This window comes from Sinohyriopsis cumingii, chromosome 3 (genome assembly GCF_028554795.1).
Source record: "Sinohyriopsis cumingii isolate HCF-2022 chromosome 3, ASM2855479v2, whole genome shotgun sequence".
NCBI lineage: Eukaryota > Metazoa > Mollusca > Bivalvia > Unionida > Unionidae > Sinohyriopsis > Sinohyriopsis cumingii.
Window position 1 is genome coordinate 11,618,766 of NC_142963.1, and position 139,803 is coordinate 11,758,568.

General features: G+C 36.4%; 2 protein-coding genes across 3 annotated transcripts; one reads left to right on the forward strand and one right to left on the reverse strand.

The window, feature by feature from the left end:
* Positions 1-15,549: 15,549 nt before the first annotated feature.
* Positions 15,550-75,596, forward strand: LOC149802459 (uncharacterized). The gene is made up of 9 exons (XM_089951697.1): positions 15,550-15,636; positions 21,963-22,109; positions 27,538-27,592; positions 54,481-54,807; positions 57,023-57,259; positions 60,314-61,301; positions 66,207-66,339; positions 73,648-73,798; positions 74,182-75,596. Exons 2-9 carry the CDS (start codon positions 21,996-21,998, stop codon positions 74,433-74,435), a joined length of 2,259 nt encoding a protein of 752 aa, XP_089807823.1. The 5' UTR covers positions 15,550-15,636; positions 21,963-21,995; the 3' UTR covers positions 74,436-75,596.
* A 17,549-nt stretch (positions 75,597-93,145) lies between these two features.
* LOC149802460 (centromere protein X-like) lies at positions 93,146-120,351 on the reverse strand. 2 transcript variants are annotated; one of them, XM_089951699.1, is made up of 6 exons: positions 120,226-120,351; positions 114,095-114,146; positions 108,575-108,628; positions 104,613-104,644; positions 101,787-101,819; positions 93,146-93,811 (listed from the first exon to the last, which is right to left on the reverse strand). In XM_089951699.1, the coding sequence occupies exons 1-6, from the start codon at positions 120,250-120,252 to the stop codon at positions 93,797-93,799; spliced, it is 213 nt and encodes a 70-aa protein (XP_089807825.1). In that variant the 5' UTR covers positions 120,253-120,351; the 3' UTR covers positions 93,146-93,796. The 2 variants fall into 2 exon arrangements, with proteins under 2 accessions (XP_089807825.1, XP_089807824.1); XM_089951698.1 differs by having other exon boundaries at positions 101,763-101,819.
* Between the last annotated feature and the right edge of the window lie 19,452 nt (positions 120,352-139,803).

Here is a 139,803-nt window from a genome sequence, read left to right on the forward strand (position 1 = left end):
GACTTGGTGCAACGGCGATATGGACATAAACAAATTCAAAAATTTCTTCAGCCGCGCCCAGGCAACACCGCATGGTTTTATCACGATTAATCTTCATGATCCGCGTAGTAGGTATCGAATCGGTCTTGATCAAATTTATTCATGAGACTCGCAGCCAAACTTTGCAAACTTCATCGACACCAGAATAAATTTCCACCCCCCCCTTTTTACTTGTCTAGAATCATTGAATTTGCACACAAAAAATTGCAGTCGGGAGTGAATTTACGCAAATTAATTCTCGCAGGAAGGCTTATTTTTGAAATCTGAGGCTTCTACGGAGAAAGTTCTCGTAGGAGGCTTTATTTGGTCTGGAACGTCTGGTCTGTAGAACTTCCCTGCTGCTAAATGCAACTGTCCGTGTCAAAGTACAGGACGCGTTCCCCTAACAGTTCTAAAGCTTCGTACAATTTTAAGCGAGCATGAGTTGTCACGTAAGCCGCAATGATGACATTTCCAAAAGGGTCGTCTTGTACAAAGTCCAGATCTTCTTCGTAATTGACCAAGATCAAATCCTCGCGAACGACGTCCACGTGTTTCATGAATTTGGTTTTGTTGTGAATCATCTGAAAGTAGCGGGAAGGTTCTGTCAAATACTCCGTCTTGGGTAAACACGGACGTTGTGCCATTTTACCCCACAAGCAATTTAACATCACTTTGGCAAACGATCGCCTGCCTTCGTTTTTCTCGATGTGATCTAAAGTAATGCCTTCTTGTGCCCGGTATTTCTCTTTGAAATGTATTTGGTCTTCGGGAGTGTGACACCAGGAAGGATAGCCATTGGCTTCTTGCTTCAGTTCAAAAAGGCATCCACGTAGTCGGTGAAAATGCCTTTCTGAGTGGGGTCACCCTTGTGGTATTGTTGTGTCTTGGGAAAGTGGCAAATTTCGTACACTTCTAACAGTTGATATCCCATGTCCAGAGCTTTGAACAATTCTACGCTGACCCAGGTTCCCGTCAAAGCCCGTTCTTCCTGGGTGTGCTGACAAGGCTGATCTTGGTTGCATGTTTCGGCACAAGTACGGCACAAAGGAAACATCAGTTTGCCTTGGCAATGGTGAGGTAAGACGGATGGTACAAGTCCGTGGGAGGCAAAACTTTGCACTTGATCAAGCCTTCGTATTGTCGAACGTTTTTCAGGTCGATGTGTTCCGTGAACAATTGTGGGTGCCCTGTAGGAAGGCGATAATATTTGCACACGTAGGGATACAGCGAACACACGTCCAAGTATTTGATTTCTTCTCCTTTCTCTTCGTCGGCTTGGTACAGCAAAACAGGTGGCATTGGTCCTTCCTCCGTACAAACTATCCCTCGGGTTCAGGAGGTCCATGAACTGGTAACTTTCCACGACTCGTTTAAATTCGGGATCGGTTTTCAAACGGTGATCGTACTCGTGTTCCCACATTTCCACCACTTGGTATCCTTCCTGTTCTAACTTTAGGCGTCGCTGGCAAGTGGCCTGGTACAAGTCTTCCACGGTTCGTTGTAAAAACTGATTTTTAGTGTCGCGGTCAGGGTAACAGACGGGACATCCGTGAAATAAGCAACCGTTAAACTCGTACATGATCTTGGGGTTTTCTAAGTCCCAGCCATCGACCGAATGCGTTCCAATGGTCTTTTCGCCTCCTCCGTTGCGGGCATGCTGAATCCATTTATCTTCCTTGTCGCACAAGTAATGTAACCAGCGTAGGGCTTTGACCGAGTATTGACGTTTGACATAGTTGGTCGTTTGAGGACTGATGACAGCTACGGTGTTTTCAGGCATGAATCGTTGCCGGTACACTAAGGAATACGCTTTGGCAATGGTGCAAGCTTCTTTCAAAGGATCGACCCCTCCGTGTTCCATGAACAGTTCTCGAAATTTTCCACAGCAACGTCGTAAAATGTCCACGTCAGAACGACAATACTTTAACATTTCTTCCTGAAAGTCGAAAGGGTCCGAGGCGTGAGCCTGGTACCAAGCGTAGAAAGCTTCTCGTTGTTCGTACGCATGTTGTCGGGGTCGTAATAGTGAGCCTCAGGTAAATGGGGTAGAACGGTGTGTTGATTGGCTTCCGTATTGAAAAAGTGTGGAAAGTACCCTTTAGCCATTTCTGTCATTCCAAATGTTTTAGGTATTCGGCTCAAAGGCATGGCCAAGTAACTCATCGAATCTTTAAACTGTACTTGTCCCACTTGCATGAAAAGAAACTGTCCATCGTATCCGGAGAAATTGTGAGCCATGACCGTGGCATGACGATGACAATCTCCGTAACGTTCGATGTCCTCTTGGCTCCACGTCTTGTCGATGGGATCTAAGACCCATTGGGCAAAATCGGCTAACGTGTTCGGTCCTCGAAAGATTTTTTTACTCCCTCCGTGAATCTTGCTGCAGTGAGGGCAATGACTGAAGATAGGTTCTTGAATGCACTTCTCGCACGCTCGATGAGCCACGCAGAAATTAGGAATGTGAATGCCAGTCTCTTGCATGCATTCGAAATCGAAAAAGATGAAATTGCCTTTCTTCTTGTGACCGTCCTCTTTCTCTGGTGGGGGGTTGGTATTTTTGCACGTTGCATTGGTGTTCCAAGTCTACGATGTGGTGACAAATGTGACATTTTTTCTTTCCTGAACATACGTGTGCCTTGGTATTATTGGTACGTAGGCCTTTTCGACACGTAGGGCACAATCTCAGCAGTTGACAAGCACATTTCTGCTGTGAACCTTGCGTCTTCAGATGTTGTTTGTAACAGGCAGGGCTGACAAACGTGCGCAGACAAGCAGGACGTTGTACTCTTTCTTGTCCTTCGCTCAGACAGGGTGGAGAGGTCAAACATCCTGGGCATTTCCATCCGCAATGTTTGTGTTGCTCTCGATTGTTATAGCCATAGTCACATTTCTCACAGTAATAACTGTATCCCAGGAATCCAGTGATAGTAGTAATGGTATCGAAATGGTCATCGTGATAATAGACATGAATGTCTTCCCGCTACTTTCAGATGATTCACGACAAAACCAAATACATGACCCATTTGGTCATTTTTGACGACATGTTAGGAGAAGACGAAGAAGAAATTAAACTGTGGTTCACACGCAAAGGGCATCACCGTAATGCCAGTGTCGTTTACATCACCCAAAATTTGTTTCAACAAAGTAAAGCCCATCGCACCATCAGTCTCAATGCGCATTACGTGGTCTTGTTTAAAAGCTCTCGAGATAAATCGCAAGTGCAAGTCTTAGCCAAACAGTTAGGAACGCCTTGGCTGACTCAGGCGTACGACGATGCCACTCAAACGCCACACGCCTATTTACTCGTCGATTTGAAACCTACGACTCCCGAGGATTTGCGATTTCGTACCCACTTGTTTCACCACTGGTGCCAAGACGGAGGGCCTGTCCTGTACACGTCTCCGTCCTCGACTTCATTTCACTCCACATCAAAAAATCTATAAAAACCTCAGACCCTTTTTCGTCTGTCTCACACAGTGTGAACATGACGTCCCTTCAGTCGCATCTTCCCGTCAAATTTATTCGTGCCTTGTATGGCATCAGTCGAGAAAAAAATCCACAAACACGAGCTCGTGTCTTAGAAGCTAGTCTCAAAGAAGTCTTACGATGGTTCACGGTGACGGCACGTCAATTACTCCAAGGAATCATTCAGATTCCTCATCAAACCAAACGCTTTTTGGATCGAAACAAAGTCGCTTTGGTCCAACTGGCCGATCCCCGCATCGACACTCAAACCAAAAACAAATCATTTTGAAACCTGGAGGGAGCGGAACTCTAGGAGGGGTCATCATTCGCTCTCTCTTAAGATGGGATCCTAATGCCCCCAAATTTCTCCCCCAAAAAAAGTCCAACGAAGCCCCAAGAAGAAGAAAAAGACCAGGTCCCCAAGATCTTCTCCAGTGGCGGGACCCTCCTCTGACCAGACACCACCCCAGAAAAAGAAAAGAAGCCCCCAGAAAACGAAACAGAGAAAAAGTCCCCAGAAAAAGAAAAGTCCACAGAAGAAAACTAGTCGCAAGAGAGGCACTTCGGCCAGGACGCAACCTTACACTCGCAAACCACGACCTGCCACGGCGGTGACCGCATTTCCGGCAGCCTCACGTTCATCCACTTCTCCGTTGATGACACCAAGAACTGAAGAGTACTTGGAGACGTTGATCACACCAAGAACTTCTCCGTTGATGACCCCAAAAATTACTTCCCCAGTGGTAGGACCCTCCAATTTATTGGCAGTGGCTGCTGCTCACAAAGTACCTTCTCCCAAAATCAAAGTCCATGAAAGATCGGGCATGTTACAAAGTTTACTGGATTTGTCCAAGCAAGAACTGGCTCGATTTAGTCCGTTGCGTACCCCTGCACGACGTGTCATGCCTGTCCTCAAATTGATACGACGTAAAGACAATCAGTGGCGATGCGTTCCAGTATAAAAAAGGTGTGTGACCAAGTTGGGTATCAGTGTTTTTTGGTGCTCCTGAAGACTCAAAGATGTCACCCTCCAGAAAACCCCAAGGAAAGAAAAGAAAAGGACTACCACCACGTTTAATCAAACATGGGGACATGTTATCTGTCCTGTCCAAAGCTTCTCCACCTCTACTAAAAAAACTCATTCAATCGGCCTCCAAAGAGGTCATCGATACCGTGTGCGAATGTTGTTTGAACGTCTTGAAAGGCACGATCCCTTTGTCCAAACACCAGAAACAATGCTTGAGCAAACATCGTCACGTTCTTCGCCAAATGGTTCAAAAGAAAATTCCGATTCGTCAAAAAAAGAAGATGTTGGTCCAACGTGGAGGCATTTTACCTCTCTTGTCAGGCCCCTTACTGAAAGGAGTCTTGGGAACCATGTTGGGAGGACTGGTGGGAGCAAGATAAAAAGGCCCGCGGAAGTCCCAAGATTTCAGAATCGACCCCTGACAACCCCATGGAAGGACGAAAACTAGCTTTAGTGCCTTACAAACGATGGATGGAATACCATCGTTGGCAAGAACAACGCACCCCGCATTTACCTCCCAATCCCCATTTGAGCGAGATGTCCCAGTTACAACACGAATTGCAGTCCTTGATGGATCGCCAAGATTTGTCCGAAACGGAAAAATCGCAAAAGTACGGTCAACTCTTGCAACGACTGCAACTCTTTCACCAGAAAGCTTTAGACGAAACAGCTCTACCCACTCTGAAAGATTTTAAGACCTTGATGAAAAGTCCAGCACCATCACCAGTACCAGTACCAGTACCAGTACCACCACTACCAGTGACCAAGACAGAAAAAGGAGAAGAAGAAGAAGGGTTTCAAACTCCACCAGAAAAAGTACGCAAGTTAACAACACCACCTACCTCCAGAATTGGATGGATTAAAAAGATGATGGCCACCCCTTCTTCATCACAAGAGAAAAAGAAAGTGAAGACAGAAGTGAAGACAGAAGTGAAACAAGAACCGATATCCCCCGCTCAGACATCCTCCTCTTCAACACCTATTACCGGTCGCACACGCAAAGCATTGCAATCCAAGAAAATACCCCAAGATAAAAAGAGTAGCATCCTCCAAGAGTGGGTGTCTTATTAACACACCAACCAAAACAAAAAATTGGAAAAAGTGTTAGTCAGCATTTACTATGATCCCTCCCATCCTGCAGGTTACGCAGGAGTTCAAAAATTTTATCGTGCTGCCAAAACGCGACTGAAAAGTCTCCGTTTACCTCAAGTGCAACGATGGTTACAAGAACAAGCTACCTACACTTTACACAAACCCATTCGACGCAAGTTTGCCAGAAGTCGCACCCGAGTGGAAGGCATCGATCATCAATGGCAAGCCGATTTAGCCGATGTCTCTCATTTGACCAGCTACAATCGTGGCTACAAATATTTGTTTTGTGTCATCGACGTCTTTTCCAAATTTGCCTGGGTCGTGCCCTTGACTTCCAAATCAAGCAGCGAGTTAGTGCGAGCCCTGCAACGAGTGTTGAAACAAAGTGGTCGTCACCCTCTTCGATGGCAAACGGACAAAGGCACCGAATTTCTGAACCAAGCTTTCCAAAAAGAATTAAAGAAACGTGACATTCATTTTTTTACCACCGAGAATCCCGAAACCAAAGCCAGCATCGTGGAACGTTTTCAACGCACTTTGAAAGAACGCATGTGGAAATATTTTACGCATCACCACACTCTGAAGTACATCGACATCTTACCGCACCTGGTGCAAGCGTACAACCAATCTTACCATCGAAGCATCGGACGTGCCCCGCAAGAAGTGACTCCCGACAACGAAGTGTTGGTGTTTGAGCGCCTGTTTGGTACGTCCCCGACGAGGGCTGTCCCCAAGAAAAGTGGAGAGTTGGCCGTAGGAGACTGGGTGCGCATTGGCAAAACCAAACGCACTTTCGACAAAGGTTACTTACCTAACTGGACGACCGAATTGTTTCGCGTCACTGGACGAGTGCATGGCCGTCATCCTGCCGTCTATAAATTGGAAGACATGAACGGAGAAGTGCTCAAAGGAACGTTTTATTTGCCCGAGTTACAACGTGTCACCAAAAAAGAAGACGACGTGTACGACATCGAAAGCATTCTCGAACGCAGAACCCGTAAAGTGGGCAAACGACGTGTCAAAGAAGTCAAAGTACGTTGGAAAGGATATCCACCCAGTTTTGATTCTTGGATCGACGCTTCGCAAGTCATCGACTATAAAAAGAAGTGACCATTATGCCCTTTCACACAGACGCAGCTACGTCGACCACTCCTCCTTCACCTAGTTCTTCTGTACAAGATTTACAAAAACAACCCTTGTGGGTGTGGTGTGGAGAACGTGTGCCTAAAACGCAAATCGTCTTTTTCTGCCAAATCTTCGTGGTGTATTGTGTCATCGGGGCAGCCATCGCCAATTTGAGTTTGCAACAAGGAGACAAACAATTGTGGACCATTTTATTGAGCAGTTGCATCGGTTACCTGCTTCCCAATCCCTCCCTGAAATTCTCCTCGAACGGGAACCACGGGAACCTTGTGTCCAGTGCCAGTGCCAGTCACCACTCCAACAACAATCACAACCAGAACCTCATTTTGGGCGGAGACACGCCTCTGACGTCCAGTAACCCCTCGGACAGCCACAGAACTCTGGAATTATGAGTCACCAAAACCAATTTTACTTGACCTTACCCAGTGTCAGTTCCATGGAGGTGTTCCCCAACAACACGTTGTGCTGTTACACGGCCAAATTACCTCAAGCCATCCAGTTAGATCACGAAGCCCATTGGGAAGTGGCTTTGGTAGAAATGATTCACCCTACACAAATCCAAAACATCACCGAAAAGCAAAACACTTTTGAGGTCGAAATCCTGAACCAACAATTACAAGAAGTCATGAATGACATCGGGTTTTCAGGGGACACAAGACCATCCAACAATTCACCCTTCAATATCTACACCTTGAAAATTCCGGCAGGGTTTTATTTTAGTGGTCAACATTTGGTGGACACCATTACTTTCAGGTTCGAGTTAGCCTTTGGCAAAGCCCTGAACAGAGTCAAAAAAAGTGTCACCCTGGAGTACCATAAAGTGGCTCGTCGCTTACTGATGAAATTTCAGGATACCCAAACGTTGTCCATCAGTTTTAATCGTGACTTGTTTGATATTTTATGTGGAGACACAAAAATGGCTCCAAATTTTAAACCGAAGATCAACAGCAATACGGAATTTTACAAGTTTTTTCGATTCCCTGTAGAACTGAACCAAGGGCTGAATTTGATGTTCGTGTACTCCGATGTGGTGGAGTATAACGTGGTGGGACACACCTCTGTGCCGTTACTGCGTGTCATTCCTTTCAAAGTGGATAGTACCACAACCAGTGACCAGGAAGGTGAAAACACTTACCACGTCCACCGGGAATTTATACATCCTCATTATTTGCCTGTCAGCAAGTCGTATTTGGACACGGTCAACATTGCTATGAAAGGAGATTTGGGACAAAATATTCCATTCACCAAAGGAAAAGTCACGGTGAAACTCCATTTTCGAAAACGGTTCTCTCACGACTCGTAAGTCATGTATCCAGTGTATCGAGGGGTTGCTCGACAGCGAGGACACGGTTTAGGAGATATGTTAAAATCGGCCTTTCGTTCGGTGGCCCCAGTGTTGAAACCGATGGTGACACGCGGATTGCACGCCTTGAAAGATGCGGCACTGACGCAAGGCAAAGAATTTCTCCAAAATGTCATCATCGACAAACAAAACCCTAAAGAAGCCTTCATGAGGGCAGGCAAAAATGTCTTGCTGCAAACAGGCAAAGACCTTTTGGGCCGACGCGAAACACCTATAAATGCCCTGCACGCTACCGAGTCAGGCATTCAGCAAGGACAAAGCAGAAAGAGACGACGAAGAAAACACCCTTTCACCAGACTTCAAGCTAGAAAGGCCAAGAAAAGAAGAACCGTTCGAGACTTAGACGTTTTCGATTATTGAGACACAGCAACAAACAAATGATGCACCGAGAGTCTTGCGCCTGTTCCAAGACGGAACTGGATCTGTTTGCCATGCCACCCACCATGATGACCATGCAAGAATCCCAATGGGTGGAATTTCATCCCGTCTCTTCATTGACCGATTCCGCTCCCATCGAGTTTGAAATCAAAGGACAGCCCGAAGATTACATCGATTTGAATAGCAGTTACTTGTACCTGAAAGTCAAAGTTCAAGATAAGGATGGAAATGCTATAGACACTGAGCCAGTAGCTCCCGTCAACAATTTCATGCATTCCTTGTTTAGCGGAGTGGACTTGTACTTGAATAACAAACTAGTCAGTAGCAGCATGGATACTTACCCTTATCGAGCGTACCTGGAAAATCTCTTGACGTACGGAATAGACGTCAAGAACACTCATCTCAATGCCTGTGTGGTATGGGAAGCTGACGATGCAGGCGAATTTGAAACATTCAAAACTGATACAGCCAAAGACCACAATGCGGGATTTGTAGAACGAAGAGACAGAATCAAAGACGGACACAGTTTAGAACTGATGGATCGTTTGCATTTGGACATGTGGTTGCGAGAAAAATATTTGCTGAACCGGGTGGATGTCCGCCTGAGACTGAATCGGAGCAGTGCCGCTTTCCATTTAATAGCTGATAGTGACGATAATTACAAAACCAAAATCCAAGAAGCCAGACTCTACGTACGCCGTGTGGAAGTGTTACCTAAAGTGGGAAACGACATCAGTCAGACGTTGAGCAGAACGACCGCCAAGTATCCGATCCGACGCATAGAAGTGAAAACCTTCACCATTCCTAGGGGACAGCGATCCATGATTGAAGATCATCTGTTCCAAGGACAGTTACCCAAACGTTTGATTGTTGGTATGGTCGAGAATACAGCCTTCAACGGAGCTATCGCTAAAAATCCTTTCTACTTTCAACACTTTGACGTTTCCAAGATCGAAGTCAGTCGCGATGGCAAGACCTTGTGTACCCGACCTTTCGAACCTAACTTTGACAAGAAGAATTACTTGAGGTCGTACTTGTCGCTGTACGAAGCCACGGGACAGTTAGGAACCAACACCAGTCACGGCATTACGTACGAGGATTATGCAGGAGGCTACGCTTTGTGGGCTTTCGATTTCACTCTAGACCAAGGCAGCGACGAGGGACATTTCCACCCTATAAAATCTGGCCAGATTCGTGTGGAACTTCAGTTTGCAAAGCCACTGGACGAGACAGTGAACGTCATCCTGTATGCAGAATTCGATAATACCATAGAAATCAACAGTTTGAGAGAAGTCATTCTAGATTACTAGAAGCTATGGAAGACTGTTATCCCTCTTTACCTAGTGGAGAAGCTTTGAAGATGGAATGTGAGGAGACCGTGGAAGGAGAATCCCAACACAAAAACGAAAAGGACATCGTGATCAAGTCGAGATGTCCAGAACAAGAACAGCAATTGGTCTCCTACTGTGCTACATACCTGGCAGACACAATTACGACATGGATGAAGCATGATTACTATGGATGTCAAAACATCAGTCAAGAAGAAAAATTCAACGAATATCTGGACGAAGCTTGGAGTCTGTTTAAAAAAGACGTGTTACGTTGGTGGTATAAAGACTTGCGTGAACATTTCTGTCCTCCATTAACGACTCGAGACATCCATTACATCAAAACCCTCTTTGACAAATTCAAAGAGAAAGTCGAGATCGAAATTGATCACTTATTATCAGCAAAAGAACATTTAGTGACTTATTTTGATCGTGATTTTTCTAGAAACGATGAGAAAGTAAATCGTTGATTTTGTGACTAGTATGCTTATTTTGTTGTCTTAAGCTAGGAAACGTAGTGTCCATCCATGACTCAATGACTTGCAACAGTGGAAATCACAATTTCATTCACAACGTTGCCAACCCTGTTTACAGTAGAGTGTAAATTGAAAAAAATGTTTGATGTTATATTGTTGGATTATTGTTAAAAAATGTTAGAGTTGTTGGTTAGTGTTAAGTGATTTTTGAATAAAAAATGATGTGTTTTGAAAAAAATGCCTTTGTGATTTGTTTGGCTATAAGAATGTTTGATTCATGCTCTTTGACGTCTTACTATCCCTCTCATAACACTCATTGAACATTGCGGCTCGAAAACCGTGGAGGGATGTTTTCCTTCACGTCCGCGCTTTGACTTTTAGAACCGGGTTGTTTCCAGTCTAACCATCCATTGTCGACTCATCCTCCTACGAAGATGTGCTCCAAACTAGCTAAGCTAAACGAAGCCTACGTGAATTTGCATAGGGTCAGACACAGTCTGATACCGAAGCCAGAAGAGATAGAGAATGTGAGAATGCTAAAAGTCACTGAAGACTTGATAGAAGAACTCTTCAGAGAAGAAGTGAACAGGGAGAAAGAAGAATGGACAGAGAAGTACAGACTTCAGAGACAGCAGCAACAACAACAACAACAACAGCAGCAACAGCAGCAGGAACCTGAACCTGTGAGAGGCTTTGTCGATTGTCGTATCGACACCAAAGAGTTCTTCTTCTCTTTCCGAAGAAGCAGACCTATCGCCAGAAAGTCTATCCTCAGAGGACATCGCATTCTTAGAAACTAAAAGATTGCCATAGCAAACAAAAAAAAAAAACACAAAAAAACCCAGCCCTTTTCAGGGCTACCCCAATACTCTAGAAAAGGAACAACAATCAATTTGCCAATGTGTGTAGGTAGAGTAGTGTGAATATAAACACTAACTCTTTTTTATAGTGTGAGGGTATATGTTTGTGTGTTTGTGTTTGTAACATCTCACGTACGTTGGTGTGGATAGTAGATTAAGATCATGGTTTTTTTTGGCTGTTTGAGGTGTGGGGAGAGTAGATTTGGGGGGTTTGATTGGATTGCTTTGCGTATGTGAATAGTATATTGGAGTGATTAATGAAAAAAATTTTTAGAATAGGAATGGGTAGTTTAAAAAAGTGAGTGTTTCTTTTAGGTCCGCGCGTTGTTTTTTGGTCATGATCTAGGTAAGATCAATTTTATGTTTTTTAGGGGGATGTTTTCCTTCACGTCCGCAGTTTTAGTATAAATTGAAACTCGTTCGGCAGTCCAGCTACCCTTGTTGATTGATCAACACCAGAACGAACACGAGACTGGCGAAACTGTTGGAACTTCATGTGCATCTGGAATATGCCAGGCGCCTGTTGAACGAACTGGCCGCGGAGGCCATTGTGGAAGAAGGAAGGATGAGAAAGGAGGAGGAAAGAAGAAATAAAGAAGAGGAGGAGAGAAGATACAAAGAAGAGGAGGAAAGAAGATACAAAGAAGAGGAGAGAAGATACAAAGAAGAGGAGGAGAGAAGATACAAAGAAGAGGAGGTGGAAAAGGAGAAAAGAAGAAGAAATTTCAGAATCCCAGAAACCGAAAATTGGGATTCTGAAGCCACATATCCTGCCTCTGCTCTCTCCCCCAAAAAAGTAAAAAGCAACTGGGGAACAAGATGTGTATGTGGCGCCAGGCCTGGAAGGTGCCACCATTAACCAGGTGTCCATGAAGTTCCAAAAAAAAAAACAGCCCTTTTCAAGGCTACCCAATACTCTAGAAAAGAAATAACCATCAATTTGCCAATGTGTGTGTGTGTGTGTGTGTAGGTAGAGTAGTGTGAATATAAACACTAACTCTTTTTTCAAAGTGCGAGTGTATGTGTTTGTGTGTTTGTGTTTGTAACTGCTCACGTAAGTTTGTGTGAATGGTAGATTATGGGTTTCTTTACTGTTTCTTAGCGTATGTGAAGAGTATAGTTTGGGTTTTGTAACCGCTCACGTACGATTGTGTGGATAGTAGATTATGGATTTTGTTTATTGTTTCTTAGCGTATGTGAAGAGTATAGTTTGGGTTTTGTAACCGCTCACGTACGATTGTGTGGATAGTAGATTATGGATTTTGTTTATTGTTTCTTAGCGTATGTGGAGAGTATAGTTTGGGTTTTGTAACCGCTCACGTACGATTGTGTGGATAGTAGATTATGGATTTTGTTTATTGTTTCTTAGCGTATGTGGAGAGTATAGTTTGGGTTTTGTAACCGCTCACGTACGATTGTGTGGATAGTAGATTATGGATTTTGTTTTAATGATTTGCGTGTGTAAATAGTAGATTTGGGGTTTGTTTATTGTTGCTTCACTTATGTGGATAGTATATTTTATGAAATGAGAAAAGTAGGGGATGTTTTCCTTCACGTTCGCGCTTTTCGTATAAGAACCCACAGTATTCGTCGTTCAAACCATTCTACAAAGAAGATGGCTTCGAACCACCTTGACAAAATGCAAAAATTACAAGACGTTTTAGACAATTTAGGAATAATGGAGCAGATGTTAGTGAGACTCAATGAAGACCACTATTCCTATAGTCCCCATCGACTAAAGATGGAAATTAATAACTTAAGAAAAGTAAAGGACATAATAAGTGGTGTCATGAAAGAGATAAAGGAGGAGAAGGAGGATGAAGAGAAAAGGATAAGAATACGAAAATGGAATGAAAAAATTGAAAAAGAAGAAGAAAATGAGAAGAGGAAGAAAGAAGAGGAGGAAGAGAAGAAGAAAGAAGAGGAGGAGAAAAAAAAAGAAGAAAAAGAGTGTAGGAGAGAAAATAAGAAGTTGGTGGAGAAAAAAGAAGAAATTAGAAGCAGAAGAAGAAGAAGAAAAACCAAAGGCCCTTTTCAGGGCCACCCATATTTCTCGAAAAGAGAATGACTTTTCAATTGCCTACCCCTTTTTTAAATTTAAATTTAAATTTAAAAAAAAATTTTAAAAAAAAATCCCATGTTCAATTCCCCTTGTCCCTAAAGTAGTTTTTTTTCTAACATGTTCAATTCCCCTTTGTCCCTAGACAAACCCAAACTCTATTCCCATGTTCAATTCCCCTTGTCCCTAGACAGACCCAAACTCTATTCCCCATGTTCAATTGCCTTTGTCCCTAGAATCGATATTTTTTTTTCCATTGTTCGAATGCCTTTGTCGCTAATCTCAATATTTCCTTTTTTTTTTCCTTTCTCCAATGTTAAATTCCATTGTCGCTAATCTTACCCAGGTTTTTTTGCCCATGTTAAATTTCCATTGTCGCTAATCTTACCCAGGGTGGTTAATGTTAAATTTCCATTGTCGCTAATCTTACCCAGGGGGTGTTTTTAATGCTAATTCCCATTGTCGCTAATCTCACCCCTTATACTACTCCCATGATTTTTCCCCATGTTAAATTTCCATTGAGGCTAGATTGTCCCAGGGGTGTTTTTAATTCTAAGTCCCACTGAGGCTAGGGTATCCCACTTAACTACTAACGATGTTGTGGTTGCTGCACTATTGATTGAAGAAAACAAAAATGGTGTAGATCATCCACTGTGCTATTTTTCTAAGAAAATAAATAAGCACCAGAAAAATTATTCCAGATTCGAGAAGGAATGTTTGTTTTTGATATTGACTATCCAACACTTAGAAGTCTATATTAGTTCAGCTCCTTCTCCGGTTATTGTGTTTAGTGCTCTCATCCCCTTTCTTTCATCGACAAGATGAAAATATCAGAGATTATTAAGATCGAGTTTGATGTTGCAGGAATAAAACATTGACATTTGGCACGTCAAAGGAAAAGATAATCTAATAGCAGATGCACTTTCACGTGTATAGAAAATATCATGTTGTTTCATGTATACTTTGTGTTATTTATAAGATTTCGTCTGATGTAATATTTTTATCGTATGTATGTTTGACTAATAGTAAAAAGAAAGCTTTATTGCATAATTCTTTCTTTTTTATGAGGGGAATTTTATGTATATTTAATTTGTATTGTTTGTTCGTTATTTTTTTAAAGTTTTATATATATATATATATATATATATATATATATATATATATATATATATATATATATATATATGTCATTATATGCTTTGTAGTGTAACAGTGTATGCTGGAATCGGCCTTGTCAAAAATCAAGCATATTTTTTACTTGACTTGAAATTTTGATGTTTTTATTATTCTGAAAACAACTAATACGTAGCTAAAATATTCTCAGTGTGTATGGGTTTAAATATCAGGATCATTATTAATATAAGTGAACATGATTATTTTGGTCTATGTCTAGGTTATTGGAATTCTCCGACAATTTACCTGGCATACCTGACATAGTCCAGGTTATATGTTATAATTTTAGTAACAAACTTTCTAATTATAACTAACATTGTATGTTGTAAACATCAAGACGTTTCTAGTATATTATTTTCCATTAGGTAATAGCTTTGTTTTAGAAAATGCTAATTTTGACCTGAGGTCAAGTAAGGACTATATATACTTGTCACTGGAAAGATTATTCATTCGTATTTTAAGATCTAGCAGAATCAATTTTGTTTATTGTTGCGTCCGGAAGTTCGTTTGGGCTGGAAATGATTTCTTCAAATTATTTAATTCAGTGATTTTTTTTCCCTCTCTGGGAATAGAGGGTGCTCAACATAAAATAATAGTATTGGGCAGTGACATTCACTGGAATTTATAGTAAATTCAAACCTGGAATTATATTACTGTTTCAACAAAAGACTGTTGGCACATGAAGACTTTACGAGCCATCACAGGCACATAAACACTTTCGGCATTGGACTTAATTTCCACTAAAGTTTATTCTAAACTTTATATTATTAGGACTAATGTCTGTAATTCTGTTATTTTTGGATTTAATTAGCAATACTTTAAGTTATTTTATTTTTGTCATTTTCACTTTGTATTCTTGGGAAATAAATTATTTGTTCAATTATACAAATCTTTTTTTGCTTTTCACTTCTTTCTGTTACTTATTTTAAGAGCATAGACTCGTTACATATTGCAGATGTGTCAAAAAATAGGAGCACGTATAACAACATTTATGAACTTAAACAATGAAGGATTCTGGAGAAATATTTTTAAATGATTTGATTTCACACATCATGACTGATCATCGGAATTTTTCAATCAAAATTTAAAATCAAATGACTGTCTTCTGGTTAAGTATTATTTAGTGTGCTTAAACTGTACTTCCGGTTTTGTTAAGGGGAATTTTTTTCAGTCAAGCGTGAAGTTTCTTTATAAGAATTGATTAGAAAGGACTACGCAAAATAATGGATCAGTAACAGAATGGTTTAGGTATAGATGTTTCGTCGAAGTTTGTGCGTTTGTATTATTAGTTGAATAAGTAAAAACTTGCTGTCATTACAAGAAATTGCAAATGATTTCTTACCGTAGGTTGGTGTATGGCAGCAGATACGGAGTCATGTTTTCATTTGAAGTACTAGCTATTTTAGTAAAGTATGCGTATCCAATATCGACGATATCCCTCAGAGGTTATATCCTTCTAGGCTAACTTACACCTTGTCGGAAAAAGTGTGTAGGGCTGCTACCGAATTGTGAGAAGTAGGCCTACATGTAAGACCTCGACGCTGATATTTATGTTTTGGGTGTCAGGGTCATACTGCCCAGTTAACGGTGCTGTGTAGTGTTTTTTTATGTCGACTAACATCGTAACGATAGTCAAATTTTTAGGAATATCTCACACAACTGGTAACCAATAACAACGCTTTTCTACATAATGTTTTAGTCAGAATTTACTTACTCTGATGACTAATTCTCACAAAAGAAATGGACCTGTTTTCAAGTTCTGTTGGCCTACATTTTGTTTGGCTGGAAAGCGATAAAAGTCGGGAATGCCGAAATCGGGTTAAGTTTAAATATTATTCTTTAACAAAACGAATAAAAATATATTATGCCTATTGGAACTGTAAGCAACATTTCATATCATTCAAGAAACATATACCCCACATGAACCTACTTGAACATACTTCAGTATACCTCGATTACCGTCACATTTCAGCAAATTCAAATGTATGTCATGGGAACATGAAAATACTTCCATTTGCTAGTGTCAAATTTTGATTTGACCAGGATAAAAAGAGCAAAGTAAGTATATTAATTACATATCAATTTGTGGTAGAGTGTCGATATGGGCTGCCAAGTGCCTGAGATATTCCTGAAACTTTGACTACTAGTTCCGATGTCAACCGACATTGGAACACGCTATACAAGGCCGTTATTTGGATAGTAAGACATAGCACTAAAACATAAATAACTTGTGACACGTCTTACTTTATAGGAATATATGAAAAGGTGACGCAAAGAAGCCACTGTGCTAGGAGTTATTCTGTCAAGCCACTCATTTATACAACTGAAATAGTGCTTATAATATCATCTTTGTACAAGTGGTAGTGGAAGCTAATTTTTATTCTTTTTTTGAGTAACTGAGGTTATTGTTGTATAATACATACAAGAAAGGTATGTAACGGAAAACTTCCTAGGCTACACTTCCCTGGGTATTGCTGTCTTGGGTTCTATAAGATAGGTATTTGTATTTGGAGTGATACCCTGCTGAATCTGTCTGAGGACTGGCACTACTGAGTGCAGCAGATTTCAACCCCAGCAGGATACCGTTTTATTCCTGGCTTCTTGTTGCTGTCTGAGTCACTGGGTTGCTGAGTCATCAACTGAGTGTCCTGCGGTCGCCAACTATGTCATCAGCTGAGTCACTGGGTCGTCGACTGGGTCGCTGAGTTATCGATTGGGTCACTGAGTCATCAGCTGGGTCACAGACTTGGTTGTAGAGTTGCAGAGTTGCAGAGACATCAACTAGGTTGCTGACTTGGTCGCAGAGTTGCCGACTTGGTTGCAGAGATCACCAACTGAGTCACAGTCATCATTTGTGTTGCTGGCTGTGTCATGTGTCATTACTCAATCAAGATTGACAGAGAGAGACGAACAGTATGAAATGATGAGGAAAGAGATATCTTCAGTTAAAATGTTTATTCTCACAAGATTTCTGCATTTCTGGGACAAGCCTTGTAGTGCCTGTATCCTGGTTTATGATAGACCATGTCCCTACACTTTTTAAGTTCCCCAGCCTGGCCCTTTCCTGTTCAGTGAACTATGACCAAATGTTCTTGCTCTGGCAAGTGGTTATACTGCTTCACTTGCAAGGGCACGTCTTCACACAATACTGCTTCATGACACACCGTCATTGCAGCCATTTTGATTCTATTATTTGTTCTAGGTCACAAAGTACTCATTTTTGTTACTGCAGGTAGAATGTTTGTTCCCAATTATGCATTGCATTGATTGATGCGAAGTCTTATATTACGCATTACATTAATTGATGGGAAACCTCATATTATTCATTGCATTGATTGATGGGAAATCTCATATTATGCATTGCATTGATTGATGGGAAATCTCACAATTACACATTGCATTGATTGATGGGAAATCTTGCAATTATGCATTGCATTAATTGATGGGAAACCTCATATTATGCATTGCATTGATTGATGGGAAATCTCATATTATACATTGCATTGATTGATGGGAGATCTCATATTACGCATTGCATTGATTAATGGGAAATCTCATATTACGCATTACATTAATTGATGGGAAACCTCATATTATGCATTGCATTGATTGATGGGAAATCTCATATTATGCATTGCATTGATTGATGGGAAATCTCATATTACGCATTGCATTGATTGATGGGAAATCTCACAATTACACATTGCATTGATTGATGGGAAATCTTGCAATTACGCATTGCATTAATTGATGGAAAATCTCGCTATTACACATTGCATTGATTGATGGGAAATCTCATATTACGCATTGCATTGATTGATGAGAAATCTCATATTATGCATTGCATTGATTGATGGGAAATCTCATATTATGCATTGCATTGATTGATGGGAAATCTCACAATTACACATTGCATTGATTGATGGGAAATCTTGCAATTACACATTGCATTAATTGATGGAAAATCTCGCTATTACACATAGCATTGATTGATGGGAAATCTCATATTATGCATTGCACTGATTGATGAGAAATCTCATATTATGCATTGCATTGAAAGATGGGAAGTCTCATATTACGCATTGCATTGATTGATGGGAAATCTCATATTATGCATTGCATTGATTAATGGGAAATCTCATATTACGCATTGCATTGATTGATGGGTAATCTCATATTTTGCATGCATTGATTGATGGGAAATCTTATTATGCATTGCATTGATTGATGGGAATCATATTTCGCATTGCATTGATTGATGGGAAACTCACAATTACGCATTGCATTGATTGATCTCATTTTCACATGTTAAGAATTATCAGGATATATTTTCATGTGAAAATGTTTGAATGAAAAAGTATGAAAATTATTTTGCCAATAAGCCTCTATATTTCACAGTTAAGTATATAATAAATTATATTTGTCTTTATGGACTATTTGAAAGACAGTAATTGACAATATGCAGAACATCAACCTGGTGAATGCACTATTTTAGAACTTCAGATGTACTGACATCCTTAGTAATTCCTTGATATGCAAATAATTAGGGACCAAAGAGTTACAATACAAGTACCTGCAGTGGTCTCAGATATTAGAGATTAGTAACCACAGCTGTGTGCTTAATTCAAAACTAAAAATGAATATTTTGGACTCTCAGCTTATAGTGAAATTTTGAAGACTAGAAAAGAAATTATCTTGTTCTTTTTAGTGATAGTTAATAAAATAGTTATACCAATTTGCAATAATGTAATCAAGGTACTCCAATCAATTGGAAATAATTACAGTGTATGGTTTCTACACAATTTGAATACAACTGGAAATAATTACAGTGTCTGGTTTCTGCACAATTTTAATACAACTGGAAATAATTACAGTGTATGTTTTCTACACAATTTGAATACAACTGGAAATAATGACAGTGTATGGTTTCTACACAATTTTAATACAACTGGAAATAATTACAGTGTATGCTTTCTACACAATTTGAATACAACTGGAAATAATTACAGTGTATGGTTTCTACACAATTTATATACAACTGGAAATAATTACAGTGTATGGTTTCTACACAATTTTAATACAGCTGCTTCAGCTAAGATCATAAAGCATGAATAAATAATTTTTCCAGTAACAAGATTATAAAGTCCTCAGGTCACAATTGGCATTTTCTTTTTAAAAAAATCTTACCTAATAGAAAATAACCTAGAAGCTTCCTAATGTTTCCAAAATAAAATTTTAGTTATAATTAGAAGGTCTGTTACTAAAATTATAGAATGTAGAATACATCAAGTATGCCAGATATTTTTATTGGGCAATTCCAATAACCTACACATAGACCCATGTAAATGTTTACTTATATTAATAATGATCCTAATATTAAACCCATACTCATGGGAGACCACTCTGGTGGTCTAGTGGTTAGAGCATCTGTCTCGGATGCAGGAGGTTGCAGGTTTAAACCCTGGCTGAGTCATGCCAAAGACTTAAAAACTGGTACTAGCAGCTGCCTTGCGTGGCGCACTGCATTAAGAGGTTAGTGTTAGGACTGGTTGGCATGGTGTCAGAAAAATGGGACTGGGTTGGACATAATGCTCAATATCTGTGGCCTGATGCCCCAGTGCTATATGTCACTATGAAACTGTCACACTGCAGACGTCATAGTGATATGACTGATATTTTTTTAATGTTATGTTAAAAATCTGAAATGCACACATACATATTCATGGGAATTTGCCATATATTAGTTGTTTACAGAATTTAAGAAGAAATTGTTTTTATTCAGGTCAATTAGAAAATTAACTTAATTTTGGACAAGGTCAAGTTAAATATACTATGTTACATAATCAAAAGCATATTATGAAATAAAAAACTAACAAGCAAATACTGCAAATTAAAAATACGTAACAACAACAGGAACACTTTTTGCTGTGCATTTTGCCTGGTGCTTTAACAGTGTAACTATTTAGCTGGGATGAGGGAGCATCTCAAAAGTTATAAACTACTGTCACTGTGTTGATCTAAATAGTCATCGAGTCATGTTTTATTTCTTAAGGGAGAAGGCAGAGTTTAATTTTTTTCTGAGACTTACTTTCCTACTAAACCTGGTAGTGTGGCCTTTGACCAACAGAATGATATATCAGTACAACACTAATGATGAAACTGACCAACATAATGTAATATCATTACAACACTAAGGATGAAACTGACCAACATAATGTAATATCATTACAACAGTGATGAAGCTGACCAGCATAATGATATATCATTACAACACTAATGATGAAACTGACCAACAGAATGATATATCAGTACAACACTAAGGATGAAACTGACCAACATAATGTAATATCATTACAACAGTGATGAAGCTGACCAACATAATGATATATCATTACAACATTAATGATGAAACTGACCAACAGAATGATATATTATTACAACACTAATGATGAAACTGACCAACAGAATGATGTATCATTACAACAGTGATGAAGCTGACCAACATAATGATATATCACTACAACAATGATGAAACTGTAAAAGGCAAAAACATGAAATATTCCCTTTAAAGTGTGGGTTATCAAAACTAAGAATTGTTATATCCAACCAAAAAACAACCCATCTTTAAATAATTGTCCAACAAATAAACAACCCATCTTTAAATAATTGTCCAACAAATAAACAACCCATCTTTAAATAATTGTCCAACAAACAAACAACCCATCTTTAAATAATTGTCCAACAAATAAACAACCCATCTTTAAATTATTAGCCATGTATATATCACGCATATGTTTTAAAAAGGAGGAAATAATAACAGTTGTAGTACTCAGAACCAAATATGTCATACTCATTACTTGGGAGTAAGGCAGAAGACTATTGACCTGGAGGTCACTGGTAGAGATTAACATGACTGAATGAGAAATAAATGGTTTCAACACATTAACATTAGTTCTTGTGTCTCATATATGAACCAAACTTTATGGATTGCTCACACTTTGGGTAAAGAAGAAGACTTTTGATTTTGGAATCAAAGTTCAAAGTTACTGGCTGAAAGAATGAAAATGGATTCTGCACAAAATGTCAGTTAAAGAAATCTGTTAAAGATAAAGCAGGCTTACAGTTTGCCACTCACAGAACGCTGTTTCCAGAAAGATAGTGCAGACATATAAATTGGTCTCTCAGAATGCTGTTGCCAGAAAGATAGGGCAGACATAAAAAGTGGTCTCATAGAATGCTGTTGCCAGAAAGATAGGGCAGTCATATAAAGTGGTCTCACAGAATGCTGTTGCCAAAAGTAGCATGGACTTTGCTGCATATCATTATCTGACATGTTGTAGCAAAGTGCAAGACATTTAATTTTCTACTACTAGAAATGACAGCAACTTGATGATTTTGTATTTAAATGTATCTCATTGTAGATCACAGCTGAAAGTAATATGTGGAATGCTTGTTTTCTATGATAAACCACAGCTGAAAGTAGTATGTGGAACACTTGTTTTCTATGATAAACTGAAAGCTAAAATTGGCATGATTAATAAATTTGTACTTACTAGTAATGTATGTAATTTCAGATGGAAGATAAATGTTGACAGGTACGATGTCCGATGATGGGGACACAAGTGCAGCTGAAACATGTTAACAGTTCATTCTCCACCACGTCTGTTAAGTTTCTGTATCGTGGAGTTTTGTACACAAGGATAAACAGTAAATTGAGAAAGGTATGTTTTAACTGTGAATTATTTCAAAGTTGTGAACAATTTTGTTTCAACAGAGAAACTGCAGGAAAAATAAGAAAACAAATGAGTGCATATGTTCCAAACAGGATACATATTCTGTTCATCTGTTCATTTGTTTGTCTGTCTGTATGTTAACTCCCTCATGGACTATATTATATCATATTATATTTGGTATGATGTAACATGAAGACCAGTAAATGACAACAGAGGTTTGGATCCATGATACAGCTTAGGAGGGGGGAGAAGAGGAAGAGGTGGGCAGGTCAAAGAAGATATTTTATATGTTATTTGGTCTTTTCTTGTAACTTGGACACTACTGATTTGTATGTTATTTAATGGCTGTACTCTTATTTAGTGTGATGTTTCCCAACAATAAGTAGAAAACAGTTAAAGTCTGAAATCCTAAATGCAGCTCCAGAGGAGGGGTTGGACAGGATGGGAGGGGTACTGGAAATGGGGAATTGACAAATAAAAAGTGTAGTATTTGTGTTTGCTTCCATATCTTATATTTTTTTCTTACACTTAAGTTGTTTGGGAGTTTAGGTTAGTTTTCAGCAGCTGTGGTGGGGCATCTTTGTTCTGTGCACACATTTCTGGTTATATTTGTGTTTATATTTAAATGCATTAATAGTTTCTTTTTTAGTCTCACCAGTGAATGTTGAGAAACAGGTGTTACTTTTATGGAATTAAAAAATGTTATGGTCCAGCATTGCTTTTAGTTTTGCTCTTTGTCAACCAGAATGTATCACCATGGGAATCAAAATATAATGTGTATAACAATAGATTAAATTTGGAAGAGGACAAAAAATTATATATTTACTAAATTTAAGTGTTTTTAAAGTGAAAAAAATTGTCCCTCATAGTGTTTTGACTCTAAGAAGTGCATGATGAAAAGTCTTAAAACATCAGATAATAGAAAAACGAAAATAGGCAATTTTAGAAATTTTAATATTCAGAGTGCACCTACTGATAAAAATCCTCAGTAAACCAGAAGCTATTGCTAAATAGCTAAAATTAATCAACATGTAAACTAGAATCATTGCTGATAATGGAGGAGACCGCTAAAGTGGCCTAAGTGGTTAGAACATCTGTCTTGGAGGTCATGGGTTAAAACCCTGTCTGAGTCATACCAAAGTCTTATAAAAGTAGTACTAACAGCTGCTTAGCTTTTCTTTCTTAGTTCCAGTACTCTCTTGTGTTCACTAGATTATCAGATTTGGGATGGTGATTGCCTGAAGGTAGAGAATATGGTTGTTTGGTCTCTGGAAGAATTGACCCTCCATTTAGACAACTTGGGAATACAAGCAGTGCTCCTAGCCTTACAGGGTTGTGTCAACCAATTAGGCATCATTGTGTTCATGATATTTCCTTTAGTAGCATTCCTCCAGTCTAAGACAGGAACACATCTTTTTTTGCAAGTCTGGAACCTCCTTTAATGGGCAGCCCTGGAGAATATAACTTTCTGAGTCTGCTATATTCCAAGTAAAAGGAATATACTGGTAGAAAATCTGTCCAGACTGGACTGTGTGATCCTCACAGAATGGCCCCTGCGACAGCAAGGAGCAGAGTAGCTTTTCCAGCAGTGGGAGGGACTCTTATTGGACTTGTTCACAACGAGACACAACAAAAGTCCCTCTTAATGTCTCTTCAGTATTAGTCCTACAGTATGATACCTCACCGAATGTTTATGTTCTTGGTGCAGCATTTTACTGCCTAAATAATAGTGTGTGCATATTGTGATGTTGACTGACATCGGAACCAGAGGCCAAATTTTCAGGAATATCTCACACAATCGGCAACACATATTGATGCCTTTCCACAAATTAAAGCCAGGTTTAATTTATGTGGACATTACTTACTCTGTTGTCTGTTTTCTAATAAATTCAAATTCTCACACAAGCAAATGGGCATGTTACAAGTTCTGTTGACCTTCATTTCAGTTGTTTGGAATCCGTAATCATGGCAAACGATTGATACCTTGTTTCAAAATAGTACTAGAGATAAATCTACACCAGTTCCCAGTACAAATGCTGCAGATGGAGATAAATATAACATTATAATTTCAAAGGATTACTCATCAAAGACATTTTTTTCCTTCTATGGTGCATATTTTAGGTTCAGGCACAGACAAATCAAGAATTACTGCAGAGAAATTAAGAATCAAGGAGGCTTAGGTAGAATACTTTCCATGGCACAGAAAAAAAAAAGAGTCTGAAGGAAAGACATAATTATTTTATACAGTGTTAGCAAAAGCAAAGGAAGTAAACAGATATAGAAAAAGGATCTAAAAATGATTTGCACTGGATGACCATCCAGATAGTTAAAGCCATATAAGTGCAGTAAGCATCCTTAAACAATAGAAAAGAATGTAGAAAATGTTCAAAGCAAGACAACTGCTGTAGAAACAAAAATGAAGGCGGTACATTGGCTATCTAAGGAACTGTTGAAAGATTATGGATTCCCATCTGGAGAAAATGAAAAGGCCTATTTCCACCAAGACACAGTAAAAGAAATAGAAATCACCTTGCCAAAGTTACCATGGAAGAAATTGATCAGATGATATTGGAAAGTGTTGATGTAGGTATAATCATTGATGAAATAGTGAATGTGACCTTCGACAAAGAACTGATTGTCTTTGCATATGTGATTCAGAATAGGAAACCATCATGTGGCACTTCATCTCAAGATGCATCTAAAGCTGTACAAAAAATTACAGATTACAAGAGCACAACCATCCAAGTCTGCAAGTTTCCTTCGGCAACAAAAACCAGTGCTTAAAGGGACTGCATAATATTTTGAGCAATGAAGGTTTTAAGTCTTAAACAGCCTTCTTCCATGAAATGGCTGTCTCTTGGAAGAGCTGTTGAGTCTCAGAAAGAAACATGCCCAGCAGTTGTTCTCAGTTGTGAAGAAGTCCTGTGACTGAACAATACCATTACCAAAGGGACTCGTGCGAAAAGTATGGATGAGCATGCTGGCTGATATTTGGTAGTCATAAAATGACTGAATCTAGTTTTCCAAAGAGTTTGACAATTTGAGTATCATAGATCCTAGGTTTGGTCCTTGTGCACGGAAATCTTGCAGTTAATCTTCATCCATCAGAAAGCCAGCTCAGAGCAGCATTCACTGGTAATGGAAAGTAAAGCTGACAAATCATACCCAAATCAATATCTGTACTAATGAGAATGGACTTCATTTAGGATGGACTCCTTGACAGTCTCATAGCACGTTTCCAGAAGGTGACATAGACATCATAAAAACATCAATGCTGAGTTGAATGTTTCCCATTTCCCAGATGGAATGGCTGCATTGCATGATTTCTTAAATGAGTTGCGGACTGTATTGGACAACAAAGGATGTGGAGAGTAGTCATGTAAAACCAGCAGTCATATGATCTAGCCATTCTGAACATATAGGTTTTCACTCACACCAAGGCACTAAAACTAAACATTTTATATGGTGAATGGAAACACTGTAACTATTTACTTTATAAATGAACTTTGAACCAAAGATGTTAATTGTGTGTGGATGTGTGGATTAAGTTGGTGACTGAGGGTGATGGTATTGAAATGGGATTACACTATAGTTTGTTTCAGACAGCATTGCAGATTTTATCATATCTGTAACTTGGTAAATTTTCAGGAAAACATCATTAAACATACCTAAAAGTACCTTATTTATTTTAAATCCTTTGTGTGAAACAAATAGGTAGTTTTAGCTACATTTAGTGATGCTAACCTAATAATTTACTGACTTACAGATAGGATAAAATTCATGATGCTTTGTGGAACAAACTATGGTGTTGGTGTTCACTTGTGAAGCTGTCCCTTTTGAACATAGCTCCTGTAAAGGTCAGAAACTCGTTCATTTAATTTTCTTACTCTCATGTATTGTTTGCAACATAATTGTCTCCACTCTGTGCAAGTGATTAACCATGCATTGATGAGAATCATTGATTAGTACTTATACCGGTAATGTATGGTTTTGTACTAACTTGTTATGTCCATGCAAGTACATAGTACTGGTAATGTATGACTTTGTACCAACTTTTTCTGTCCATGCTGGTACAAAGTACTGATAGTAGCACATCTCTGTATATGCCTTCTTACCATTCAAAATAATTCCACAGGTGTTCCACCAAATCAGGTTCTTCACTGCTGTCACGTTATAAGTAAGGAACAATAGCCAGATTGCAACATGTATATGCTAGACCCTGAGGCTAATTATTTGCTTCATAAATGTTGCGAGTGTCAGCCTTGCAAACAGTGAGTGTCAAAGCGATGTGTACACAGCTGGCCGGCCGGCTTATGTTACGATAGAGTAAGCCGACATCGAAAGGACGGGTGGGAAGCCAATTGTATATAACATGGCCATAGGAACTTGTTATGGCGCCTTATTTGTCTGCGTGCGATTCACAGGTAGGTAGCATGAATTGCCAGTGTTGGGCTCAAAGGAACATCAAGTGGGGGTCGTAAATCCACCGTTGACAGACTGCCGGGGAGGGGGCAGTGTCTGCTAATTATGTAGACCATGGGTGAATCAACATAAATCTAGCATCTTGAAACTAAACGTCAGTAGTTAAACCATCTTGCGGGAATTACATAAGGAAGTTATAAGCTACTCCGACGTCATTCAAAATTGGCAGGAAACATTGTTAGTCTGGAAATTACAAAGGAGCTTTGGACAGGAAGCTTTTAGGGACTGGAAGAGCTGTAGGAGACAGAAAAGGGAAATACCCTGGTACAGTTGGTCCCGAGTCTCTGGGACACAAGAAAAGGAGAGAACGGAAGTAGAGGAAGTGGAAGGGTGAAGGACGTGGTTGTTGGACTGAAGAGGTACTGGGTACCAGTCAAGAAATACTACAGATGAGTAGAAACACAGGACAGGAGGAAAATCTATCACACTAAGTCAGATGATGAAATAGGCCGTCACTTGGTCGAGTGAAAGATGAGTGATAAGGTTTTCAATATTGAATTTCATTTGAGGAAGGATTATCTGTTATTGAATGGCATTAAATTTTGTTGTTGATTTGAATTTCAGCTTTTGTTTATTCAGTAATTTAACTGTCGGCATTGCTGACTGGGGGCTCGGAGCTTTGCGTCTCTATCACTACTTCAGTTTCTAACAAAAACGAGCCAGAATGGGTCTTCTGTAATAATTAAAGATAGTGCTGGGAGCACCCCACCCCAACCTAAGGTAGTCTACGAGACCTTTACAACTGCTCAGTTCATTCTGTTAGTCCCTTTGACCCATTTCAACTGACTCTTTTCTAAAAGTCTTTAATCTTGTATCTTCAAAATTATTTTGTGTACTCAACAAACTTTCTTACAACATTACTGGCGAGATCTGTGGAGCACATAGTTTTATCGGTTGCAGGTGAATTTTAAGATTTAATGATTTTTCTTTTCAGATTCTGATACAGTTTCACCAATATGAAAAGAAGTCTTTAGTAGAAGATAATACAGGTACTTACTGATTCAGTCTGTCTACCTAGATACAGTATAGCTCACATAATTTCTTAATTTGTCCATGCAACACAGTGGGGTAGTTAACCCTAAGAAAAGTCACTCAATCATCTCTCCAGAGCTGCTGTGGCTTCTCATGGAGTCCAGAGCTGCTGTGGCTTCTCATGGAGAATAGCTCTGCACACCATGCAGGTCACTTTAGAGTCAAGAGAGAGAGAGATAGATAGAGAGAGCATGTGCATAGTGAGGTACTAAGTTATCATTGCCTATATAATTTAATGTATACATTTTGTTTCTCCATTTTCTTGATCAAATTTTAGATAAATTGACATAATGCCAATGACATGCAAACTTTTAAAATTCTTAATTATTGGAACCAACAGATACGCTCATGCACTTTTTCTGTTGAAGTTTGTACACTTTAAAAAAATTCTTAATTATTGGAACCAACAGATATGCTCATGCACTTTTTCTGTTGAAGTTTGTACACTTTTAAAACAATTCTTAATTATTCGAACCAACAGATACACTCATGCACTTTTTCTGTTGAAGTTTGTACACTTTAGAAAATTCTTAATTATTCGAACCAACAGATACACTCATGCACTTTTTCTGTTGAAGTTTGTACACTTTAGAAAATCCTTAATTATTGGAACGTACAGATACACTCATGCACTTTTTCTGTTGAAGTTTGTACACTTTAAAAATATTCTTAATTGTTGGAACGTACAGATACACTCATGCACTTTTTCTGTTGAAGTTTGTGCACTTTAAAAAAATCCTTAATTATTGGAACCAACAGATACACTCATGCACTTTTTCTGTTGAAGTTTGTACACTTTAAAAATATTCTTAATTGTTGGAATGTACAGATACACTCATGCACTTTTTCTGTTGAAGTTTGTGCACTTTAAAAAAATCCTTAATTATTGGAACCAACAGATACACTCATGCACTTTTTCTGTTGAAGTTTGTACACTTTAAAAATATTCTTAATTGTTGGAACGTACAGATACACTCATGCACTTTTTCTGTTGAAGTTTGTGCACTTTAAAAAAATCCTTAATTATTGGAACCAACAGATACACTCATGCGCTTTTTCTGTTGAAGTTTGTACACTTTAAAACAATTCTTCGGAATGTTCATAATCTATTGTACTACTACTTAGACAAATGTTGAACAAATATTTTTAAAAGGTCCCATTTACACTTGAATGAAAGTGAATCAAAATTGTACATGTTCCAATACTAGTTGAATGCATTTCTTTTTTGATGACTTAGGGTAATATTTAATAGAGAAAATACATGATGTGTTGTTAATTATAAAAGAGAAAATAGATGATGTATTGTTAATTATAAAAGAGAAAATATATGATGTGTTGTTAATTATAAAAGAGAAAATACATGATGTGTTGTTAATTATAAAAGATAAAATACATGATGTGTTGTTATTTATAAAAGAGAAAATACATGATGTGTTGTTAATTATAAAAGAGAAAATACATGATGTGTTGTTAATTATAAAAGAGAAAATACATGATGTGTTGTTAATTATAAAAGATAAAATACATGATGTGTTGTTATTTATAAAAGAGAAAATACATGATGTGGTGTTGATTATAAAAGAGAAAATACATGATGTGTTGTTAATTATAATAGAGCATGAATATGATATATGACCTTTCAACATCCAATCAAGCATTAAAAAGAGGTAATTAATTAAAAAAGTCAAGAAAGAATATTTAGTGTTTGTTGACAAAAGTTCAAAAAGCAACAATTATTTGACCATGTATAGTTTTTGAAATATAAAAGAACACAGTTGTGTTGAGTTGAGTTCATTATTTTTCAATGTACTGTGTGTGAAATATGAAAAAATATATTTGCATTGAGTTGAGTTCATTATTTGACAATGTACTGTGTGTGAAATATGAAAAAATATATTTGCATTGACTTGAGTTCATTATTTGACAATGTACTGTGTGTGAAATATGAAAAAATATATTTGCATTGACTTGAGTTCATTATTTTTCAATGTACTGTGTGTGAAATATGAAAAAAGATATTTGCATTAAGTTCATTATTTTTCAATGTACTGTGTGTGAAATATGAAAAAAGATATTTGCATTGAGTTGAGTTCATTACTTGACAATGTACTGTGTGTGAAATATGAAAAAAGATATTTGCATTGAGTTCATTATCTAATTGAATTTCTGGATGTGGTAAGAAAAACCATAAGTATGAGCATGGTTTGTATATGCAGGTAGAAGAGGGATGTGCACTGTGCAATTTTACAAGACAACAATTTTGTACTAAATTCATTAACAGCTGTGAAATGACAAAGTCTTTTCATCTGATTTAAACAAGACTGTCTTGTATAAAAATCAAAGTTTCTTTCAAAAATACAGAGTTTCATGAAAGCTATCCTAAATAGGTTCCCATGCCAACTTCTATAAGATGAAAGAAGAAAGCATATTCTGGATCAATTAAATCTCGCTTTGGGATATGGGCAAGATCACCATTGACTACAAGGGATAGGTCATTGATTGGGCACTTATCACTTAATACAGATATGGGATATAGGTATGTAAGACATGTTGAATCTAGGTCTAGCATATGGGATAGGTTTGAATACCTCCCTTTTGCTACATTACCTATGTCACACCACAGGGATAGAGCATGCATTTAGACACTCTTCTGGATTAGGAAATTGGGATGCTGTGCCCCATCCTTTCCCACATTCCATTTTAATCCTTCTGGTATATGGAACTTCCCCCCTCGGGATAGAAAACAAACTCTACCATGGATACCATCTTTGTACTAGTGATAAGATCTGACAACCATCCATCACAAGTTCTGCAGTAAAGGTCATCAAGGGAGGTGAAGGTTAATCTCCCAACCTCTAAGAGACCAAAGAGAGATGAGAAGAATTCTTACTGACCTGCCATGACACTCACTGAAGACAGTTCTGTTGCTCCCTGCACTGAGATGCTAAATAGATATATCCTTACTTACCAGCCTTCCCCGCAAATGATCCATTCAGGCTACATTTCTTCTGTTTCCCATGGAACTATGGAGCAGAAAGGTGATGTCTTATTGACTCTAGTAGATTCTCAAGAATTTAAAAATCCAGAGGAGAGGGTATACCTTACCCTTTGAAGTACTCAAATCCCTTGCAACCATCATCTCAGATGGTTGAGAAGGAGAAGATTCAGTTATTTGTTTGGCTGTAAATGATTTCTACTGCCTACTTCCTCCAGACATCCTGACGTGTGCCCAAAAGCAGTGTTCAAGTGACACTAAGATTCTCTTTTGTTTAGAGAATCTGACAGGAACAATGCCAAGACCAGACTTCGTACTTCCTCATTTTCTAATGGTTAACAAAGTTGTGAAATGGCTGAGTAAAGGTAAAAAGAACGGTGAGACAGAATAAAGGGTGGTCTGTCCCCTTTTCTGCATTGAGACCATTGATATCAGCCTCGAGCTATAAGGCCATTCACCTGCTTGGCCTTTGTAATTGCCCCCACCCCTACTTGGATGGCGAAGCATCATAAGTGGATATTTCAGCAGGTTCTGTGTTAGGGTTAGGAGCATTTCAACAGTTTCTTTTGTTCGCCTGTTGGTTAAAGCTTGCTGGCCCATCAAAAACAGCCAGTGTCTGCATACATCCTAATTGAGCTATGGGTCAGCCACAGTTGGTAACAAAATGTAGTACGCAACCACAACAGCAAATTAGCCAATCCTCCTATAAGTCCACTCCACAAATGTGACAAAATAAGTGGAGAGGCAAGGGCATGGGAAAGCAGACTACTTTTGCCTCCCCCTTTTATAAAGAGGCAAAATTGGGAAAGATACTTTGTCCCTATGGATACCTCACCTCTCCTGCAGTGCGTGCCGTTTCCTTTAATACAGGTAGGTGCTCAATTAACCCTCATTTCATAGGCCTTGGTGAACATCATGGAAAATCGGTATGTCCTTTTTATTGTAAAGGAGAGTTTACAGCTACGCTTCATGGAACTCCCACCTCTCTCAAGGACACCCATCTTCCATCAATCAAACTTTTCAAAATAATGGAAGAAGTGCACACAGAAGACCTTTGGAGAGGGTTCAAACGTACTGTAACCAGCTTTCTACAATTGGATATTTCTGGTTCCCAAAAAGGGATGTAAACTGAGGTTTATTAACACACGCACACACCATAAGCAAATCATGTCCAAGATGGAAATTGCAACTTCAGTTGGGAACACTATCAAACTGGTCGACTGGGCAGTTTCTGTATATCTTAAGTTGTGTATGTGTTTGTGGCTGTTGACATAAACTCATGAACCTTTGAGTGAGGTTTCTCTGAAAACCTTACACCTAAAATAACATTTCTTCTATATGTTGCATCAGCTTGGAGAAGGAACAAACTACATGCTTTATCAATTGAGGAAGAATGTTTAGGCTTCAGTGGGAATAATGACTTCATTTTCCTGTTATGTCAACCTGATTTCCTTGCCAAAAACCAATTTCGTCAGTATTTCCATCCCTGATTCAAATCTCCAGTCTGAACTGCATCTCTACTAGAATTATTGTGATAGACTTATTTGCCCAGTTAGGACATTTAGATTTTATTTAGCATCTGATGATGGGAGAAGGAAATGTAAGGAAAAGCTTTTCTTGGATTACGCTCATTGTAAGAGAATTTATGCCTCTCACAAAATGAGACTTATTGTTCATGAAGATAAACTGCACAAAGTCAGGTCTGTTGCTGCTTTCTGGGCATATTTCAACCGTCCATGTTTAGATGATATGATGAAGCTGCATTTCACACACCGCCTTCTCTTCTTTTTACCTTTGGTTGTTAGGAAAGTAGAACCAAGGTATTTTCGCTCTGGGTCTGATTATCATTGCACATTATGCAACCCAGACAACTGCCACACATAGCTGACTGCATTTGACTGCTTGGAACAGAAGATGATAAATTTGTCCTCATTGTACTCTTCTCAAAATCAACCACCCTCCTTACTGACAACTTCAGCTTAATAATAATAGTGAGAGGTAAGCTATTACTGACATTAAAATGGAGGGAGTAATTCATTTTGATTATGTCACTTACCTGTCTCTATTTGATGCCCTCCACCCACCCTGCACTGATATCCTTCATTAGCCACACATCCTGAAAAGAGCATGGACTGATGGCATAGATCAGACTGGATCTATGCATGTGTTCTTAGAAATCTCAGTAGAGCTGTTCTGATGATGTAGATCAGACTGGGTCTGTGTTCTTAGAAATCTCAATAGAACATGGACTGATGACGTAGATCAGACTGGATCTATGTATGTGTTCTTAGAAATCTCAATAGAGCTGTTCTGATGATGTAGATCAGACTGGGTCTATGGTCTTAGAAATCTCAATAGAGCATGGACTCATGATGTAGATCAGACTGGATCTATGCATGTGTTCTTAGAAATCTCAATAGAGCGTGGAGTGATGACGTAGATCAGACTGGATCGATGCTCGTAGAAATCTCTATAGTGCATGGACTGATGACGTAGATCAGACTGGGTCAGTGTTCTTAGAAATCTTTATAGAGCATGGACTGATGATGTGGATCAGACTGGATCAATGTTCTTAGAAATCTCAATAGAGCATGGACTGATGACATAGATCAGACTGGATCGATGCATGTGTTCTTAGAAATCTTGATAGAGCATGGACTTATAACATAGATCAGACTGGGTCAATGTTCTTAGAAATCGTTATAGAGCATGGACTGATGATGTAGATCAGACTGGATCGATGTTCTTAGAAATCTCGATAGAGCATGGACTGATGACGTAGATCAGACTGGGTCAATGTTCTTAGAAATCTTTGTAGAGCATGGACTGATGATGTAGATCAGACTGGATCGATGTTCTTAGAAATCTCTATAGAGCATGGACTGATGACGTAGATCAGACTTGATCGATGGATGTCTTCTTAGAAACCTCTAGAACAGATGTTGAGTTGGTGCATCTAGTACAGATGATATTTTTCCATGCAGAAAGCTAAAAGCTTAATAATAATTGTGACAGATAAGTATTACATAATTAAAATTAGTTTTACTCCCCCTACAAAAAACCTAACATTTTTATCGCATTAGCATTTAGTTGGATCAAATAGCCACATCATCAAAATAAGTAAGCTGAAGAAACGAGATATAATTTTGAACAAGAGACAGAAAGGACCAAGGACCTAAATTGATCATTGCAGACAACCATTTCCAAAAGGAAATACTCTAAAAACTTATTTTGCTTACTTATGTGCTATTCTGTGAATAAACTTATTAATAAGCAGTTACATAAGAAACAAATCAAAATGTGTTCAAAGCAAAAACATCTATTATCTTGAAAGGCAGTTTTCATTGTAAATATTGAAATACATGCATTCCAGTCATGGCTGTAAATGCATTACTGGTAAACTTTGTGTTTTATATTTACAATATGTTTTATTATGCGTTGCTTTTTTTTTCTTTCATTCTTTATCTTTTTTTCTTGTATATATAATAGTATGTTCAGCCAGAGAACCTAGGGAGAGAATAGTATCAAATAAAGTATTCATTATTGCTATAGAAATTGATTATGGATATTGAAGGCAATCTGGTAGTCTTCAATACGAGATAGTTTTAGTCCCAAACATGATGCCAGGTGTTTCTGCTCCTTTATTGGAAAATAACAAAGTCTCAAAATGTCTGGGATTGCAATGTAATTATCATGAGAGAGGTTGTCATGAGATACATTCACGTTCAAATTGTGGCAATGTTCCCTCATTTTTCATTGTGGCAGTAAATTAATTAAGCTTAATTTCAGTTGTGTTGTTATTTGCTGGGCTACAATTGGGGCTGCTAAATACAGCACTACAAGTCACATGGCTTTGTGTAACATGAATGACACATTTCTTAAGATGGGATGTAAACTTTACATCGTCTTTTGATACTAATTCTTGTCTGTATGTTATAGAAGTGTTGATACATGAGACCTGATTCTGTAGAACATCCACTGAAATTTGTCCATGTTATAGTACATAGTGGAAAGGGGGGGGGGGGGGGCTATTGCATCAGAATCTAGTTGAATCAGTTGTATATTACATAACCTCATGAACATGTGCTGTTGTTGACAGTGTGTACAACCATTGCTGCTTAAAGACTAAGTCATATTTCAGTGTATATTCAGTGTTTTCTGTTGCTTCGTTATTAGACATAGCAGTAGTTATCATTTTTGAAAAATAAGTCCTATTTCAGTGTATATTCAGTGTTTTTCTGTTGCTTCTTTATTAGACATAGCAGTAGTTATCATTTTGAAAAATAAGTCATATTTCAGTGTATATTCAGTGTTTTTCTGTTGCTTCTTTATTAGACATAGCAGTAGTTGTCATTTTGAAACAAGTCATTTTAGTGTATATGCAGTGTTTTTCTGTTGCTTCTTTATTATACATAGCAGCAGTTGTCATTTTGAAAAATAGTCGTATTTCAGTGTATGTTAAGTTTTTTCTGTTGCTTCTTTTATTTGACAAAGCAGTAGTTGTCATTTGAAAAATAATTCGTATTTCAGTGTATATTCAGTGTTTTTTCTGTTGCTTCTTTATTAGACATAGCAGTAGTTGTCATTTGAACAATAAGTCGTATTTCAGTGTTTTCTCTGTTGCTTCTTTATTATACGTATCAGTTGTGGTCATTTTGAAAAGTAAGTCGTATTTCAGTGTATATTCAATGTTTTCTGTTGCTTCTTTTATTTGACATAGCAGTAGTTGTCATTTGAAAAATAAGTCGTATTTCAGTGTATATTCAGTGTTTTTTCTGTTGCTTCTTTATTATACATATCAGTTGTGGTCATTTTGAAAAATAAGTGCATATTTCATTGGATTTACTTTTCCTTATAACAGTATGATAAATTTATGCCATTTAATAAGAGAAGCCAAAAGCTTGTACAGACAGTGCATTAGTTCTGATTTCTTTCATGCATTTAAAATTATTGATATGCACTTTGAACTGACCGTGATATAAATCTGGTGCACTGCACTTTTTAAACAGGATTTAAATGCAAATTTGTTTGTATCTGCTAAAAAGGCTTGATAAGCGTCATAGAAGCAGGCCAACCATTTCTAAATTCAAAGATATTAAATATATAAGACTCTTATAAAATAATTTTTTATTGGCCAGATAAAAAATCGACATAATGGCAGTTACTCATTTTGACCCACTCTGATGCTTTAGTCGTCTTTCCATGGGTTGTCTTGCATTGGCTTTTTGATTGTCAGTCTTTCCATGGGTTGTCTTGCATTGGCTGTTTGATTGTCAGTCTTTTCATGGGTTGACTTGCATTGGCTATTTGATTGTCAGTATTTCCATGGGTTGTCTGGCATTGGCTATTTGATTGTCAGTCTTTCCATGGGTTGTCTTGCATTGGCTTTTTGATTGTCAGTCTTTCCATGGGTTATCTTGCATTCACTGTTTGATTGTCAGTCTTTCCATGGGTTGTCTAGCATTTGCTGTTTGATTTTCAGTATTTCCATGTGTTGTCTTGCATTGGCTATTTGATTGTCAGTCTTTCCATGGGTTGTCTTGCGATGGTTATTTGATTTGTCTGTCTCTAATTACCCATAGGCCTCTGTACAGTGGAGGTACACAGCATGTGCATGCAGAGTTGTATTAATGAGTTGCTCAGTAATTACACTGAAGCGTGGTCTAAGCTTTGAGGCAGATTAACTGTCCCACTGTGATTAGTGCAGAAACAAAAGATTGTGTGATCTGTTTTATATTTTTCCATCTTTTGTTATAAAAAATATATTTAGAAAACATTTTTGGAAATTATAAGATGCATCTATTTTTGTATTGTCAACATTTTTTTATAAAAAAGAAAGGGAGGTCATTTTGATCTATTCCTGTCATTGCATATGCTAGTAATTATATTAATTACAGTATGTAATGTGACAACTTCTGAACTGTTTCACACAGAAATTTTATCTTAACAAGAATCTCTATTGAAGCTGAACATTCGTGATGTCTTGAAGCTTACGGACACCCCAGCTCTCACATCAGACCCACTCACTACCCCAACCCAATTTGGACCAAAATCCCAGACCATTTTTCACATCATTATTTTCTGTGTCTACAGACCGATGTCATCACAATGAAGTCAACAGATCAGTCAGCTTAAAAAGAGTTATTGGATAGTGCTAAAGCATCCACAAATACACAAGATCCTATATTTACCATATGATTTTAATATATATATATATATATATATATATATATATATACCGTATATGTTCAGTTATAAATGGAGTCCAGCTGCAGACATTAGCATTTGGGATAATAATTGCAACTTTACTAAGAATATGTAAATATTCAATGTTAATGGTGGTTGTTGTCGTTTGGCTAGCCTGAGAACTTTCCATTTGTCACTGACAGACAGCCATTTTTGGAGAAATAAATTAAACTAAACCACCATGTATTGAGTCAAGCAGAAATATGTGTTTTGGTTCTGTTGAAAATGTTGCTTGCTGAGTAAAAGCTAATTTATGTTTTTCAGCTGGACACAGGCCACTATCAACAATCCAGATTATTATGAAAAGTTTCACTTTAAAATCACCTAGTGTACAATAGGACACCAACTAGTGACATTGTCACAAGATTACTTAGTGTACAATAGGACACCAACTAGCGACATTGTCACAAGATTACTTAGTGTACAATAGGACACCAACTAGCGACATTGTCACAAGATTACTTGGTGTACAATAGGACACCAACTTGCAGCATTGTCACAGGATCACTTGCGACATTGTCACAAGATCACTTAGTGTACAATAGAACACCAACTTGCGACATTGTCACAAGATCACTTCTCTCCATTACATCTCCTTAAAACACAATCATATGAGGAGAATACCTTCCTCGCATCAAATGTCATCTGCAGAACATAGTACAAGTGTGGGTATGGCATTTCAGTGATTTCCGTTGTGGTTTAAAAAAGCGAAAGAAATTGTCTGCCAAAAGAACATCATGTAACTCTCGTCATAACAAACAAAATTCAGATTTTGTGCAAAATATTTTTTAAACTAGCAGAAACGGAATCCAAACTTCTTATTGAAACTCCCACCAACTTAACATCATCGTATCAGTGGACTGCATTGACTTTTATGTATTGTAGTATCAGATTGGGCATTTTGTCCCCATTTAGCCCTTTGTGTCCTGGCCCAATAGCCATGCCTCTATCAGTCATGGCTTGGGAGGCAGATGACATACAGTACGCAACCTGTGGATGCTTAATCCACTAAATTAGTCAAAATTCAGACATTCTTTAGGCTATGTAAGGTATCATTATGCATCAATGGCATTCTATATGCAGTATCATTATGCATCAATGGCATTCACATGTTGTATCATTATGCATCAATGGCATTCCATATGTGGTATCATTATGCATCAATGGCATTCTATATGCAGTATCATTATGCATTAATGGCATTCCATATGCTGTATCATTATGCATTAATGGCATTCTTTATGCGGTATCATGATGCATCAATGGCATTCTTTATGTGGTATCATTAAGCATCAGTGGCATTCTGTATGCAGTATCATTATGTATCAATGGCATTCTATTTTCAGCATCATTATGCATCAGTGGCATTCTATTTTCAGTATCATTATGCATTAATGGCATTCTATATGTGGTATCATTATGCATTAATGGCATTCTATATTTGGTATCATTATGCATCAATGGCATTCCATATGTAGTATCATTATGCATCAATGGCATTCCATATGCGGTATCATTATGTATCAATGCCATTCTAATGTGGTATCATTATGCATCAATAGCATTCCATATGTGGTATCATTATGTATCAATGGCATTCTGTTTTCAGTATCATTATGCATCAATGGCATTCTATTTTCAGTATCATTATGCATCAATGGCATTCTATATGTGGTATCATTATGTATCAATGGCATTCCATATGTGGTATCATTATGCATCAGTGGCATTCCATATGTGGTATTATTATGCATCAATGGCATTCCATCTGCAGTATCATTCTGCATCAATGGCATTCTATATTTGGTATCATTATGCATCAATGGCATTCACATGCTGTATCATTATGCATCACTGGCATTCCATATGTTGTATCATTATGCATCAGTGGCATTCTATATGCAGTATCATTATGCATCAGTGGCATTCCATATGCTGTATCATGATGCATCAATGGCATTCTTTATGTGGTATCATTAAGCATCAGTGGCATTCTGTATGCAGTATCATTATGTATCAATGGCATTCTATTTTCAGCATCATTATGCATCAATGGCATTCTATTTTCAGTATCATTATGCATTAATGGCATTCTATATGTGGTATCATTATGCATTAATGGCATTCTATATTTGGTATCATTATGCATCAATGGCATTCCATATGTAGTATCATTATGCATCAATGGCATTCCATATGCGGTATCATTATGTATCAATGCCATTCTAATGTGGTATCATTATGCATCAATAGCATTCCATATGTGGTATCATTATGTATCAATGGCATTCTGTTTTCAGTATCATTATGCATCAATGGCATTCTATTCTCAGTATCATTATGCATCAATGGCATTCTATATGTGGTATCATTATGTATCAATGGCATTCCATATGTGGTATCATTATGCATCAATGGCATTCCATATGTGGTATTATTATGCATCAATGGCATTCCATCTGCAGTATTATTCTGCATCAATGGCATTCTATATTTGGTATCATTATGCATCACTGGCATTCCATATGTTGTATCATTATGCATCAGTGGCATTCTATATGCAGTATCATTATGCATCAGTGGCATTCCATATGCTGTATCATTATGCATCAATGGCATTCTATTTTCAGTATCATTATGCATCAATGGCATTCTATTTTCAGTATCATTATGCATCAATGGCATTCTATTTTCAGTATCATTATGCATCAGTGCCATTCTATATGTGGTATCATTATGCATCAATGGCATTCCATATGTTGTATCATTATGCATCAATGGCATTCTATATTTGGTATCAGTATGTATCAATGGCATTCTATTTTCAATATCATTATGCATCAATGGCATTCTATTTTCAGTATCATTATGCATTAATGGCATTCTATATGTGGTGTCATTATGCATCAATGGCATTCCATATGCAGTATCATTATGCATCAGTGGCATTCTGTATGTGGTATCATTATGCATTAATGGCATTCTATATTTGGTATCATTATGCATCAATGGCATTCCATATGCAGTATCATTATGCATCAATGGCATTCCATGTGCGGTATCATTATGTATCAATGGCATTCTATATGTGGTATCATTATGCATCAATGGCATTCCATATGTTGTATCATTATGCATCAGTGGCATTCTATATTTTGTATCATTATGCATCAATGGCTTTCTATATGCAGTATCCTTATGTATCAATGGCATGCTCTTTTCGGTATCATTATGCATCAATGGCATTCTGTTTTCAGTATCATTATGCATCAATGGCATTCTGTTTTCAGTATCATTATGTATCAATCGCATTCCATATGTGGTATCATTATGCATCAATGGCATTCCATATGTGGTATCATTATGCATCAATGGCATTCCATATGCGGTATCATTATGTATCAGTGGCATTCTATATGTGGTATCATTATGCATCAATGGCATTCCATATGTTGTATCATTATGCATCAGTGGCATTCTATATTTGGTATCATTATGCATCAATGGCATTCTATATGCAGTATCCTTATGTATCAATGGCATTCTATTTTCAGTTGCATTATGCATCAATGGCATTCTGTTTTCAGTATCATTATGCATCAATGGCATTCCATATGTGGTATCATTATGCATCAGTGGCATTCCATATGTTGTATCATTATGCATCAAAGGCATTCTATATGTGGTATCATTATGCATCAGTGGCATTCCATATGTGGTATCATTATGCATGAATGACATTCCATATGCAGTATCATTATGCATCAGTGGCATTCCATATGTTGTATCATTATGCATCAGTGGCATTCTATATTTGGTATTATTATGCATCAATGGCATTCCATATGTTGTATCATTATGCATCAATGGCATTCTATATGTGGTATCATTATGCATCAGTGGCATTCCAAATGCTGTATCATTATGCATCAGTGACATTCGATATGCAGTATCATTATGCATGAATGACATTCCATATGCGGTATCATTATGCATCAGTGGCATTCCATATGTTGTATCATTATGCACCAATGGCATTCTATATTTGGTATTATTATGCATCAATGGCATTCCATATGTTGTATCATTATGCATCAATGGCATTCTATATGCTTTATCATTATGTATCAATGGCATTCTATATTCGGTATCATTATGCATCAGTGGCATTCCATATGCTGTATCATTATGCATCAATGGCATTCCTTACGCTGTATCATTATGTATCAATGGCATTCCATATGTGGTATCATTATCCATTAATGGCATTCCATATGCAGTATCATTATGCATCAATGGCATTCTATATGCAGTATCATTATGCATCAATGGCATTCACATGCTGTATCATTATGCATCAATGGCATTCCATGTGCGGTATCATTATGCATCAGTGGCATTCTATATGCAGTATCATTATGCATGAATGGCATTCCATATGCTGTATCATTATGCATTAATGGCATTCTTTATGCGGTATCATTATGCATCAATGGCATTCTATATTTGATATCATTATGCATTAATGGCATTCTGTATGTGGTATCATTAAGTATCAGTGGCATTCTGTTTGCAGTATCATTATGCATTAATGGCATTCTTTATGTGTTATTATGCATTAATGGCATTCTATATGCAGTATCATTATGCATCAATGGCATTCTATATGTGGTATCATTATGCATCAGTGGAATTCTATATGCAGTATCATTATACATTAATGGCATTCTGTATGTGGTATCATTATGCATCAGTGGCATTCTATATGTGGTATCATTATGCATCAGTGGCATTCCATATGCGGTATAATTATGCATCAGTGGCATTCTCTATGTAAGGTATCATGATGCATCAGTGGCATTCTATATGCAGTATCATTATGCATCAATCGCATTCACATGCTGTATCATTATGCATCAATGGCATTCTTTATGTGATATTATGCATTAATGGCATTCTATATGTGGTATCATTATGCATCAGTGGCATTCTATATGCAGTATCATTATGCATTATTGGCATTCTGTATGCAGTATCATTATGCATCAATGGCATTCTATATGCAGTATCATTATGCATCAATGGCATTCTATATTTGATATCATTATGCATTAATGGCATTCTGTATGTGGTATCATTAAGCATCAGTGGCATTCTGTATACAGTATCATTATGCATTAATATCATTCTTTATGTGATATTATGCATTAATGGCATTCTATATGCAGTATCATTATGCATCAATGGCATTCTATATGTGGTATCATTATGCATGAATGGCATTCTATATGGAGTATCATTATGCATTAATCGCATTCTGTATGTGGTATCATTATGCATCAATGGCATTCCATATGCGGTATCATGTATCAATGGCATTCCATATCTGGTATCATTATGCATCAATGGCATTCCATATGCAGTATCATTATGCATTAATGGCATTCTATATTTGGTATCATTATGCATCAATGGCATTCAGATGCTGTATCATTATGCATCAATGGCATTCCATATGCAGTATCATTATGCATCAATGGCATTCTATATGCAGTATCATTATGCATTAATGGCATTCTGTATGTGGTATCATTATGCATCAATGTCATTCTGTATGCAGTATCATTATGCATCAATGACATTCCATATGCGGTGTCATTATGTATCAATGGCATTCACATGCTGTATCATTATGCATCAATGGCATTCCATACGTTGTATCATTATGCATCAATGGCATTCTATATTTGGTATCATTACGCATCAATGGCATTCTATTTTCAGTATCATTATGCATCAGTGGGATTCTATATGTGGTATCATTATGCATCAATGGCATTCCATATGTTGTATCATTATGCATCAATGGCATTCTATGTATGGTGTCATTATGTATCAATGGCATTCAGTTTTCAGTATCATTATGCATCAATGGGATTCTATTTTCAGTATCATTATGCATGAATGGCATTCCATATGCAGTATCATTATGCATCGGTGGCATTCTGTATGTGGTATCATTATGCATTAATGGCATTCTATATTTGGTATCATTATGGATCAATGGCATTCCATATGCAGTATCATTATGCATCAATGGCATTCTATGTGCAGTATCATTATGTATCAATGGCATTCTATTTTTAGTATCATTATGCATCAATGGCATTGTATTTTCAGTATCATTATGCATCAATGGCATTCTATATGTGGTATCATTATGCATCAATGGCATTCCATATGTGGTATCATTATGCATCAATGGCATTCCATATGTTGTATCATTTTGCATCAATGGCATTCTATATTTGGTATCATGATGTTTCAATGGCGTTCTATTTTCTGTATCATTATGCATCAATTGCGTTATATTTTCAGTATCATTATGCATTAATGGCATTCTATATGTGGTATCATTATGCATCAATGGCATTCCATATGCAGTATCATTATGCATCAGTGGAATTCTGTATCTGGTATAATTATGCATTAATGGCATTCTATGTTTGGTATCATTATGCATCAATGGCATTCCATGTGCTGTATCATTATGCATCAATGGCATTCCATATGCGGTATCATTATGTATCAATGGCATTCTGTATGTGGTACCATTATGCATCAATGGCATTCCATATGTGTATCACTATGCATCAATGGCATTCCATATGTTGTATCATTATGCATCAATGGAATTCTATATTTGGTATCATTATGCATCAATGGCATTCTATATGCAGTATCATTATGCATCAATGGCATTCCATGTGTGGTATCATTATGTATCAATGGCATTTTATATATGGTATCATTATGCATCAATGGCATTCCATATGTGGTATCATTGTGTATCAATGGCATTCTATTTTCAGTATCATTATGCATCAGTGGCATTCTATTTTCAGTATCATTATGCATCAATGGCATTCCATATGCAGTATCATTATGCATCAGTGGCATTCCATATGCAGTATCATTATGCATCAATGGCATTCTATATTTGGTATCATTATGCATCAGTGGCATTCACATGCTGTATCATTATCAATGACATTCCATATGTTGTATCATTATGCATCAATGGCATTCTATATTTGGTATCATTGTCCATCAATGGCATTCTATATGCAGTATCATTATGCATCAATGGCATTCCATATGCTGTATCATTATGCATCAATGGCATTCAATATGCAGTATCATTATGTATCAATGGCATTCTATTTTTAGTATCATTATGCATCAATGGCATTGTATTTTCAGTATCATTATGCATCAATGGCATTCTATATGTGGTATCATTATGCATCAATGGCATTCCATATGTTGTATCATTATGCATCAATGTCATTCTATATTTGGTATCATGATGTATCAATGGCGTTCTATTTTCTGTATCACTATGCATCAATTGCATTCTATTTTCAGTATCATTATGCATTAATGGCATTCTATATGTGGTATCATTATGCATCAATGGCATTCCATATGCAGTATCATTATGCATCAGTGGCATTCTGTATCTGGTATGATTATGCATTAATGGCATTCTATATTTGGTATCATTATGCATCAATGGCATTCGATGTGCAGTATCATTATGCATCAATGGCATTCCATATGCAGTATCATTATGCATCAATGGCATTCCATATGTGGTATCATTATGCATCAATGGCATTCCATATGTTGTATCATTATGCATCAATGGCATTCCATATGTTGTATCATTATGCATCAATGGCATTCTATATGCAGTATCATTATGTATCAATGTCATTCTATTTTCATTATCATTGTGCATCAATGGCATTCTGTTTTCAGTATCAATATGCATCAATGGCATTCTATATCTGGTATCATTATGCATCAATGGCATTCCATATGTGGTTTCATTATGCATCAATGGGATTCCATATTCATTATCATTATGCATCAATGGCATTCCATATGTTGTATCATTCTGCATCAATGGTATTCTATATGTGGTATCATTATGCATCAGTGGCATTCCATATGTGGTATCATTATGCATGAATGACATTCCATATGCGGTATCATTATGCATCAGTGGCATTCCATATGTTGTATCATTATGCATCAATGGCATTCTTTATGTGGTATCAATATCCATTTATGGCATTCTATTTTCAGTATCATTATGCATCAGTGGCATTCTATATTTGGTATCATTATGCATCAATGGCATTCTATATGTGGTATCATTATGCATTAATGGCATTCCATATGTTGTGTCATTATGCATCAATGGCATTCTATATTCTGTATCATTATGCTTTAATGGCATTCTATATTTGGTATCATCATGCATCAATGGCATTCTATATGTGGTATCATTATGCATTAATGGCATTCTATATTCTGTATCATTATGTATCAGTGGCATTCCATATGCTGTTTCATTATGCATTAATGGCATTCTATATTTGGTATCATTATGCATCAATGTCATTCTGTATGTGGTATCATTATGCATTAATGGCATTCTTTATGTGGTATCATTATGCATTAATGGCATTCTACATGTGGTATCATTATGCATCAATGGCATTCTATATTTGGTATCATTATGATTCAATGGCACTCTGTATGCAGTATCATTGTGCATCAGTTCCATTCCATATGCTGTATCATTATGCATTAATGGCATTCTTTATGCAGTATCATTATGCATCAATGGCATTCTATATGTGGTATCATTATGCATTAATGACATTCTTTATGTGGTTTCATTATGCATGAATGGCATTTTATATGCGGTATCATTATGCATCAGTGGCATTCCATATGCTTTATCAGTATGCATCAATGTCATTCTGTATGCAGTACCATTATGCATCAATGACATTCCTTATGCGGTGTCATTATGTATCAATGGCATTCACATGCTGTATCATTATGCATCAATGGCATTCCATATATTGTATCATTATGCATCAATGGCATTCTATATTTGGTATCATTACGCATCAATGGCATTCTATTTTCAGTATCATTATGCATCAGTGGGATTCTATATGTGGTATCATTATGCATCAATGGGATTCCATATGTTATATCATTATGCATCAATGGCATTCTATATATGGTATCATTATGTATCAATGGCATTCTGTTTTCAGTATCATTATGCATCAATGGCATTCTATTTTCAGTATCATTATGCATAAATGGCATTCTATATGTGGTATCATTATGCATGAATGGCATTCCATATGCAGTATCATTATGCATCGGTGGCATTCTGTATGTGGTATCATTATGCATTAATGGCATTCTATATTTGGTATCATTATGGATCAATGGCATTCCATATGCAGTATCATTATGCATCAGTGGCATTCTGTATCTGGAATCATTATGCATTAATGGCATTCTTTATTTGGTATCATTATTCATCAATGGCATTCCATATGCAGTATCATTATGCATCAATGGCATTCCATATGCGGTATCATTATGCATCAATGGCATTCCATATGCGGTATCATTATGCATCAATGGCATTCCATATGCTGTATCATTATGCATCAATGGCATTCCATATGAGGTATCATTATGTATCCATGGCATTTTATATATGGTATCAATATGCGTCAATGGCATTCCATATGTGGTATCATTGTGTATCAATGGCATTCTATTTTCAGTATCATTATGCATCAGTGGCATTCCATATTTGGTATCATTATGCATCAGTGGCATTCAATATGCAGTATCATTATGCATCAATGGCATGCTATATTTGGTATCATTATGCATCAATGACATTCACATGCTGTATCATTATGCATCAATGACATTCCATATGTTGTATCATTATGCATCAATGGCATTCTATATTTGGTATCATTGTGCATCAATGGCATTCTATATGCAGTATCATTATGCATCAATGGCATTCCATATGCTGTATCATTATGCATCAATGGCATTCCATATGTTGTATCATTATGCATCAATGGCATTCTATGTATGGTGTCATTATGTATCAATGGCATTCAGTTTTCAGTATCATTATGCATCAATGGGATTCTATTTTCAGTATCATTATGCATGAATGGCATTCCATATGCAGTATCATTATGCATCGGTGGCATTCTATATTTGGTATCATGATGTATCAATGGCGTTCTTTTTTCAGTATCATTATGCATCAATTGCGTTCTATTTTCAGTATCATTATGCATTAATGGCATTCTATATGTGGTATCATTATGCATCAATGGCATTCCATATGCAGTATCATTATGTATCAATGGCATTCTATTTTCAGTATCATTATGCATCAATGGCATTCTGTTTTCAGTATCATTATGCATCAATGGCATTCTATATGTGGTATCATTATGCACCAGTGTCATTCCATATGTGGTATCATTATGCATCAATGGGATTCCATATGCATTATCATTATGCATCAATGGCATTCCATATGTTGTATCATTATGCATCAATGGTATTCTATATGTGGTATCATTATGCATCAGTGGCATTCCATATGTGGTATCATTATGCATGAATGACATTCCATATGCGGTATCATTATGCATCAGTGGCATTCCATATGTTGTATCATTATGCATCAATGGCATTCTTTATGTGGTATCAGTATCCATTTATGGCATTCTATTTTCAGTATCATTATGCATCAGTGGCATTCTATATTTGGTATCATTATGCATCAATGGCATTCTATATGTGGTATCATTATGCATCAATGGCATTCCATATGCTGTATCATTATGCATCAATGGCATTCTATATTCTGTATCATTATGCTTTAATGGCATTCTATATTTGGTATCATCATGCATCAATGGCATTCTATATGTGGTATCAGTATGCATTAATGGCATTCTTTATGTGGTATCATTATGCATTAATGGCTTTCTATATTCTGTATCATTATGCATCAGTGGCATTCCATATGCTGTATCATTATGCATCAATGGCATTCCATATGCTGTTTCATTATGCATTAATGGCATTCTATATTTGGTATCATTATGCATCAATGTCATTCTGTATGTGGTATCATTATGCATCAATGGCATTCTATATGTGGTATCATTATGCATCAATGCCATTCTATATTTGGTATCATTATGCATCAATGGCACTCTGTATGCAGTATCATTGTGCATCAATTCCATTCCATATGCTGTATAATTATGCATTAATGACATTCTTTATGCAGTATCATTATGCATCAACGGCATTCTTTATGCGTTATCATTATGCATTAATGGCATTCTTTATGTGGTATCATTATGCAGCAGTGGCATTCTATATGTGGTATCATTATGCATTAATGGCATTCTTTATGTGGTATCATTATGCATGAATGGCATTTTATATGCGGTATCATTATGCATCAATGGCATTCCATATGCTTTATCAGTATGCATCAATGGCATTCTATATTTGGTATCATTATGCATCAGTGGCATTCTATGTTCTGTATCATTATGCTTCAATGGCATTCCATATGCTGTATCATTATGCATCATTTGCATTCCATATGCTGTATCATTATGCATCATTTGCATTCCATATGCTGTATCATTATGCATTAATGGCATTCTATATTTGGTATCATTATGCATCAGTGGCATTCTATATGTGGTATCATTATGCATTAATGGCATTCTTTATGTGGTATCATTATGCATCAATGGCATTCTATATTTGGTATCATTATGCATCAATGGCTTTCTATATGCAGTATTATTGTGCATCAGTTGCATTCCATATGCTGTATCATTATGCATTAATGGCATTCTTTATGTGGTATCATTATGCATCAATGGCATTCTATATGCGGTATCATTATACTTCAGTAGCATTCTATATGTGGTATCATTATGCATTAATGGCATTCTTTATGTGGTATCATTATGCATCAATGGCATTCTATATGCGGTATCATTATGCGTCAATGGCATTCAATATGTGGTATAATTATGCATGAATGGCATTCTATATGTGGTATCATTATGCATTACTGGTATTCTTTATGAGGTATCATTATGCATTAATGGCATTCTATATGTGGTATCATTATGCATTAATGGCATTCTTTATGCGTTTTCATTATGCATCAATGGCATTCTTTATGTGGTATCATTATGCATTAATGGCATTTTATATTTGGTATCATTATGCATCAATGACATTCCATATGTGGTATAATTATGCTTTAATAGCATTTATGCGGTATCATGCATCATTGGCATTCTATTTGTGGTATCAATATGCATTAATGGCATTCTTTATGTGGTATCATTATGCATCAATGTCATTCCATATGCAGTATCATTATGTATCAATGGCATTCTGTATACTGTATCATTATGCATTAATGGCATTCTGTATGCTTTATCATTATGCATCAATGTCATTCCATACGCAGTATCATTATGCATCAATGGCATTCCATATGCTGTATCATTATGCATTAATGGCCTTCTTTATGCGGTATCATTATGCATCAATGGCATTCTATATGTGGTAAAATTATGTATTAATGGCATTCTATATGTGGTATTATTATGCATTAATGGCATTCTTTATGAGGTATCATTATGCATTAATGACATTCTATATGTGGTATCATTATGCATTAATGGCATTCTTTATGCGTTATCATTATGCATCAATGGCATTCTTTATGTGGTATCATTATGCATTAATAGCATTCTATATTTGGTATCATTATGCATCAATGGCATTCCATATGTGGTATAATTATGCATTAATGGCATTGTTTATGCGGTATCATTATGCATCAATGGCATTCTGTATGTGGTATCATTATGCATTAATGTCATTCTTCATGTGGTATCATTATGCATCAATGTCATTCCATATGCAGTATCATTATGCATCAGTGGCATTCTGTATACTGTATCATTATGCATTAATGGCATTCTATATGCTTTATCATTATGCATCAATGGCATTCCATATGCGGTATCATTATGCATCAATGGCATTGCATATGCTGTATCATTATGCATTAATGGCATTCTTTATGCGGTATCATTATGCATTAATGGCATTCTGTGTGTGGTATCATTATGCATTAATGGCATTCTATATGTGTTATCATTATGCATCAATGGCATTCAGTATGAGGTATCATTATGCATTAATGACATTCTATATGTGGTATCATTATGCATTAATGGCATTCTTTATGCATTATCATTATGCATCAATGGCATTCTTTATGTGGTATCATTATGCATTAATGGCATTCTATATTTGGTATCATTATGCATCAATGGCATTCCATATGTGGTATAATTATGCATTAATGGCATTCTTTATGCGGTATCATTATGCATCAATGGCATTCTGTATGTGGTATCATTATGCATTAATGTCATTCTTCATGTGGTATCATTATGCATCAATGTCATTCCATATGCAGTATCATTATGCATCAGTGGCATTCTGTATACTGTATCATTATGCATTAATGGCATTCTATATGCTTTATCATTATGCATCAATGGCATTCCATATGCGGTATCATTATGCATCAATGGCATTGCATATGCTGTATCATTATGCATTAATGGCATTCTTTATGCGGTATCATTATGCATTAATGGCATTCTGTGTGTGGTATCATTATGCATTAATGGCATTCTATATGTGTTATCATTATGCATCAATGGCATTCAGTATGTGGTATCATTATGCATTAATGGCATTCTTTATGCGGTATGATTATGCATCAATGGCATTTTATATATGGTATCATTATGCATCAATGGCATTCTATATGTGATATCATTATGCATCAGTGGCATTCTATATGCAGTATCATTATGCATCAGTGGTATTCTATATGCAGTATCATTATGCATTAATTGCATTTTATATGCAGTATCATTATGCATCAGTGGCATTCCATATGCGGTATCATTATGCATCAATGGCATTCTATATGCAGTATCATTATGCATTAATGGCGTTCTTTATGCGGTATCATTATGCATTAATGGCATTCTATATGTAGTATCATTATGCATTAATGGGATTTTATATGTGGTATCATTATGCATTAATGGCATTCTGTATGCGTTTTCATTATGCATCAATGGCATTCTTTATGTGGTATCATTATGCATTAATGTCATTCTATATTTGGTATCATTATGCATCAATGACATTCCATATGTGGTATAATTATGCTTTAATGGCATTCTTTATGCGGTATCATGCATCATTGGCATTCTCTATGTGGTATTAATATGCATTAATGGCATTCTTTATGTGGTATCATTATGCATCAATGGCATTCCATATGCGGTATCATTATGTATCAATGGCATTCTGTATGTGGTACCATTATGCATCAATGGCATTCCATATGTGTATCACTATGCATCAATGGCATTCCATATGTTGTATCATTATGCATCAATGGCATTCTATATTTGGTATCATTATGCATCAATGGCATTCTATATGCAGTATCATTATGCATCAATGGCATTCCATGTGCGGTATCATTATGTATCAATGGCATTTTATATATGGTATCATTATGCATCAATGGCATTCCATATGTGGTATCATTGTGTATCAATGGCATTCTATTTTCAGTATCATTATGCATCAGTGGCATTCTATTTTCAGTATCATTATGCATCAATGGCATTCCATATTTGGTATCATTATGCATCAGTGGCATTCCATATGCAGTATCATTATGCATCCATTGCATTCTATATTTGGTATCATTATGCATCAGTGGCATTCACATGCTGTATCATTATCAATGACATTCCATATGTGGTATAAGTATGCTTTAATGGCATTCTTTATGCGGTATCATGCATCATTGGCATTCTCTATGTGGTATCAATATGCATTAATGGCATTCTTTATGTGGTATCATTATGCATCAATGTCATTCCATATGCAGTATCATTATGCATCAATGGCATTCCATATACTGTATCATTATGCATTAATGGCATTCTATATGCTTTATCATTATGCATCAAAGGCATTCCATATGTGGTATCATTATGCATCAATGGCATTCCATATGCTGTATGTTTATGCATTAATGGCATTCTATATTTGGTATCGTTATGCATCAATGGCATTCTATATGTGGTATCATTATGCATTAATGCATTCTATATTTGGTATTATTATTCATCAATGGCATTCTGTATGTGGTATCATTATGCATTAATGGCATTCTTTATGTGGTGTCATTATGCATTAATGGCATTCTATATGTAGTATCATTATGCATCAATAGCATTCTATATTTGGTATCATTATGCATCAATGGCATTCTATATGTGGTATCATTATGCATTAATGGCATTCTTTATGTGGTATCATTATGCATCAATGACATTCTATATTTGGTATCATTATGCATCAATTGCATTCTATATGCAGTATCATTGTGCATCAGTTGCATTCTGTATGCTGTATCATTATGCATTAATGGCATTCTTTATGAGGTATCATTATGCATCAGTGGCATTCTTCATGCTTTATCATTATGCATTAATAGCATTCTTTATGCGGTATCATTATGCATCAATGGCATTCTATATGTGGTATCATTATGCATCAATGGCATTCTATATGCGGTATCATTATACTTCAAAGGCATTCTATATGTGGTATCATTATGCATTAATGGCATTCTTTATGTGGTATCATTATGCATCAATGGCATTCTATATGCGGTATCATTATGCATCAATGGCATTCTATATGTGATATAATTATGCATTAATGGCATTCTATATGTGGTATCATTATGCATTAATGGCATTCTTTATGAGGTATCATTATGCATTAATGACATTCTATATGTGGTATCATGATGCATTAATGGCATTCTTTATGCATTATCATTTTGCATCAATGGCATTCTTTATGTGGTATCATTATGCATTAATGGCATTCTATATTTGGTATCATTATGCATCAATGGCATTCCATATGTGGTATAATTATGCATTAATGGCATTCTTTATGCGGTATCATTATGCATCAATGGCATTCTGTATTTGGTATCATTATGCATTAATGTCATTCTTCATGTGGTATCATTATGCATCAATGTCATTCCATATGCAGTATCATTATGCATCAGTGGCATTCTGTATACTGTATCATTATGCATTAATGGGATTCTATATGCTTTATCATTATGCATCAATGGCATTCCATATGCGGTATCATTATGCATCAATGGCATTGCATATGCTGTATCATTATGCATTAATGGCATTCTTTATGCGGTATCATTATGCATTAATGGCATTCTGTGTGTGGTATCATTATGCATTAATGGCATTCTATATGTGTTATCATTATGCATCAATGGCATTCAATATGTGGTATCATTATGCATTAATGGCATTCTTTATGCGGTATGATTATGCATCAATGGCATTTTATATATGGTATCATTATGCATCAATGGCATTCTATATGTGATATCATTATGCATCAGTGGCATTCTATATGCAGTATCATTATGCATCAATGGTATTCTATATGCAGTATCATTATGCATTAATTGCATTCTATATGCAGTATCATTATGCATCAGTGGCATTCCATATGCGGTATCATTATGCATCAATGGCATTCTATATGCAGTATCATTATGCATTAATTGCATTCTTTATGCGGTATCATTATGCATTAATGGCATTCTTTATGTAGTATCATTATGCATTAATGGCATTTTATATGTGGTATCATTATGCATTAATGGCATTCTATATGTGGTATCATTATGCATCAATGGCATTCTATATTAGGTATCATTTAGCATCAGTGGCATTCTATATGTGGTATCATTATGCATCAGTGACATTCCATATGTGGTATCATTATGCATCAATGGCATTCTATATTCGGTATCATTATGCATCAATGGCATTCTGTATGTGGTATCATTATGCATCGGTGCCAGGCAGCACCTACTGGATCAATCAATAATTCACAAGCTATACATGTTAGCTGTGTGATTACATCATCCACAGCTAATACAGATTTTGTCAAAACTGTTGAGCTTACATTCCTTAAAATTGAAAGAGAGATAATCTATTTTGATTTAATCTGCACCTAGATAGAACACCTTTGCTAATCATATACAAAAGTGAAGCGGCCCAAGCAAAACCCTGATTGTCACTACTAATGTTTTATTATCAGGTGTATAGATAATCCTGATACTTCTGTAACTCCAGTTTTGTTTTGTTATTATCTATCATTTCATTGCTATCTGTTTGCCTTCTTGTCCATGTCATTGTTTATTCTATGAGTTTTTAATACAGAGTGTGAGGATTCTGTTGTAATATTTGCAAGTTTGATGAATTGTGATAGTCATTTTCCATGTTATTTTTTAAAAAAAATTTTCATTGTATTCTGTTATCATTAAAGATATATCATAACTTGGAATATCAGACTGGTATAGGAATACCAGACTGGTATAGGAATATCAGACTGGTATAGGAATACCAGACTGGTATAGGAAATAATCATTTCAGATCCTACTTTATACTGCTTTTTTCTTTTCAGTTTTTCGGCTGACTGTAAAGGGCATAAAGCATAGATTTTATCATGAAGTGGAATTTAAAGCAGGAGACCTGTGCTTTCAGCTTCGGGAAGAGCATCAAGAGTTTCCATCTCGTGACTCACATCTCTGCAGCTGTTTTCACAAGATCTATTATCCTGTGGAGAATTTTTCCTGCTTAACTGTACTTTTTGCAATAGATGCAAAAAATGGAAGGAAAAACTGTGTTAAAATTCAATTTTACCAGAAAGAGTCTCAGTATATAGACAGGGAAAGTTCAGAAACAGACCTCAGTAAATTTCAAGCTGCTCTACAGAGATATTTAGATGCAGGTATACATACTTATTTTTTATTTACATGCACTGCTTATTCCGCTACACTCAGAAATGAACACGATAATGAAAGCTAAAGTTGTTCGTTTGATGTACTCTTATAATGTCTACACGTACAGCTCCGGGTCTTTCTGCCTCTAAATTTAGTCATTGTAAATATTAGCACATTATCCCACCACTCAACAGCTAGCCAAAGTCTTTGAACTTGCCGTCCAGCAGATGCATCATGTTCATTTGATATACTGTTATAATGACAACATGCACATCTGGGGGTCTTTCAGCCACTGAATTCAGTCATTGTAATTATCAGCACAGCTAAAATGATCAGTTGAACAGCATATTTTCCCACTTAACAGGTGGTTGAAGCAGAACTGGCAAGCCTTTGAATTTGCTACCCAGGTATTGCATGTATACAGATGACTTCTAAGTGATTTTCTGCATGCCAGATAAAATAATTATTTAATTTAAATCACTTTCTTTTTAACTTTATAAGGACCATAATATCAAACCAGAAGAGGATTTTGAAGTATTGGCAAGAGAGGTGTAACTTCATCATCAGGTTGAAAAGTTCTTAACTCTGCAGTTTTGACTTGCCTTAACATCATGTTGAGTAGACAGAAGATTATGTCTTGCTACTTCACAATCAAAGACATAATCTAAAAGATTAATTTCAGAATCCTCTGTTAAAAGAAGTTTTTTTATCTTTTAACTGTTCCAGTCATCCATGGACATTGTGTCCAGACAGTAGTTCAAAAGAACTAAAATCGGCCAAGATCTACAATATTTGGAAACATCACTTTTAATTTCCAGCCAATAAAAATGATGTAAGATCTTGTGCTTAGTCTTAATGACCCCTAGATGACCAGTCAAATTAGTTTCTTGGGCTACACTAAGAATTTCCTGTCATTTGACTAACAACAACAGTTTGATAGTGTATTGATGACTCATCACCAGTGGGTACCTCAGGTGGTCTCCATTATCTGATAAGGACCCCATTTTGAAAAAAGTAGCAAGTTAGTACCGCTGTGGAATCAGCTTCGCTAATAGCCCTCTGAAACAAACTGGAGATCTCAGAATCTTTTTCCTGTTCAGTGAGAAGTGATTGTTGTTCACCATGATTAGAAATAAGAGAATGAATAGTTCAAAGAGGATCACAATGAGTAGTTAAGAGAGGATCACAATGAGTAGTTTGAAGAGGATCACAGTGAGTAGTTCAAAGAGGATCACAATGAGTAGTTTAAAGAGAATCACAATGAGTAGTTCAAAGAGGATTACAATGAGTAGTTCAGAGAGGATTACAATGATCAATACTTTTTGACTGATCATTATCAGGGGCAGTAAGCAATAGCCATGCATATTAATGAGTAATGAGGTGATCTTGTTACCACAATGGAGGCCATTTTTTATCGAACTTGGCATATATGCTTAACGGTATTTCATTAAGGACTTGTTGATTAATGAGCAACACGAGGGTGATCATGACATTATTATCACTGGATAGCATGTTTCTGATTTGATTTTGGTGAAACTTTAAAAATATGCTTTTTATGGTTAAGATCTCTGATGAATTTGATTATGAGCGAGTTTCATACATACTAAATGAAGTAAGCTTGCATCTGATTTGCTGAGCCATATTTCTGATCTAATTTTGATCTGACTAGAAACATACACTTAACCAGTGTATCATCTTGAGCACTGGGAATCTCAAGGGTTAGCAATTTTAGTTTTATTTCTTTGACTTGTGATTCATTTTAGAACAGTCATCAAAAGAATTTGTCAGGAAGGTCTCAGTATACAATTAAAAATAACATCCTTTTTATAATTACTCACTGATTTGCCTTAACTAAAACCTTTACTTTTTTGTCATCTTCCGACATTAATTCCCCTTTACATGTAAATGGATTTCTGCTCACAATATCTAAAGTGACCAACATAATACTACTTGGCAACCTAAACTTTCACTTAAATTTGCAGTGGCCACTTAAATTTGCAAGGTCACCTTGTGGTTACTACTGTTTTGTAGGTACTTGAAGAGACAATCAAAGTTAAAACAGAAAGAATAAAAACAGTCTTTGACAGTGTTGTTATTTCAAGAAAAGCAAGAGCGCTGTGGGTGGGGGTGGGGGTATCTCAGTTTGAGAGCTTGTAGAAGGGCAGCATGAATGTAAAGGTGGTGGATGTGCAGGTTTTGAAAAGCTGTCTGTTTACATTGCAGGCTCAGTACAGCATTGGCAAGTGAAGGTTGTTTCTTGTAAAGATTGCACAGAGAATGAGCTTGTCTATATAGGAGTCTCCAGAAACGTATTTCTTGTGGTGGACAGGAGTTTCCAGATACGGCTTTTTGCAGCACGGAGTGGCACATTTGATGTGAAGTATAATCCGACAACCAAATTACTGGAAATCAGAATTTCTACTCAAGCTTCTCTTGATAATGAGCCAGGGGACACAAAAAGTAAGTTTGTTTTTGTTTGAAAGCAAAATGTTGTACATGTAGACACATAATTTACATGCTAGGCATTGCCAATTACTTGTTTTGTGTTTAGAACACTAATGTGGCAGGTATCCTAATTTACATGCCAGGCATTGCCAATTGTTTTGCGTGTACAACACTTAATTTGGCTGGGATCCTAATTTACATGCCAGGCATTGCCAATTCCTTTTGTTGTGTATACAATAATTTGGCAGGGATCATAATTTACATGCTGGGCATTGCCAATTACTTGTTTTGTTTGATTGCAACTAAATTGGCTGTGAATCTTCATCTTTACAAGGTTTCAGATGAGTTATGTGAATAGGAAAGCTTACATGTTTCTGTACATAGTCCTTGATTGACAGATACAAGATGAGTTATGTGAATAGAAAAGCTTACATGTTTTTGTACATAGTCCTTGATTGACAGATACAAGATGAGTTATGTGAATAGGAAAGCTTACATGTTTTTGTATATAGTCTTTGATTGACAGAGAATAGGCATCTAGACAGCACTCTTGCATCAGTATTTTTTGTGTGATTTCCATTAAATTCACTGTGGAGCTTCACGTTTAGCAGGACTGGTCTTGTGTGAATTTAATGAAGAGTCCTTGATGAACTTAGATTGTATCATTATGGCTTTTGACCGCAATAGCTTTTTTAGCTTCCCTGGTCACATGAATTTATTTTATTAAACCCATCTTTAATATTACCTTGTTGATTGCGTTTGAAACAGATGAATCTACAATGCCGTATTGCACACCTGTAATTTCTGTATCGCATATGCAGACTGGAACTACTTTTTCAAGTTAAAATATTAAATAATAGTGCACTTATAAAATAATGGAAATGATTTATTGTTATACAGTTTAAATTATTTTTTTTTAAATGGCCACTTTTGGTGCTGGGGATATTGACAGACTACCGTGATTAGTGATGAGCAGTTAAGAAGCATTTCACGATATCTAGGCAGAGAAATTTGAGTTTGTTGAGGTAGACAACAGTATCTTTTGAACATACTATTTGACAGTGAGTTATCAGATTATGCTGGTGTGCATAGTTACATTAAACATCAGAGAGAGAGAAAGAGTAAGTACTTTGCTGCATAAATCTTGCATTGAAATTTATGGCATGGTTAGAAATCCCCCATGTTAGGACATAATTTTACCCCATGTTTAATTGCTAAGAGACATTCCGCAATGTAAATCATCTAAAAAGTCATACATAGATAAAATTCATTGAAGCTTCAGAGTTATGATCTGCTGAATTATATTTTTAAAAGCAAGGTTAAGTGAAGGGACTTGAAATTTGTCTATTAAAATTACTGAGGAACCAAATTTGATTGGTAAGTCCGAGAATAAAACTGACAGTTTAAATATTTGCAACATAAAAGTAGATGTATCACAGAGAGCAGCAATTTTTTTGTATGTGGCCCAAATTAGAAGTGTTACATTAGTTATGCACATATTGTTAGCAAGATCACTTGGGGACAATGAGAAAAATGTATGTTTACATTTTAAATTCTTGTGACTGTTCAGGTAGAAAATAAAGAGAAGAAAATTATCAGTACTGCAGTGTTGTTTATGATTTTCTTGTTAAAATATATCCAAATGAATATTAAAAATCTGGATGTTAGAAGGAGATGGAATCAGATCTTTGATTTTTTTGATTTCTATTCTTGAAGTTTATTCATCAGTAATTTATTATATTAATTGAAGGCATAAACATGGCAAGTTTGACTACTGTAAATGAATCTGCTTTCTGTATATACTTGAATTTATTTAATTACTGTTAGTGTATAAAATTTGCTTGGAATTAGGGTGTGTATTCAGTACAAAGAATGTAAACAAATGACCACTTACTGGTCCCATTTCAGAGGTAAGGAAAAAATTCACTTGCCTGTGACTGCAGATTTTTATATCCATTCATATGCTCTATACAGCATTTTTAAAAATTCAAAACTTAAGAGTAAATGCATATTTGAAATGCAGACAATGGGCTTAGCCACAATCAAATACATGTACATGCTGAGGGTTGTACACTGTCTTTAGAAAACCCCAGATGTCTAAAAAAAATTTTACGTCAACATTACATTTTCCACAAGAATGTGTAAATAAAAACGGGATATGTAACAAATACAAAACCACAAAGGTGTTTTGTTCCAAGTCAGGGGAAAGAACTCATCTGACACGGCGTAGGAACATAAGTCTTGGCCTGATGGCCTCAACATTCATAAACTGTTTCTAGCATGTTCTTTCCACCTGCTTGGAACTAAACACATGTAGTTTTGTCTATGTATGGTACTGCATCCAGCACGCAGCTTCCTTTGTGTGTTCCATCAGTATTTGGCACTCAGCATTAAGAGGATAGTGTTAGGACTGGGCAGCCTGGTGTCATGATAATGTGACTGGGTGGAACATCATGTTACATGTCTGCGGCATGATGCCCCAGTGCTGGGCATCACTATAAACTGTTACACTGCAGACGTTGTAGCGATATGACTTAATTGTTTTAAAGCTTTGTTAAAAATCCAAATCACACACACACACTCCATCAGCATTTGCTGTTTTTAAATATTTGCTTCAAAATTTCTGAGCAGATTTTAACCAAATTTGTTAGTGACCAACTGGGCATGAAAGGCTTTGAAGTTATACAATTCATGTTGATCCATTATCAGATGTAGCCACCATTAGAGAAATCTTGAAAAGACTTCTCAAAAACTGCTAAAAGGTCTTTCAGTAATACTGACATTTCTTCAAATATATATGAAGATCATATAAGAGAGATACCTTTAAACATTAACATAAACAAACAACAGCAATGGAAATATTTAATTACAGGATACTGACCTACTGACCCAGATATCCAGGCCAACAACTGTTAGGCAAATGGCAGTCGGGTGAGCGATCTGGGAAGGGTTAGGGGCCTATGCATGCTTTTTAGTTTGATATCAATAACATTTTATGGAAAGCTTCATATTAACAATGCATCAAAATTATATCGATAAATAATTTTTATTTCACATTATTTATTGCAGATTTTTTCCTGTCTAGCACCCTAAAATTCTTCACACAAGATGGAGAGATGATAAAACAAGGCCTTCTTAAGACTGGATATAATGTTGATTCAACCCATTTGCCACCTGCCCCACACTTAAAGCGCACAACACATCATACATCTGGGTCAAGTAGCAATGGTCACATTCCAGGCTTGACATCAGGAAGCATGGAAACGGAAGCTATGGTTCATTTTTTTAGCGAGTCAGTGGGATCAATGCAATCCAATGGGTCTTCAGTGATTGGACCTCACATGAGTGGCTCAGCTAGTTGGTTTACTTCCCCAGTTCGTCCTAATTCGCTGTTTTTTGAAACTGACTTGTCACTATCACATCAGTTAAGTACAAATGGGACTGCAAGTGGTTATATTCATCCAACATTACCCAGACCCCATCATGGCCAGTCCCCTGGTCTAAGCTGGCCAGGAGGATTTAGCAAAAAAACAAGTACTGAATTTACTGGTGATAGTTTCTTTGGTGATAACTTTTTGGAAGATGGATTTGTCAATTCGGGATTTGTGGATGATGACAACCTTGCTCCACCTTTGCCATGTCTTAGGAGACCAAATGATCCAATATTTGAGGGCCCTTCATCCGTACAAGGAGTAAAGCATAATATCATTTCTGCACTGCAAAGTTATGGTGTGGATACCAGATTACCAAGGTCACATTTACTCAGGGCATACAGCAGAGATGATGTCAGTTTTAATTCTCATTTCATGGATCACACTTACATTAATGTTGCTCGTAGTACAAACCAGGCAAGTAATCCATTTGAAGATGTGTACTATCGCTTTTACTACAACTTGGGTATGGTCCAAGTGAACATTACCACCATGAGAAAGAAAATTCGACGTAGGAGCCATCTTGCAGAAATTTTGAAAGATGTAGATTTCAGTGCTTTTGACAAGCATGAAGAATGGTTTGACAAGGATTACAAAAACAAAGAAAGTGATACAAGCTTTATGAAGTAAGTAGATGTTTTGTTATTTCATGCACATTGCTTTCTAATTAGGACTTTTGTTTTAAGCTTCTCATCTCTGTGCCATTTATCAAAGACAAAAAAACAACAAGATACTTATCTTTGTAATTATGAAGCTTTTTATATTCCAGCATGAGATGGGGGGGTTATGTAGGATTCCCGTTGACATATTGTCCTACCGTCCATCACATAATCTTATGAACACAACTTGCTTTTCTATTTTGGGTGGATTGCTGCAAAACTTTGTGCATATTATGGTTGATACGTGATGATGGTTTTATTGACCTACAACTGTGCTATGTTAATTTGATGGTTATAGTGACCTACAACTGTGCTATGTTAATTTGATGGTTATAGTGACATACAACTGTGCTACCTCATTTTGATGGACATATTGACCTACAACTGTGCTACCTCAGTTTGATAGACATATTGACCTACATCTGTGCTACCTTTGTTTGATGGACATATTGACCTACAACTATGCTACCTCAGTTTGTTAGACATATTGACGTACAACTGTGCTACCTCAATTTGATAGACATAGTGACCTACAACTGTGCTACCTCAATTTGATAGACATAGTGACCTATAACTGTGCTACCTCAATTTGATGGTTATATTGACCTACAACTTTGCTACCTCAGTTTGATAGACATAGTGACCTACAACTATGCTACCTCAATTTTTTAGACATATTGACCTACAACTGTGATACCTCAATTTGATAGACATAGTGACCTATAACTGTGCTACCTCAATTTGATAGACATATTGACCTGCAACTGTGTTACCTCAATTTGATGGACATAGTGACCTACAACTGTGCTACCTCAGTTTGATGGTTATATTGACCTACAACTTTGCTACCTCAGTTTGATAGACATAGTGACCTATAACTGTGCTACCTCAATTTGATGGTTATATTGACCTACAACTTTGCTACCTCAGTTTGATAGACATAGTGACCTACAACTATGCTACCTCAATTTTTTAGACATATTGACCTACAACTGTGATACCTCAATTTGATAGACATAGTGACCTATAACTGTGCTACCTCAATTTGATAGACATATTGACCTGCAACTGTGTTACCTCAATTTGATGGACATAGTGACCTACAACTGTGCTACCTCAGTTTGATGGTTATATTGACCTACAACTTTGCTACCTCAGTTTGATAGACATAGTGACCTACAACTATGCTACCTCAGTTTGTTAGACATATTGACCTACAACTGTGTTACCTCAATTTGATAGACATAGTGACCTACAACTATGCTACATCAGTTTGTTAGACATATTGACCTACAACTGTGCTACCTCAATTTGATAGACATAGTGACCTACAACTGTGCTACCTCAATTTGATAGACATAGTGACCTATAACTGTGCTACCTCAATTTGATAGACATATTGACCTACAACTGTGCTACCTTTGTTTGATGGACATAGTGACCTACATCTGTGCTACCTCAGTATGATGGACATAGTGACCTACATCTGTGCTACCTCAGTATGATGGACATATTGACCTGCATCTGTGCTACCTCAGTTTGATGGACATATTGACCTGCATCTGTGCTACCTCATTTTTTGTCAGCTATTGACTTTGTATATCAGAATTTTCTGGCTGTAAATTGTTGCAATTATTGCTTTGTCAGCTTTCACAGAGTGGAAGAGATTTCAAAATCAGATGGTAGCCCAATGCACAACCTGCAAAGGACCTGAAAAAACCGTGCTTGTTCAGTTTCTAAGTCATTCAACACTGGTGTATGTGCATGTATTGTTAGTTACTTTATAATTAATTAAATTGTCATTAAGCCTGCTGAAAAACTCTAATTATTTTATTTTGAAACATTCAGTCGCTATTTGTATTCATATTTGTATTCAACCAAATATTTAAAACCACTATTCGGTACAGCCTACAATGACTATATGAAAACAGAAACATTTTTGTATGATACATAGACTGTGACCAGTTACAAGACTGTTACTTTCTATAAGGTGGATTGTAATTGCAGTTATAAGACATAATTTCTATTAGGTGGATTGTAATTGCAGTTATAAGATGAATAATTTCTATTATGTAGATTGTAATTGCAGTTACAAGACTGATAATTTCTATTAGGTGGATTGTAATTGCATTTACAAGACTGATCATTTCTATTAGGTGGATTGTAATTGCAGTTACAAGACATAATTTCTATTAGGTGGAATGTAACTGCAGTTACAAGACATAATTTCAGTTATGTAAGATTGTAATTGCAGTTACAAGACTGATAATTTCTGTTAGGTGGATTTTAATTGCAGTTACAAGAAAAGACTGATAATTTTATCAGTTGTCTTAAAAAAATGTACCCCCCCCAGTTTCAATGAGCAATAGTAAGAATATAGACTGAAGATTTTATTTGAAAATAAATTGGATTAAAATAATTTGTGTTAACAATAAAAGAACATACTGCTACTAATAATAATAAATACATAAATACATTTTGAGAAATTAATAATTAAAAAATAATAACAAAAACAGATGTATGATGTTTTTTTCTAAAGCCAAATTTGACAATTGAACCTTCATTCATAGGTTACCTGTATCAAGTGGCCACATTGGTGTTTTCCTTGTTTGGCAGTATTATTTATGTATGTCAGTCATTAATGGGGCTAGTTATGCATTGGTTAGGATAAATCACTTTTCTTCAGTTACTCATGCACATTTTAGTACAAAATGAGACAAAATCATTCAGTTAAGACATCCAATATGTAAGCCACATTCATCTGAACGATTGACATGGGGTTTTCTCTGGAACACTTCTCATAATCACATTGTGCTTTCACACTTCTTGTGATGGAAAGTGTGCCAGTCTACTGTCTGGTTGGCTATAAATGGAAAGTGTGCCAGTCTACTATCCACTATGGCCACCATGGCAGCCATCTTGAAAATCTTTTTATTTAATATTCCACCAAAACAGAAAATCATCAGCATGGTTTTCCCACCAGAAGGCTTCTTATTATGTTTTGTTGGTCTCGATGTAAATGGTGCCAACGGTGTAGATGGTGTCAATCTGACGTCCAGTATATCTAGCAGAGCAGCAAATTTGAAAATCATCTTATCCCTGAAGAATATCCAAGATGGTTTAAACACTCAGCAGTTAAAAGGAAGGCATCTTTTCTTGAATTCATGGAAATTCTTTTAAATTATTTTAATTCTGCTATGTATTTTTGCTACCTGTCCTTTCTTGAGTTAACCTTCATCAGTATGTTATTCAATCAGATTGGGTAGCAGAAATATCTCAATTTTACAAATAGTTTACTATTAATTATTGCATATAAAAAATAAACAAATTCAGTCTTCACTAATTAAATAGTATCAGAATGCTTTCAGATGAGTAGTTAACAGTAAATGTATTCAGTTTAAAAAAGAATAAAATGATTCACTAATATCGATGCAGCCTTAGATTAGTAATACTGATCCAGTTAATCGATTTGATGAAGACACATAATATTCATTGAAATAAAAGATTCATTTTTATTTCTGTGGTCAGTTTCGAATAAAGTCTTATGTTACGTGTTTAGGCTCAAATAAACAGTAACACAAGAAAGAGTTTTCACCAAAGATTTCAAAAACTAGGGAAATTCAAATTAAAAAACCCAATGTTTTCTGCAATATTCTAGCCAAAATTCAAAATAATCCAGGACGAGCCCCCGATTTTTTTGTGTTTAGGCTTGAATAAACAGTAACACAAGAAAAAGAGAAAGCAACAAGCTTTGAAAACTTTAACAAATAATTTATTTCCCTGGAAAATACTGTGAAAATGAAAAAGTAGGAACTCATGTTTTAAGAATTCAATCCAAAAATAATTCAAGAATAATCCACGAATAAAGTTTTAGAAGTCCTAATATTGAAATGTTCTAATGATTTCAAATTTGAGTCCCGATGAAGAATCCAAGATGGAAGGCGATGATGTATGCTCTATCCTGTTCAATGTTGATGTCTACAGTTCTTTGTAGAAACACAAGAAAGATTCCTCCGGTTTTAGAAATCCAAATAAAATTTTTAAGAAATGTCTTTGTTCAATAATTCTGTATGAGTACACAAAAATATTTCCAGAGAAACGAATTAATCCTTTTGAATCCAAGTAATTTGAATCGGCATTAAAACGCAGTTCCCAAAATGACACAACAAAAGAAACACCTTTATGTCTCATTGTTTAGAAGCCCAACTAAGATCTCTTCCTCTAAGCACCACTATTAAAACTAAGTAATGTGGAATTTTGGAAAATGCCTAATTGCGAAGTAGAGAATCACGTGATCATGTTTACATCACATATTCTCAGCAAGGCCCTGTATGTCCTTGGTAAGAACCAATCAGTTTACCCCAAGAAAAAAGTTGTTTACTTCACGAAAATCTATTTACAAGTCGAGGGTCACGTATCCAACACAGCCTCAATCTGAAACTAATTATTCCCACAATAAAAATGAACTAAAAATAACTTGTTCACGTGACTGTTACTAATTTTGAATTAAGGCCTGGAACCAGGTTAGCTTATGTTTACAAAAATGAACAGTCAAGACCAAACTGTTTTCTGGAAAAAGTATGAATTCCTAGTAAACAAAACTACATTATTTTGACATGTAATGAAATTAAAAAATGAAAAGATTTTAAAGCTTAAAAACAATTACCTGTAAAGCAGATATAAATTAAATCAAATATACATAACAAAAGTTCAGTTTCAGCAAGATGTGGTGTAGACAAATTAATTAATTATCAACTGGTCATTGATCATTTATCAGAAACTAGTTATTAATCATGATTTTATCTGATTCCCAAGTTGACATATGTATATGTATGTATAATAATTGAATGCAAAATCTATTACTCATCACAGGATTCACAAGCTGAACATACCTGCCAGAAATAGCAAGAGTGGTGGTACATTTAGCAGAATTAAAGCTGGCTATTCTCGTATTTTTGACCACCTGAAGTCTCCAGAGGATGACGATCCCTACTATACATCTGATGTAAGTGTATTATTACAGAATATCACATGCCCTTTGTACTTACCGGTAAATGGTAAATTTTGTGGCTCTCTAATCTTTCTAATCACATGCCCTTTGTAGTTGAATGGTAAATTTTGTGGATCTTTCTAACCACTGTCTGATTAGCTCTAATGGTCATGAGATTGCCTTTAGACCATCATATTTTAATACATGATTATTATTGTTACTCATCCTAAACCACTGGGATGATAGCCACTATACTTTACAAATGCTTTCGTCCCATAGTCTAGTTGGATATAGGTGAAATTAGTACTCTTAGACATCCAGTACGGCTGTCCTGGCAGCCAGCTTGAAATCTTTTGTGACTACTATTTCTGAGTGGATCGTCATATCAGCTTGATATTTTCATTAAAAAACTTAGTGAAATTCTTGCTGGTCTTAAATGTAATCTGGAAAAAAATACCTTATTCACACTGTTTGTTAGTTGTGCATCATAGACAGATGATTATGCTACAGCGAGAAGATCTTTCATTAAAGCATTATAATCATTGTTCAGGCTTTCAGAACAGACATGGAGCTTTGAACAAACTACATCTCTGTGATGCTAATACTTTAATGATGGGATGGAGAATGATAATAGGGATCTTGATGTCATTATGATAGCAATTAGTCTACACTACAATGGCAGTTTGACACATTCTTAAGTCTTCTCTATGATGGCAGTTTGACAGGTTCATCAGTCTGCTCTATGATGGCAGTTTGACAGGTTCATCAGTTTGCTCTATGATGGCAGTTTGACCAGTACTTAAGTCTTCTCAAGATGGTAGTTTGACAGGTTCATCAGACTGCACTATGATAGCAATTTGACAGGTTCATAAGTCTTTGGCAGTTTGACAGGTTCTTCAGTCTGCTCTACAATGGGAGTTTGACAGTTTCATAAGTCTTCTCTATGATGGCAGTTTGTGAGGTTCTTGAGTCTGATCAATGGTGGCAGTTTGACAGGTTCTTGAGTTTAATCTATGATGGCAGTTTGACAGGTTCTTGAGTCTAATATATGGTGGAAGTTTGACAGGTTCGTGAGTCTAATCTATGATGGCAGTTTGACAGGTTTGTAAGTCTAATCTATGATGGCAGTTTGACAGGTTTGTAAGTCTGCTTTGCAGCCTTTCATTCCATGTTTTTCTGACCTTCCCTATTCTGATATTTATGTTGTGTTGTGAGGTCAGAGCTCTTTGATTGTCAAAAGGTTGATATTCACTGAAACTGCTGTATCAGCATATGGTAACCACTTACTACATGTAGTCGGCCTAGCAAACCTAAACCGCATTTCACAGAGCTACATGAAATCAACAGCAAAATGAATTATCTTAGGAGTTGCAAGTATAACATTGGTTAATGTCTTTAATTCATTGACAGATTCACCAGGCAGAGAGCATGTAAATGCAATTTTAGTTAGTACAGTATATCACATGACTACTGTATTGTCAGATTTGCTCTGCATGATGAGTCAAGCCTTTTCTATGTTACTGCAACATTGACAGGATTTTGGTAGTTGTTCTTGATAGAGTATGGTTCTTTTCACAGTCCTGTCAGACTCATTGGTATTAAATTTCCATTGTTCAAAGATGTTCTTAGCTATGCATACATTAAAAGCTATTTTAATGCAACCAGAAGTCATTTTGTTTTTAGAGAGAGGGGGTGGGTTGCTGTTTGCAGAGTTGATGAAGACAGATAAACACAGGCAGTCAGAATCCTAGTCCTCCCCCAGTTTAACTGAAAATTTTGGGTCTTGGGAGAAACCCATACACTGGACTGAGAGAGAGATGGAGGTTGGTCTTAGAAGCATGACAATTTTCCCTCACTGGACTGAGAGATGGAGATTGGTTTTGGAATCATGACAATTTTCCCTCACTGGACTGAGAGAAATGGAGATTGGTCTTGGAATCATGATAATTTTCCTTCACTGAATTGAGAGAGAGGTGGAGATTAGTATTGGAATCATGACATTTTTCCCTCACTGGACTGAGAGAGAGAGAGAGATGGAGATTGATTTTGGAATTACGACATTCATTACTATTCATTTCATAAATAAATTTAATTTCATTTTTATGGACAGTCATATACCAATATGCAACTTTTGCTCCCAATTGTCATGCTACAGTTGAGGCTATTCAATACATGTTGATCACATCTTTGTCAGATGGCTTCATCAAATACAAATGACATTAAACACACATTTAATACATGTACTATGTTCCTTGTCAGATGGCTTCATCAAATACAAATGCCACTTAAACACAAATGTGTTGAATGTACAAGACTCTTTTGAAATTAATTTTTTATGATTCAAATATATAATTGACAGTATGAGGTTTTTGTTATGTTCCAGGGTGATTCTGGCAAATATATTGACACACAAGACTGCTAAACATGAACACATGCTAAACCTTTTTATGCAAAACAAAATATGTAAAAGATAGCTAACATAATGGAATATACAATAATTAAACAATATTGCAAAGCAAAAAGCAAGACTTAATGGTTCCATCATTGACTACTATGCATATGGTCCTCCACTATGTTGGTGAGTACCAGGCTATTTATAAATTATAGTCACTTTGCAGTTTTCTGTAGAGGTCACATTTTGGTGGTAATTAAATAGCCTCATCAGCCAGTGAAAGAAGGTATATCAAGTCATAGCTTGTGAGTATGCATTGGTCTGTTTGCAAAATGTTGCTTGGCTATTTCTGTAGATGTCACATTTTTATGTTAGGTATATAGCCAATAGCCCTTGCATTGGGCTATTTAGGAGATGTCAGACAGGTGTTTTATCTCGGGAGATAGCATCTGCACTTAAAAATGTACTTTAAAAAATTGTGAACAAGGAACACATGGTGAATTTGTTCATCCTCATATGTCTTCAGGTTTCCTCGATAAAGTAGAGAAGAGCCTGACTGTCATTGGCATCTGTACATATGAAAGATATACACATGTACAGTCATCTTGAGTGTCTTGAAATCATGTGGTCTTCATAGGTCCCAGGAAAAACAGTTTGGAGTGGATTTCTTTGCACATACCTCATGGGGAAGGGACTGATTTTCTACATACATGTTTGGTTTGGTTTGGCGTTTTATGGCACAGCAACACAAGTAGGTTATTTAGTTCTGAGGCATTTGGAGTGAAAGTGTCTTACACAAGGACACAACATAGTGGCTGATTTGGGCTTATTCCATAATAGAATCCAAACCTGCAAGCTTCTGGTTGTGAGTCTGGCATGTCATTTTAGTTTTAGCATTTTAAATGTCATGCTATATACTCATTAAATGAAATAATTGTTTACATGTTAGTACTCCCTTCACAACTGCTCTGGTGGCCTAGTGGTTAGAGCATCTGCCTCGGAAGCAGGAGTTCGTGGGTTCAAACCCTGGCCGAGTCATACCAAAGACTTACAAAAATGGTACTAACAGCTACCTCGCTTGGCGCTCAGCGTTAAGAGGTTAGTGTTAGGACTGGTTGGCCTAGTATCAGGATAATGTGACTTGGTGGGACTTCATGCTATGTGTCTGCGGCATTATGCCCCAGTGCTAGACATTGAAGCGATATGACTGAAATATTGTTAAAAGCTACGTTAAAAATCCTAATCACACGCATGCACACAGTACTCCCTTCCCAAGGAAAGTCACTTAATGGCTTAGTAGTTTTGGCGTTTAGCTAAGGACCTCATGCCATCCTAAGATCATAGCTCTTGGAAAGGGTATGCATCTTAATGAGCACTATGACCTCATTGCAGGTAATTATAGCACATATATGTTACACTTCACTGACTTGGATTCAGTTTGGCATTTGATAGACATTTCTTTGGCGGTGTTTATACTAAAATCATGAATTAGATGATATTGCATCACTTCCATGTTGTTACTACAGACTAATCTTATTGTTGTGATCTTTTACAGACTTGAATTATCTCCTTACATTTAACTCATGACTATATGAAGATTTTGCATGCTATATGCATGCTAACTTATCTTTAATAATGAAGCTTGATGTGATAAGCCTTCTTAATAAATATTAGACCCTTATTTCTTGCTTCATGGACTTTGTTGAAATTTAGCATTTAAAGTTCATTTACTGGTTCTGTTTATGTTATGATCATAAACTTGATAATGTGATGCATCTGTTAGTACTATACCCTTTCAGCCAAACAAAGTCACTGTGACCTGCATTGTAGGTTAAGTACATATTTTAGCTCATGACCACATAGTTTTTCCATGCCTTGTACATCTTAGCCTAAACAAAATGCCATTTGTTCCCAGTGTCAGTAGGAATAAATGTGTTTATTCAGTATGTTTAATGGTAATCCTTCAAAATTAATGACTATACATTGTATATTGGGATTGGTTGCCCTCAACCAGTTAACTGTATTTACATGTGAGTAAGTACAAATTAGATATGTGGACTGCATGTATTTCAAGTCAGGTTTCAGTTGTAGTGGCTAATTAAGGTAATTACTTTTGCCTGAACTATGTATGTAATACTGGCTACTAACATGTAATACTGACTATTAACATGTGATACTGACTATTAACATGTGATACTGACTTTTAACATGTGATACTGAATATTAACATGTAACACTATTAACATACTCACTATTAACATGTAATACTATTATCATGTGATACTGATTAATAACATGTAATACTGACTATTAACATGTGATACTGACTTTTAGCATGTGATACTGACTTTTAACATGTGATACTGGCTATTAACATGTGATACTATTAACATGTAATACTGACTATTAACATTTAATACTGACTATTAACTTGTGATACTGACTGATACTGACTATTAACATGTAATAATGACTATTAACATATAATACTATTAGCATGTGATACTGACCATTAGCATGTGATACTAAATATTAACATGTGATAATGACTATTAACATATACTGACTGTTAACATGTAGTACTGACTATTAGCATGTGACACTGACTTTTAACATGTAATAATGACTATTAACATATAATACTGACTATTGACATATAATACTGACTATTAGCATGTGATACTGACTATTAACATGTGATAATAATAATGAGGACTTTGTATAGTGCCTATCTTTAGAAGCTCTAAGCGCTTTACAACATTAGACAACACCTATAACATAAAAAACAAACATATATAATGATATTATTACAAAAAACAAACACCATGAAATTCGAAAACAAAAAAACATGCTGTAAATATTTATAGTAGGGAACATTATAACATCTTTAAGTTTGTTCTTGCAGTCAAAATAAGTGAGTTTTAAGAGCACTCTTGAATGGGATCAGTGTATTTTTGTGTCTAAGTTCAGTGGCCAATCATTCCACATTGCTGGGCCCTTGTATGCAAAAGATCGTTGTCCATATGACTTCGTTTTCGTTGTGGGAATAATGGGTATACAATTGTCAGAGGAGGAGCATAAGTATCTTGCTGGTGTGTACACATCGGTGAGGTCAGATAGGTATGTTTGACTGGAGTCCGACAGTGAACACAAATTTTGTGTTTGATTCTGGATCGAATGGATAGCCAGTGTAGGGTACAGAGCAGTGGGGAGGTATGCTCTGATTGTGGTACTCTAAGTATGATCCGAGCAGCAGTGTTTTAAACTTTTTGAAGTTTCTGGAGCAGATATTGAGATGAACCAGACAGAACTGAGTTAAAATAGTCCAGTCTTGAAAGTACTAATGAACATACAAGTGTTTTAGTGGCATAAACTTAAAGATATTTGTAAATGGAGCTGATGCGTCTGTGCTCAAGATGTGCAGCCTTGCATATGTTCATGACATGTTGGTGCAACGTGAGAGTACTGTCCAGAGTGACACCTAGGTTTTATACTGACTCTGTGAATTTAATGTTGGTGTTACTGATATTTATTGTTTGAGGTAAAGGATGTGACTGAGAAAGTCTTTGTATTGTGATCAGAATGGCCTTAGTTTTATCATCATTCACCTGTAGCTTGATACTGACTATTAACATGTGATACTGACTATTAACATGTGATACTGACTATTAACATGTGATGACTATTAACATGTGATACTGACTATTAACATGTAATACTGACTTTTAACATGTGATACTGACTATTAACATGTGATACTGACTTTTAACATGTGATACTGACTTTTAGCATGTGATACTGACTATGAGCACATGATACTGACTATTAGCATGTGATACTGATTATTAGCATGTAATACTGACTATTAAGACTTGAGACTGACTATTAACATGTGATACTGACTGTTAACATGTGATACTGACTTTTAACATGTGATTCTGACTGTTAACATGTGATACTATGAGCATGTGATACTATGAACATGTGATACTATGAACATGATACTGACTATTAGCACATGATACTGACTATTAACACGTGATACTGACTGTTAACATGTGATACTGACTATTAACATGTGATGCTGACTTTTAACATGTGATACTGACTATTAACATTTGATACTGACTATTAACATATAATACTGACTATTAACATGTGATACTGACGATGAACATGATACTGACTATTAACATGTGATACTGACTATTAGCATGTAATACTGACTATTAGCACATGATACTGACTTAACACGTGATACTGACTATTAACATGTGATACTATTAACATGTGATGCTGACTTTTAACATGTGATACTTTTAACATTTGATACTGACTATTAACATATAATACTGACTATTAACATGTGATACTGACTATGAACATGTGATACTATGAACATGATACTATTAACATGTGATACTGACTATTAGCATGTAATACTGACTATTAGCACATAATACTGACTATTAGCATGTGATACTGACTTTTAACATGTGATACTATTAACATGTGATACTGACTTTTAACATGTGATGCTGACTATTAACACATGATACTGACCATTAACTTGTGACAGTCACAGTACTCTTGTTTTTATTATGTAAGAAAAGATAAAGGGATAGAGATACAGACTATTAACATGTAATACTGACTATTAACATGTGATACTATTAACATGTAATACTGACTATTAACATGTAATACTGACTTTTAACATGTGATACTGACTATTAACATGTAATACTATTAACATGTAATACTATTAACATGTGATACTGACTTTTAACATGTGATACTGACTATTAACACATGATACTGACCATTAACTTGTGACAGTCACAGTACTCATTTTTATTATGTAAGAAAAGACAAAGGGATAGAATTGTGTCAGTCAGAGATCGTAATTTTCATATTTTGTGTTTATACAGCTGTGTCTTTGCTTGCAAAGGATTCTTGAAATGAGGAAACCAGACTTGGCGCACATTTTTGATTTGACAAGCCGACAGATGAATGAAATACATATTTTCCTTTCCCTGGTTGGTTCAGACAGTGATTGGAAGGTGTTGGCTGAAAAGCTCTGTAAGTTTTCAATTTTGTTTAATAGACTCTAGTACAATAATAAGTCTGTGTATCCAGAAGTAGGAGATATTGACATTCCATTGACTTGTTGCAAATATATATTATGAATTAAATACAATAAGTAAGGAAAATATGTCTTTTGTTTGCAACAATTCGTCATTTCACACGCATTCTTATTATTAATATGGTATATTCTCAGTGTCATACAGAATTCAGCTTACACCCCTTAACAATGCTTGTACCGTATATTCTTTCTATGTTTCTCCTGTTAGTTATTTTCATAAATATAATTTTGTGCTATAGTTATTTTTCTCCCACTTTTGATTCTTTCATGTAGATATTACAGTGACTGTATACTTATTATGGTTTGCATATTATTTCAGATTTGAGAATCGTTGACATCGGAATCATTGAACACTTTTGTTACTCATATAGAGAACTTGCATCATTTGTGCTGTTGACGCACTGGGCATTGCTTTCAGCGCGACAACCTCAATTCAGTCCAGTGTGCAATCGTGAAAACTTCATCCAGATGATCAAAGAAATGGACCGTAAAGATATTCTACGGATCATGAAAGATAGTAGTAATGCTAACGAGGAGGAAGATGACCATGAGATTGAGATAACATATTTATAGAAATTGACAAATCACCGTGGTCTACCCTCATATTGCCAGCAGTATGTCAGTCATCATTTATGGAATATGCAATTTATCCACTTACTAGAATCACAATAGATATGGTACTGTATTGAATGATTTCTTTGTACAGGCTTGTATCTTGATTAGTTTTAGGCACATTGCATGGGCATCTGTGTTCCATGAACACAATTCTGGTTGTGCAGTTTGCAGTATAAACTGAAAATTACTTTGTTATAAAGTCGTAAAATTTAAGAAAAGCTCCATGATTTTTAAAGAAAAAATAGTGCCAATTACTTTATATCCTTGTAAGTCAGTATGTTGTACCAGCAAATATGGGTCTGTGTTATTTATTCTAATAATTCTTCTTATCCAACTACATTAATCTTATCGCCCAGCACATTATACGATGGCAGACCTGACTTTGGTATGATAGGGATGGATCTCTGCTTGAGTGTCAGTTTTTATTGCATGGCCAGAATCACAGTAAAATATTTGCAGTTTTGCCATAGATAATTCACTTTTTACCCATATTCATATATTTGTTTAGTGATAATTACCATACTCATGTATTAGACCATCTCAGATTTGTAAATGCTCCTATGAAATTGCGTCCTTCCCCACAACACACACTCCTTTGGGACTAATTTTGTGCTCAAGTACTTAGTTGAAAATTTGTTTTATACACTGAAGACTATTCATTTCATATCAGATTACTGTTAAGTCAAACAGATTTTGTGAACTTGGCATGAAAAATATATTGGCAACAATATTTTCTGCTAAAGGTGCTTTGACAAAAGTATGAGTCATAAAGTACTCTTAGAAATGATATGCTGCTGTCATACTGATTTGACTACTGGCTAAATTTGAATGATGCCTTTATATTGATTTACACCTTGTTACTCACTTAAACTTGGAATTTCAATTTTTTAGTTATTTCACAGCTTTTTAGTACCCAGTATCTTGTTGATGTAATTGCATTCATCTTGAATTCATCTTTTCTCTCTCTTTCTTTTTATTTAAAACTTTTATTAAGCAATAAGCTCTCAAACTATAGATGTAAAACTAATTTAAAAAACTACACTTTATCCAGGGATAAAGTGTACCTACCAAGAAAGTCCAACTCAGTATCTTATCCTGGGATACAGTATACCTACTGAGAAAGTCCAACCCCACACCTTATCCTGCAATACTGTATACCTACCAAGAAAGTCCAACTCAGTATCTTATTCTGTGATACAGTGTACCTACCAAGAAAGTCCAACCCCACACTTTATCCAGGGATACAGTATACCTACCAAGAAAGCCCAACCGAGTATCTTTTCCTGGGTTACAGTGTACCTACTGAGAAAGTCCAACCCCACAACTTATCCTGGGATGCAGTGTACCTACTAAGAAAGTCCAACCCAGTATCTTATCCTGGGATACAGTATACCTATGAAGAAAGCCCAACCCCACACCTTATCCTGGGATACAGTATACCTACCAAGAAAGTCCAACCCAGTATCTTATCCTGGGATACAGTATACCTGCTGAGAAAGTCCAACCCACACCTTATCCTGCAATACAGTATACCTACCAAGAAAGTCCAACCCAGTATCTTATTCTGTGATACAGTGTACCTACTGAGAAAGTCCAACCCCACACTTTATCCAGGGATACAGTATACGTACCAAGAAAGTCCAACCCAGTATCTTTTCCTGGGTTACATTGTACCTACTGAGAAAGTCCAACCCCACAACTTATCCAGGGATACAGTGTACCTGCTAAGAAAGTCCAACCCAGTATCTTATCCAGGGATACAGTATACCTACGAAGAAAGTCCAACCCCACACCTTATCCTGGGATACAGTATACCTACCAAGAAAGTCCAGCCCAGTATCTTATCCTGGGATACAGTGTACCTACTGAGAAAGTACAACCCCACACCTTATCCAAGGATACAGTGTACCTACCAAGAAAGTCCAATCCAGTATCTTATCCTGGGATACAGTATACCTACCAAAAAAGTCCAGCCACACAGCTTATCCTGGGATACAGCATACTTACCAAGAAAGTCCAACCCAGTATCTTATCCTGGGTTACAGTGTACCTACTGAGAAAGTCCAACCCCACACCTTATCCTGGGATACAGTATACCTACCAAGAAAGTCCAACCCAGTATCTTATCCTGGGATGCAGTATACCTGCTGAGAAAGTCTATCCCCACATCTTATCCTGGGATATAATAAACCAACAGGTAATTTTGGTTCCTACAGATTTATCTGTAAACCGTCATGTTATGTATCCATACAGGTCCATGTCTTCCAGTAAGTTTTAAGAATTGCAGTATGAATGCAGTGTAAAGTACAGAATGAATAATACTGCTTAATTCAAAATGCCCATCCCCTTGACATACATCTTACTGTGAATCACTTTAACTCATGTTGTATGAATTTTCATGGTTTCCATTGGCAAGTTAGACCATTAATTTAAAGTAACAACAAAATATGAACCAATCTAATACTCAAAGCACCCTTCTTTCATATACTGTATGCCATAGTAAAGCATCACTCACTCATTTGAATACTAATGGTATTTACGGTACTGATATATCACAGTATGATACAATGGTATTTTTACTACTGATGTATCATGATATGATACAGTGGTATTTACAATACCTTATTTGAAAACATCAAGGAAAATTACTGCCTTCTGCTCACACTGAGCAATTATAGCAGCAGTATTAAGATTCTTTGATATTAAATATGTGCAAAAGGTTGTCACCATAATTGATTCCGATCTCTGCATTTATGCTAAGTGTTAGCAGTGAATAACTTACATAATCAATACAATTACTGCAGAAGGGATTAAATCTCTTACCTAATCACTTGAATAACTGCAGAAGGGATTTAACACGTTTGGTTAAAAAAATGTGATAGTATAATTTTTATTTAAAAACAAATCCATGTAATTAAGTATCCACAAATGTGTTTCCTTTGTAATTAAGTATCCAAACTGTGTGTTTCCTTTGTAATTAAGTATGTACAGATGTGTGTTTCCTTTGTAATTAAGTATCCACTCGTGTTTCCTTTAATAACCATGAAATTTCTTACCTACAAATGTAAATTGATTCACAGTATTAACATAAGTGTCCTTCTTTATAATTTGATTGCACACAACCATTGTGATTGTCACTTTTAACATCTAGACATACATAAAATGGATTTATCTTTGTACTTTAGCAGGTTTGGGCATTTATTATATATATCCTGTTATTATTAAGTAGACCATACTCACATCCCTCTGAATCTGCTTCTTGGGTATGTTATTTTGTCAGCATATTACATTATTTTGTCAGCATATTATGTTATTTTGTCAGCATATTATATTATTTTGTCAGAATATTATGTTATTTTGTCAGCATATTATAAACCAGATATATGTTACCTGCAATCATTCACTATTCTATATTCACATCTCATGGTAGGTAACAGTAAAAAAAGTAATCAAGTTAGTAATTAATTAACATGTTCTGTTTTTTTGCAAGCCTCCAATCCATGACTGTTAATGAGACAACTCTGTCCTTCATGTGACATATCCATCAGATGCAAATCAGTTAACTTGGTATAACATTTTAATTATGACCAAGTTAAGATACATTTTTTGTGCAAACATACTGACTATGACATTTAATATAATCTCACTTTCACATGATCTCATCGTCATAGGCAATTTGGTTAACTCCTTCATAGTGTTGTAATTTGGTTAGCTGCCAATTATAATGTTGAAAACCATCATCATAGTCAGGCAATTTGGTTAACTCCTTCATAGTGTTGTAATTTGGTTAGCTGCCAGTTATAATGTTGAAAACCATCATGATAGTCAGGCAATTTGGTTAACTCCTTCATAGTGTTGTAATTTGGTTAGCTGCCAGTTATAATGTTGAAAACCATCATCATAGTCAGGCAATTTGGTTAACTCCTTCATAGTGTTGTAATTTGTTTAGCTGCCAATTATAATGTTGAAAATGTTTTTCTGGCTTCAGTTACAATTTTAGCCCTCTTTCATTCCATTTTCTATGTTCAGATAAGCACTGCAATTTTATTATTAGAAATATTTTACCTGGATGTAAAGACCATTTTAGTTTTTCATACATTTATTTTAAGCAGGATCTTTTATGCTTTTTAGAGATGTACTGATCATGAACACTCTAGATTTTGACTGTATATATGTATTGGTCATAAACACTCTAGATTTTGGACTATACATGTATTGGTCATAAACACTCTAGATTTTGGACTATATATGTATTGGTCATAAACACTCTAGATTTTAACTGTATATGTATTGGTCATAAACACTGTAGATTTTGGACTATATATGTATTGATCATAGACACTATAGATTTTGGACTATATATATGTATTGATCATAAACACTCTAGATTTTGGACTATATATATGTATTGGTCATAAACACTCTAGATTTTGACAGTATATGTATTGATCATAAACACTCTAGATTTTGGACTATATATATGTATTGGTCATAAACACTCTAGATTTTGACAGTATATGTATTGGTCATAAACACTCTAGATTTTGACAGTATATGTATTGGTCATAAACACTCTAGATTTTGGACTATATATGTATTAATCATAACCACTCTAGATTTTGGACTATATATATGTATTGATCATGAACACTCTAGATTTTGACAGTATATGTATTGGTCATAAACACTCTAGATTTTGACAGTATATGTATTGATCATAAACACTCTAGATTTTGACAGTATATGTATTGATCATAAACACTCTAGATTTTGACAGTATATGTATTGATCATAAACACTCTAGATTTTGACAGCATATGTATTGGTCATAAACACTCTAGATTTTGGACTATATATGTATTAATCATAACCACTCTAGATTTTGGACTATATATATGTATTGATCATGAACACTCTAGATTTTGACAGTATATGTATTGGTCATAAACACTCTAGATTTTGACTAGATGCTGAAATATTGCAAGTAAAATGATCTGCTGCAAATATCCACAAAGGTCAGAGGGGGGGAAAAAGAATTTTATTTTTCCATGAGATCTGAATTTTGAGATTATCTAAAATTCCAAGATATTTTTCATAAAGATATATTACATGTATGCTTATTTAATTTTTTTGCTTATTTGAAGTTGCTGAGATATTTTTTGTTGAAATAAAAGGTTTACTTTTATTTTGTTTCAAGTATGTCTATTTTATTATCATGTTTTTATCATAAAACATTGGGTTTTTTCACTAGAATCTCATATGCATATATTGTTAAAGTTATAAACTCTAATGACAGAAAATGTAACATTATATCTAGAATATACCAATCACTTTGAGCAGCTTTTGCTATATTATGGTACATTTCTGCCTTGACAGAACTGAGCACCATGGTATTTATTTTTCATACCCATCATTCCATCCATCCCTGTTTATTCATCTGTCCTTTATTGACACTTTATTTTTCACTCTTATTCAATTTGAAATAAATTATTCACGTTTGTACACTTATATATCTTCAGTAGTGGATGTCCATTACCACATTTAAAGAGAATGTTTGCATAATTTTCATTTTTACATAATATTTTTACAGAAAATGACTTAGCTTTCAATTCATCATTAAATGTTATGAGGTTTTTGTTAATTACTGTAAAATGAATTGTAGTGAAGTTGTAGCACTGTAAAGATATTAACAATTTAACCTTTTTTTTATTGTAACTTAGCCAAAATGTAAACATTGGTACGTGTACAGTTGTTCCAGGTGTTATAAACAAAGCAGCACCTGCATCGTTGAAAACAAATAATTTTAGCATTTACACGTAGTGAGAAGCACATGAATGAATTTTATTACTTGGAAGAAACTTGATTTCACAAAAAATATTCAAGATTATTTGAGAGAGTGGTGAGACTTGTTACAGATACCGTAACTTTAGGGTGTAATAATTTTCTTGACCTCAGAGTGTGACAGTCATGTCTGTTTAGGATGTGACAAATATGTTGTTGCTACAAAGTGTCACAAGTATTATGTATGCGATCACATCTTTTAAGGCCATTGTCACATATCAAGTATATATACTGGCATTTGTGGGTTAGTGGCATTAGGCATTTTCAGGTTGAAGGTGAACTTGGTGGCTTGAGGATGTGCACAATAAAGCAATGAAAGTCTGTGATACTAACATCAAAACAAAACTAGTAACACCTTACTTCCATCCCTTTCTGATGTAGAATGGGTATGATGAACCCTCCAATATGTCATTAGATTTGACTGATGAGACAGGAACTGCAGTATCTCAGTGGTTAGCGAGCTGGACTCTTGATTGAAAGGCTGTGGGTTTGAATCCTCCCATTGAATCTGTCTGGTTTGGCTAATATGTTGCATCCTTGGGCAGTGCAGTTTACTCCTGTTGCCTAAGGACTAAATAATCTTATGTTGGTGTGCTGGAAATGACAAACCAATCTCTGTCATGTGTCTAAAACATCTTAGGCAGTAAACAAATTGTTGAATTTGCTTCTTTTTTTGTTTTGTATTTTCCAGCTGCTTTCATGAATTTCTCATGTAATGAACACCAGTAGATTGCAGAGATATATGGTCTGATTATTCAAGACAGATATGTGTATGCAAAATTTATATTTTTGTAATTTCCATTTTATGATAAGAAAAATATTTTATACTTGTGCTGAAATATTCAAAGAAATATTGCTGAGTAACATTTGCTCAACTTTTTTATATATAACTTTTACTATATTGTGCTTTTTAAAAATATTTTTTTTACTTCTGGAGATACATATTATATATTCATTATAACAGAGTTATGTCTTCCCAAGTTCAGTACTAACTCATAATATCAAATATTGTCTTGTTGTCTACATTGTCATTACTGTTATGTACTTCATTGTTTTTTTACTTACTGACGTAAAAAATGGTTGTGATACTTATGTAGAATTATAGTTATAGTTATATAGAGAGAGAGAGAGAGAGAGAGAGAGAAACAGGTTTGCATATGACTGATCATTCATAGACATTATTTTATCATATTGACTTTATAGTTTTAAGGGACATTTTCAATACATCAAAATTTTTAACTGTGTTACCTTTATTGTTGGGGGTGTGCTTATATTAATTGCCATATGTTATTTCTCAATTATACTTCTTTGATAATGACAGGTTGTCAAAATGTTTTACAAATATAAATTAGATTCCAATGTATTTATTTGTTCATGTAGAATTGGAGAAAGTTATTTCAGATTCACAAATATTTGTTTGATACTAGAGAGGCAATTTATGGAGGCAGTAAAAATGTATGCCATAGCATTTGGAAGTGATCTTAAGTCCCCACTATGAAATGTTATGTATATGTTTACAGTTAAGTTTTGTTATTTTTATGCAGCTACAAATTGTTCATCCTATATATTTTATCATAATTATGACGAGCTCAGATTTCATGTTTTCCCATTCTGTGTTTTGCAAAGTATTGGGAGGTAATTACATGATGGCACTGAAAGCAACCTATTTAAATATTCTCCTACTAAAAAGTCACTAGGCTACCTATTAGACTGCGAGGGACAAATGTACAGTCTGTAAGATTTGGAGACTAAAAACTTTTTTAATGCCATGCCCATTGTGTTTAGGTTGTTTCTCTTAAACAATTGTAAGATTTCTATTTAGAGCCAGTACAGTCTTGAATTGGATTTCCTGTCATGATTATCAATATTTGTTTTTTGATCTTGTGTAGTTTGACACTGTCAAGGCTATAGTATGTAGTAGCATCTCATTTACCCAAATCCAAACATTTGGATTATTGGTTGATTCAAATTGCAAATAAATCTTCTAACTAGTTCATCCATTCCGGTTTGTCCAAGAATTGTAACTCAAGATATATCAGTCAAATTTGGTACATTTCTTAGACTATTGGTTTAACTCAAGGTATATCAGTCAAATTTAGTACACTTCTTAGACCATTGGTCTGACTCTCAAGATATCTTAAATTTATTAGACTGACTATTGGTCTGACTTGGAAGACATTTTAGTCAAATTTAGTAGACATTAGACTATTGGTCTAACTTGGAAGACATTTTAGTCAAATTTAATACACATATTAGACTATTGATTCATCTCTCAAGATATCTTAGTAAAATTTAGTACTCATTTTAAACTATTGGTCTAACTCAAAATATTTCAAGTTTAGTACACATATTGGACTGCAGGTCAAGCTATGTCTTTTGCTATGTACCGTTCTTCTGTTTCAATATTTTTAATGTTTTTCTGCTTATCTATCTATTATTCACACTTTAGTTTCCTGGGTAAAACTCCAAAACCATTTAAGATGTCTCTGAAATTTGGTACACATATTGTACTAGTGGTTGCTGTTCACAAGATGTCTTTGAAATTTGTTACACATGTTAAACTAGTGGTTGCTATTCACAATTCTTCAGTATTCAGGTGTTTTCCTTGCTTGTTCTATTTGTCCATCATTCACTTACATTTCCAGAGCAGATCATTTGTAAATCTCTATAAAACTTTTTACACATACATGTATTAGACCAATGGTCTAGATGTGCATTTTTAAAAGTAGGAATTTGTTGCAATCAGAATTTAGTTTTTGACCATCTGTCCTTCCATCATTCAAAATTTGACCAGAAAACGATCCAGCTTATCCCTGTGACACTTGGTATATATATATAATCAAGCTTGTGATCTTGCTGTGCCACCTGCTATTGAGAAATCATCAGTGTCATTATCTTTTACATTTTTTCCGTCTGACTGACCAGAATGTGCAACCACCATGGATTTCGTTTCTGGAATAGAAATCCAAATCGTTTCAGTATGTCCATTTGAAACTTTCTATGCATCTCAGATTCATAGTCAAGATGTGCATTTGCATTGTGGAATAATGTGAAAATAATACACACAACAGTATATGCTGATATGTACTTTTATTGATTCTGATATACTCAAGTGTCATTAATCAATTTGACACAAATTAATAAAATCCGCTCAAGTATCATTAATCAATTTGACACAAATTAATAAAATCCACTCAAGTATCATTAATCAATTTGACACAAATTAATAAAATCCACTCAAGTATCATTAATCAGTTGAGTGGATTTTATTAATTTGTGTCAAACTGATTAATGATACTTGAGTGGATTTTATTAATTTGTGTCAGATTGATTAATGACACTTGAGTGTTTCAGAAGCAATAAAAGTATCATTAATCTTTGACACAATAAAATCCACTCAAGTATCATTAATCAGTTTGACAAAAATTAATAAAATCTACTCAAGTATCATTAATCAATTTGACAAATTTTTTTTAAAAAAATCTTCTCAAGTATCATTAATCAATTTGACCCATATCAATAAAGTCAACACACATGGTGTCTCTCAGCTCCAAATACACTTTGTAAATGTGAACTTCTTATGTATGAAATCTTCGTCAGATCGTTCTGCCTGCTAACAGCCATTTTGCTAGGGTTGGGGATGACTATATTTTTTTTGTTTTCAATGCCACAAGTACTGTACCCGTTTTTATGAACTTTGCAATATCAAGATAACACTGTCACTGTGTGCATAATTTTATTCCATGATACCAGTTTCATTTATAGAGTGCATAGTATCTTTGTACCTAACTAAACAGCTAAGATTTTATATTTGTGTACATTCAGGAATGTATGTAGCTCTTAATAAGTACCAAGAATTCTTACAACGTTTCTTGTGGAAATCATATTTTTTGTTACATTTCTTTCTGTTCCCAGCTGAATAAGCATGATAAAATGTAGTAGTCACTGTCTTGACAGTGCCAGCTACTGCTGCATGAGTGTTAATAATGTTAAATGCTTTGTGCTAATGTTGTTGACAGTGCCAGCTGCATGAGTGTTAATAATGTTAAATGCTTTGTGCTAATGTTGTTGACAGTGCCAGCTGCACGAGTGTTAATAATGTTAAATGCTTTGTGCTAATGTTGTTGACAGTGTCAGCTGCATGAGTGTTAATAATGTTGAATGCTTTTTGTTAATAATGTTAAATGCTTTGTGCTAATGTTGTTGACAGTCTTCTACATCATTTGCTGCCTTCAAGTGAAACTATCTTTTTGCTGTGATTATGAATTATTATCATACTGTTTAAGCATCATGGTGAATAATGCTAAAGTTGCAATAATAGTTTTGAAAGTTTATGGTGTAAAATTTCAGACTGAGCTTGAGTTTGTGATTAAAATGTTTCAGAACATAGAGCATGCCCAAGTTTCATCAATTTAAGTGTTAAAGTTAAGTCTTGTCTCAAGGCATTTGATTGGTCAGTTTTAAATTAGACTTAAATTTCATAACATCAGATTGTTTGATTCCAGATTTTTGTTTAAGATCAGACTTATGTTCACATGGTGATATCCAGGTCTGGTCTCCTTGTTTACAAATCACTATCAAATTTATGTTTATCGGAATATGCCATTTTGAGCCATGCAAATTTAAGGTTAATTGAACAGTTTCATTGTATAAACATTCATATTTAGTGACACTACTGTACTGCCTTGGGCTGGTTGGTTGTCTTAGGGATTCATCAGTTATTTTTTAAATTGTGATAATTGAAAGTGCTAGAACACATGAGCTAAAGGGAGATAACTAACATGGAAACAATAGTGACATAGTTTCCCACACACACACAGATGGAATGCCAAAGCAAGTGCCAAGTTGTTGATGTGCAGTTGTTGGATCTCATGACTTATTTCTAATTCTTTTGTCTGGGCTTTTACAAAATCTAATCCATGTGTGTAGTGAAAATGCAAGGTAAAATAAGGTGTACCAAAATAGGAGTATCCTATTTCAATTGTTTATAATTGATCCCTTGATTATATGAAGGGGACATTTTCATGTTGTTAAATTGTTATTAATTGCCTTTTTTACAAAAAGTTGCATATTTAATTTTTTATGATTTTGCAATGTATATTGTTCATTATTTCATTGCCACAAGGTTGAATTTTCATAATTTTTCAGCAGATAAAAAAAAAAAACATGAAAACTAAACTCCATGACAATTTCCCCATAATAGTATTTGATACAAGTCTTAGAGTTAAAAGTTTATTTACTTAAAGATGTCAGAGAAATTTGCTTCATAATGGATTGCTGACATAAATTTACTTTTCAGTATTTATCCTTATCTTCTACCAAACTGCAGCTTTTGTTTTTGGAAGTGAACATATAAATAAATTTTTTGTAGTATTTATTGTAGTAAGTTCTTTGCAGTTGGTACACTGTATTTTCAAACGTAGGTTAGGAACTATTAGATCTAACAATTATATACATCATACATTGCACCTGCAACTGGTTACCAGAGCTTTTATTCAGTGGTCAATTGCCCATGAAGGCTGGTCATATATTACCAACATTTACCATGTACCACTGATATACATTTTAAGGTGACCTATCATGAAGAGGAATACCTTAGAAACAGTTCAACACAGTATTTAGAGCAAAAGGACTAACTGGTAATTTAGATTCAAAACCTGCCAGATAAACCTCTGGAAAAAAAACCTGGCATCAAAGAGTTTGGATAATAATTTACACATCTCCTTCATGCTTATTTATGTAGTGTTTGGATTAGTTTATAACACGAATTAAAATGGTCATTTGCTAAATACTGTATCACACATGTATATTTATACTAGATGCCCATTATTTAGTAGATGTTGCCCGCCATATAAGCCAAGGGTGACAACTCTTTGTGTTAGCATAAGATCTGAAAACGGGCCAATTGAATCTTTTCTTGATGATACCACTGTGCTGGCCTAAGTGGTTAGAGCATCTGCCTTAGATGCAGGAGATCACAGGTTCAAATCCCCAGCCGAGTCATACCAAAGACTTATAAAAATAGTACTAGCAGCAGCCTCACTTGGTGCTCAGCATTAAGAGGTTTAAGTTAGGACTGGTCAGCCTGTTGTCAGGATAATGTGACTGGGTGAGACATGATGATATCTGCAGCATGATGCCCCAGTGCTAGACAACAATATAAACTGCTACATTATAGTGATATGACTGGAAAATTGTTAAAGCTACATTAAAAATCCAAATCACAATTTCCTGTCTGAGCAGTGAAAAGCCCAAAGCCCATAACTGCATTAGTCTTGATCATTAATTGCATAAATTTTTATTTTATATTATGGATTATTTTTGTACAATTTCAAAACTGATTTTCATGACTTTATATTGAAGTATGTCCCATTAACTAATGTGTTAATCCATATATTTAATAAACAATATCCAGAAAACTTGATAGTGTTGCTTATTAACTTGACAAGTATCATGAGCTAGTAAATGGAAAGAATTCAGCAGACAAGTGATGACAAGCAATCTCATATCTGATAGGCATCAGGAACTCTCTCTTTCAGTGATTGAGACTGACACAAACCCTTGTTTTATTCTGAGAAAACCACAAGTTCTGTACTATAACAGTGTAGGAAGTTATATCAGGGGCGCAAGACACAAGTTCTGTATCATAACAGTGTAGGAAGTTAAATCAGGGATGAAAGACACATAATAGTGTAGGAAGTTAAATCAAGGATGCATGACACAAGCTCTGTACCATAACCGTGTAGGAAGTTAAATCAGGGATGCAAGACACAAGTTCTGTACTATAACAGTGTAGGAAGTTAAATCAGGGATGCAAGACACAAGTTCTGTACTATAACAGTGTAGGAATTTAAATCAGGGGTGCAAAACAAATACTTCTGCATATTGTCTGGTTTGATCACAGATATCTTTGCATTTTCTGATGTTTGCATTACAAACAATAGAAATGAATAAAAACATTAAATGATATTGCTTGGGTTGAAGTTTCTATGAAATGACCATAACCAGTGTCTATTGATTGGAAAGGCAATACATATATATATTGACCTTGCCTGTCTCAAAGCATGGCACTGTAATCTAGGATTATTTCATCAAACTTTGTTTAGATTAAACTGACTGTTGAACATTTGTTAACTTCCAGGCTATTCACATCCATCCATTTGTTCCTTATTTCATTTCTACACAATAACTCCAGTTCTTCGCCACCTACTGTAGCTTCGAATTTGGAGAAAGAAAGCACTATATTGATTATTGGGTTAAAGAATAAGGTCATTGTGACTTGAAGAATAGACAGGGTTTCTGCATGGTAGCATTAACTCTACACCACAAACATGGACCAAACTTGCTGTGTCAAAAAGTCAGAGGTCAATCACACTGTGATTAAAAAACAGTTTCTAAATACAATATCATACATCACAAACTTGGACCAGACTTTATCAAGCGTTTACCCTTGAGGTAGGAGTAGTAAACAAATAATTGTTGCTGGACAAATAATTTTTTTGTGCCAAGGTTCCTGTATCCCCACAGAAAAAAACAACACATTTTTAAAAAATTAAATTGGACAAGCCATACGTGAGGGTGTTTCAAAATCACTGGACCAGCACTAGAGCTATTTGAAATCATACTGAAAATCAAAGTCAACAATTTAGTAGACCAAGGTGCAGTTAAATAGTGTTGTTGACCCTTTTCCTTAACAAAATAACAAAAAACTAAACCAACAAGTATCATAAAATTTATCAAATAATTCTCAAATCTGCAAAAAGAAATATTAGGAGGAACTTACAGTATTGTGATTAAATCCCAAATAATCCTAAAAGTTCTACTGCAAGTCCAAAAGTATAGAATTCCAAGTCTTGAATTTGCTGACCTATTAATAGTCTTATGATATAATCCTGAATATCTTTGAAGGAATTAACAATAATCTCCAGATAGTGTTTTATCCAAAAATAAATGAGCACTTTGTAATTCTGGTGAATAATTTAAATAAGTAATACCTCTCAAATTATAATTGAACATGACTAAAATTGTTCCACAAAGGCTGATGATAAGATAGGAATAAATAATTTTGTTGATTATAACCTTTATATGAAACCTAAGACACAATAAGATTACCAGGATGTGGGTCATTTTCTCAGCAAATTCATAAGCAAATTCGTTTCTAGAACCTTCTAAGGTCACAAGGCTAAATTTTGAACTCAGATTCAATTAATCATCTATTTATAACTTAAAAGATATAAATCAGGTATGCACTAAAACTTGATCCTCAATCATGGGCAATGGTGAAGTACACAAATCAAACTAAATATACAGAACAGGTCACCAGTGGCTATGTCTGCTAGATTTTTCCAGTGCCATTGAAGCTTTCTGTGAATGCCAGATTTTGGTGCTTATGGGTACAGCAAGGTACTTTTTACCAAATATTTCACTCTATACTTGGGTCTGAACAATTAGTGTAAAATTGTTAGATCAGGCATATAAGGTACATGCAGATATAGTACAAAATATTTATTTCGTAAAATGTTTTTTATTATATACTTTGGTGTGAACCATTAGAAAAACTAAAATTGCTCAAGATATACTACTGCTGACAATACTACTTTAGAAATTATGTGCAAGGTTCCTTTCTAATATTTAAAAATATGTTGCACAACTACTCAGTCTTAATTGAAGAGAATTACGTAGCATTTCAGTTGTGAGACTATTGTTGTTATATAAATATTTCCCCTTCTAGATAAGTCTTGCAATTTTTGTCTTCTTCTTATTGCATTGATCACACCAGTGTTCTCAAATTGATTTATTCTTTCAAATGTAACAATAGTTTTGGTAATTGGTACGAGTCAAGATATTATGAAATCAAATCAGTGCCAAGGATATGAGTTGCATTATATATATTTAATTTGTATTGTTTCTTGGATTTTCTCCATGATAACACATTATGTATATCTGTACTTTGTACCTGACCTTTTGTCCAAAATCAAGTTAATTGTGTACTTGACCAGTGGCATTTATTTTGTAAATAAAATAATACATAGCTAATATTTCTCTATCATTGTGGATTAAATATTCAGATCATTATTAATAGTAAACATGTTTAACTCAGTTTGATTTAAAGATAGTCTTGATTCTGACCTTAAAAACTTTTACAATGGAAATTTCCCATTGACAGAGTATTTCCAGAAAAAGGGAAATATGACTTAGGTCAAGAAGAGGGGTAGATAATATTTTTTATGTTAAGATTATTCATTCTTACTTTACATACTGAATCAAAATAAACCTTATTGTTGTTACATTTAGGCTCTTTAAAACAGTAACAAGAAAAGACAGCAAGCTTTGTAAAATTTAACAAATAATTCATTTCCCTAGAAAAACAAGGTAAAAATGAGAAATAGAACTTATGGTTCTACAAATCAAATCCTAAAAATAATCCAAGAATTAAAAAATAGAAGTCCTAGTACTAAAAAGTCCTAATGAAATTGAGTTCGAATCCTAATGAAATCCAAAATGGAAGGCGATGACATATGCTGTGGTCAGTGTTCTCCTGTTGTGTCAACAGTTCTTTGTTGAATCACAAAAATTAATATTCCAGTGTTTGAATTCTGTGTAAATTTCTATAACTGTCTTTGTCCAAGAATTAATTTAGAGCACAAGTATTTCCAGGGAAAAATAATCTCTTAGAATCCAAATAATTTGAAGAAGAATTAAAAATTCAACTTAAACTGGTCACAACAAAACTCCTTTAAGTATCAATGGTATAAATTAAAAATAATTTAAATTAATTATTATAGAGAATTTATTATAATTAATTAATTATTATAGGGAAATAAATTATAGAGAATTTAGTCAGTCAGGCACTGACTGAATTGTCTATAAGAAACAGTTATAAACTAATTTAAGATGCAAAACAGATTCCCATATGAGGGTCACATGATCGTGTTTCTAGAACAACATATAAGCTTTTTACATGTCTAAAATCATGTACTTCCAATATGGCCTTGACTAAAACCAATGATTTTTACTCTGGGATTTTTTTTTTTAAATTTAAAAAAGTTGTTTACTTAGAACTGCCACTGTTTCTGAATCAAGGTCTGGAACTAGGTCAGCATAGATATAAAGTCTCTATAAAGTTGTTTACGTCAAAAATAAAAAAAAACCTGAGCTCTATTCCAGATAACTTTACAATAGCATGTAATGGAATAAAACAATATAAAACAAACATTTAAATTAAATCAAATATAAATTAAATCAAATATACATAACATTGTGTTAAGTTTTTAATTTGGGTGGAATTATTTATTCAAATTATTATTCACTGGAATTACAGAGTGCTCAATAATATTCCTGGACTAAAACATTATACGGCATTATAGCGAATGCAGAGGACATTTTGGATTATATTATTGTGATAAATCAAAAGACTTAACACATCACCAGTTTCCAGGCTCTTTGCGCATTAACACATTCGAGACTAAAGATACATCAACACATTCAATATCGGAACTTATTTAGAAATATCACTAGAATTCAATATGAACTTGTTATGGAACTTTTAGGACTATATTGGGATTTAATTCACGTTACTACTTTCTTTTTAAATTTTCAGTATGTGTTCTGTGAAAAAAATGATTTGCTGCATTTTACAACACTTGCTTGTTTTTGGTCTATTCTGTTACCTGTTTAAGACCATAAGATCACAAAAGAAGATTGGTCCAGGATATGAATTGCGCAAAACAATTTCAGAAAATTATGATTTTGAAATTTAAATTCACTTCATTTCAGAATTTTCTTCATCCCAATTTTTTTAATTTCACATATTTGCAAAATCTAAAGTGAAACCAATTTTTTTTCACAATGTTATCTAAAATGGAGAACTTTATTTTAAATCCTACCCGGGAAGTGATAGAGTCCTTGAAAAAGGATGACTTGCTTCAGCTTGCCAGACAATATCATCTTTCTGAGCCGAAGGCTTCTTCAACAAAGCAAGATATACACATATTTTGGTCTAATATTTAGAGAAATTTTGAGGTTAAACAAAATTTGGGGTCTGACTAGTAAGTCTCGATCTGGCACTGAAATCAAAGTAACAGAATTGAAATTAAAGATGGAAATAGAGTTAAAAAGCCTTCAGATTCAGAAAGAGGGAAGAGAGAGAGAGACAAATGTAGTTGCAATTGGACAAAGTGGAAAGAGAGAGAGAGACAAATGTAAATGAAAAAGAATTGAAGGAACAACATATGCAGAGAAAAAGAGTTAAAAAAGGAGAAATGCAAATTAAACTAAAACAATAAGAACTGACAAGTGGAAAGCACTCGTCCTTTGCATACATGTTCAGTTTTCATGTTACCAGAAATATTAGGTTAGTACCCCCTTTTACAGAAAAAGAATAACCATACCTTTATTGATGGACATAATAACCATACCTTTATTGACGAGTATAATAACCACACCTTTATTGATAGGCATAATAACCATACCTTTATTAATGGGTATAATAACCATACATTTATTGATAGGCATAATAACCATACCTTTATTGATGGGCATAATAACCATACCTTTATTGATAGATATAATAACTATACCTTTATTGATGGGTATAATAATCATACCTTTATTAATAGGCATAATAACCATACCTTTATTAATGGGTATAATAACCACACCTTTATTGATAGGCATAATAACCATACCTTTATTGATGGGTATAATAACCATACCTTTATTGATAGATATAATAACCATACCTTTATTGAACGGTATAATAACCATACCTTTATTGATGGGTATAATAACCACACCTTTATCGATAGGCATAATAACCTTACCTTTATTGATGGGTATAATAACCATACCTTTATTGATAGGCATAATAACCATACCTTTATTGATGGGTATAATAACCACACCTTTATCGATAGGCATAATAACCTTACCTTTATTGATGGGTATAATAACCATACCTTTATTGATAGATATAATAACCATACCTTTATTTATCGGTATAATAACCATACCTTTATTGATGGGTATAATAACCATACCTTTATTGACGAGTATAATAACCATACCTTTATTGATGGGTATAATAACCATACCTTTATTGATGGGTATAATAACCATACCTTTATTGTTAGGCATAATAACCATACCTTTATTGATGGGTATAATAACCACACCTTTATTAATGGGTCTAATAACCATACCATTATTGATGGGTATAATAACCATACCTTTATTGATGGGTATAATAACCATACCTTTATTGATAGGTATAATAATCATACATTTATTGATAGGTATAATAACCATACCTTTATTGATGAGGACATTAAACTATAGATGCTTAATATATACATACATTGTAAACAACGGAAGCTCTTGTAAATTGAACAAAGCCAAACCCATGTGTGAGGAAGGAGCAATACAATGAACAAAAACAATGCTATTTGTGAAGAGGAAGAAATACCCTGAACAAAACAAAACCCATGTGTGAAGAGGGAGAAATACCATAAACAAAAACAACCCATGTGTGAATAGGGAGAAATACCCTGAACAAAAACAAACCCATGTGTGAAGAGGGAGAAATACCCTGAACAAAGACAAACCAATGTGTGAAGAGGGAGAAATACCCTGAACAAAAACAACCAATGTGTGAACCCTGAATAAAACAAACCCATGTTTGAAGAGGGAGAAATTCCCTGAACAAAATCAAACCCATGTTTGAAGAGGGAGAAATGCCCTGAACAAAAACAAACCCTTGTTTGAAAAGGGAGAAATTCCCTGAACTAAAACAAACCCATGTTTGAAGAGAGAGAAATACAAGTCTGACATATTTTCATGATATTTAATGTCTAGATCAGCATAATATGATTACTGCTTACTTCAAATATTAATAATACACAATGATTTGAGAATGAGATGCCATAATATACCCATAAATATTTCCATACCAACTTTCCGTATGTAAAAGAACAAATACCAGATTTTAAATATATCTTCTGTGATAAAATCCCATCATTTATCTTCCAGCAGGCATTTACAAGTGTGCTCTTAACTGTCCTTGTCCATTGCATACTTTGTATTCCATGTATTCACCATGTCTGTCCTTGTCCATTGTATACTTTGTATTCCATGTATTGACCATGTCTGTCATTGTCCATTGCATACTTTGTATTCCATGTATTCACCATGTCTGTCATTGTCCATTGCATACTTTGTATTCCATGTATTCACCATGTCTGTAATTGTTCCATTGCATACTTTGTATTCCATGTATTCACCATGTCTGTAATTGTTCCATTGCATACTTTGTATTCCATGTATTCACCATGTCTGTAATTGCTGCAGCAATGAAGTCAGGTAAATGAAGTAGAAATATTTTGTCTAGGTCCATCAGCATCACAGATGCTTGCCATCCAGTCAAATCATGGATATAAGGTTCTCTAAGTATAGATGCATCCTAATTACAGAAATCATTAGTCTTACAAGTCTAACAGCTGAAAAGGTAAAAGAGGAAAATACAATGAACAAAGAAATACCTTACATATTTCTATTATATAAATAATCAATGTACTCTGGTTTTAATTATATTTGTGGATCGCAATTTTCGAAATTTCTAAAAGGGGAAATGTTTATCGATATTTAAAATCATTGATTTGCCTGTCAAATTTTGCATTTTTGTTGTTATTTAATTTTGTGAATTAACCTCTACAAATACCTAAAATAAAAAATACAAAGAATAAAACTATGCCAATAAGAAAACTGTGTTCAACAAATGGCTAAAACAATACTACTAGAGTGTGACCCTGCGATAGTGTGTTCCGTTATAACATGAATTCAGATATAACATGATTGTGGCATGGCTCCTGAAATTTTATATACATGCAGTTTTCCTGTATATGATCAAAAATTCTTCTTAAAAGTATGAAAAATAATGTGTAGAAAGCTTATTATCATTTCGGAGACGATATAGATTATGAATTTGAATATAAAATGATCATTGCATGGCTCCTAAAAATTTTAAATTTCACCAATTTCTTTAAGCTCTGTTCCAAAATAAACATTGGAAATATGAGTATCAGAACCAATGCTTGAGCCTTCTGATAACTCTGATCTCAGTTTATTGTTGAAAGATGTCAGCTCATAAGTGTTAATCTTATTATCACTGATCCATAAACAAAAGGTCAGTAGGTCTTCTTTGTGTTTGTCTTCAATGCATTTTGTATACAATTAAGCCATCAAGTCTTCTTTGTGTCTGTCTTCAATGTATTCTGTATACAATGAAGCCATCAAGTCTTCTTTGTGTTTGTCTTCAATGTATTCCATATACAATGAAGTCATCAAGTCTTCTCTGTGTTTGTCTTCAATGTATTCCATATACAACGAAGTCATCAAGTCTTCTTTGTGTTTGTCTTCAATGTATTCCATATACAATAAAGTCATCAAGTCTTCTTTGTGTTTGTCTTCAATGTATTCCATAAACAATAAAGTCATCAAGTCTTCTTTGTGTTTGTATTCAATGTATTCCATATACAATAAAGCCATCAAGTCTTCTTTGTGTTTGTATTCAATGTATTCCATATACAATGAAGCCATCAAGTCTTCTTTGTGTTTGTCTTCAATGTATTCCATATACAATGAAGTCATCAAGTCTTTGTGTTTGTCTTCAATGTATTCTGCATACAATGAAGTCATCAAGTCTTCTTTGTGTTTGTCTTTAATGTATTCTATACAATGAAGTCATCAAGTCTTCTTTGTGTTTGTCTTTAATGTATTCCATATACAATTAAGTCATCAAATCTTCTTTGTGTTTGTATTCAATGTATTCCATATACAATGAAGCCATCAAGTCTTCTTTGTGTTTGTCTTCAATGTATTCTATACAATGAAGTCATCAAGTCTTCTTTGTGTTTGTCTTCAATGTATTCCATATACAATGAAGTCATCAAGTCTTCTTTGTGTTTGTCTTCAATGTATTCCATATACAATGAAGCCATCAAGTCTTCTTTGTGTTTGAATTCAATGTATTCCATATACAATTAAGTCATCAAGTCTTTGTGTTTGTCTTCAATGTATTCTGTATACAATGAAGTCATCAAGTCTTCTTTGTGTTTGTCTTCAATGTATTCTATACAATGAAGTCATCAAATCTTCTTTGTTTTTGTCTTCAATGTATTCTGTATACACTGAAGTTATCAAGTCTTCTTTGTGTTTGTCTTCAATGTATTCTATACAATGAAGTCATCAAATCTTCTTTGTGTTTGTCTTCAATGTATTCTGTATACAATGAAGTTATCAAGTCTTCTTTGTGTTTGTCTTCAATGTATTTTGTATACAATGAAGCCATCAAGTCTTCTTTGTGTCTGTCTTCAATGTATTCCATATACAATGAAGCCATCAAGTCTTCTTTGTGTCTGTCTTCAATGTATTCCATATACAATGAAGCCACCAAGTCTTTGTGTTTGTCTTCAATGTATTCCATATACAATGAAGTCATCAAGTCTTTGTGTTTGTCTTCAATGCATTCTGTATAAACTTAAGTCATTAAGTCTACTATGTGTTTGCCTTCAATGTATTCTGTATACAATGAAGCCACCAAGTCATCTTTGTGTTTGTTGTTGTTGTTGTTGTTGTTATGGGGTTTAACGCCATTTTTCAGCACAAGATAGGCTATACATGGCGGCCAGTATTAATGGTGGAGGAAGAACCCGGGAAAACCCCGGAAAGAACCACCGACCCACAAGAAGCTACCGGCAAGCTTTCTCACATATCCACATTGACCGAGCCCGAGACTCGAACCCACGTAGACAGAGGTGAGATGGCAGTGATCCGTGATGGAGAGCGCTTTAGACCACTCGGCCACTTGGGGCCCCCTTTGTGTTTGTCTTCAAAATTTTGTATAAACTTAAGTCATTAAGTCTTCTTTGCATTTGTCTTCAATGTATTCTGTATACAATGAAGTCATCAAGTCTTCTTTGTGTTTGTCTTCAATGTATTCTATACAATGAAGTCATCAAATCTTCTTTGTGTTTGTCTTCAATGTATTCTGTATACAATGAAGTTATCAAGTCTTCTTTGTGTTTGTCTTCAATGTATTCTATACAATGAAGTCATCAAATCTTCTTTGTGTTTGTCTTCAATGTATTCTGTATACAATGAAGTTATCAAGTCTTCTTTGTGTTTGTCTTCAATGTATTCTATACAATGAAGTCATCAAATCTTCTTTGTGTTTGTCTTCAATGTGTTCTGTATACAATGAAGTTATCAAGTCTTCTTTGTGTTTGTCTTCAATGTATTCTATACAATGAAGTTATCAAGTCTTCTTTGTGTTTGTCTTCAATGTATTTTGTATACAATGAAGCCACCAAGTCTTTGTGTTTGTCTTCAATGTATTCCATATACAATGAAGTCATCAAGTCTTTGTGTTTGTCTTCAATGCATTCTGTATAAACTTAAGTCATTAAGTCTACTATGTGTTTGCCTTCAATGTATTCTGTATACAATGAAGCCACCAAGTCATCTTTGTGTTTGTTGTTGTTGTTGTTGTTGTTATGGGGTTTAACGCCATTTTTCAGCACAAGATAGGATATACATGGCGGCCAGTATTAATGGTGGAGGAAGAACCCGGGAAAACCCCGGAAAGAACCACCGACCCACGAGAAGCTACCGGCAAGCTTTCTCACATATCCACATTGACCGAGCCCGAGACTCGAACCCACGTAGACAGAGGTGAGATGGCAGTGATCCGTGATGGAGAGCGCTTTAGACCACTCGGCCACTTGGGGCCCCCTTTGTGTTTGTCTTCAAAATTTTGTATAAACTTAAGTCATTAAGTCTTCTTTGCATTTGTCTTCAATGTATTCTGTATACAATGAAGTCATCAAGTCTTCTTTGTGTTTGTCTTCAATGTATTCTATACAATGAAGTCATCAAATCTTCTTTGTGTTTGTCTTCAATGTATTCTGTATACAATGAAGTTATCAAGTCTTCTTTGTGTTTGTCTTCAATGTATTCTATACAATGAAGTCATCAAATCTTCTTTGTGTTTGTCTTCAATGTATTCTGTATACAATGAAGTTATCAAGTCTTCTTTGTGTTTGTCTTCAATGTATTCTATACAATGAAGTCATCAAATCTTCTTTGTGTTTGTCTTCAATGTGTTCTGTATACAATGAAGTTATCAAGTCTTCTTTGTGTTTGTCTTCAATGTATTCTATACAATGAAGTTATCAAGTCTTCTTTGTGTTTGTCTTCAATGTATTTTGTATACAATGAAGCCACCAAGTCTTTGTGTTTGTCTTCAATGTATTCCATATACAATGAAGTCATCAAGTCTTTGTGTTTGTCTTCAATGCATTCTGTATAAACTTAAGTCATTAAGTCTACTATGTGTTTGCCTTCAATGTATTCTGTATACAATGAAGCCACCAAGTCATCTTTGTGTTTGTTGTTGTTGTTGTTGTTGTTATGGGGTTTAACGCCATTTTTCAGCACAAGATAGGATATACATGGCGGCCAGTATTAATGGTGGAGGAAGAACCCGGGAAAACCCCGGAAAGAACCACCGACCCACGAGAAGCTACCGGCAAGCTTTCTCACATATCCACATTGACCGAGCCCGAGACTCGAACCCACGTTGACAGAGGTGAGATGGCAGTGATCCGTGATGGAGAGCGCTTTAGACCACTCGGCCACTCGGGGCCCCCTTTGTGTTTGTCTTCAAAATTTTGTATAAACTTAAGTCATTAAGTCTTCTTTGCATTTGTCTTCAATGTATTCTGTATACAATGAAGCCACCAAGTCTTTGTGTTTGTCTTCAATGTATTCTGTATACAATCATGCTAAAACAATAATGGCCATACAATTGATCATTAAACTGCATATACAACCAAGAACCAAACAATGTGGTGGTTGACACAACCAAGCACCAAACAATGCAGTGGTTGACACAACCACCACCAAACAATGCAGTGGTTGACACAATCAAGTACCAAACAATGTGGTGGTTGACACAACCAAGAACCAAACAATGTGGTGGTTGACACAACCAAGAACCAAACAATGTGGTGGTTGACACAACCAAGGACCAAACAATGTGGTGGTTGACACAACCAAGCACCAAACAATGTGGTGGTTGACACAGCCAAGAACCAAATAATGTGGTGGTTGACACAATCAAGAACCAAACAATGTGGTGGTTGACACAACCAAGCACCAAACAATGTGGTGGTTGACACAACCAAGAACCAAACAATGTGGTGGTTGACAGAACCAAGCACCAAACAATGTGGTGGTTGACACAGCCAAGAACCAAACAATGTGGTGGTTGACACAACCAAGAACCAAACAATGTGGTGGTTGACACAACCAAGCACCAAACAATGTGGTGGTTGACACAACCAAGATCCAAACAATGTAGTGGTTGACACAACCAAATACCAAATAAGGTAGTGGTTGTTCAAAGTTTATCTCCTGAACTTACAGATCAATTAATTAAAGTATACTCAAACTCTGTATTATCACGGCAAACAGGACTTCCAGAAAAATTCTGAACACGTGCCATATATCAGTTGTTTACAGATGTAAAGCTGTAGAAAGATGCAAATCTGTCACAGCACAATTTCCTAAAAAATGTAAACAATTTTGGTAAGTCGGCATTGAATAATAATGAACATCACTTTTTTGTTAAGTGCATGCAATTCCATTTATCATCATAAACAAAACTCATCAAACTTACATTCAGACACTGAATGATCCGCAATAAAATTAATGAATATTTTAAATCTGTGTGCATATTTTTGATGGAATTACATGTACTGTGGATTCACTGCAAGTGACGAGATTGGTGGGTGAGAACACAGTATTGATACTCTATTCATGCTATACATTAGATTAGCATATATATAAACAGTATACTTGTATGTGTACCAATGTGTTGTTCTCTGGATAAAGTAAGATATTACATATATAATCTTTGCTTTCACAACATGTGTATTTCTCATTTAATATGCTGTGATTTAAGATTGCAACTGTGCCAGTGAAGCACATAATTCTGCATCTACTTTAATTACCAACCACCACCCACAAACACTGGCCATTTTTGGTTACATGCATCATTTTCCTCAGCTAACTGACTTGGTTGGTTATAATATGGTTTGGTACATAACATGGTCAGGTTTTATAGACCCCGACCATCATGTTATAGCGGGATCACACTATAACTGTACGAGTACAAATCAAACAACTGTCAGGATCAATCACTTACATCATGTTTTCACGAGTGCTCAACATCAAAAAGTGAGATGATGCCACCAACAACACTAAGCCTGTCAGCAATTAAAGTACATGTGTATGATCTAAAGATTTATTGTCCATAAAGTTGCACCATCAGTATTTTCTGCCAATCATGGCGTTAACACAGTATCTTAAGTGCAGAAAAAATCAACTTAGATACCCTCATTTTGGATAATGTCATCATAGGAATCTAACCCAATGTTTAACAATTTTTCAGTCATATCACTACAATGTCTGCAGTGTGGCAGTTTATAGTGATGTCTAGCACTAGGGCATCATGCCACAGACACGTAGCATGATGTCCCACCCAGTCACATTATCCTGACACCAGGCAGACTAGTCATAACACTAACCTCTTAGTGCTGAGTGCCAAGCGAGGCAGCTGTTAGTATCATTTCTGTAAGTATTTGGTGTGACTTGACTGGGGTTCGAACCCGCAACCTCCTGCATCCGAGGCGGACACTCTAACCACTAGGCCACAGGAGCGGTCATCAAAGTGTGTTGTTGTTGTTGTTGTTTTAGGGTTTAACGCCATTTTTCAGCACAAGATAGGCTATACATGGCGGCCAGCATCAAAGTGTGAAGATGCTAACTAAATTCCAATACAACTGAATCACTCCTTTGTTTTTGCCTGCCTCTTGTATGGTCCAACATCAACCACAACTTGACATCACATAAAGACTACAAAGAAGAATTAAAATCACACTTTCACAGCTGGTATGCTATACAGATCACGAGAACCACGAGGGAGCAGGAAGTTGTGGACCTAAAATGGTTAGTAGTCACGCCAAATATCTTTACATTCATGGTTCGGTGAAACAACAAAATCGATGAAAATTAGTGAAACCACAGTATTTAGAATAAAATTGGCTTGGAGATTTTAGTTTAAAAAAGGATCAAATGCATGAACATAACTTGTGTTTTTTTGGTTATAAGCAAATGTTAATGTTTTTAAGTACAATGAATCTAAATTATAAATGCTTTAAGGCTTTTTAGTTCTGTACCTTGCACCAGAAGACTGAATAAAAATTTGTAAATAAATATGATGCAATTACCTTTGATAAGCATCTTCTATTGAAATGACTTGGCATTTTTCTTCATGTGCTACATAAAATAGACTAAACTAAGGGAGGTAACTGCTCCAACTAAATATTTCCCCAGGATTATAATTTGAGTTATTTTCTATATTTTGACTGGCCTTTAAGTTAAAAAGACCAGAAAAAAAGACTTTTATTATTAGAAATATAAACTATACTTAGTAAGATATAGTAAACAGTATGCCATGAAAAAGAAATATTTCTATCATATTTGTAATTATAACTGTTTACAATTATGTGCATCATTTGTATTACCAAGAGAAATGAGTGCTCTTAACTATTGTGGTTATATAAGTGAGTTAATAACACTTCCATAAACACTATGGCTTGCTGCTGTTTGTTATACGGCAAAATATTTCAAATCTGAACATAAATCACACATTCACCATCTATGCCAGATATCGATTTTGCAAGTCTTAAGGCCCAAAAAAAGACGTGTTTCTGGTCGGCCAACTGTCCGTTTTATAGATTGTGTACTAGACTGTAGAGTTTATATACTAGATTGTTAGGTCAGTATACTAGATTGCTGGGACAGTATACTAGATTCAGTCTGTATAAAAGATCGTAGGGTCTGTATACTAGATTGTTTAGTCTTTATACAAGATTATAGGGTCTGTACACAAGATTATAGGGTCTGTATACAAGATTACTGTATCTGTATACTAGATTACTGTATCTGTATACAAGATTACAGGGTCTGTATACAAGATTACTGTATCTGTATACTAGATTACTGTATCTGTATACAAGATTAATGTATCTGTATACAAGATTATTGTCTCTGTATACAAGATTATAGGGTCTGTATACAAGATTGCTGGGTCTGGATTATGTATGTATACAACATTTAAGCTTTGTGAAACCATGTGAGACATTGAAACAGAGTTACATATATACTACAACTAAAGGTTCTGTGTCTTGCCTGCTGAGTGTGATGTACCCTTCAAATGAAACTTAAACACACAATCTTAACATTGCCAATAATGCTGTGGTTGTTGCAAGAAAAATGATACCTATCCCATGCCAAGTTTTATACACAACACAAGCATTTACTAACAAGTTCAGGCAAGATCTTCTCCACCTGTTCTACTGTCACTTCATCTGAGCCATCTTTCTGCAACAGAAATGTATTTCAAATAGAGTATATAACTCCGAGAATGCTACCACTGAAAACTATATAATTCTATCTATGGAATTCAAACTAAATCATTCAATAATTAAAAGTGCAACTAACTGCTATCCAATCTGAAATATTTGTATTGATTTTATATTTTTCATGGGAAATGAAGATCCACAAAACAAAACTGCCACAAAAATAGAATTAAAGTATGCACTGCTAAGGTAACACAACCCAACAAAACTGTATTCCCACAAAATTGTCAGCTTACTCCATAAAATGTCATCACTACAAAATATTTCAAATTTTACATATAGGTGTGTGTTATGTTTCCCATAACCATTACGCATAAGATGCTTTCAGTCAAACCTGTTATAAGCAGTCACCCATGGGAAAAGGCCAAAATGGCCTTTATACACAGATTACTTCATAAAGCAGGTTCACTTTGCAAACTTGGTTCTTGAACAAATACCATTATTATTATTACTGATTCTGACAATTGATATATTTTCCTATTCATAGAATTTACTATATAAATTTATCATTTATATATTTTGCTGGAAAAGGGTTATATTTATAAATTTCTTCATACCTTGCCTCCTTTTATCATGTAGTATATTTTTGCTTATACAATGAAACCCTTCATAACCAAAAATTTCAGGGACCAAATTTAATTATTTGGTTTTAAGAATAAAACAGACATGAAAAATATGTTCTTTTCAACTGATTTACGAGATTGCAAGCAAATCTTACTTGTGTGTTATGACTATTGCCGTAAAACAATAAATAGAAAAGAGCGAAACAATAACAACTGTTTTGTAAAACTGAACAAATAATCTATTCCCAAGAATACAAAGTGAAATTGTAAAAATAACTTATGGTATTGTGAATTAAATCCCAAATAATCCATGAATTTCTAACCCAAGTCCTAATGAATAAAGCACGTAATAAACTTTAATAGTATTCATAATAATTTCCAATGCTGCAGGTGTTGATGTGCCTGTAATGGCTGGTAGTCTCTAATGTACTAATGTACCAAAGAGCTCAATTGTAATGCTGTGCCAACAGTCATTTGTTGAATCACAGTAATATAATACAAGGTTTCTTTGTTTGAATTCATTGTAATTCCCAATTAATGTCTCATTATAATAATATTATAGAAGACTTTGTATTTCCAGAAAAGAATAATTTGAATTAGATAATTTCAGCCCAAATCAAACACTGAACACAACAATGATTCTGCCTCAAGATCTCATATCATGAATGAATAATTTCTAGATAAACAAGATCTTATAACATGAATGAATAATTTCTAGATAAACAAGATCTCATATCATGAATGAATAATTTCTAGATAAACAAGATCTCATAACATGAATGAATAATTTCTAGATAAACAAGATCTCATAACATGAATGAATAATTTCTAGATAAACAAGATCTTGTAACATGAATGAATAATTTCAGGATAAACAAGATCTGATAGCATGAATGAATAATTTCTAGATAAACAAGATCTTGTAACATGAATGAATAATTTCAGGATAAACAAGATCTAATAGCATGAATGAATAATTTCTAGATAAACAAGATCTGATAGCATGAATGAATAATTTCTAGATAAACAAGATCTTGTAACATGAATGAATAATTTCTACATAAACAAGATCTCATAACATGAATGAATAATTTCAGGATAAACAAGATCTCATAACATGAATGAATAATTTCCAGATAAACAAGATCTTATAACATGAATGAATAATTTCTAGATAAACAAGATTATATAAAAAAAAAACTAAGACACAAAAGAAGAGGCGCCTGGTGAACCTACTTATAACTCAAGTCCATGTGGATCCTGTTTTCTAAAATAAAAATACCCTGAAAACAGGTGCCAATTTTCTGAAGGTGAATAAAACTGCTACCAAAATTGGTAAATGAAACCTTGATACATCACTTGTTTAATCATCAAAAACAGTGGTTACTGCATGGAAATTTGATTCAAAATTATTAAATTGAAAACTTTTAATAAAAGTTGACAACTTAAAAGAAATGCTCAGACCCCTGTAAATTTATTTATTTGTACATTCTCTAATTTCTTTTGGGAATCTGTTACAACTTAGTCACCCCAAAATACTGAAAACTTGTCTTAAAGAGTTCTTGATTCAGTTTTAGAACAGAAAGAGGGTTATTCAAAACTGATGTAGGGCTCAGCATTATGAGGTTAGTGTTAGGACTGGTTGGCCTGGTGCCAGGATAATGTGACTGGGTGGGACATTATGCTACATGTCTGCGGCATAATGCCCCAGTGCTAGACATCACTATAAACTGCCACATTGCAGACATCGTAGCGATATGACTGAAAAATTGTTAAAGCTACATTAAAAATCCAAGTCTCACACACACACACATCTAGGTGTGTGGGTTGGAATTAGCAAACTAAGTTTCTGTAGACACTTAGGTGTGTGGGTTGAAATCAGCAAACTTTGTCTGTGTAGACACTTAGGTGTCTGGATTGGAATTAGCAAACTTTGTGTGGACACTTAGGTGTTTGTGTAGACACTTAGGTGTGTGGATTGGAATTAGCAAACTTAGTGTGTGTGGACACTTAGGTGTTTGCATAGACACTTAGGTGTGTGGATTGGAATTAGCAAACTTAGTCTGTGTGGACACTTAGGTGTTTGTGTAGACACTTAGGTCTGTGGATTGGAATTAGTAAACTTAGTCAGTGTGGACACTTAGGTGTTTGTGTAGACACTTAGGTGTGTTGGTTGGAATTAGCAAACTTACATTAGCCTGAACTGCTGCTCTGTTTGCTGCTTCTATTACAAAGAGAAAGAAAGGAATTATTTACAATATTGAAAAGGCATTTATTTTGTGGGAATGGTTACATCTTATCTGAGTGCTGAAATTTGTTAAATCAACAAAGCAAAGTTGGTGATATGATAATTCTCTTGTAATAACATAGAATTATGGGAGATAATATTTTGCCATTTATTCATTCCATTTTAAAATACAACAAATTGGAAGAAAATATGTAATTGACAGAAGTCATGGATTGATAATCAAGGTTTAACTGTTGGAGATATTCCTTTTTAACAATAATGCAGACTTCAAACCATGCACTAGTTAGTATTTGCACCAGTCTATTATTTCCCAATACAGAGCTTAAAGAGTAACTGCTAATAAAAAGTTTTCATAATGAAATGAACAAAGGTGATCCTAATGAGAAACTTTATAGCTGATGAAATGAATCAAGGAATAAGGATTGCACCAACAAAATGAACAATTATTATTTTATAATGACGTACCTCTGATCTGACCTTAATTCTATCCATTAGCCTTTCATAATGTGTACCACAGTACAGACTCTGATCTGACCCTAATACTATCTATTAGCCTTTTCTAATGTGTACCACAGCCTAGACTGTGATCTGACCCTAATCCTATCAATTACTATTTTATAATTTGTACCAAAGTATCAACACTGATCTGACTAATATATATGAATCACCTTTTTTATTTTGTGTACCATAGCATAGACTGATCTGACACTAATCTTATAAATTACCATTACAGAATGTATCCCAAAGCATAGACTTTTATCTGACCAGTATATATCAATTACCATTTTAGAATGCGTACCACAGCATAGACTCTGATCTGACTAATATATATGAATTACCTTTTTTATTTTGTGTATCATAGCAGACTTTTGATCAGACAGGTATATACCAATTACCATTTTATAAGAAGGACAACATAGATTCTGAGTTGACCCTAATCCTATTAGCCTTTCATAATGTGTACAGCATAGATTTTGATCTGTTGTTGTTGTTGTTGTTGTAGGGTTTAACGCCATTTCTCAGCACAATATAGGCTATACATGGCGACCAGTATAAATGGTGGAGGAAGAACCTGGGAAACCCCCAGAAAGAACCACCGACCCATGAGAAGCTACTGGCAAGCTTTCTCACATAACCACATTAGCCGAATCCGAGACTTGAACTCACGCAGACAGAGGTGAGATGGCTGTGATCCGTAACGGTGAGCGCTTTAGACCACTCGGCCACTTGGGGCCCCCGATTCTGATCTGACCCTAATCCTATTACCCTTTTATAATGTGTACCACAGCACAGACTATGATCTGACAGCTGCATTACTTACCATTGTAACAATGAATACTGTTGACCCTAACATACCAGCACATGATGTGATGGTAGAACTGTAGATGTTTGCAAATGGGACTACAAAATAAATATGTGAGAGCTTATGCACTAGTTGCACATGAAACCAATTCCTGCATGATTGCTTTTTATTTTTTATTCAATGCATCATTTTCTTGGTAACAGACAAAATAAACACTTAAGCATAATGAATGCCATTTTCTAGGGGCACTGAAAGTACTCCAAAGAATTAAATACAAGTAATCATAACAATAAGAACTCTATCCATGCAGTAAATACAAGTAATCTTAACAATGAGAACTCTATCCATGCAGTAAATACAAGTAATCATAACAATGAGAACTCTATCCATGTAGTAAACGCAAGTAATCATAACAATGAGAACTCTATCCATGTAGTAAACGCAAGTAATCATAACAATGAGAACTCTATCCATGTAGTAAATACAAGTAATCATAACAATGAGAACTCTATCCATGCAGTAAACACAAGTAATCACAACAATGAGAACTCTATCCATGCAGTAAATACAAGTAATCACAACAATGAGAACTCTATCCATGCAGTAAATACAAGTAATCATAACAATGAGAACTCTATCCATGCAGTAAATACAAGTAATCATAACAATGAGAACTCTATCCATGCAGTAAATACAAGTAGTCATAACAATGAGAACTCTATCCATGCAGTAAATACAAGTAATCATAACAATGAGAACTCTATCCATGCAGTAAATACAAGTAATCATAACAATGAGACCTCCATCCATGTAGTAAACACAAGTAATCATAACAATGAGAACTCTATCCATGTAGTAAATACAATAATAATAATAATAATAATGACCTTATTTAAAGAGGGTAACACAATTAGCTAAAAACTAATCTACTTTGAGACCCTCATACAAAGGAATTTATTTATTTAAGCTGCATCTCTGAAGCCACTAGATATATTGGGTTTGGAAGAAGGAAATAGAGTGGGCATTTCTAATCTCAACTGGAATACTACTCCAGAGCAGAGTTCCAGAGTATTGGAATCAAGTAATCATAACAATGAGAACTCTATCCATGTAGTAAATACAAGTAATCATAACAATGAGAACTCTATCCATGCAGTAAATACAAGTAATCATAACAATGAGAACTCTATCCATGCAGTAAATACAAGTAATCATAACAATGAGAACTCTATCCATGCAGTAAATACAAGTAATCATAACAATGAGAACTATATCCATGCAGTAAATACAAGTAATCATAACAATAAGAACTCTATCCATGCAGTAAATACAAGTAATCATAACAATGAGAACTCTATCCATGCAGTAAATACAAGTAATCATAACAATGAGAACTCTATCCATGCAGTAAATACAAGTAATCATAACAATGAGAACTCTATCCATGCAGTAAATACAAGTAATCATAGCAATGAGAACTCTATCCATGCAGTAAATACAAGTAATCATAACAATGAGAACTATATCCATGCAGTAAATACAAGTAATGATAACAATAAGAACTCTATCCATGCAGTAAATACAAGTAATCTTAACAATGAGAACTCTATCCATGCAGTAAATACAAGTAATCATAACAATGAGAACTCTATCCATGCAGTAAATACAAGTAATCATAACAATGAGAACTCTATCCATGTAGTAAATACAAGTAATCATAACAATGAGAACTCTATCCAGTGTAGTAAATACAAGTAATCATAACAATGAGAACTCTATCCATGCAGTAAATACAAGTAATCATAACAATGAGAACTCTATCTATGCAGTAAATACAATGTACTCCAAAGAATCAAATACAAGTAATCATAACAATGAGAACTCTATCCATGTAGTAAATACAATGTTTAATAAGAGAGCTGTGAATGGCACATTACATCTGCCCATGTTTATCTTACCTTTAATATGGTAACCAGCTTACTTTTGATAATAATGACCACTGGATCTCAATGACCTGGAACTTTAGTCATCGAATGTGGTCCTGAACAAATTTAATATGCTGAAACTATTATTTCTTATCATACTTACAATGACCATGACCTCTCACCTAGATCTCAGAATCAACAAGGTTCTTTATTACCCAAAGAGCAAGCCATCCACAAAAAGCAAGCCATCCAGAAAGTTTTATCAAGAACTTACTCTAGAATAAACATTATTCTGCAAAGCACATTTTCTCAGCCACTGCACACCTAATATTTGGACCCCAAAATCAATGGGCTTCAATACTCAATGTACAAGCCGTCTACAAAGTCTGTTGACGATAGATACTGTAGAACTTGTGTTGTCATGCAGAAAATGAAAAGTTACTGGACAGACAAGCAATGTCACAGCATAAAAAACTCTGCCAAATGGTGGACATGTGAAAAATTTAATGTAGCAGAAAAATACAACCAATTAGTCGAGCAATATTAATTCCATATAATCACAACATTTGTTTGGGACAAAAACAATGGAGGAAAGTGTACAGAAACAGAAAGAAACAGCTACCTGACAAATATTTGAAACATTTTATTGTTTGCTGAACATTTTGTCAATATATTTACCTGAAACAAATATTCTCAGTACTTCATTTAACAGAGCAAGACCCTCTGGATTAACTGTAAAATAAATGTATAAAGCTAAATTTCTCTAATCCCCTAGATTAATCAATAGGCTAATACTTTGGGATTAAGGCTTCTGGATTAACTAGAAGAATCAACAAATAAAACCATAATTCTTAAATCCCCTGTATTAGTCAACAGGCATTTGTGAATAATCACACTCCTCATTTTTAAAAATATTATACAAAGCAGTGTACTTGATTTAACACAGTAAATATTATACAAGGCAGTGTACTTGATTTAACACAGTAAATATTATACAAGGCAGTGTACTTGATTTAACACAGCAAATATTATACAAGGCAGTGTACTTGATTTAACACAGTAAATATTATACAAGGCAGTGTACTTGATTTAACACAGTAAATATTATACAAGGCCGTGTACTTGATTTAACACAGTAAATATTATACAAGGCAGTGTACTTGATTTAACATAGGAGATGCACAGTAAATATTACTACATACAGTCTAATTTCATTTCTATGGCATCTGTTGATCTGATAATTATTTTTATAAGATGACACAAATAAGAACAATTCTATAACGATAATTCATAACACAAATCTATTTATTTGAAAAAAACCATGCTATATTTAATTTTGGGTAATGATTTGATATACTGTACTTTCATCCCAGAAATCCATCTGTAGTGTTCATTAGAAAGGTGATTTTTTCACTTCATACCAAAGATGATTAAATACTGGTATTTAATACAAGAATCTTTATCAACACTACATTTTGCAACAACAAAATGAAAAATTGATGAAAAATACAAATTAAGGCTACCTGACATGATGCAACATATATGGTAAAACAAATTGTGTGAACAGATCTTATTGCAGTCAGATATGCCAGACAGACAGAATAGCAGTCAGATATGCCAGACAGAACAGCAGTCAGATATGCCAGAAAGACAGAACAGCAGTCAGATATGCCAGAAAGACAGAATAGCAGTCAGATATGCCAGAAAGAACAGCAATCAGATATGCCAGAAAGACAGAATAGCAGTCAGATATGCCAGAAAGACAGAATAGCAGTCAGATATGCCAGAAAGACAGAACAGCAGTCAGATATGCCAGACAGACAGAATGGCGATCAGATTTGCCAGAAAGACAGAACAGCAGTCAGATATGCCAGAAAGACAGAATAGCAGTCAGATATGCCAGGCAGAAAGAACAGCAGTCAGATATGCCAGAAAGAACAGCAGTCAGATATGCCAGAAAGACAGAATAGCAATCAGATATGCCAGAAAGACAGAACAGCAGTCAGATATGCCAGACAGACAGAATGGCAGTCAGATTTGCCAGAAAGACAGAACAGCAGTCAGATATGCCAGAAAGAACAGCAGTCAGATATGCCAGAAAGACAGAATAGCAGTCAGATATGCCAGAAAGACAGAATGGCAGTCAGATATGCCAGACAGACAGAATGGCAGTCAGATTTGCCAGAAAGACAGAATGGCGATCAGATATGCCAGACAGACAGAAAGACAGTCAGATTCGCCAGAAAGACAGAATGGCAGTCAGATATGCCAGAAAGACAGTCAGATATGCCAGACAGACAGAAAGACAGTCAAATATGCCAGACAGACAGAATGGCAATCAGGTATGCCAGACAGACAGAATTGTAGTCAGATATGCCAGACATACAGAACTGTAGTCAGATCTGCAAGAAAGACAGAATAGCTAGTTTAGATCTGTACAGGATTCCATGTGAACTGGTCTTGAAGCTAGTATAGATTTGTACAGGATTCCATATGAACTGATCTTTAAGCTAGTTTAGATCTGTACAATATTCCATATGAATTGATCTTAAAGCTAGTTTAGATCTGCACAGGATTCCATATGAACTGGTCTTATAGCTAGTATAGATTTGTACAGGATTCCATATGAACTGATCTTTAAGCTTGTTTAGATCTGTACAGGATTCCATATGAATTGATCTTTAAGCTAGCTTAGATCTGTACAGGATTCCATATGCACTGGTCTTAAAGTTAGCATAGATTTGTACAGGATTCCATATGAACTGATCTTTAAGCTAGTAACAGATTTGTACAGGATTCTATATGAACTGGTCTTAAAGCTAGTATAGATTTGTACAGGATTGCATATGAACTGATCTTTAAGCTAGTTTAGATTTGAAAAGGATTCCATATAAACTGGTCTTAAAGCTAGTATAGATTTATACAGGATTCCATATGAACTGATCTTAAAGCTAGTTTACATTTGTACAAGATTCCATATGAACTGGTCTTTAGGCTAGTTTAGATATCAACAGGATTCCATATGAACTGGTCTTAAAGCTAGTAATAGATTTGTACAGGATTCCATATGAACTGATCTTAAAGCTAGTTTACATTTGTACAAGATTCCATATGAACTGGTCTTTAGGCTAGTTTAGATATCAACAGGATTCCATATGAACTGGTCTTAAAGCTAGTAATAGATTTGTACAGGATTCCATATGAACTGATCTTAAAGCTAGTTTACACTTGTACAGGATTCCATATGAATTGATCTTAAAGCTAGTTTAAATCTGTACAGGATTCCATATGAACTGGTCATAAAGCTAGTATAGATTTGGACAGGATTCCATATGAACTGGTCTTAAAGCTAGTAATAGATTTGTACAGGATTCCATATGAACTGGTCTTAAAGCTAGTAATAGATTTGTACAGGATTCTATATGCACTGGTTTTTAAGCTAGTATAGATTTGTACAGGATTCCATATGAACTGATCTTTAAGCTAGTTCAGATTTGAAAAGGATTCCATTTAAACTGGTCTTAAAGCTAGTATAGATCTGTACAGGATTCCATATGAACTGGTCATAAAGCTAGTATAGATTTGGACAGGATTCCATATGAACTGGTCTTAAAGCTAGTAATAGATTTGTACAAGATTCCATATGAACTGGTCTTAAAGCTAGTTTACATTTGTACAAGATTCCATATGAACTGGTCTTTAAGCTAGTTTAGATATCTACAGGATTCCATATGAACTGGTCTTAAAGCTAGTATAGATTTGTAAAAAATTCCATATGAACTGGTCTGAACACATTAACCCCTAGCGACGACTTAACGGGGCAGGAGGCAGTAGCCTACTGCCAAGCTCTGTAGCGTCATGGTCATGCATGATACACTAAAGTGGGTGGTATTATAGAAAGGTAGACAAATGAAGCTCTACAATGATACCAAATAATCTGGAATATCTAGTTGCACTACAAAATACAGATAAAAAAAGACGCATTTTTTGGACCTGACTTTTTCTACTTAAAATTCGCCTGTGGTTGGAATCCAATCTTGTGTCAGGATTTTAGACCTTTTGGTCTCAGATCAAAGGCAAACTGGTATGAACTGCAAACAGACAGATGAGCCTTTGCAAAAAGTAGGATAAGATGGGCATTTGGAATAAAGAGTGGTCTCAATACAGAATTAATGGTTCCGTTTAGCAATAAAAATAAAATAAAAAAAAGAACTTCAACTTTTACCCTTCTGCTCATGTGCGAGTCAAATAACCAATGAAAAACAATGTTTCTAACACAACTAGGCAGTATGTTATTGAAAGATCACCGGGGATTTGGTGTTTTCGGATCTATTGAGAAATACTTTTCAAAATGTGTTTCCTACTCGATTTTCAGGCAAAAATGACAAAAACCTCCTGGGGTTAATGTGTTAAAAGCTAGTTTAGATATGTACAGGATTCCATATGACTGGTCTTTAAGCTAGTTTAGATATGTACAGGATTCCACATGAATTGATCTTAAAGCTAGTATAGATTTATACAGGATTCCATATGAACTGATCTTAAAGCAAGTATAGTCTTGTTCAGGATTCCATATGAACTGGTCTTTAAGCTAATTTAGATTTGTACAGATTCCATATGAACTGATCTTTAAGCTAGTTTAGATATGTACAGGATTCCACATGAATTGATCTTAAAGCTAGTACAGACTGAATGAAATGTAAAATCATGTGCTGATGATTAAAGTGAATAAACTTTATTGCAAAGCAACATTTTCTACCAAACTGTTTATAGTTATTCATTCCCTCAGGTAACGATCCCATACAAATCTGATCTCCATCCCCCAATCCCTAGTGCTGACCCAAAAGATTCTGAAGAGTTATTAGACAAAAGAAATATAACTAAATTCCAGGTTTAATATTACCATCTTATATGGTGTTGTTGTTGTTGTTGTTGTGGGGTTTAACGCCATTTTTCAGCTCATGATAGGCTATGAATGGCGGCCAGTATTAATGGTGGAGGAAGAACCCAGGAAAACCCCGGGAAGAACCACCAACCCACGAGAAGTTACTGGCAAGCTTTCTCACATACCCACATTGGCCGAATCCTAGACTCCAACCCAGGCAGACAGAGGTGAGATGGCAGTGATCAGTAACGGAGAGTGCTTTAGACCACTTGGGGCCCCCCTTATATGGTGTAAAAGGGGGTTTTAATATGTCCACTTTATATGGTGTATGAGAAAACTTGTTACTTGACAAAATCAAGGTTAGTAATGCCATGCACAGAATAATTCATCTAGTCAAAGAATTCTTCTTTGAAAAAAATGGGGACAATTTTGTATATTAATCTGGCATTTTTATACTTTGACTCAGAACATTAGGCATATGTCTTACTTTCCAACTTCGACTCAGTACATTACAAACATTGTTTTACTTTGACTCAGTACATTACAAACATGTATTTCTTTTTTACTCTGACTCAGTACATTACAAACATGTCGTACTTTTTTACTTTGACTCAGTACATTACAAACATGTCGTACTTTTTTACTTTGACTCAGTACATTACAAACATGTCGTACTTTTTGACTTTGACTCAGTACATTACAAACATGTCTTACTTTCCGACTTTGACTCAGTACATTACAAACATGTCTTACTTTCCGACTTTGACTCAGTACATTACAAACATTGTTTTACTTTGATTCAGTACATTACAAACATGTATTACTTTACGACTTTGACTCAGTACATTACAAACATGTATTTCTTTTTTACTCTGACTCAGTACATTAGGCATATGTCTTACTTTTTTACTTTGACTCAGTACATTACAAACATGTCGTACTTTTTTACTTTGACTCAGTACATTACAAACATGTATTTCTTTTTTTACTCTGACTCAGTACATTAGGCATATGTCTTACTTTTTTACTTTGACTCAGTACATTACAAACATGTCTTACTTTCCGACTTTGACTCAGTACATTACAAACATTGTTTTACTTTGACTCAGTACATTACAAACATGTACTATTGTTTTACTTTGACTCAGTACATTACAAACATGTATTACTTTTTACTTTGACTCAGTACATTACAAACATGTATTATTTTTTTACTTTGGCTCAGTACATTACAAACATGTATTATTTTTTTACTTTGGCTCAGTACATTACACACGTAACTGACTAAATACATTATATACAAAATGTCTTACTTTTTGACTTCTCATCTTTGAAAAACTGCTGCATAATTTCAAGCACTGTTTTCTGAAAAGAAAATTATATAGTTACTGAATTATTACTTCTGGGAATTAGAATAACAAAGACTTTCCATGCATAAAAAGTTATAAACATTTATCACCAGCATTTGTAGAAGTCTAATACAGTTCTGACCAATCTCCAGCACTCCAGCATGGGTGTCAAGATTTCCAGCATTTTATATAGTGTAATAGATTATGTTATATGAGACAATCCTTCAAACAGCTGATAACAAATTGTATTATAGTCATCATTTTACAACTCGCGATAAAGGCGCCAGTTACCTAAGACTGATATGAAACATTGTATCACATGTGACTCTGTTACAGATCTTAATACCTTGCTGTCGAGGAGGATGTCATCTAACAACGGCTGCATAACAGTTACAATATCTTTAGATGCAATGTACAATGTCAACTGATGGTTGGAATCAAAGTAAAATAAAAACACAACCAACATACAAATTTTCCATTTTATCATGAAATAAATATTATGGAGATATAATCAACTAGGTGTCGGCAGCCTATGGCATTTGTACCAATGGTGTTATGTCTAACTTGTGACAGGCACGTAGTACGAGTTGTAGTTTTGTACTGAATGTATTAAACATGATAATTGAATTAAAGGGATGAATATGACTTGCCACACAGCACTCTACAACTGAATTAAAGGCATGAATATGACTTGCCACACAGCACTCTACAACTGAATTAAAGGCATGAATATGACTTGCCACGCAGCACTCTACAACTGAATTAAAGGGATGAATATGACTTGCCACACAGCACTCTACAACTGAATTAAAGGCATGAATATGACTTGCCACACAGCACTCTACAACTGAATTAAAGGCATGAATATGACTCGCCACACAACACTCTACAACTGAATTAAAGGGATGAATATGACTTGCCACACAGCACTCTACAACTGAATTAAAGGGATGAATATGACTTGCCACACAGCACTCTACAACTGAATTAAAGGCATGAATATGACTTGCCACACAGCACTCTACAACTGAATTAAAGGCATGAATATGACTCGCCACACAGCACTCTACAACTGAATTAAAGGGATGAATATGACTTGCCACACAGCACTCTACAACTGAATTAAAGGCATGAATATGACTTGCCACACAGCACTCTACAACTGAATTAAAGGCATGAATATGACTTGCCACACAGCACTCTACAACTGAATTAAAGGCATGAATATGACTTGCCACACAATACTCTACAACTGAATTAAAGGCATGAATATGACTTGCCACACAGCACTCTACAACTGAATTAAAGGCATGAATATGACTTGCCACACAGCACTCTACAACTGAATTAAAGGGATGAATATGACTTGCCACACAGCACTCTACAACTGAGTGGACCAGCAGTTCTAATTTTGTTCATTGTTATTATCATTTTTTAAGTACATGTACATCTATCACAAATAACTATCCATACAAAATTTTAAAAAATGAACAGATCAATCCCTCAAACAACCAAGAACAGACCTCATACCTCTAACAACCAATAACAGATCATATCTCTCTAACAACCAGTAACAGATAAGATCCCTCTAACAACCGATAACAGATCATATCCCTCTAGCAAACAATAACAGACCTCATACCTCTAACAACCAATAACAGATCATATCCCCTTAGCAGTCAATAACAGATCATATCCATACAGCAGTCAATAACAGATCATATCCCTCTAGCAACCAATAACAGATCATCCCATAGGCAACCAATAACAGATCATATCCCTCTAACAACTAGTAACAGATATCCCTCTAGCATCCTATAGCAGCCAATAACAGATCATCCCTCTAGCGACCAATAACAGATCATCACTCTAGCAACCAATAACAGATCATATCCCTTTAACAACCAATAACAGACCTCATACGTCTAACAACTAATAACAGGTCATATCACTCTAACAATCAATAACAGATCAAATAATTTTAATATAAAAAATATAATAAAATATGCAAGTGCTGACATTTCAAAAGCTGATGAACAATACTCATTTCAGTTGTTATTATTTAATTACTTTATTGCTTTGGAACATTGGACAGTCTGAATAGAAAACTAGGATTTTTGTTCAATTCACATCTTGTTAAATAATTTTCTTGGTGAGACCAGTTATAGCATCAAGCAAAGAATGATTAGCACACTGATGTGACAGGCAGCCATATTAGTTACCTGGACATGCTCAATAATCATTATTTAATGACTGATTACCATACAGAACACTTGACTAATTACTGTGGCATAATAATTGTACTACCTGGAATTGGCTAATATAAATATGACCACTGAAAGAACAGTTCTTTTTTCAAACACATTATGGAGTAATGTGATGATTAGTTTCGACAAAAGGCCCATGTGGGCCTGATATCACTCAGCTGCTTACCTTATTTAACAGCTGAGCATTTCACAATGCAGGTTTATGTGCAATATCTCCAAATCATTATATCTATTTTAGTAATTTTACAAATGCAAATTTTTCTCTCAAAGATATTGAGATAAATAACATCAAAGTCTTCCAAGATTGTTATATAGATAATGCTTTAATTTGTAGTTGATAGAGTCACACGTCATTCACATGAATTAACCTCATAATTCACAGGGTTTCTGCAGGAAGATGGAGTTTGGATTTATTTACTAGTGGTATTTAAATTTGGTAGTACTCCAAAAGAAATGCATACACAATTACAATACCTGTGATAACATCTAAATGACAAATGTTTCAGGCACTCAAACAATAAAATACTAGCAATAATTGATTCCAAATATTTCAAATGTGGCAAAGATTTTAGAAATAATTCTATGTAAATAGATTTATAATTTGACAAAAAAGTTATTCTTTTCTGAGCAAAATCAATTCTAAAATATAAAACAAAATTACTCACACATACATAAAATTGTACCATGAAATTGGTAATAAAATGTTTAAAAGCATTCATGCAGTGCAAAATAAAGAGTGTGCTGGCCAATATGAGCCCTGCATCTGATTAAATGGAACAGAATGAATGGCTGAATATAAGTCACTGACACCTAACAGGTAACATGTTTGGAAGTATTTATCTTATCATGAATGTACAGATGATAAGTATATGTCTTTCTGTAATCTGCATGCAAGAAATACAACCAATATGTCAACACACCAGTACCACCCTAAAACTGCAAGACCTTCCAAAGATGAAAAGTCCCATAAGTTGATGTCTGTTTATAATGTACTGTATCGTAGGCTGTGTATCATGAATTGCATTATTGAAGTGTATTATTTCACCACTGCTATATTACAGGGGTCACGCTACCAGTTGAAGTGGATGACTATGTCAACTAAAAAATGTGAACTTTGCCTTCTTCTGTTAGGAAGCAAAAACAACTTTGCCCTGTGATTGTTTTAGAAGAAAATTGAATGACCGTCCTTTTCTAGATGCTCCCTGGCCTTGGCCAGGTTAGTTCAGTGTTATGTTTTAAATCAAGGCGAAATGTAGGCTTCATGCCATCAAATAGCTGGTGTTGATATCAATTGTGCCAACAAACTCTTGCACCTTCACAGGCATGTGTTTTGATAACTGATTTTGTGTGTGTGCTTTAGATTTTTAATGTAGCTTTAACAATTTTTCAGTCATATCTCTATGATGTCTGCCGTGTGGCAGTTTATAGTGATGTCCAGCAGTGAGGCATCATGCCGCAGACATGTAGCATGATGTCTCACCCAGCAACATTATCCTGACACCAGGCCGACCAGGCCTAACACTAACCTCTTAATGCCGAGTGCCAAGCAAGGCAGCTGTTAGTACCATTCTTGTAAGTCTTTGGCATGACTCGGCCGGGGTCCGAACCCATCACCTCTCGCATCCGAGGTGGACGCTGATTGACCATTAACCTTTTCCAGAGTAAGTTAGCAACTATTACTGCCTGATTTCCACAAGTTATTTTTTGAAGACAAAAACATACAAACTTGTGTTTCAAAACTTAAACTTATGTTAATAGCACTCTGTTTTTTAAGAACAGAATCAGTAACATAAATATTTTAATGCCCGCATGTAGATTTCCCCCCCATAAAAATCAGTTTGGAACCATAAGTGATCCTGTCAGTGGGAAATAATGGCAGACATCACTGAGTCTGGGAAGTACTGATTTATTAGATCGTCACTTTTTGTAAACCATTGAGAAAATATATTCTGGAAAATATAAAACTGATAGAAAGTAGAGTCTAAATATTATGTCTTTAAAGATTTAGCTTTAAATGCTATTGTGTAGGTCAGAAACATATGAGACAATGCTATGTTGTGGATTTCAAGAGACGATGTAAGGTCAAGGTTGTATTCTGAGTTTACCTAGTTTTGTGAAAATAAGAAGAAACAAAAAACAAAAAGCAAACCAAATACTATCTAACCAATGCTTAATGTTACACCAAGTACATAGACAAATAATAAAACCTTATATCTGCAATCCTATCAATGGACTCTTGTAACGAAGCTATAAAGTGAGTGGTTACATTAAGAAAACCCCCCTCTCTAAAAATTGATGCACTTGCATGTTGGCTGTGTCAATTCAGTTGAAAAAAGGGGTTTAGTTCATTCATATATAGACTTTAAATCTTCAGTGTATTGTCTATGAACAGTTACAGTGAAGTATTATAGGCAACAAAGAAAGTCAAATTTTCAGGAATATTTCAAACAACTGACAACTAAAATAACGACGCTTTTCTAAAAAGTAAAGTCATATCTTGGCAGAATGAAAATATCAAACTAGCAAATGGATGCATTTTCACGTTCCATTGACATACATTTGAATTTGTTGCAATGCGACAGTAGTCAAGGTATGCCGAAGTAAGTTCAAGTAGGAACATGTTGGGGACAAGTTTCTTGAACGAAACAAACTGTTGCTTACAGTTCCAATAGGCATAATATATTTTTATTCATTTCTTTAAAGAATAATATTTCAACTTAACCCGATTTTGGCATTCCCGGCATACATCACTTTCCAGCCAAATGAAATTTAGGCCAACGAAACTCGAAAATAGGTCCATTTCTTTTGTGAGAATTTGAATTTATTAGAGAAAAGACATTAGAGAAAGTTGTTGTTGTTGTGGTTGTTTTAGGGTTTAACGCCATTTTTCAGCACATGATAGGCTATACATGGTGGAATGTATTAATGGTGGAGAAAGAAACCGGGAAATCCCCGGAAAGAACCACCGACCCTCGAGAAGCTACTGGCAAGCTTTATCACATACCCACAATGGCCGAATCCGAGACTCGAACCTATGCAGACAGGTGAGATGGCAGTGATCCGTAACGGAGAGCGCTTTAGCCCACTCGGGGCCCCTGCATCAGAATAAGTAAAGTCTGACTAAAACATTATGACTTTACTTTGTAAAAAAGCGTCATTATTTTAGTTGTCAGTTGTTCGAAATATTCCTGAAAATTTTACTTTCGTAACGATGTTAGTCGACATCAAAACACGCTACACAGCGCCGTTAGGCTGTAAGACCTTGATGCCCACAACAAAAATATCAACGTCAGGTCTTACATGTATGACTAACCTGGAACATGCTATAGAATCAGGAAATGCTTTGAACCACTAGAGAAAATGTACTTTGGTAGCTGAGGATGGTTTTGTAAATTGGCCAATCAAATATCTTAACTTAAGGCCATGATTGGACTTTTTCTGCTATTATTTTGTAACAATTAAAAATAAGGATATGTTTGTCTATTTGGTCTTGAGGCTGCTATTATTCTTTAAAATATGCAAAACATATACGCCACTGACAGTTATTTCGTAGTATATATGCATAGAAATGTAAACAGTCAGCCAAGAAGCACGGGATGCCACCAAGTGCAGTTGACATGCTCGAGTTGTACATCTCAAAAACTTAAAACGACCTGTAATGCAACTCTATTGAATTGCATGAAACTGCTTTTTACATAAAATTATCGCACAAGGAATGGGTGAATGACCTTTTAACCTCACTGTGTACTCTACTTTTTATTTAGTGAATTTTTATTCTAGGCAGATCTAAGAGAATCAAATTTGTGCATAAAAAACTGTCCCTTTCACCTGTTTGAACGCCGCCTTTTCCGCCATCGTTGTTGTTGTTGATTTATAATTCACTCCGTTACTTTATTGGAGCACCCCAGATTAAAATGTGGCCTGGGTTATACGACAGGTAGCTGATGTTTTATCAATAAAGTACGATGAAATCTCTGACAACACGAAATCACCTTATCGTACGATACATTAATTATGCTATTAATTATTGTTAATTCCAAGTACCGATAAGGTGATTTCATGTTGTAGGAGATTTCATCATACTTTATAGATAAAAAGTCAGACTGCTATGGTTATACGTAATATAAACTGGCGATGGTGATAGAAAGGTAGTGCACTGCTTACACGGGTACTTTCTACCTATGGTTTTACCCGAATACCATCCATGTGCATTCGTAGCGTCTGATAAATAAATATATTAGCTACAAATGTATACAGAATATTATGCTATTAATTATTGTTGCGTATTGCGGCTTGTGTCTCCGATTGCCTCTGTCAACTAAAATCCAGCTCCTGGCCTTCGCGAGTGGCTTAGATTTGAAGTCCGGCAGACCACGTTTTCCACTAACAGGAGAAGGGGTGAAGGCGGGCTAGCGCTTTAAAACCAGTCGCTTCGGGTAGATGGGACTCGTAAACCTTGGATGTTAGCTCATCTAGGAGAAGGAAAACTCCGATTCCAAACTTCTACTGCCTTGTGGCTTACCCACTCATGGGAAAGGCTAAGGGAGTAAACCACGACAGAAAATCCGAAGACGGATTGACGACGGTCTGACATTGACTTCAACCTCATTCCGGCAATTCCTGCGACGCCGTTGGTGCCAGGCTGTATCGGCATTCGTCGTTCCCTTGGGTCCACCAGCTGCGTGGAGAGGGGGAATCTGCTGCATGGACAACAGCTGATTCTCCATATCACCCTGCCCAGGCTTCATAGCTCCACTGGAGAGGACACTCCAGCGTCGTCGTACGGCGTCGGCACAACACGAGAAGTAGCAGTTTACCGGTTCTAAGTCAAAGCTCGATTGGCGTAGAGCTTGGCGCCAGGGGTTACTTCTGACGGTGGGAGAGATCACCAGGTCTCATTGGACAGCTACCGCCGGCCTCGAGCTGGGCAGCCCACAGTCAGTAAGGTGTTGCCCGCCATAGCCTGCCTGCTTCACTGGGTGCGTGGAGCTTGGAGAACCATCTCGACAAGTGGGCCACAAAACTCCCCACCAGGAAAGACTAAAAAAAGAAATAAGAAGACTCCAACTCTTCGTTTTGCAACCTGGAACATCAGGACTACGTGCCCTGGATTGACCGCTGACCTACAGCAGATCGACGATGCACGAAAGACTGCCGTCATTGACAGAGAACTCTCCCGACTGAACATCGACATTGCCTGCCTCCAGGAGACCCGACAGGCTGACAGCGGCACCATCAGGGAAGCCAATTACACGTTCTTTTTGTCAGGGGAAGCACTCGGATGAACCTAGGCAGCATGGTGTAGGCTTTGCCGTAAAGAACACGCTAATCGCCTTCATTGAACCTCCTTCATCAGGTACTGAGAGAATCCTTGCCCTCCGACAGTCAACATCCTTAGGCCCGGTCAACATCTTCAGCGTGTACGCCCCATCGATGATGACAGAGGGAGGGGAGTCTGTGTCCTGCGTCATGACGTTCGTTTTCTTCAAACTGATGGTCAGTCCAAATTACTTACAAGCATGGGAGAGGCGGCATACTAGCTGCTGATGTCCACCTTCCGTATGTGATGTCAAGGATGCATCGTCGGTGAAGAGCAATTCACGGATGAGTACCTCAGTGACTTTAGTCTTAGCACGGAGACGGGCGATGTTGAACAGCTTGCCGTCAGCCCTGGTATGTATGTACACTCCCACGCTGCAGTCCTTGAATGCGTACTGGAGAAGCATGGAGAAGAAGATGGCAAAGAGCCTCGGCGCAAGGACACAGCCTTGTTTGACTCCGCTGATGACTGGGAGTGCTTCAGATGTTGCGCCATTGAAGCACACAGTGCTGTACATGTTCTCGTGGAACGACATGATGACAGCAATCAGACTTGGGAGGCAGTCAGTCTTCTGCAGGAGTCTGAAGAGTCCACTCCGACTAACCAGGTCAAACGCTTTCGTCAGGTCTATGAAGGCAATGTATAGGGGCATCTGCTGCTCGCGACACTTCTCCTGCAGCTGACGTAGTGAGAAGATCATGTCTACAGTTGACCTGCCGGCTCGAAATCCACACTGGGACTCTGGGTAGACGCGGGAGGCTAGAATCTGCAAGCTCGCCAAGGCAACACGGGCGAAAGCCTTTCCGACGATGCTGAGGAGGGAGATGCCCCGGCAGTTGTTGCAGTCGCTACGGTCTCCTTTGTTTTTGTACAAAGTGACGATGTTGGCGTCACGCATGTCCTGTGGGATGTATCCCTGTTCCCAGCAAAGGCAGAGGAGTATGTGTAGGGGCCGGAGCAGTGCTGGTTTTCAACTCTTGAGTACTTCAGGCGGAATGCCATCGCTTCCAGGAGCCTTCACACAGGCAAGGCAATTAATGGCTTTTCCGAGCTCTTCCAGGGTGGGCTGTGTATCTAGCTCCTCCGTGACAGGCAGGTCTGGAATGGCGTCCAGGGCAGTTCCGGTGACATTGTTTTGGGTTGCATATAGCTCGAGATAGTGCTCAACCCATCGCTGCAGTTGTTTCCCCTGGTCTGTGATGACTTCGCCCGTCTTGGACTTGAAGGGGGCGGTCTTGCAGCTGGGGTGGGGGGGCTGTCGCCTTTTTGATACCTTCGTACATTCCTCTTGCATCCCCGGTGTCAGCAGCTGTCTGTATACTGTTGCAAAGGTTAAACCAGTAGGTGCTGCGCAGCGACGGGCGGTCTTCTGGGCGTCGTTCCTTGCAATCCTAAGGGCTTGTAGTGTTCTAGGGCAAGGTGCAGCCTTGTATGCCAGGAGGGCTTTCCTCTTTGCCTCAGTCACGGGCTCCATCTCCTCCCAGTTTGCCTCAAACCAGTCGACATTCTTTCGCTCCCTCTTCTCATAACCTGTGATGGCTGAATTGTACACAGAGTCACGGATATGGGACCACTTGGAGTCAAGGGTATCATCACGTGTCACTTTGGTGAGGGCTTCCTTCAGTTTGCTGATGAACTGCTGTGTTTTCTCTGGGTTGCTTGCACAGCAGGTGTTGATGCGTGGGTGACCCTTCTTCTTGGCGTGGTGCAGCTTCTTGGGTAATATTCGCACCTTGCTGGCCACAAGGGAATGGTCCGTGTCGCAATCGGCACTGTGGTAGCTCCGGGTGAGGAGGACACTGGCCAGTTCTGCACGCCTGGTGATGACGAGGTCTAGCTGGTGCCAGTGGCGTGAACGTGGGTGTCTCCACGACACCTGGTGGATCTCCTTGCATTTGAAGAAAGTGTTGGTCACACATAGGCTGTGGGAGCAGCACATCTCCAGCAGTCGCTGTCCATTCTCGTTGATCTTGCCCCTTTCGTAAAAGCTGAGACAGGTGGACCAGGCCTCATGGTCAGCTCCCACTCTAGCATTGAAGTCTCCTAGTAAGTAAAGGCTTTCATTGTTGGGGATACTGTATATTGCCTGATCAAGAGCCTCATAAAACTTGTCTTTCTCCTCGTGCGTGGAGAACTTCACATACCTCGGGTCTAACATCTCCAGCTCACTCTCCATTGATTCTGAGGTGAACGGCAGGATTGCCAAGGCAGCAGCAGTGATGGCCAGACTTAACCAGAGAGTCTAGAACAACCCCAACCTCACCGAGAAGACCAAACTGCGTGTCTGACAAGCCTGCGTGCTCAGCTCACTTCTCTACAGCAGCGAAACATGGTCCACCTATGCAAGACACGAGAGGAAACTCAACAGCTTCCACCTGAGATGTCTGCGGCGCATTCTGCACATCCAGTAGCAGGACAAAGTACCCAACACCGAGGTTCTAGAACGCGCCAACATGAACAGCATGTTCTCCATTTTCAGCGAGAGGCGCCTTCGCTGGCTTGGCACATTCCCAAGGACCTGGACGACCACATCTGCGCTACAAAGATGTTTGCAAGAAGGATATGAAGACGGCAAACATCAATGTCAACGAATGGGAGAGCTGTGCAAACAACCGTTCCAGCTGGCGTGTAGCTGTCAGGCAGGGAGTTCAAAACGCAGAGGAAGAGAGAAAAATAAAACAAGCTGAAAAGAGATCTAGAAAGAAGGATAAACAAAAGCTTACTTTGGAGATACGCCATCGTCTCCCGTAGACAGACGGATGCCAAGAGACATACAGAATATTGATCCAATCCTATCCATTAAGAGAACTGACATCAACGCTGAGAAAAACGGTGGGAACATTCTAAGAACATATAAATATGTTCATTTTTATTAGAATTTCATAGTTTTGACCTCAGCTGACGAGAGCCTCAATGAGAAAATTAACATGGCCTATCTTGCGTTTTAGTTAGTCTTATAACTGGTGTTTTTGATAAAGGATTGTCAGTTGGACTTACAACACTTGACACGTTAAGTTGTATCATGTTGTGTCCATTTCTGGCTGAATTTTATTTTATTCAAATTATTCGATTCGAGCGAGTATTTTTTCCTGGAAATACAAAAGTGCTCTGACAAAATTCTTGGACAAAGACATTCACTGGAATTTATACTGAATTAAAAACTGGAATAATATTTTCTCTGCTTGAACAAGCGACTGTTGACACATCTGCACTTTGTAGGTTATTACATACACCATCGTCCTCCATCTTGAATTACATCAGGATTTGAACTGAGATTCACTTAGAACTTTTCATTGATAGGACTTCTGTTTAGATACTTGGATTATAGTTTGAATTTTGTTTTGCAATACCGTAAGTTCTGTTTTCTTATTTTTCGTTTTGTATTCGAGGATAATAGATATTTTCTAAATTTTACAAAGCTTGTTGTCTTCACTTTTTTCTGTTACTTATTTTAAGAGCATTGACTCGTAACACGGATGAAGAAAAAAAAGGACCCATCAACTCTCTTTATAAACTTCAAACATCACGTGCAACCAAGATTAAGTCCGGTCTTTGCCAGATTCAGGTTGAATAATGAAATTCAAGGCACCAAGACAATAGACAAATATGTGACTTCATTGAAACTCTTGGCCAAGGACAGTCTCTTCAAAGATGAAGACGACACGACTCGTGATAGAATTGTTTACGGGGTTTCGTCATTAAGGATCCGAGAAAAACTTGTTAGCGAAGGGAAAAGTTGACATTGGAAAGGGTTATTAACATAAGTCAAAGCCATGAATATGCCCCGGAGCAGCTCCAGACCATGTCTGCATCAGTTAGACCAGAAATACGTGCGATAATAAAAAAACAGGTCAAGACAAAAGAACTATAGCCAAAGAAGAAATGAACCAGGTCTTCCAGACGGAGCGTAAACGTGACCTGTGAACACTGCGGATACAAATCACATTAAAGCCAGGACAAGTGCCCTGCAAAAGTAAGACTTGAAATAAGTGTCATAAACTCAACCACTTTCTGAAAGTATGTAGATCACAAATGGTCATTGTGATTAACAATGAACATCAAAGCGAGGATTTATATATTGACAGTGTAAAAAGAGATATAATTGTCAATGGCCGGGCGTATGCGGCGACAGAGGTAGGACCTAATTTAGTTTCTATTGATTTTAATTTGGATACTGGCTCTCAAGTTAACGTCATACTCTCGTATATATTCAAAAAGCTAGGCATAAAGCATCCCCTTGAACCTACTTTAAACTGATTATCTGCATATGACGGCAAATTATTGGTTACAATAAGTACAGTCAATATCATATGCAAACGCACTGAACGTACACATGAACTCGAGTTCTACATTGTTAAAACGAAAGCACCACCTATGCTTGGTTTACAATCTTATGTGGAGTTAGGCTTAGTTAAATTTATATACTCTGTTCAGACACAGATGTCAAATTTACAACGTAACAAGAGTACGACCCTCATAAGGCAGTTTTTCTCAAGGAATATGCCGAAATAGTCAACGGCATATGTCTTTTCCCATACCATACGCATCGACCTCAAGGCCATACCTGTAGTACACCCTTCGCAGTGAGAACCTGTCACACTTCAAGATAGACTCAAAACTGAACTTACATCACCTACAGCATGAATAAATTATATGATTGTCGTAGAAAAGCAATAGGGCATATTAAGGGTTTGTCTCGACCCACAAGATCTGAATAGATCAATTTTTCGTTCCCATTATCCTAGACATTAGACGATGTCTTACCCCAATTATCAGGTACAAAATACTTTAACAAAATGGATACAAGGTCAGGATATTGGGCATCAAAAAGATGTCACATGACTCTTCATACCTCAAAACTTTCAACACCTATTACGGCCGTTACCGTTTCTTGCGTGTACCATTTGGTTTGAAATCATCTCAGGATGAATTTCAAATGGAGATCGATAAGCGTTTTGAAGGTTTAAGCGATATCATTTCAATTTGTGACGATATACTAGTTTTCGAACGCACGCGTGATGAACAAGATACAAATCTGAGAAATGTTCTCAAACGTTCCCTCGAAATCGGAATCCGGCTAAACGAGGATAAACTAGAAGTAGGTGTCACAGAGGTACAGTACTTCGGTCACATTCTCTCAGCAGAAGTCTCAAATCCGACCCTCCCAAAGTAGCAGCAGTCAGAGAAATGGAATCCCCTCGTAAATGCGTGGAGTTAGAAACCATTCTTGGTATGGTTAACTACTTGTCCAAATTTGCCCCAAATTGGTAGAGGTCACCAGTCCGTTAAGACAATTGTTAGCAAAAGACGTAGAGTTTTCATGGGACTTTCCGCAAATAGACGCATTGCAAAAGGTCAAAGACATAATCACTATACACTCGGGACCTGTTCTGTCCTATTATGACACTAAAAAACCACTGACTTTGCAAGTTGACGCGTCAAAATATGGCCTAGGTGCCGCGCTAATGCAAGATGATAAGTCCGTGGCTTATGCATCAAAATCCTTGACCACAACTGAAATTAATTGTGCTCAGATAGAGAAAGAAATGTTAGTTATACAGTTTGGATGCAAATGGTTCCATCAATATGTATACACGAGAAAGGTACACGTTCAAGCTGACCACCTTCCACTTGCCTCTATAATGAAAAAACTCCTCTATGCAGCCCCATCGCGACTACAACGCATGCTTTTTGCAGCTGCAGCGTTATGACCTAGAGTTAAACATTACCAAGGTAAAAATATGCCCGTAGCAGGTACCATCTCCCGTATGTTCTTATCTGATACACACCCCACCTTATCTGAAGATATAGATATGCATGTGCACATAGTGCTATCAGCATTACCTGTATTTGATCGTATGAAGGAAGAAATCTCTCGCTTAACAAGACCTCCAGCTGGCCATACGCAGGTAGGTTATACATGAAGGTTGGCCTGAAAAGAGGTCAAGCTGTCAATCAGAGATAATTGACTATTGGAATTTTAGAGATACACTTTCAGTTGTAGATGGGTTAATGTTGAAAGGTCACAAATAGTCATACCAGAAGTCCTCAAGCAGAAAATGTTAGAAACTGTACATTCAGGACATTAAGCTATTGAGAAGTGTCTGAAAAGAGCCAGAAATGTCTTGTTTTGGCCCAGAATCTCAGTTGATATTTCCTATTTAGTGTCAAAATGCTCTATCTGTTTAGAGCGCAGAAGTTCTAACCTAAAGGAACCGCTCATCCCCATGACGTCTCTGAATACTCATTGAAACAAGTCGCCACAGACCTATTTATATAGGATAATAAAGAGTACATTGTTGTAGTAGATTATTTCAGTCGCTACTTCGAAGTTAAGGTACTCGCAAGGTCAAAAAGTTGCACTGTTACCAACCACATAAAACTCATATTCGCGCGCTTCGGAATACCGGAAGTCAATGTCAGCGACAATCAAACATGCTATTCTTCCCGTGAGTTCACAAACTTCGCGAAAGAATGGGACTATACACATGTTGCATCGAATCCCACACGCCCTCAGTCGAACGGCCTAAAAGAGAAAACAGTTCGGATTTTAAAGAGAATTCTCTCAAAAGCAAAATCCGACGGCAGAGAACCGCTTAGAGGCATATTAGAGTATTGAGCCATTGCTCTTGATATCGGGTTCTCACCAGCAAAATTGTTGACGGAGAGACAGTTTAGATCAATTGTCCCAACAACCCGCGAAAAATTAATTCCCAAAACACCCACTACCGCTGAGGTCAAAAAGAAAATTAAACTTCGTAAGAAGAAAACTAAGAGTTATTATAATAAAAGTGCAAAATCACAAAAATCATTTAAGAAAGGAGAATCAGCCAGAGTTCAATTGAAAGGTCAAGAGTGGGAACCTGCCGTTGTAATAAGAAAACACAACGAAAGGTCATGCACAGTTCGCACCAAAGATGGTATCATTTATCGTTGCAATATACGTCCGCTTATGAAAACTAATGAAACACCACCCACCGACCATGCAATGTAATATAAATGCGCTCTTCTCTCAGATTGAAAACACACTGTGTATAACTGTATCATTCCCCACAAAAGCCAGTAAATCAATTTCAGAATCAATGGAATCTCAATGTTTCAGCCAAAGTACGCCTGAGAATGACGCAACAATCCCACAAGATTGTCAGCAAAGCGGATACTACACATATTCAGGAAGGCTAATAAAGCCAGAGATAATGGTGTCAGTATAATATCAGTTCCTAAATCCTGGACATAACCTGGATAACAAACAGTTGTGAAATCCTGCACTCACAGATAAGAGATACTCAGCTAATAGAACAGTCGTTAGTTTAGCACAATGTAACAGGTTTAATTATGGATTTATATGTATTGATAACCCTCATTCGACCAACAACAGTGTTCAACGAAAGATAATAAATCGCATACAGCGTAAGAAAATCGTTTTGGGAAATCTATCGACGTTTTGATACCAGTCCTTGTGCGACCACGGATTGTGATATCCTCGTGCAATACGAGGAGTGGAGTCTACATAGCTCAGCCTAATTTCTTATGCGGGTTCTTGGTGGCCCTTTAACCTCATTAACTTCTAAGTTGTCAAATATCATTTTACTCTGTATCTGGTCATTATCTGGCGCTCTAAGTTGAAACGCCAAACATCACATATTTTGGTGCAGTAAGGCCAGGATTGGTACTTATTCGCCAGATACTCTGTCCCACAATAACGTTGGGTGTGTGTGTGTGTCCATGGTATGTGCGAGAAATGACAACGTTGACGTGGTCCCTGACTGCATAAACGATAACAAGTTTGATTCTGTGCTCAGTAAGGGAATAACAGAATAAATGTATCTAACACAACCTTGTCAGAAGCAGAACCTGCATCACGCCAGATGATATCGTTGTTTTTACGAAACAAATGAAGCACCAACGACCTGTTGTCGACGCTGTGCAAATTCAAGACATCAGGTCTAGGATCCATACCAGTAGGTTGTGGGTCAACAAAAGAATCCCACACAGTTTGCTGAAATTTATGGGGTTTATGATATGCGTGATCACTTACATCCATGACAAACATCATAGTTGGGTCAGCGGTTCTCGTGTAATTATCCCTGTATTGGCCGAGTCCGAGAATCGTTGTGGCCAAGTCAACAATTTCCAGAACAGATTCAATTTCCTTTGCATTGATTGAGTAACGTGCACTGTTGAACAACGCTGTGATTCCACTGTTAACAAATCCCACTGTGCTATTGGCATCATAACTGGCATTGTTCTCGCACACCAGTTTTCCCTCCACTTGCCCCAAAAATGCCTCACATGGAAGGAAATAAAACCTGGAAGTATCTGTCTTGATCTTGCAATTCTATTTTTAATTGATTGGGATACTTGACCGGATATGAGGAATACTGAAAATCTCTCTTGCTTCGACCGACTAACACAGGCGTCATATGCTGGTTCTGATACTTCTTTGAACTGAGCCACTGCAAAATTATACATGATTGATTTTCTTTAATACCATGCAAATCCATCTGCAATCGTTGAATATGACAATCTTTGTTGAGCGGCTTTGTTAATGATTTTACTAACCGGAGGGGAGCATTGCTTCGGTCGATGACAATGTAGCTGGAACCGTCTTTGATGGGGATGGTGTTCGTGTTACTAATCGTCGTATTCGATCTCTTAAGGTCTGAGCTTTCAGCGAGCCCATATGTTTTAATCAATCCACAGCAGCAATTTAATGCTATCAACGATTCGCATGTCCACTTATTCAGAGATGGGTAAATCGTGTGAGGTCAGAGCTCAGAGCACCTGTTGGTGAGCCTGAAAATATATCCACTAACAACATCACCGATCCCAGATCTGGGCATCGACAGTGCTTCTTGGGCCAGAGGATAATCGTTGTGTGCATCGTATAATTGCTCCGAATATTCCAGATCGACCTCAAAAACGTATCCGTGGTCACAGTAATTGTTGTGATCGTGCACGTCCTTTTGGATATCGATCCACCAGAATCCACCAGCTGGCAACGGTTGCATTATGGTCCATTCGCACAAATTATTGGATCCGAAATACATAGTGTAACTGTTAGGGACGGCGGGGTTACATCTGGATAAATTGGGGTTGTTGGCACCAGTGTACCTGTGACTTGACATGGATATTCCGCCAGGAAGTGTTCTTTAGATAAACAGATGATGGTCAATGTCCGTGAGTAGTTAAGTGGGCCACTTTACCGTCAATGGGAATTAGCATTACAAGACCCCTTGGGCAACTCTAGCGTCGAGGGAAATTTAACATGGAGAAAAATCGTGGGCAACTCTAGGGACAATGGGAATTTAACATAGAGTTTGGGTCTGTCTAGGGACAAGGGAAATTAACATGGGGAATAGAGTTTGGGCTTTTGGGATTTTTTTTTTTTTTTTTTTTAAAGTTTTTTTAAATTTAAATTTAAATTTAAATTTAAAAAAAGGGGTAGGCAATGGAAAGGCTATCTCTTTTCGAGAAATATGGCTGGCCCTGAAAAGGGCCTTTGGGTTTATGTTAATATTAATATTAACATAGATGGCATCTGTCACATCTTCTTCTTCTTCTTCTTAAACTCCTTCTAACTGCCGGTCCATACACAAGTACCCTCTTGAGACATCCTTGTCTTTCTATGTAAACTCTCCTCATCCATTGACTAGTATCTGTCCTATCAACAACAGTCCACTTGGACCTGACATACATGAGCATGTCCGTCCTAAACATCATGGAAGACACAAGGGTGGATGACTCAATGAGCGGGTACAAACACAAACACACAAACACAAACACACAAACACAAACACACAAACACATACGCTAAGAAACAATAAACAAATCCATAATCTACTATCCACACAATCGTACGTGAGCGGTTACAAAACCCAAACTATACTCTCCACATACGCTAAGAAACAATAAACAAACCCATAATCTACTATCCACACAATCGTACGTGAGCGGGTACAAACACAAACACACAAACACAAACACACAAACACATACGCTAAGAAGCAATAAACAAATCCATAATCTACTATCCACACAATCGTACGTGAGCGGTTACAAAACCCAAACTATACTCTCCACATACGCTAAGAAACAATAAACCAACCCATAATCTACTATCCACACAATCGTACGTGAGCGGGTACAAACACAAACACACAAACACATACGCTAAGAAACAATAAACAAAATCCATAATCTAATATCCACACAATCGTACGTGAGCGCTTACAAAACCCTAACTATACTCTTCACCTACACTAAGAAACAATAAAGAAACCCATAATCTACTATTCACACAAACATACCTTAGCTCTTACAAGCACCAACACACAAACACATACCCTCACACTATCTTAAAAAAGAGTTAGTGTTTATAATCACACTACTCTACCTACACACATTGGCAAATCGATCGTTATTTCTTTTCTAGAGTATTGGGTAGCCCTGAAAAGGGCTGTTTTTTTTTTTTTTTTTGGAACTTCATGGACACCTGGTTAATGGTGGCACCTTCCAGGCCTAGCGCCACATACACATCTTGTCCCCCAGTTACTTTTTACCTTTTTGGGGGAGAGAGCAGAGGCAGGATATGTCGCTTCAGAATCCCAATTTTCGCTCTCTGGGATTCTGAAATTTCTTCTTCTTCTCTACTTTTCCTCCTCCTCCTCTTCTTTGTATCTTCTCTCCTCCTCTTTGTATCTTCTTTCCTCTTCTTCTTTATATCTTCTCTCCTCCTCTTCTTTGTTTCTTCTTTCCTCCTCCTCTCTTATCCTACCCTCCTCCACAATGGCTTCCGCGGCCAGTTCATTTAATATGCGCCTGGCATATTCCAGATGCACATGAAGTTCCAATAGTTTCTCCAGTCTCGTGTTCATTTTTGGGAAAGGCAATTGATGATATCAAAAAAGCGGGCCACTTCGTCAATGCCACAAGACCGGGTGTCCTAATGTGACCTCATCGCTGCCGACCAATCGTGGCGGGAGTCACATACTGCTTGGTTTGACACCTGGGGCATTTCAATCCAACTAAGAAACACGAGTGTGTGGTGTGACTATTCCCACTCATGTCTATTAGCCTTTCAGTCAGGTTGTTAAGGACTAGTTAGTCCTACACCTGAGTGGCTAAATTAAAAAGTACTCTTTGAGTACATAAAAGCCTGGGGGATGAGGCTCCTTTTCCTTCCCCCAGGAGTAATTAAAAATCACGCAGTGCGTGAATAAAAAAGTGGTACATGTTCAAAAGAACGAAAACCACTATAATCCAAATAACTAACTAATGACCAAAAAAACAACAACGCGCGGACCTAAAAGAAACACTCACTCACTTTTTATGCTACCCATCACTATTTTAAAATTTTTTCTAAAGCACTTCAATAGACTATCCACATACGCAAAGCAATCCAATCTAACCCCAAATTTACACCTCAAACACCAAAAAAAAGACATCATTTAAATCTACTATCCATACCAACTTACTTAACCACTTACAAACACAAACACACAAACACATACCCTCACATTTTTTTTTAAAAAAGAGTTAGTGTCTATTTTCATACTACTCTACCTACACACATTGGCAAATCGATTGTTATTTCTTTTCTAGAGTATTGGGTAGCCCTGAAAAGGGCTGTTTTTTTGTTTGCTATGGCATTCTTTTTAGTTTCTAAGAATGCGATGTCCTCTGAGGATAGACTTTCTGGCGATAGGTCTGCTTCTTCGGAAAGAGAAGAAGAACTCTTTGGTGTCGATACGACAATCGACAAAGCCTCTGTCAGCTTCAGGTTGCTGCTGCTGCTCTTGTTGTTGTTGTTGCTGCTGTCTCTGAAGTCTGTACTTCTCTGTCCATTCTTCTTTTTCCCTGTTCATTTCTTCTCTGAAGAGCTCTTCTATCAGGTCTTCAGTGATTTTTAACATTCTCACATTCTCTATTTCTTCTGGCTTCGGTATCAGACTGTGTCTGACCCTATGCAAATTCACGTAGGCTTCGTTGAGCTTAGCTAGTTTGGAGCACATCTTCGTAGGAGGATGAGTCGACAATGGATGGTTAGACTGGAAACAACCCGGTTCTTAAAGTCAAAGCGCGGACGTGAAGGAAAACATCCCCCACACGGTTTTTGAGTCGCAACGTTTAGTGAGTGTCATGAGAGGGATAGTAAGAAATGAAAGAGCATCAATCCAACATTCTTATAGCTAAACAAAAGACAAAGGCATTTTTTTCAAAACACAACATTTTTTATTCAAAAATCACTTAACACTAAACAACAACTCTAACATTTTTAACAATAATCCAACAATATAACATCAAACAATTTTTTCAAAACACAACATTTTTTATTCAAAAATCACTTAACACTAAACAACAACAACTCTAACATTTTTTAACAAGAATGCAACACTAAAAGTTTCTCCACTAGGTAAAGAGGGATAACAGTCTTCCATGGTTTCTAGTAGTCTAGGATGACTTCTCTCAAACTGTTGATTTCTATGGTATTGTCGAATTCTGCATACAGGATGACGTTCACCGTTTCATCAGGGTCTCGGTCTTTAAATTGAATTTCCACACGAATCTGGCCGGATTTTATAGGGTGGAAATGTCCCTCGTCGCTGCCTTGGTCTGGAGTGAAATCGAAAGCCCACAAAGCGTAGCCTCCTGCATAATCCTCGTACGTAATACCGTGACTGGTATTGGTTCCTAACTGTCCGGTGGCTTCGTACAAGGACAAGTACGATCTCAAGTAATTCTTCTTTTTAAAGTCAGGTTCGAAAGGTCGGGTACACAAGGTCTTGCCATCGCGACTGACTTCGATTTTGGACACGCCAAAGTGTTGAAAGTAGAAAGGATTTTTTTCGGCAGCTCCGTTGAAGGCTGTATTCTCGACGATACCAACGATCAAACGTTTGGGTAACTGTCCTTCGAACAGATGATCTTCGATCATGGATCGCTGTCCCTTGGGAATGGTGAAGGTTTTCACTTCCACGCGTCGTATGGGATACTTGGCGGTCGTTCTGCTCAACGTCTGACTGATGTCGTTTCCCACTTTAGGTAACACTTCCACACGGCGTACGTAGAGTCTGGCTTCTAGGATTTTGGTTTTGTAACCGTCACTATCAGCCATCAAATGGAAAGCGGCACTGCTACGATTCAGTCTCAGTCGGACATCCACCCCGTTCAGCAAATACTTTTCTTGCAACCACATGTCCAAATGCAAACGATCCATCAGTTCTAAACTTGTGTCGGCTCCCGTGATTCTCTTTCTTCGTTCTACAAATCCATCATTGTTGTCTTTCTTTTCATCAGTTTCCAATATTTCAAACTTGGTAGGTTCGTCAGCTTCCCATACCACGCAGGCATTGAGATGAGTGTTCTTGGCATCTATTCCGTACGTCAAGAGATTTTCCAGGTAGGCACGATAAGGGTAAGTATCCATGCTGCTACTGACCAGTTTGTTATTCAAATACAAGTCCACTCCACTGAACAAGGAATGCATGAAATTGTTGACGGGAGCTACTGCTTCATCGTCTATAGCACCTCCAGTCTTATCTAGAATTTTGACTTTCAGGTACAAGTAACTGCTATTCAGATCGATGTAATCTTCGGGCTGTCCTTTGATTTCAAACTCGATGTGAGCGGAATCGGTCAGTGAGGAGACGGGGTGAAATTCCACCCACTGAGATTCTTGCATCGTCATCATCGTGGGGGGCATGGCAAACAGATCCAGTTCCGTCTTGGAACAAGCGCAAGATTCTCGGTGCATCATTTTTTGTCTCTTTTCTCAATAATCGAAAACGTCTAAGTCTCGAACGGTTCTTCTTTTCTTGGCCTTTCTCGCTTGAAGTCTGGTGAAAGGGTGTTTTCTTCGTCGTCTCTTTCTGCCTTGTCCTTGCTGAATGCCTGACTCGGTAGCGTGCAGGGCATTTATAGGTGTTTCTCGTTGGCCTAAAATGTCTTTGCCCGTTTGCAGCAAGACATTTTTGCCTGCCCTCATGAAGGCTTCTTTAGGGTTTTGTTTGTCGATGATGACATTTTGGAGAAATTCTTTGCCTTGCGTCAGTGCCGCATCTTTCAAGGCGTGCAATCCGCGTGTCACCATCGGTTTCAATACCGGGGCCACCGAACGAAAGGCCGATTTTAACATATCTCCTAAGCCGTGTCCTCGCTGTCGAGCAACCCCTCGGTACACTGGATACATGGCTTAAGAGTCGTGAGAGAACCGTTTTCGAAAATGGAGTTTCACCGTGACTTTTCCTTTGGTGAATGGAATATTTTGTCCCAGATCTCCTTTTATAGCAATGTTGACCGTGTCCAAATACGACTTACTGACCGGAAAATAGTGAGGATGGACAAATTCACGGTGGACGTGGTAAGTGTTTCCACCTTCCTCGTCAGTGTTCGTGGCAGAATCCACTTTGAAAGGAATGACACGCAGTAACGGTACAGAGGTGTATCCCACCACGTTGTACTCCACCACATCGGAATACACGAACATCAAATTCAGTCCTTGGTTCAGTTCTACCGGGGCACGAAATAACTTGCTAAAAGACTCGTTGTCGTAAACGATGGGTAATTCGTTTTTCTTCATCATGGTCTTTCTCATGTCCATGTCTCCGCCCAACATGTCATACAATTCAGGACAAAATAAAATGGACAGGATTTTACTCCGTTCAAATTTCATCAAGAAGCGACGAGCTGTTTTGTGGTACTCCATGGTGACATTTTTGTTGACATGCTCCAAAGCTTTCAGAAACACGACATTAAACCTGGAGGTTATGGTGCTGACCAAATGTTGAGCACTAAAATAATAGCCTGGGGGAATGAACAAGTGATAGGTGGTGTACTTTTGTATACTTGTTTTCTTGTCATATTTGACATTGCTATCCATCCACTGTTGCATTTGCTCGTCATGAACTTCCACATCAAAAAAATTTTGATTGGGAAGGACATTGAGGACTTGGGTCGGGTGAATGATTTCTACTAAAGCCACTTCCCAATGGGCTTCGTGATCTAAGGGGATGGCATGAGGTAATTTGGCCGTGTAACAGCACAACGTGTTCTTGGGAAACACCTCCATGGAACTGTCACTGGGTAAAGTTAAGTAAAATTGGCTTTGGTGACTCATAATTCCAGAGTTCTGTGGCTGTCCGAGGGGTTAGTGGACGTCAGAGGCGTGTCTCTGCCCAAAATGGGGTTCTGATTGTGGTGATTGGAGTGGTGACTGGCACTGGCACTGGACACAAGGTTCCCGTTGGAAGAGAATTTCAGGGAGGGATTGGGAAGCAGGTAACCGATGCAACTGCTCAATAAAATGGTCCACAATTGTTTGTCTCCTTGTTGCAAACTCAAATTGGCGATGGCTGCCCCGATGACACAATACACCACGAAGATTTGGCAGAAAAAGACGATTTGCGTTTTAGGCACACGTTCTCCACACCACACCCACAAGGGTTGTTTTTGTAAATCTTGCACAGAAGAACTAGGTGAAGGAGGAGTGGTCGACGTAGCTGCGTCTGCTGTGTGAAAGGGCATGACGGTCACTTCTCTTTATAGTCGATGACTTGCGAAGCGTCGATCCAAGAATCAAAACTGGGTGGATATCCTTTCCAACGTACTTTGACTTCTTTGACACGTCGTTTGCCCACTTTACGGGTTCTGCGTTCGAGAATGCTTTCGATGTCGTACACGTCGTCTTCTTTTTTGGTGACACGTTGTAACTCGGGCAAATAAAACGTTCCTTTGAGCACTTCTCCGTTCATATCTTCCAATTTATAGACGGCAGGATGACGGCCGTGCACTCGTCCAGTGACGCGAAACAATTCGGTCGTCCAGTTAGGTAAGTAACCTTTGTCGAAAGTGCGTTTGGTTTTGCCAATGCGCACCCAATCTACTACGGCCAACTCTCCACTTTTCTTGGGGACAGCCCTCGTCGGGGACGTACCAATCAGGCGCTCAAACACCAACACTTCGTTGTCGGGAGTCACGTCTTGCGGGGCACGTCCGATGCTTCGATGGTAAGATTGGTTGTACGCTTCCACCAGGTGCGGTAAGATGTCGATGTACTTCAGAGTGTGGTGATGCGTAAAATATTTCCACATGCGTTCTTTCAAAGTGCGTTGAAAACGTTCCACGATGCTGGCTTTGGTTTCGGGATTCTCGGTGGTAAAAAAAATGAATGTCACGTTTCTTTAATTCTTTTTGGAAAGCTTGGTTCAGAAATTCGGTGCCTTTGTCCGTTTGCCATCGAAGAGGGTGACGACCGCTTTGTTTCAACACCCGTTGCAGGGCTCGCACTAACTCGCTGCTCGATTTGGAAGTCAAGGCCACGACCCAGGCAAATTTGGAAAAGACGTCGATGACACAAAACAAATATTTGTAGCCACGATTGTAGCTGGCCAAATGAGAGACATCGGCTAAATCGGCTTGCCATTGATGATCGATGCCTTCCACTCGGGTGCGACTTCTGGCAAACTTGCGTCGAATGGGTTTGTGTAAAGTGTAGGTAGCTAGTTCTTGTAACCATCGTTGCACTTGAGGTAAACGGAGACTTTTCAGTCGAGTTTTGGCAGCACGATATAATTTTTGAACTCCTGCGTAACCTGCAGGATGGGAGGGATCGTAGTAAATGCTGGCTAAGACTTTTTCCATTTTTTTTTTGTGTTGGTTGGTGTGTTAATAAGACACCCACTCTTGGAGGATGCTACTCTTTTTCTCTTGGGGTATTTTCTTGGATTGCAATGCTTTGCGTGTGCGGCCAGCAATAGGTGTCGAAGAGGAGAAGGATGTCTGAGCGGGGGATATCGGTTCTTGTTTCACTTCTGTCTTCACTTCTGTCTTCACTTTCTTTTTCTCTTGTGAGGAAGAAGGGGTGGCGATCATCTTTTTAATCCATCCAATTCTGGAGGTAGGTGGTGTTGTTAACTTGCGTACTTTTTCTGGTGGAGTTTGAAACCCTTCATCTTCTTCTCCTTTTTCTGTCTTGGTCACGGGTACTGGTGGTACTGGTACTGGTACTGGTGATGGTGCTGGACTTTTCATCAAGGTCTTAAAATCTTTCAGAGTGGGTAGAGCTGTTTCGTCTAAAGCTTTCTGGTGAAAGAGTTGCAGTCGTTGCAAGAGTTGACCGTACTTTTGCGATTTTTCTGTTTCGGACAAATCTTGGCGATCCATCAAGGACTGCAATTCGTGTTGTAACTGGGACATCTCGCTCAAATGGGGATTGGGAGGTAAATGCGGGGTGTGTTGTTCTTGCCACCGATGGTATTCCATCCATCGTTTGTAAAGCACTAAAGCTAGTTTTCGTCCTTCCATGGGGTTGTCAGGGGTCGATTCTGAGATCTTGGAACTTCCGAGGCCTTTTTATCTTGCTCCCACCAGTCCTCCCAACATGGTTCCCAAGACTCCTTTCAGTATGGGGCCTAACAAGAGAGGTAAAATACCTCCACGTTGCACTAACATCTTCTTTTTTTGACGAATGGGAATTTTCTTTTGAACCATTTGGCGATGAACGTGACGATGTTTGCCTAAGCATTGTTTCTGGTGTTTGGACAAAGGGATCGTGCCTTTCAAAACGTTCAAACAACATTCGCACACGGTATCGATGACCTCTTTGGAGGCCGTTTGAATGAGTTTTTTTCGTAGGGGTGGAGAAGCTTTGGACAGGACAGATAACATGTCCCCATGTTTGGCTAAATGTGGTGGCAGTCCTTTCCTTTTCTTTCCTTGGGGTTTTCTGGAGGGTGACATCTTTGAGTCTTCAGGAGCACCAAAAAACACTGATACCCGACTTGGTCACAGGCCTTTTTTATACTGGAACGCGTCGCCACTGATTGTCTTTACGTCGTATTAGTTTGAGGACAGGCATGACACGTCGTGCAGGGGTACGTAACGGACTAAATCGAGCCAGTTCTTGCTTGGACAAATCCAGTAAACTTTGTAACATGCCCGATCTTTCTTGAACTTTGATTTTGGGAGAAGGTACTTTGTGAGCAGCAGCCACTGCCACTAAATTGGAAGGTCCTGCCACTGGGGAAGTTCTTTTGGGGGTCATCAACGGAGAAGTTCTTGGCGTGATCAACGTCTCCAAGTACTCT

Excerpts from the sequence above, each read along its gene's own strand:
- LOC149802460 (XM_089951698.1), bottom strand. The coding sequence starts at position 120,252 with ATGGCGGAAAAGGCGGCGTTCAAACAG. Across the intron at positions 108,629-114,094 it reads CAAAGATGAGAAGTCAAAAA|TTAATCCAGAGGGTCTTGCT; the intron begins GTAAGACATTTT and ends TTTATTTTACAG. Across the intron at positions 104,645-108,574 it reads ACTGAGAATATTTGTTTCAG|AAGCAGCAAACAGAGCAGCA; the intron begins GTAAATATATTG and ends TCTTTGTAATAG.
- LOC149802459 (XM_089951697.1), top strand. The coding sequence starts at position 21,996 with ATGATGGGGACACAAGTGCAGCTGAAACATGTTAACAGTTCATTCTCC. Across the intron at positions 22,110-27,537 it reads TAAACAGTAAATTGAGAAAG|ATTCTGATACAGTTTCACCA; the intron begins GTATGTTTTAAC and ends TTTTCTTTTCAG. Across the intron at positions 57,260-60,313 it reads TGAGCCAGGGGACACAAAAA|ATTTTTTCCTGTCTAGCACC; the intron begins GTAAGTTTGTTT and ends TATTTATTGCAG.